At 39.1% G+C, this 144,179-nt stretch overlaps 2 protein-coding genes across 3 annotated transcripts; both read left to right on the plus strand.

Annotated features, from left to right (window-relative positions):
- Positions 1 to 16,069: 16,069 nt before the first annotated feature.
- On the plus strand, positions 16,070 to 25,466 carry ARGLU1 (arginine and glutamate rich 1). 2 transcript variants are annotated; one of them, XM_069007448.1, is made up of 4 exons: positions 16,086 to 16,700; positions 20,698 to 20,923; positions 23,266 to 23,349; positions 24,605 to 25,466. In XM_069007448.1, the coding sequence occupies exons 1-4, from the start codon at positions 16,345 to 16,347 to the stop codon at positions 24,767 to 24,769; spliced, it is 831 nt and encodes a 276-aa protein (XP_068863549.1). In that variant the 5' UTR covers positions 16,086 to 16,344; the 3' UTR covers positions 24,770 to 25,466. The 2 variants fall into 2 exon arrangements, 1 of the variants encoding a protein (XP_068863549.1); XR_011149036.1 differs by lacking the exon at positions 24,605 to 25,466 and having other exon boundaries at positions 16,070 to 16,700; positions 20,698 to 22,838; positions 23,266 to 23,350.
- A 7,126-nt stretch (positions 25,467 to 32,592) lies between these two features.
- On the plus strand, positions 32,593 to 78,292 carry EFNB2 (ephrin B2). The gene is made up of 5 exons (XM_069007465.1): positions 32,593 to 33,764; positions 55,237 to 55,520; positions 71,882 to 71,974; positions 72,730 to 72,843; positions 74,434 to 78,292. Exons 1-5 carry the CDS (start codon positions 33,637 to 33,639, stop codon positions 74,814 to 74,816), a joined length of 1,002 nt encoding a protein of 333 aa, XP_068863566.1. The 5' UTR covers positions 32,593 to 33,636; the 3' UTR covers positions 74,817 to 78,292.
- The last annotated feature ends 65,887 nt before the right edge of the window (positions 78,293 to 144,179 follow it).

Genomic DNA, 144,179 nt, shown 5'->3' on the forward strand with positions numbered 1-144,179 from the left:
AAACTAAACTCCATGCATTCAGAGGAAAACAAAAAACCAAACCAAACAAACAAAAAAAAACCCCACCAAACAAACAAAAAAAAGAAAACAAAAAACTCCACCCCAAACAACTAAAATAAACCCAAAAAACATAGAGGTAATATTTCTTAACTTTTTTTTAAATCTGTGCCTTTTAAATTTGTCCCCAGATTCTGTGCATTTGGAAAGGGATTCAAACCTCAGCTTAAGAAGCTGCTCAAAGCAGTTGTGTAGACACCAGTTCTGCACAATAGCCCTTGCAGGCAAAAGAAAGGCAGCTGCCAGGGATAAGGGTTCTCACTCACACTGCCACACATTTCCTGAAATAGGAGTTGAGCAGGTCTCCTTCTCTTCTCATCAACTATTTAGGGGACTTGGTTGACCCCTAAAGTTGGATGAGAATTCTTTCGCTCCAAGTTCCGAACTAAGAATAAAGTAACAGTTAAATTTCCTAAGATATGCATCGACTAATTAATATTAAGAAAAAATAAAAAAGTTCAGGAATATTTGAATCTAAGGGACATTTTTAGTTCTATTATAATGCATTACTCATGTAGGATACAAACATTACAATATATCCTGATAAAACAGAACCAATTAATTAATCTTTGATACTAAACTGGGGCTAAGTAATCAATTTAATTTTCTATTGCTACAAAACCAAAATGATTTCGGGAAAAATGCTACATCATGTTTTCACCACCAGTGGTCCAATAGTAGCTACAACAGACAAACCACAGAAAGGTTTAATTTCTTGTGAAGGTTATCATATGACAGTAAACATCTCTGAAATGGCAGCCTCAGAAACAACAAATTCCCTAAACTGAGATGACTGCCAAGAACCAAGTTCTATGTAATGAACTTGCCCACTTTCTGATGTTTCATATGTTCCTGTTTTTACATGATATCATGAGAAGTCAGCATGACTCTAATACAGAGTTTAAGAAAAATTACATGCTTTATGTTATTACATGTTTATGTTATGATTGTTATTACAGGAAATCATTACATAAAATATTTAATATTTCCAGTCACATTGTAGGATTCTAACTTTTGTTTTTACAAACGAGGGAGTCATTCACTGGAATAATTCTTTTCCATCAGGGTTTGCCAGTTCAGAGATAACTACTGTAAGGTTACCCAAGAAGTTCTTAAATCCCTGTGGCTTGACACGAGTAACACACTGCCAGAAAGTCTCACCCCTCACAGAGCTCCATTATTATACATATTTGTAGTCCAGCAGGGAAGGATGACAGTGAGTCAGCCACAGTCACTGCCCCAGGGAGATGATCCCTTCTTGATGTCAATCACAGTGAAGATTCTCTCACTCTTTCACTTGCAGAAAGGCTGCAATGGCCAAAGGAGGGTTCAGGAATGCAGGCAGCACTGAGCAATAAGAGGTCCTGCTTAAACGTGCTTATTTAGGGTTTAAATGCTATTATAATGATGCTACTGAAACAATCTATTACAAACCCAAAGGTTTCACTTAAAGGAAAATTTTACCAAACTTTATAAAATATCAAGTTCTAGGATACTAGGACAAGTAGTTTCCCCTTCTGCTGCGATACAAAATATATTCTTTGGGTCTGAATTAGTGAAAACAGCCTCTGCCTTTCATAAACCCAAGATACCTTCATATTGTAGTATGGCAGCTTAACCTAATTACATATACAAGAAAAAAAGGGTGGTTGAAGGAGCATAAGAGGAAACATTGATGCCTTTAGCCATGGAATAAGACAGATATTCATCTGCAACATCTTCCCTGGAACTGTACTGAGGATTACTCAGTCTGAGGCCTGATTTTGAATTCTTTGTAATGATGATGATCCTAACAGTAATAATATGTTTGGAACAGGCAAAAGCATCTTAAATAGTAATACTGGACTCATCATTACACTTATTATGTGTTCCTGACATTAGAGACCACAGCAGGATCACCATGGATTGCTGGTACACTTTGATTTCTACAAGAATCTGCCCAGTAGGGGCATTCAAAATGCTGCTCCCATAGGTATTTGTACCTGTAGAGCCTATTAACATCAGCTATAAAGACAGGCACACAGCCAACCAGCTCACCTGCCTTCTTCAGACCCATCCTTTGTTGAAGTTCCTCAATTTCAAAAGGATTCAGGTGTATTTAAAACACATGTGATAAAACAGAGTATCAGACTGCATTTTTTCACTGAATACACTTGCTTTCCAAAGTTTTTGTGAAGCAAGACATATTTTTATTAAGATCCACTATTATTTTCATTATCATTGCTGCAAACATTATCACTCATTATTAAAATGAAGCACAGAAATTGAATGGGCAAAGAAAACACTGATCGGGGAAAAATGTAAAATTTAAATATGCTGTTGCATCTACAGACTTACTTGGCATTACAAATACACTTTGTTTCTATAAATTGAAAACTACTTTAAACCAGTGATGAAGTTATTTCTTCATCAAGGAAGTTAATATGCTTTTCATAGAATTGTGGATTATAATGTGTGGACAATGAAAGGAAAAGTACTTATTTCTGTGAATTGTTAACTTGCTGGTGGTTCTGCTTTAACATTAATGTGCTGCAGGTGTTGCTTACAAGGGGGTTTATGGTACAAAGAATATATATTGAAATATATAATATATATTGAAAACTTTGCTTTTAACGCAAAACTTCTTTTTCACTAATTCCTGCACTGTTACAGGAATATAGTAAGGCACCTGAAGCCATAAAAACATTTAAGATATCAATAAAACTTAATAATGGACAAACTGGTTTGTCTCAAAATATACAAAAATAATTGGACTGAGATGTTACATGCCAGGTTTCCACTTGGAAAAAAAAAAATTGTGATTCCTACTACTACAAAATACTGAAAATGAAGGTTTATAATGGAAATGCTGTCCAACTATTTACTTCACCCATGCTAGCTAGACATATAAATGCTCTCAGACACTCTGTAAAAATCTGAAGCTTTCTTTGATAAACTCTGCTTCCATAACCAAAATTGAATGACCACCTTTCCGAGCTTTTAAGATCAGTACAGATATAGGCACAGAAATTCCTATCTTGTAAATGTCCTGATTTCCCACAATAGTCTGGAAGCAGGAATTATTGTAAATCATCAGTGAAGCTGTATTATAAGAAGTGCTAAGAAAGCATGAATTACACTTTTTACTTTTTTTTTTTTTTTTGGTTAAGAGACCATCCTTTGAAGAGGTCACCAAAGCCAAAATATAATTACAAAGTTAATATTCTCTTTTCAGGGCAAATTGAAAGCATTTGTTTCAGATTATCTATCTAATACAAGCTGGGGAAATAGCTATCTAATCAAATCAAGCATGGTTTATATTGCAGTTTAGCAAAAGCCACTGTATCTGACACTTTCAGAAATGATTCAGATATTTGGGTACAGTAATTTCTGTACAGCAGTAGGCCAAGGCCAAACATGAAATGAAACTCATCATTAATATAAAATCCTTTAGCCTATGCTGCTCTTGAGACTTTTGCAGTAAATTCTTTCAACAGGGAATCAAATAACTTATTTGTGATTCACGTTTTTGCCTTTTCTGGGAGTGGTTCCCAGTATAGCAATCTTTGCCAACAGGACCAAATCATGGTCTTCAGGAGCATGTTCCAGATTTAGCCCAATGATTCAAGCTCCCACCTGCTTTTAAAGGGGAAAACCCTTCTCTGTGGAACTATTAACCTGACATGTCTCCAGTCTAGACTAATAATTATGTTAAGAACTGAGTGAGTCCATTATCCACATGGAATGGGTGGAGGCTCTGATAAACCAATAATAATAGGCGTCAGACTAGTCACCAAGGATTGTTCTTACTTGCTTTCTTATAAAAGGGAACTTTAGGCTCATTCAAGAATTCTGCTTCCATTGGGACTGACAAACAGTGTGTTTATTTCCATCAAAGGCAAGGGACTGCCCTGTAGTGCATATGAAATGGGAAATGGAATATTGTTCAACGAAGGTTGACCTCCTCCTGTAGATTTTTGTCAACACTGCTTTTGTTCAAAATAGGAAGCAGTGTTCCTCTAATTGTACCATACCAATTCTTCTCATTGCGGTATTCTAATGGATGCATTCACTTAATATATTCTATGCTTTGAAAAAAAAAAAAAAAATGCACAAGCAAAACAAGTGTTGAGAACTGGGAAGAAACTGATGACCCCCAGTAGAAAAAAAGTAATGTACAATTCCCAAGGCGACAGTTTTGAAACGCAAGTTGCCCAGGCCCCATCTCAGCAGCGGGCCTGGCAGAGGCTTAGTTTTCACTAGCGAAGGAGCTTCAGTTCTGGCAGGAATCTGCCGCTCCATCCTCACGCCGCGCCCGCGGGAGCGGGGGATGCGCTCTCGGGTGCCGTCTACTGGCACCGGGAGCACGCACTGTCGATCCAGTCCTGTCGGCAGTCATCTCTAACGCCTGCAGTTAGCCCACTGCCCAATATCCCCAAGCATGAGTGCAAATCCTTTTGCTAACCTCCCTGAGTCTATCCAGAGCTGTTAAATTGTTGGGGTTTTTTCAATTCAAGAGTGTTAACCAAAGTATCTAGCTATACAGAAAACTCTTTATCCCATTTTAAAACAGGCAAGAAGAAAATAGATTTTCAAGCACTCTTCAAGACAGAGGAAAATAAATCACATAGAGCACTATTATAAAATATTTGAATAATTCACTTGCATTTTCCTCTCAAATATCTCAAAGAATTGCAAGGAGATTGAGATGCATTGTTATCACTATTTGTCACAGAGGGAAACCAAACGAGGAAACTAAAATACAGCTGTTGTATTTCTTACAAGCAAGGCTGTTACTGAAAAGGGAAATAAAATATTTCAGGAATTCTCATTTCTACATGCTGTTTTTCATATCACTCTTAAAACCAGCATATTTGAACTGATTGCTTTCATATTAATTCATGAGTTTGACATTTTTAAATAGCTGCACACAAATGTCTAATGAAAGATAAATGTATGACCTCTTTGAAAAAATATTGCTGATATCTAACTTTGCAGAGTTATGTCAGAAGTAAGAAAAGTTACCTTCTCTTATAGTAAAAATTTCTGTCATAAATGAACACTTTAGAATGAAACACAGTCAGTTTCATACACAGCCATATGCAAAGGTCCCAGCACAATGACCACTGAACAACTATCAGTTTTCAGCTATCAGTGTATTTTCAGGTTCAGATTTCTTTCAATAACAAAAATATATTTAACATTACCTCAAAAACTCCAAGTCTGCTTAAAATATATATATATATTAGAAACAGCAATTTGCATGGTATGTTTCACTCCTATGCAGCAAGTACAAAAAGATGACTATGCTTAAAATTACTATGCAATTTATAATGTTTTCGTAATAAAAAAGCTTGACAATTTAAAGTGATGTTTTTCTTTCTCTTTAGTTCTCTGAAGTAACTACTCTAACAGGAAGCAGCAATCCTAAGAGACTGAACCCTTTTAGGGAACAGAGATGCCAAACACAGATACAAAGAAGATAGAAGAAAAACTCTTAAGATTCAGTTAAAAAAGCAAAGATGATGAAGCTCTTGTAGACACTCTAATGTAGTAACATAAGTCATGGACATCACTGAAACAAACAACGAAAAAACAATCAGGAAAGAAGATCTAGCCACAGGGCTTTGTTTTCCTACAGATGAGAAGCAGTGTGCTACAGTCCCTATAGAAGCGCAGTAATTGGTGTGTTGGGAACATCCAACACCCATCCATTCTACAGCCCAGAGGACCGAGTTTATGTTACACAATCTAACCCTTCCCAGCAGCATCAGCCTGGCCTCTTTCCGGAGTACTGCCTCTCAGTCACTTTCCGCGTTGCACTCAGGTTTGAGAAAGTGACACTTGCCGCAGCACGCTTTTTTTATGTAACCCCCTGTGATCGAGGGACAAACCTTCTCACAAATCACTACACGCTGCTAGTAAAGATAAGATCCCTGAGAATGCAGAACAACTGCTTGCAGCATGACAAAGCTAAACTAGATGGTACCATTCAGTGAGGTTACCTCTGAGGAAGGGCAGTGCCTGTGGCCACATTGTCAGCAGGCGGGAAACATGACCAGAGCACTGCACAGCCTCCTTTTGTCAAGCTAATCACACACCTCTCTCTCTGTTTATAAATAGCAATGGCTGTTACAATTTGGCCTTAGCAGACTTTGCCAGTTTGAACTTAAAATGAAATTGCACTCATTTTAAATAGGGTCTTGCTGCAACACAGATGTTTCATTATTAATGTATTTATGGATCTCCTATTGAAATTCCTGAAGTTAGGATTCAAGCACTTTTTTAAATTTTCTTTTTCAACAGCAAGCTTTGTTCATTTACTTCCTGGTAGGTAAATCGACTGTTCAAGAAGAACCATTATGCTTGCCCTACCAGTACCAATATTGTCCTACTGATTCTGCCACCTCAGAAAGTGAGCAAAGAAAGCTACTGGCCTGTGATTTGCAAAGTCCCTTGCCTGCCATAAGCTGTGCAGCTGTAAGCACTGCTCTCCTGCAGGCTCTTGTCCCTCATTTGTGAGGCAGAGATAATAGCTACTCCTTGCTTGCTGCACAATAGCTATGAGAAGTCAAACACAATAAACCCTCGGGAACACTGTGGCCATAAGAAAAGTAAAGCAGCAAAGGTGAAAAGTCAGGACATATTTATTTTCCTGGCAGAGCACTGCCCTCAGAACAGTAAGGCAAACAACAGGCAAACAACCCTGGTGTAACAACAGGTAGGGTTGGTTGAAAGTAAGATGCATTCGTCCTGTTGCTGTTAACTGGTGTTGTTTCTGTTGCTAGCTTTGTGGGACACTGCGATCAAATAATTATTGTTTTCTCGGTTGCCAACTATATTTCTTTTATTAGTAATACCGGCCTTTGTTTATTCTTCCTCTTCCCATGGGAAATTTCAACACATCTCCAGAAGGGATGTCGTATGACTCTCATTTATAATGGGATCCCTCCCTTTCTTCCCAGGCAAGGCTCTCTCTTTCCTTTTTATCCCCCTCTATATTTGTAGAGAGGAACACCAAGTCAAATCTCTGCTGTGTTCACATTCATGTGATCTGAACAAGATGAACAGATCAGCAGTTCTCACACATTTGCCTAGGAGACCTACAACTGAGGAGAATTCATCTCAGACACCACTCCATTTGAACTGTTTAACATTCATTCTGACATTAGCAACAGACTATAAAGAAAAGTAGTGCACATATATGTATGTAGTATATATACATTTCCGTGGTTTTTTTTTTTTCCCTTAATGCATTGAGTGTTTTCTGGGATTTTGCATCCTTCATTTCTTGGCTCTTTTGCTTTAAATTTCGTACTAGTTCTCCCACTATGCTCTTGTCTTTCTCACCAATGCATGCATTTTACTATCTGTCCCCAATAATGCTCACTCACAGCCTATTTCTTGACGTGGTTTTGTCTGCTTTTGTTACCCCCACCCCCACCACACACCTGATCATCCTCTACATAGTTTATTTTGCCTTCTTATTGTGAACTACTACCCTTTGTCCTAGAAAATCCTTTTCTTTCACTAGGTCATCATGTACTTCTGTCATTCTCATTTGTAGCCCCCAGCTCCACTACTGGCAGCTCCTGCTGATGACAGATGTCTCACAATCAGCTGCAAGCCTGCTCTTGGCTCCAAGCCTGAGGGAAGCTCCAGACTTTTGTACACATTTTCTCTTTGCAGCAGCACTTTTATACAGATGCAGCAAAGTCACCTTTTCCTGAAGTATAGCTTCTTGGAGAATTCCAGGTCTCTCTGCACCACCAAGACTGAATACCTGTAGAAACAGCCTGAGAAAAATTGCAGACAATGCTATCCAACAGGGTGAGTAAGTATGGATGGCATTTTGCCCTGGAAGTCCTGTTTTGAGCAGTCAGAGCATGTCAGTGCATTATTTCATTGCCTAATATACACAGCAGGAACTCCAGAATTGAGTGTGCAGATGAACCTTCATCACACCAACCCTAGGCTGCATACATCCTCCCCCACCATCTAGTGCAATACTTTCATCTCTTCCCATGACTCCTGTGCCATTCAGCCTTAGTATTATCTTCCCCTACTCATTTCGTCTACTTACCTTTGGCAAGACATAAAGAATACATAATTGTCCAATGTGGAGCTAAATGAAGAGAGTCTGGGGTGTGCTAAGTCATCAAACAACTAGCAGGAAAGTCTACAAATTCAGATCAACTAGATATTCCAATGCTACGCACATTTAGATTGGATTGGTGCCTATCTATCAGGTGCTGGCAGTCAAATACCACAGTCTTGTAGCCTGCAAAAAAAATGTGTCAAGGGGCTATGTCTGTACAGATTCAATATACAAAGCAATTGTATCAACTTTTGGCCTTTTTGCCCTATGTGCTCCGGAGCAAAGAAACCAACACCAAAGGACTTGCTAACTCAGCTCTACGTGATGTTACCGCATTGGCAAGTAGCCCTTTGCAATAAAAGGTCTGTGAACTAAGAGAGTGGCTGCTGAGAACTGGATGCCCACGTGACCTGCTTTTGGCAAGAGCTTTACTTTTCACTAGCTCTAGACTAGTCCTGCAGACTGAAGCCCCAATAGTAGAGAGAGTTCTAGAACATGCCATCTGATTTCACAGAAACACAGAACAGTTCAGGCTGAAAGGGACCTTTGGAGGTCAGCTTGTCCAACCTGTCCTGTTCAAGCAGGGCCACCTAGAGCTGATTGCCCAGGACCATGACCAGAATACGTCCAATTATGAATACTCTAAAACCTTCCCAGACAACCTTCTTTTTATTCTCACAGTAAAATAAGTGTTTATGTTCAAACAGAATGTACCATATTTCAGTTTTTATTTTACACTTAAAAAGTTATTATTATCCAAAAATAACCCAGTTCACCCAGTTTGAGACTACTCCAAATGCAATCAAATTGACGTTTGAGAGATTTGCTTCAACAGCAAAAACGTAAGTTATTATTCTAGCTGAAATGTTATTTTAGATTTATTCACTGTTTCATCTATACAACAGTTGTGCCACTGTTATTCACAAGTACCAGTGCCTGCCTTTAAAAAGTGGTGTTTATCATAGTATTTCTTCAAATGTTTTAACATTTTACGGGCAACTTTTTCTTCTTCCCTTAGCTGATTCCCCGTCTCCAAAAACGGGACACAAAGCAAAGTACAGAGAGTTGTCCAAACGCAAATATACCACCACACTACACATTGCAATGATTTAAACAATAGAAGCATATATTTCATCCATTCAAAGGTTGGTAATAATGTGGGTAAGAGATAAAGAAGAAATATGCTTTCCATTCCACATTTACTTTGTTTCCCACATTACCAAGATTATATCCCGAGACTTCTTAAAGCCACAATTAGCATCTGTGATAGAAACGTGAAAACAACTTTACCAAACTTTTACGCCAACACAAAACACTGTCAGTGACCAGAAACCACATAGACATTGACGCCAGGTATACCTCTGGATTAGTATATCTAGGCAGTAGATACTCCATGCATTTAAAAGCTGGTTTTATTCTAACACAGTGTCATCTTAGACCCAAATGAACCAAACCCTTTGTGAAATCAGTGCCCAGCTGGGCTGATGGCCGATGAAAGAGACGGTGCAGAGACACCACGGAGCGTGTAGCTGTGTGCAGCGTGGCACGACGCTACGGAAGCAGTGGGCTGCATGCTACAGCTGCTGAGGGTGCCCCGTGTTCAGAGCTTTTGCGATTCACCAAGACAGCCCTGTTCCAGTACAGTTGAGGTCATGGTTTTTGTTAAAGTTCTGTGGCAGATCATCAGCTGGGACAACTCAGCCAGATCCCTCATGAAAATACTATTCCTTTTGACCTGCAGAATTGCTATCATTGCAATTTAAAAATTATCAAATAATCTGCAGACAAGTACTACTGATTTAATTTAGGAATAAAAGACATAAGGAATAATAGAGGAAAATAACATATGCCACAATATTTTTGGTCTTCCAAAAAGAGTGAAGAGACAGTCAAAAGAAAACCCCCAGAATAACGAACTTCAAAATGTCTATTTCCTCTTCAGTATTTTATTACTCTTCAGATCATTAAGAAAGATACCTATAAGTACAGGGTCTCAGCTTCTGCCATTCTAGTGAGATTTTTCTCAAAAAAGTTTCAAAAGTAAAACTTCTGTTAAAACAAAACTGTAAAATAAAATTGCATCATGCCCAAAAACTTTATTCCTTCAACCTTTAACCTAACAAGTCAAGGAAATTAATTAACAAATCAACTTGCAAAACAAAGCACTACTTTTGTGAATACAGGAGGCAGAAACTGGCACTCAGAAGACTTCCTGCTAAACTGGCTTGCTCATGTCTTATACTTTTTTAACTAAACTGCTATTTTCTTCCCACTCTAATATGTACAAGTTTTAAAGTTCATCAATTTGCATGGTGATTAGAAAAAAAAAGAAGAAGGTTTTGTCTGACCCTTTTTGGATAAAATTTTAACAGAATAGCTGTTAACATTAAATAATGCTTCAGGGTCAATTCCCACTAATTGTAGTAGCATTGATTTAATTTTTAAGTGTGGGTAGGATGCTTTTCCCATAACTGCAATCCTATTTTTATCATAAACAAGTTGCTTCTTGACTACTTAAAAAAAAAAAAAAGTAATCACTCCCAGTCATTTTCATACAGAAAAAGTGGTACTACTAGAGATATTAGTGTGTTTAAAGAAATAAGCAGAAAAAAACCCAGGAAAAATCATGATTGCAGATAAAATATGCAAAACATTCTCGATATAAAATCTCCACAGCCCGTATTACATCCAAATACTTCTTTCAGAATTAAACATAATTTAGGAACTCATCAAATACACATGCTAACTAGGAGTCAACAAGCCAAGAGGAAATGCTGTACAAGGAGGCGTGGCCGTCGCCTTGTTAAAGCCGAGGTGTCTGAGTCAGCACCACAAAGGTGGCATCTTCATCTATTCAGGAGCCAAAAACTGGGAGTACTCTCCTGAGGGCAGTGCCTTCAGTAGCCTTTGAAGAACAGAACACGGCTCACTCCTTTTGAAACGCAGCTGCCGTGGGAGGGGAAATGTTATACAACACTCAAGCAGTTACAGCACCTGCCAAGTTTTGTGCTCCAGCTCTCAGGCTTAGCCCTGTCTCTTTTCTCATGATTATGTAACAAAATTCAGAACTGGTCTGTTGAATAGACTTAAATCCAGAGTAACTTGCTCCCCTGCTTCCAGAGTACCGCTGACATTAGGTTACAACATGTTGCTGCCTGCCTCTGAACATTCATTTTCTATTTTGTGAAATCTGTGAGGACACAGAGGGAAACTTTGCCCCCAGCTCCCTTCTCACCTTCCTCCAGCCTAGACATTGGCCTGGTGATTAACATATGGTCATGGGAAGGAAGAGATGTTGATATGAATGAGGACACACCTGAATCCCATTTTCCTGCTTGTCCAACTAGTCTAACCACTGTTAACCACTGAATCATCAGCAACCCGATTTTGAATAACAGTGTTCGTTGCTACTCTGGTTTGTTTTGTTCGTGGTTTTGGGGGTTTTTTAAAGGTATTATCCCAGTGTTCACATTGGATCAGTCCCTCACGAGGCTAGTATGACACCTCAACTCATTTCTGATTGGCTTAAATCCCTAGTCACACATACCAACACTATAATTGCTATGAAGTCCTTCAGAAAAATGAGAGCATGCCTACGGAGTTAAAGTAGCTCTATGATTATGCAGCTGCTCAGGAAGCTTGGCTGGACTTTTATTATTGCCAGTCTTTGACAGACCAAGGCATAGGTCCATATATAAATACTTACATGTGATCTTAAATGTGCATGCTTACCATGGTATCAATTATATTGAAAAAAAATACTGAGAAAAAGGTGCATTACTATGAACCACTATGGTTTGCAGATCAGTGTCTCAAGTTGTGATCAAAACTTATATTCACCACTTCTAACAGCATTCAAGAGCTTCTGTTTAGGACCTAAATAGACTAGGCACTGCAAACAAAGCATACAGATGAACATTTCTTTCCCCCCTTCCATGTAGACAGAAAAACGTAGTCCAAATGTTGAAAAAAAGTGGCTAGTGGGTTTACATAAAACAAAAATCACAAAGTGTCCTCTGACTTTGAGAAAGCAATTTTTAAATTCCCACATTGATTGAAATTTGGCAATTTTCTTTATTTTCTAAAACTAAATCCACATGGGAAAGAAACCAGATATTGTTTTAAATTAATTTGATTATCATATATCCACACACTAGTCCTGATTACTCAAGCTGTGCCTTTTTGCATATCCAAATTACAAAACACTTTCAACAGCATTCGGTACAGTAGTGCTCATTTCCAAGGACATGATTATCATCTGGACATGGAAAAGAGGAAAATAGTTATTTTACCTAATAACTATACTTATGTATACAATCTACTCAACTTTTCTTTATAGGTACAATGTGAAAGCTCTTTGCGTTTATTAAATTTCTCATTTTACAGCATTTCCTCTAAATTCTTTCAATTAAACTGTTTTTCCTTTTTTTAGTAGTCCTTTGAAGCAGAGTTTTTGTCACTTATTCTCTCAAGTTTTAGAAAGGATATTTTTCTTTCTGCCAACTGTTCCATGCTCCTGCCATGCCTTCCTCACAGCTGTTCTGCCAGTCTCCCGGGTGCTTCATCTCCCTACCTCTGCAGCTTAGCAGCTCAGAACTCCACAGAGCTGCTCAAAGAGAAACAAAGCACCTGACAAAAAGCACATAAGCACAACAAGCAACTCCAGCATTAGGCATTAAAAAAATCATTAAAAAGTGACTAAATGATACAACTTCTACTCCTGTACAGCTTCTGTGATCTACGTGACATGAATCCCAGTGCTGCCTCATACTTAGAATAAAAAATAAAAACTAAACCCCGCCCCCGTATTAATAGTTTCTGAACTCTGGCTGAAACAGCTACTTTGAAAGAACCAATACACATTTAAACCACCTTTTTTTTCCTTAGCTCTTCTGTGCTACTTCTGCCCTCTTACTATTGTGAGGCAGACTATACCAGATGACAGCAAATTATATACCAAACACCTTATCCTATTATGCTCTTGCTTTCTTCCCCTGCTTGCCCTCCAGAGTTCTTCTGTTTTAGACCTATTGCAAAGATGTCACATCCAGCTGTGCCACACTAGCACAACCCAAAATAATCCACCTTTAATCTCCCAAGATCTCTCTTGACCCAGCTAATGACAGAAGTGGTAGTGTAAGCAAGAGCAGGTACAATCTGGAGATTATAAGAACATAATATCTCCATGGAGCTATCCCCAAATGCCTATGGGTTGAGAGATTTCATGTGATGACAGTAGCCAAGGTAAAGAAGGGTGAGATGCTTTAATTACACCACCATTTGGCTGTCAAATAAGGTATTTTCCAACTCCAAGGCAACCGTTTTAAGAAGCAAATTATGCATTTTAATATACGGCGATACATTAAAATGGAAAAAAAATGCAAAAACACAAGGGTGCATGGAAATTCAGTATGGCTTGCAAACTGGGAATAAAACACGTACTTACATGGGATTAAAAACACAACAATTCTTATATTATTTAATCAAAAAAAATTTGCATGACTTTAATCAAATATCGAAAATTTTGAAAGAAAACTGACAAAGGAAATTACCATCTTCTTTTTTAATTAGCTGAAAACAAGAAATTAAATTATGTAATTAAACAAAGTTTTTAAATTTAGTATTTACTAAAAAGTTCCTTTTGGTAATGTAATTCCATATCAATTGTAATTATATCTGGGTGGGAAAAAAAAACAAACCCTAAATATTAATATTTTACTATCATTAAGCTGGGAAATATAAGGTGGAAGAATTAAAGAAAAAAACAAAAACAATAAAACAACTACAAAACTTCAAAGTAAAGAGAAATCACAGATAGCAATGTTCTTCTACTAATTTTTTCATCTATTAGGAATGTATTTTTCAAGAGGAAAAAGAGCTTTTTCCAGAAGTACTAGAATTTAGACCTCATAAATAACCAAGTAAATAGAGTAATAACCTTAAACTATTACAGGTATTAAAATCTTGTGTCCTTATTTATTTGGAAACTTAAAAAAAATGAGATGGAACAATACAATAATGGATTGGAGAAAATTATTTCATTACTCTATATAATTCCTTAATTCCACACAATCTATCATAATTAATTGTTCTCATAAAATATTGCACATTACATTTTATAGCTCTGATGAGTCAATATTAATAAATAGGAATAAAAATCTGCTGATGAAATTGGTACTTCTTCAGACAACCAAGGTTGTCTAAAATAACAATAAATACAGGTCCAGGTCAGAGTGACTTTACCAAGGAGAAACCTTGGTTTATGAAAATTATTTTTAAAACTCATTTATAGTTATAAGTGACTGTGAAATAATTAATTCTGCCCCTTCCTCCCTGCTACATTTCAGGTCAAGTTTGGTACATCCACTATGATATATAGTACAAAAAAAATTATGATATATTTTTTATCCAGAACCTGATGCACCATATGAATTTAAAAGCTCCAGTACACACTTGCAGCAAATTGCTGCAGGAAAGGTGCCAGCTAGAAACTTACCTACCCGGTGAGGGGCTAAAAGGTCTGATTATCAACTTCCTTAGTTACCTGTTGCATGAGCTTCCCCAGGGCTAGGGATAAACAAGTATGCCCAGGGCTTGTGGCACTGGAATTCCTGCCGTGCAGGTTTCACCATGTCCTTTACTCTGCTATTACTTGCACAATGACCTGTCAGAAAGATGCTTCCATTTTACTTATTTTTGGTACTAAAGAGACTGAGTTTCAAAATAAGAAAGTCTTCCTTTGAGAAAAATTAGGCAAGTCAATCAAATTAATTAGAAGAAAAGATCTTAACGTGAGAGTGGATTTTGTCCAATGGCTAAATGAACCTTTTACAAGCTTAGTGTAAGTACTTAGGAAAAATGCGGACCTATTTAAAAAAAAAAAAAAAAAGCACACAAGTTCTGAAAGCTATCAAGGAGCTAAAATTTTGGCTCAAAGTAAAGAATGAGGTTAACTATCTATAGATTGCACCAGTTTGCTAAAATAAAGAATAACACCAGTTCCACATTTTGTTATAGCAGAAATGGCTAACAATTACACGGGAGAACTGGAATAAAAACATCCTACACAGATGCCTATAGAACAACTGAGTTCATAGTCTCTGCCTGACCTGGATACCACTGAGTTCACACTCTCCTATGCCTACACACCTGTTGCTAACAATGGACAATAACGTGTACAGGTAAATACATTTAAATACGACCAAGAGAGCCCTTCGCTACGCCACACTGGAGACAAACTAGAAGGAAACAGACCCCTAGGACCCTGGGCATCTCATCGGCCAGACCGACACAGTTGGATCGACGCTGAAATCAGGATTGACATTCCCTCAGCTGGGTCGACGGTGGAACCAGAACTGATGACCTTTTTTTCAGCTTTAATTCATCGTTCCCTCATTAATTCCTCTCTTCCCTTTCACCCTGCCCTTTTATCCAAAACCCACTGCCGTGTGCTTATACAGTAGGTCAGGGAGTAACATACTAATGTCTTCGCCAAGTGTGTAATTCACTGATAAAACTTTCTGGTTGTTTGCGACCCTCTGACTTTTGTCGTTCCTTTCTACCAATGAGCATTTACGAATCTCAGGTGATTCGTTCCCTTTAAGGATGGGTCTTCACAGTGGTGCAAGAGGACTCAAAAACTCATTTTCACAATTTAGTGGGGCCTTTAAGCGTTTTTCGCAACTTCCGTAATCTGCACTGATAATTCCCTCTGTTTCCCGTATCAAAACAAAATAAAAAGAAAATATTCAATGCTTGATACAACTTTCAATTAAAGGAAACCCAGCAATTCTCTCTCAGGCGACCCCTCGGCCGGAGCGCTCCCCACCATCGCTGCCGAGGGGCCCGCTCCAAGCGGCGCTTGCCATTGGCTGCCGAACATTGACGAGTGCTCTCGGGCTCCTCCGCCGCGGCGCCGGAGGCGGTGGGGAGGGGAGCGAACAGCTCGAGCGCGGCGCATTGTGGGGCGGGAGAGGAGAGTCACTGCTTAGCCAGGGCCGCCATCTTGGCTGCGTCCGGACTCGCTCCCGCTCCCGGGGCCTGTTCCTTCTCCTCGCAGCGCAAAGCGGTGGAAAGGGAGAGGACGAAGGGCCCGCCCGGGCGGTGCTGATGCGCGCAGAGCCTCCTCACACCTCTCTCAGGCGCCGCTAGCAAAGGGGGCGGGGGTGGTCGAGCGGTCGCCGGCGCGGCCTCTCCTCTCCTCTGCCGGGATGGGTCGGTCCCGCAGCCGGAGCTCGTCCCGCTCCAAGCACACCAAGAGCTCCAAGCACAACAAGAAGAACCGGAGCCGATCGCGGTCCCGCTCCCGAGAAAAGGAGCGGGCACGGAAGCGCTCCAAGTCCCGGGAGAGCAAGCGGAACCGGCGCCGGGAGTCCCGCTCCCGCTCGCGCTCTAACACGGCCCCCTCCTCCCGGCGCGACCGGGACCGGGACCGCGACCGCGCCTCCTCCCCCCCCGACCGTATCGACATCTTCGGGCGCACGGTGAGCAAGCGCAGCAGCCTGGACGAGAAACAGAAGAGGGAGGAGGAGGAGAAAAAAGCGGAGTTCGAGCGGCAGCGGAAAATGTGAGCCCGGGGCCTGCGCTGGGGACGAGACGGGTGGTGAGGGATGGGGGAGGAAGGGAGGTGCTCCGTGCCTTGGTGCCTCTCTCTCCGCGCCTTCTTCCTGTGGGCTAGGGCCGCTTGCGGCTGGGCACAAGCGCTTAGGCCCTCGCTGAGGCCTAACCAATGCCTGTTTTCCCGCCATCCGCCCCTTTCTCAAAGCCCGGCTCCCTCAGGTGCGGTAGGAGCCGCCCACTCGGGGTGCGAGCCCCCCGCACGCCTCCTCCCTCTCGGCCGGCTCTGCCCGCTTCCCATCCGCCGTCGCTGGTCTCTCCCTCCTCCGCTGCTCCTAAACTTCCCTCTGCGGCGGAGGCGCCCCTGAGGCTTTGTGCTGCACTTCGACACGCCCGCCCCTCCCCTCCGTGGCGTGGAGCTTGTTACGCGTCGAGCGGAGGCACCTAGAGTTGCTCGGCTGAGGTTTTCAAGAAACACTATGCAGCTGCTATATTAACACTGTGGGATTACTTTCTTGCCAAATGGGACGGTGAGATCCGGTGACTTGTTTCATTTGAAACCTTGCCCTTTTTTCAGTTTGTTATGGGGAGTGTGGTTATTTATTAAGTCTGCAGATATAAATACTACTTTAATAATGGCGGTGCATTAATATGTTTAGCAACGTATAAAGTTATAAACCAGACCTTTATGCAGCAGAGAGGAGAACGGTTTGAACAGTTGGGATCACTACCTTTGCTCATTGGACCACCTAATCCAGAAATAGCACTTGTTTGTACATGCGAAGCCAAGTAGTGCTGTTGATTCTCAGGTGGAGCTTTACTTCAGCCATATCGTTCTCAGGAAATACTAGTTATCATTGTCGGGCTTGGTGACCCCAAGTTGTCACTTTCATTTTTGTTTGAAGACAATCACCTTTGCTAATTTCAGGGTTTTGACAGTGATGTCGTCAAAAACTTCCACAGTAACACAAACACGTGGAAATTGACATGTTTTGACATACTGATCCTCGGTTTGTGGTTTAGAATTGTATTCATTACCTAAATTAAGAAAAATATTCTGTGCATAGCTACAATGAAGAACTGGAATGTGCTTAAGAATTCGAGAATAGAATGAATAGTTTACTCTAGTACTTACAAGCTGTTTTAGTTCATATGTAAGTAAATTTTCTATGTAAGTTAGCTTTGAAATTTTACAGCTCATGAAGTGTGTATAGAAGGAGTTTGATATTTGAGCAATACTTGCTACAGAATAGTAGACACATTTGAGGAAGAGTCAATATTGGAAAAGATTGGGCATGGATTTTGATACTCCTTCAATACACTTTAAATTTTAAAAAGAAAAAGCAATAAAACTTAGTAGAGTAGAAAATTATGGTATTTTAGTAAGTTATCTGTGAATTGTGTTCTGTATGTTAGTATAGATTCATGTTAGATAATGAAAGAAGTACTTCCTTTCTGATTGAATAAATCAGTGAACAGTTCATAGATTGGAAGTGACTTTCTTCTTCTCATGTCTTGTTCAAATCTCAATACACAGCCTAACTTCAGCCTTTTCCTGTAATGCTCATTTTCTTGCCTTGCAAGTATGACTTTTTTCCCCTCAGAAACTTTGTGAAATGTAAGTGGTTTCTTTTCTGCAGATTTCATACAATTAGTGTTTAAGAAGTAAATGGATCATACTAAAAATTGTTTTTACATTAGTGACTTATCTGTTGCTCTGGAATCATAACTCAGTAGGCCAGGATGATGAAATGATAAAATACTGTAAGTTCATGTGATCTAAAAAAAAAGAAAAAGTTGGTATACTACAGAATAAATCACTGAGATTTACATCTGTGTTTATAATTTTATTTTCTTGATAAGGTCTAAGCCATCGTAATATTATCATTGCCTACAAGGCTAAAAATACATTTGATTGGTTTAATTAAATTTGAGTGGAATTTGTTGGAATGAGAAGAATGAAATGTGTGGAGGCACAGTGCTTAATTTGAGTACATCATCAGTTGCTGAGGATATTTGAAAATCTATTTCAGACATGAGTGTCATGGTATTTTTGTAATGATGCACTATCTTTATTCAATTAGCTAACTTTTTTTTCTAGGTTTCCTGATGTTAAACATAAAGCTATGATAGTTTAATAAAACATGAGAATATTAACTCTATGATGAATTGTTTCTTTAGAACAGATGCTAAAGTATGCTAAGCTGCATTGGTACAGGATGGTGAGAGTGCTGCTGAATAAATACTTTTAAGTGGGAAAGAAAACCTTTTAAAATAAAATGATACCTGGTATATAAAGGATGTTTAAACATTTGTCTACAAAGGGTCATAGCTTGGCAGTGATAACACTTAAATGGGTTTCAGAATGGGTTTTATGCATTTTTCTGGGAGTGGTCTAGGTTTTTTGTTTGTCTTATGTTGTTTTGGGGTTTTTTTTCTGAAAAAAAATCACCTCAAAATATTTTGTGTCCATTTTGAAAAAGTGAATGCCGGCCTAATGTGTCCCCAACTAAGATTGCTGTCTTTGGAGTATCATAAGACTAAAATTGGTATTCTCTGGCCGAATGATTGAGTTGAGGGTTCCAAAACATTCTAGGAAGGAGATCCACTTAGTTCAGTATACTTTTGAAAAGATGACACATGAACAGGGGAAATTGGGAGCCTTTCACCTTTTTATTTCCCATATGTATGTAGATGAGTGATCCATACTTCATCATCTCCTTATTGCATATTTGCAAATTGTACCTTAGGTCATCTAAAAGTTGGTAAATTATGTAACTTGTTTTTTTTTAATTAGTTACTTTTCAAATAAGATTAGGAAGGATCTTCCAAATGACATAGGAAAATGCAAGCATTCTGAAAATGACAGAATATTAAGATACTACAACAGTAGTTGGTATTCTAAATCCTGGATTTGTGTTTCTGACAGGCCAGAAGATAAATTTCATAACGTTGTTCTGTACTTCATGGAATATTTAAAATGAAAGTTCAGTGTCAAATTTAAAACCAAGAGTCTTCTCCCCAAAGCTCATAATAATTCCAAGTAAATAGTACTACATGAGAAACAGAATATTCTCTGTTGTTCATCCTTGAATATCTTAATTGCGATGTTGCACCAGTGATTACTACCTGGATTGTTTTTCTGTATTTGGTAATTAACCTGCAAATTTACCTAGTATTTTTGTATACTTTTTAATGAAAAATTAAAGTAGTGATCAGGCTAAATGATAATGCTGCTGCTAAACTAAAATAAAGACAAGACATTTAAAAATATTTCCAAAATTCAGAACATGGAAAGCGGCAGTTTGCAAGGATTTATTTAGCGCTTGGTACTGTTGATAATTTATTTTGTACCATTATGGTAGAAACAGAGTGCTGCATTAAAAAAGTTAAGAGCTGAAGTACTTGAAATCTGTTAGGGTAAATGATTGGATAACCAGCTTACAGATACAACACCTAGAATTCTAGCTAAAATATTGAAATCACAAATTTTATTGCTTCTGTCTTCTATTTTAGGATACTGGAAATTAGTTTGGTGCTTCTAAGGTGGTGGCCTTATGGCAATATTTTACAGGATATTATTATTATATGTGAAAAATTGAGACCATTTAAACTCCTGAAGGGTGAATGATGGTCAAAGTTGGGTGGAGTTTGGATTTTTTGGAGGAGGGTGGCATGGTGTTGTGGTTGTTGGTTTGGGTTGGGGTTTTTTTCTCTTTTTTCCCCCTAATTGTAATCAAGAAGTAGTAGGATAAGTTGTCGTCAGTTTAGTCTGTTAGTATATAGAAAGATGTTAAATATGGTGTGGTCTGAATGGATTTCCTGTGATAGGAACATTGATGGCCTGAATATTCACTTTCTTTAGATGTAGGGCAAAATATTCTTTAAATATATCATCTATGTGTAGAAGTTATTCAGTAGCATGGCTGATGCTCTGTGTTGAAGGAGTTTGTTTCAGTGCGAACATTATTGATTAAAAATGTAATTCTCATGTTTGCATTTTGCAGTCGTCAACAAGAAATTGAAGAGAAACTCATAGAGGAAGAAACTGCTCGAAGAGTGGAAGAACTTGTAGCTAAACGTGTAGAAGAAGAGTTGGAGAAAAGAAAGGATGAGATTGAGCGAGAGGTTCTCCGCAGGGTGGAGGAGGCTAAGCGCATCATGGAAAAACAGTTGCTCGAAGAACTCGAGCGACAGCGACAAGCTGAACTTGCAGCACAAAAAGCCAGAGAGGTAACGCTCGGTCGTTTGGAAAGTAGAGACAGTCCATGGCAAAACTTTCAGTGTCGGTTTGTGCCTCCTGTTCGGTTCAGAAAGAGATGGAATACAGCAAATCTAATTCCCTTCTCATATAAACTTGCATTGCTGCGAAACTCAATTTCTAGCCTATTCAGAGGAGCTCACTGATATTTAAACAGTTACTCTCCTAAAACCTGAACAAGGATACTTGATTGTTAAAGGAACTGACCTACATATTTCAGAATTGTTTGAAACTTTTGCCATGGCTGCAGGATTTATCAGCCGTCCTTTCATTTTGGGGAAGGGTATTGAAAAATCTGTAATTATATATCCTTCATTTGTTTCATTTTGTTTACCTAGACTGTAAGAGGCTTTTGCCTTCAGTCAGGCAAAAAGCAGGGTCCAGCAGTGAGCTGCAGTACCTGTCTTTAACAAATAGGTTTCTTATTCTTCATTTAAAATGAACATTTTCCTTGAGCTTACATTGGACTAATTCTGGGACTTCGAGCATAAGCCAATCCATGTCTTCACGAAGGATCTCTGTCCAAATCATTATATCCATTTTTAATAACTACTAACAACTCCTTTTTTTCTCCCTAGAAGTTATAAAAGAGCAGGTTGCCCTTGTCTGAAGTCAAGCTGAACGTGTGACTTGGGTTTTTGGGGCTTTTTTTGTTGTTTTGTTTTGTTTTTTAATCAGCAGCTGGAGCAGAAGCTGAAAATGTCTTTCTGTGAGACAGTAATTTGCTACTAAAGGCTTTGATGCCTGCCTGCACCAATCATTCCAGGATCTAGAAATTTCAAGACAAACTTCAAACTGTAGAGGAAATTTGTGCTAAATAGTCTTAAGTGTCAAATGCTTTTTTCACTCTGTACGTCCTACACAGTTTATTTTAAATTAATATTTTGATTGGCTTACGAGAGACAGTAGCAATGCAGCTTTCCCCTTCGTACTAGATGTGACTTGTCAGTCACATAGTATCAAATTAAATGGAAACAAATGGCATGCTAAGTTACAATAAATTTAAAACCAATAAATTATACTTTTTTTTGCAAATTCAGACTTTAATATCAAAGAGTTTAAGTTGAATTTACATGTTCATAGTCAGCAAATTCTTAGTATTTAGAGGTTTTCATTTGAACAGATGGATGACTTGATTTTTTTTTAAGAAAGTATTTTTGGTATTGTCATTGTCATGTGGAGAAGTCCCACCAGTTCCTTGTAATGCAGAATAAACCTCCATGCCTGGAGTGAAGTGTGCTAGCTAGTAGCTGGTTACTAGTCATAGTAAGAAGTTTTCATATGCTTGCTTTGTTCGTATTAACTTTTTTTTCTTACACAGACACAAACCTCTGGCTAACTTTAAATCCTCCAAATATAAAAATAATTTGGATATATATTATGTGAACTGAAACACTTCAAAATTTTTCACGCAGTCTTCATATTTGAGTTGCATAACAGAGTTCCATAAAATTCACCAAGGAAACAACAATTAAAAGGCTTTATTTCCTGATCTTGCCTTCCCTGGACTCCTGAATTCCAAGTTCATACTGCAGACAGTTTCAGCTGTCTTAAAATTGTCAAAATACTGACTGAATGTTAAGTCCATTCTCCCCATGAAAGAAGCCCATAGCTCCATGAAGTATGGATTACCATTTGTATTTTTCACTAACAGTAAATGTATTTTTCTTATTAATTGTTTGCCTTAGGAATGATTTACATATTTTTGTTCCTTCTTACCATAAACATCTGCATTCCTCAGCTCAGCCTTCCTTGTATGTTGTTTCTTTATAAATGGTTGAGCTGCTGATGCAGGTATTGCCAAGCTAACAGTACAAATCATTTTAAAGAGGAAGCTGGCGCGTATGGCAGCCGAGGAGCACACTCTGCAGGACACTGGACAAGACAGTAAATATTCAACTTTTAATGCTGATTAAAGGAGTATAGGTAAAGAATACGTAGGTATACTTAATTGGTGAGACAAACTATTCACTTTATTTATATTTTCTATATTACTTTTTAATTTGGTAAATACTATCCAGTTTTTGTAGTTGTCCTTGTTGATTTGTGTGATATTAAAATTCTAGTAATAAATTGTCAGGATTCTGTGATTAGGGAGGGTTTAGTTGGTTGCTGTTTGGACTGGGCGGGATGATTTAAATTGAGTACTAGAAACCAGTTTTAGTGGCTGCACAGTTTACCGTTGTGAGGCAAAATAGGTGGCTGTAAAGCTGCCACTTTAAGTCAGTTCACAAGAGAATTCTGAGAAAGATTAGTGAACGTGCAGAAATGAGTATTTTACTTTACTAACATCTTGCCCTGTCCTCCCCTTTAGGAAGAAGAGCGTGCAAAGCGTGAGGAACTAGAGCGAATACTAGAAGAGAATAACCGAAAAATTGCAGAAGCACAAGCTAAACTGGTATGTGAAGGTGTTATTAACTGTTCTGTAGGGAAATACAGGTGTCTCTGCCAGATTTGCGACACTTAAACAAATCAACCCTTTCTAGAGTTTAACTTGGATATTGCTGGTTCCATCAGTAACACTGCTTTCCTTCCCCTGAGCATAAAAGACCAGATCCTTAGCAGTAACACTAGGTTGGTAAAATAGTTTGGATGCAGTTAATTTAGAGGGGAAATGTCTGCCTTCAGAATTTAAAAAGTACATTTTAGCTATATCTCACGGGGAATGCTGAAATAAGTTTGCAAATGTGTTCAGCTTTGTGTGACTAATTCTGTTTTGTTGAGCAGGACAAGTACAAACTAGATTTGATTCTAGTATAATGTTGATGTAGAAGTGCTGAAAGGGACTTTCAGCATAAGCTAAAGATGTGTAAGTTAGGAAAGTCTAACTTATGTTGGTCTTCAAGCCCATTTAATCAGATGCTTGCCACATGAAAACATTCAATATAAATTAGCTGATTCTAATCAATTGATGATAAGACAAACTAAGCTGCTTCTAAATCCTGATTGAACTCTGTCAGTTTCAATTGCCCAAGTAGTTACACATCTTTCATATAAAAATGAGGCTTCTTAAATCTTTTTGCTTGAACTACATCTGTTTTAGATCTCTTTCTGTTTTACCCTCTTCTCAACCTCTTATGGTGGAAACAGGACAAATGGAAAATTTAAAGTATTGACTGATGTAATGAACTAAATAAGCACCTTTAGAAGACCACTGAGAGAGCTGTAAGAACTATAGGTCAATGTAAGGATTGACTAGTTGCAAATCAAGTGAAGATGGTTTTGGATTAGGAGGGGTTTTTAGATGGGTTTTGGAGCAGGGAGACCTCAGCCTGAAGGTATGTTACTTCATTATGTGGGTATGTTACTTCAGCTTACACGTGACAAGTGTTGGGACAATTTCTGTATGTATCTAATGTCTTCCTTAATTAAAATATAATGTGTTATGTGCAAAGCAATGCTGAAAAACATGGCATGTAAGCACTCCAGACTTCGATACATTAGCTGTAGAAAGTTCTCAGTGTTTCTTCTAAACTCAATTCAAATAACCATTTTATAAATAGTTTCACTGAAACCAACTATGGCACCTAGCTCAGGCAGAACTGCTTACATACTTATGCAGGATTGGACCTGTTTGGAAGCTAATATGGACTTGTAAATTGCTTTTATGACTGCAAGTATGCTGGCCTAAATTTTACCATTTTCCTATATAGGCTGAAGAACAATTGAAAATTGTTGAAGAACAAAGAAAGATTCATGAGGAGAGGATGAAACTAGAACAAGAGAGACAGCGTCAGCAAAAGGAAGAGCAAAAAATTATCCTGGGCAAAGGAAAGTCTAGGCCAAAACTGTCCTTCTCCCTAAAAAGCCAGGATTAAATTTCAACTCTGAACTGTTAAAAGAAAAAAAGAAACAAACAAAAAACAACAAAAAAAAAGGAAAACAAAACAAAAACTTTGTATGGTAGCTTCATGTTGAAGTGTTTTTTGGTTTTTTTTCTTTCTCTCAAATTTTTTTTGTCTTTTTTGAAAGTTGGAAAGTTAGCTTGTTCTAATAGGGGCTGTGCTCTGCAATTCTTTTTTTTTTAAACTTCCATTAAGTTAAACCCTTACCAGATCATCGTTGACTTTTAGAGGGTAATCTGTTTTCATCAATTTTGTTTCTGTATTGGTGGTCTGAAGCAACTCATGTCACTTTATGAACTGTGGATGATCTGATAAGGTTTTACTGACCTACTCATCAGAGTTTGACTCTGATAATTGACAGAACTTTATACTGGGTATTGCTGACTTTTAATGTTTTTATTTTAAAGTCAGTAAATACATGAGTAAATTGCCATAGTATTACTGGACCTCTGTGGTTTATTGTTAAATCAGTGTCCTATGATACTGTCCCGTTGTTGCGCTTGATGTTCCTGATACAGGTAAGGAAATAGTTTGTCATTTCTGCTATGAATACATAGAGAGAGTTCAGTATTGTCTCTGTTAGATTTGTTTTTATTACATTGACAGCATTCAACCAGCGTTCCCCATTGTGTAAATAAACCAATTTGCTGAATAAAGTGAAAGTCTTAAATTCGTATGTTTAAGTAAATTTTTTTAGTACACTTCTATAAACAGCTATAAGAGTGACAATTCACATTATTAAATTCAAGACTATAGTGATATTTTTTTAAATTTTGCTTTAAACTATTGTGGCTTCTACTTATAATGCAAAATTACACACAGTAAAAAATCCCTGCAGTTGTGAATGTTATTGATGGCTGCTGCTGTTTTTATGAATGTTGGTTTTTATTCTGACAGAGACTTATTTCAGCTGTAGTATCATGTTTAAACGGCTGTTTGGCTTACTGCACCCAAACCAATACTTCCGATATCTAAACCCCTTCAGTTCACTTCATAATATAATATATTGTATAAGTTAAGGTCATTACCATATAACGAATCTGATGGATCCTAAAGGATTTAAAAATGGAAGTTTTTCCTCCCAAAGGACTGGACTGGCTAGTATATTTGAACTGAAAAACAGAAAGTGAGATTCTGTCTAAATATATTGTTTTAGCCAGAAAGCAACTGTTATACAGATCTTGAATATTATCCATTTATATATACAGGTTTTATTTTGAAAAATGAAACTACAGATTGAAAACTATATATATAAAGTTCCCCTTTTTGTATGTAATTCCTCTACCAAAACCTAGATTACTATAGCTTGTCCAGTTCTAAAACTTTCCTTTTCCTGTCAGCGTGCAACATCTGTAGTAACCATAAAATGAAAGTTACCAGTAGTTGCCTGAGCATTTGAATGTCACTGGACAAAGTTGGAAATAATTCCTGATATTTCCAATGGGTCTGTTTCTGTAGATTTAGCAAATTAAATGTGAGATCAAGTTGAATGTGCCACTGAAAGCAGTATTCAACATGCTTTGTATGAAACCGGGGCTTGGGGGCAGACATATGTGTATCACTTTGTCCAGTATGTCAAGAAAATGTGAAGACGGTAAAATACCTACACTATTACTGTACTTAAATTTGTCTATATATTGTATTACAGAAGAAGGTTGAAAGTTGCTTAATGCATAAAAACAAAAGCTGAAGCCAAATAAATCATGTACATGACCTGTTGGCAGGAGCAGGCTGTATTTAAAGATCAACTGATACCTGTATTTCTAATACAGAAAACATCCCCTGTTCCCTTATGAGAAACAAGCTATTAAAAGTCAATACTCAAAACAGACCTATGCAGTTTTGTTTCCTCTTCTAAAAGCAAGAAGCCAAGTAATCATACATGCAGCTGTGGTATCAAGCATTTTGTTCTGCATCACATAATTTGCTGCTAAATAGCAGCATTTGTTCTCTGCATTTAATATTGTGTAGGCTTAGATGTTACCAGGTTATTTTCAGTCCCACCTCTAGGACTATCTTGTGGACAAAATGCCCATTCCTAATGAGATTGCCCCTTCTGCCATTCCACATTTCACTACCTGTTTCTCCTTCCAGTGCCCTCAAAAAAAAAAAAAAAAAAAAAAAAAGGGACAGCAGCTAGGTCTTTGGTTTGGTCTGGTTTCATTTCCTCTGTTGGGGTAGAAGTCCAGTTGGTGGAATCTGCTGTCTCTTTGCTGTCCTAAGGCATTCTCTAAGTTTTAGATCTTTTCAGACCTGGTGTCGGTGAATGTTACGTTTGCATTGTTGGGTTTTCTTTTTAAAATTATTGTAGGACTTCAGAGATACTGTTGATTTCTAGGAAAATAGTGCACACAGTTTGGGAAGGGGGCATGTTGGCATTTGATGGTAAGAACTTGGGATATTCTTATATTCCCATAGGACTTCATACCCATTTAATGCAAAGTATGTAGGAACATAGGCTGACATTTATGTAGTGTGGCTATAAACCTACATAGAGAAGGTGCTGTTGGTGATTGTGTTGGGTGTTTAATTTTTATTTCATTACAGTTTGAAGTTTCAACTTCAAATTTTGGTTAGACAAGTCTTGGGTTATTCTGGGGTTTTTAGTGTCGTTGACCACCCCAGGGAGGCAGGTAGGCATTTTTGTTGCCACCTACTTTGAGCAGTATTCATTTCCCTTATATGGCAACAGAAGAGATCTTAGTTTTCCCAAACACGTTCAAAAATGTCCTGGATAATTATTTTAATATGGAACAGTGCATCTCTCTGGCAAAGGCAGGAGTGTGGAAGGCCTTAGAGCAGCATGCTAAACATGTGCTCTTACTTTGGAGATTTGCTAAACTGCCATTTGAACTTCACATGTTCATTTATCATTGTTTTTCCAAGCCCAAGTGGAAAGCTGACTCCTAAGATGTATTGGAGGGATGGCATCCTTGAAGGTTAGCAAAGCAGAGACAGTTAAGTTAGTGAGATGTCTAAACTGCCAAGCAACTGCATATGTATGTATAATCTCACTAAAGTATCAAGACTTCAGCCATTCCTATCTTGTCTTGAAAAAGAAGGATTTACCTTTGATGTCTCCTTTTCTCTTGAGCTATGTGCCACTTCACACATCTCACCCTATCTATTGTCCTTCCTGACTTGAAGCTGGTGTCCCCCTATGCAATGCTATTAATATGCTCTCAGGATTGTTTTGAGTTTTGCCATTTTTTGCATGTACACCAAACACGGAGGTGTTGGTTATTATTCACTTCTAACTGTATGCAGTATCTCATTAAACATTTTCAGAGCACTTGGAGTCTTAGCTCTGTCATTGCAGGGTCTCAGCTTGGTGCAAGTGCAGGCAAAATTCAAGTCAATAAACACCTTCCAGGCTGCATTACAGAGGGGATTTATTTCAGAAGAGAACTGGAGCTGCCTGTGTGCCTAAGGCTCATTCCAAGGCAGGAAGATAGGGTTGAAGTGCCTGGGTTGGTCTGGTTTTGGACTGATGGGCCAGTCTAGCAGGAGCTGAACTGTGACTTTCATGCACCTCTGTTCCATTCTCATGCTGGTCCTGCCACGTGTGCTTTTCAGGGTTTTACCCCTCTTTCCATCCCACCGTTTTGTTAACCTGCTTAATAGTGCCAAGCTTCTGTTGACATTTCAGTACTGAACATCCTCATGCTTGCAATCATCTTCCCTGGACTGACACTTAGAATCAAGGGTTACGCTGGCTCAGCATCAGCTCTGCTCAAAAGGACGTAGATCCCCTTTGATAATAAAAGGCCAGTTGTGTAGCAGAAGCTTGATCCCAGGTCATTTTTCTTACCCCTCATATCACAGACTGTAGAATAATGTAAATAGTTTTGTTTTCAAATATTGGGACTGAGAATTGGCCTAAGTCAAACAGAGTCAAAATGCATGGTTTGGATGTATGAATGTCTGACTTTTATTACAAGGCTGCTTGAATTCTATGGCTGTACTTGGGAAAAGCCAAGCTCATTTTCTAAGAAGCTATGGTTAACCAAAACTACGGTTATGAAACAGACCTGGCGAAGGCAAATTAACATCTAGATATGTACTTTACCATAAGTGCAGAAAATGCACTGTTGTGGTGTGAATGATATATTAAGAGCTGTTTCAAGTATCTGGCACACTTGGCCTTTTGCACAAATTATAAACAATCCATTTAAGTTAATAAGCATCAATTGTGATCATTTATCTTTATTGAATTTAGCAATAATTGTATCCATTGAGTCATATCTTTTCAACTTTGAAAATTGGTACATTTTCATGTAATGATGAATGATGGTAAGCTTTTTGGCTTAAAAATTTTCATGTTTAGGTTGATGTTTAAAAGAGAATCTGGGATTGTGGGCCCAATCCTGATCCCATTCAGGTTAGCTGCCCTTCGTTATAGATTTTGTAGTACCAGAGCCAGTATCTGTGTAGTTATTCCCCACATTACTGTCGGAAGGAAGGTGAAAGAGGTTATTCAGCGATAAACACGATTTTTTTTAACCCTGGGTGAGGTACAGGAAATAAAGGTTTAAGCGGTGCAAACAGCTAAATCCCAGTTTTTCAGTGAAGGCAAAGGATAGGCAGGTCTCACCTGCTCTCTGGCCGCGCTTATCCACCCATCTGTCCATTTGTGCGTCCATCCTCGTCCGCCGAGCCGGACCGCCCGGGCGCTGGGGGACCGCGGCGCCGCTCCCACAGCCGCGGCAGGATTTCCCCCAGAAGCCTGTTCCCTGTGTGTTCGTCTGTAAGGAAACCGCGTTCCTTGCGAAACCCGAAATGTCTGCCGGGCCCTCCTCCTGAAATAGCCCCCAGAGAAGCGGCGGCCGAAGCCGATTTCTAACTTCCGAACATTCGTCGGCATTTTTGCTTTGAAATCCCCGTCCCCAGCCTTTACTCTTACGTTTCTCCCGTGTCCGAGGCCCTTCTCGGAGGCGAGACGGAAAGGCTGGAGGCCGATGCAGCGGGCGCAAGGGTCGAGACCGGGGAAGGAGCGCGGTCGCAGGGCGGCTGCCCAGGGGCTCCGCGCCGCCGCAGCCCCTCAGAGCGCCGCCCGCTCCCGCCCGGCCCCCGCCTCCTGGTCCGGCCCGGCCCGGCCCTGCTCGGAACCGTAACTCTGCAGCGCTGAAAGGGCTCTGCGACCCGACCCCAGCCGCAGGGACCGGTTCCTCGGCCAAAAAGGGTGACCTGAGCAGTGTAGCCACCGAGCCCGCATTTCTTTGGATGTCTTAATCTTTGTTTCTTAGGTTATCTCGGAAACAAGTGCCCAATTTTGTCTTGATTTTTACTGAAAAATGATTTTGTTAACGCGGATTTTTATACTCTTACAGTGTGCACCGGTAGGATGCTGGACAGTAGAGTAAAACAGCTGTATTTGCGTAAAAATGATTAGGCACTGGACAATAGGCGCCGTGTGGTATATTTAGCTACAGGAGGATATTTTCAGACAATACCAGGGCTCTTCATTTCCTCTGGTTTACTTAAAGCAAGGATACGAAGAGTTAGAGGTCACAGTTTACTCACAGCTTTTACAAAACACCGCTCATAACCTTTTGCTTCTAAACAGAAGCAGCAGCATCACAAAATTGAGGTAGACCTATTTTTGCCCGTCTCTGTTTCTGGAAGCATTGATCAGGCTCCGTGTTTACATTGCCTCACGACCGGGTATACACCACACATTTGCTTAAAAGTTTAATAATTAAGTACTTTCCTCCCCTCATTGGTGAAGTTCTCCTTTGATGCCCCTCGGTGTGCATAGATACCTAAGCTCCCACTTGAGTGCTAAGTTTCCGTCCCGGGAATCAGATCCTTTTCCACCAAATTGTGTCGCCCGATCTGTAATTCCTTCCTCACTGCAAATTAAATTTAATTAAGCAGTTTACTTAAAACGTATTCGATGTTTTGTGTGAAAAGCAAACTGATTTCCTTGTTTTCTTGAGTGGTAGATTTCATTAGAGAACAACCCTACACAATTAACACAAAATCTATGGGGCTTCGAGCGCGCCTCCAATTTTTTTCCCCTCTGTTGCGGGCGGGAGGAGCGGGGCTGCCAGGCTGAAACACCCGTTCAGTTGAAAAGGGGTCGAAAGAGAACACTGGGTTCCAAAATTGATCAGGGAAATAAATTACACGGCCAGTTGTTTTCCTTATAAGAGCTTCTTGGCGTTCGTCTAAAAGCTAGACAAGCACCACCACGAAGCCGATTTTTAAGCGAATACCCATATTTCTTCAGGAATAAAATTATGCGAAATTGGCTCTTTATTAGGGTCTTTGGTAGCATGTTCTTTGCATGCCTCGACTAAAAGGTAGGGAAATGGCAGAAAGCGCGCCGTAATTTCCTGGGATTTAACTTTTAATCCTTTCTGCAGATACTATTTTGGCAAGAAGTCCCTACTGGAAGAAATTCGGTAACCCCCTTAATTTCACAGGAGCGACTATGCCATTACACCACACGTGTTTAGCGTCGGTACAGCTCTCGTCGCGGACCCCTCGTGTGTGCCGCCTCCCCAGCCCGGTACCACCTCCCGGGGCAGCGGTACCGCCGCCCCGTTTCGCTTCTGCCGGCGACTTTTGCGGTGGAACCGTGTGGGCGCCGGACCGGGCAGGACGCGGGGGAGGGCGGAGGGGGACCGCCGAGCGGGACCGCTCCCCCTGCGGAGGGCAGCCGCTGGCCGCTAGTGGGAGCTGTGTCCCCGTGGAAGTGCCGCGGGAGCCGCGGCGTGTCGGGCTCCGAGGGCGGCGTCGGGGGTACCCGCGACCCCCGGCGCCCTCCGCACCTCCCGGGGGACCTGCGAAGCCGCGGGGAAAGCATCTCCAGCGCTGGCCGCAGGTAGCTGCCTCTGGCCAGAAATTAATGATAGGATGAAATAAAAGGGCCAGGTGCCGTGTTGGTGGGATACGCGGCGTCTGAAAACGAACTGTGTCCGAACCCTTCCCACGAAAATCTAGAGGGGAAGAAAGAGGCTCTGAGCAATCGCCAGAGAAAGGCGAGGGAATCCGCAGCCGGACCCGGAGCCCCGCATTGCCCGCCGTTCTGCATCCCTCCGAGGGGCTCCGCATGTCCGGCTCTTCTTTATTCAGTGACAGCCCGTGGCTAAGAGTCGCGCAACCAGATAAACTTCGAAAACTCACAGAAGCCGTGGGAAGGGCCAGTGGGAACCGAGCGCGGAAGCACCCTCAGGCCTCCTTCCCGGCAGGGAACCCGCAGAAAGTTGTGCACGGAGCTCCGCGACAGTGGGAACACGGCCCAGCCCTTTCCCGCGCAACGGCGCGGAGGTGGCCGCTGCCGCGCAGCGCCGGCGGTACGCTCCCCCGGGATGCTGCGCTCGCAGCAGCGGGCAGGGTGGTGGGGGAGCCCCGCGCCTCCGGCCCTGCCGCTGCTTCCCGCTCTTGGAACGGCAGTGTACTTGGGAAACAGTTTTAGCAAAGGCTGTTTTTCAATGCTTATTTAATTTCTTCCCCCGCACCCCCCCCCCCCCCCCCCCCCCCCGATTTCGCTCCATCTGGGCTCGCCGCGCCTCCCGCACAGCCCTGGTGTGAGTCACAGCGAGTGGACGGTCCGCGCACGGCGGGCAGCGGCCGCCCGCGGCGCGGCGCGGCGGGGCCGGGGGGTGTTACCTGCCGGCCCGCTCGGCTGGGCTCGGCGCGGCCCCGCCCGCCGCTCGGCGGTAAGTGACAGGCGCGGCGCCCAACCAGCGCGGCGGCCCGGCGGCGGCCCTATGAGCGGCGGCGGCGGGGCAGCGGGGCCGCGCTTATATGGCTACGGCAGCGCGCTGCCGCCGGCCGCGCTCCTGCGCTGGGAGCTCGCAGCGGCGGCACCGGGGGTTGGAAGCGCCGCGGTGGGAACGGCCGTGGCTGGCGCCGCTCCTCTTCCCTCGCTCCATTCCTTCTCCTCCGCCGTGGGTTGCGCGGCGGCGCAAGTCCCGCTCCCGGCGTTCCTCCTCCTCAGTCGGCCGCCGCGGCGCGCACTGCAGATCGCGCAACGGGAGAGGGACGATTTGACGCTGCGACCCCCCCGCCCCGCCGTTTTTTTGGTTTGTTTTTTTGGGTTTTTGTTTTTTTTTTTTTTTTTGTAATCATTATTGTCCGCCCCTGTCTCTTTCCTTGCTCCGCTCCGTGGTCTTTGCCGGCGACAAGGACAGCAGTGCCCCTCGGGGAAGCCGGAGCCCTGTGGATGCGCCTCCTCGGGACTGGGGGAGCTGACTCGGAGTGGATTTATTGACTCGCGGTTGCTTCCGAGCTGCCTGAAACAGCCCGGGCTGGTGCCCGTGCGGATTGCAAACTGCGGGGACCAGTGAGAGACATACAGAAGGAATCTCCCGCCGAAGCTGTGTCCTTTTCCCCCTAACCCTTTTATTTCTCCCACCACCCTTTATTTTACCTTTTTTTAAATTTATTTTTTTGTTTTACTCCTTTTCACACGAGCCTTAGACACTGTGATCGTGTATGGCGCTCTGGATCCAAATGGGAGTTGGCAGTTTGAGTGGCATCTTCCAAGGCAGCCGGGAGACCCCCACTAAGAGGAAGGACTGAGGCGTTTGCATTTTTTTGCTATTGCTGTTACTTTGGAGGTAGCTTGGATCTGACCTCTCAGGAGATATCCCTACGTGCGAGTGGCATACATGACTCAGTAGATCTGCTTGCAGCTCTCGCCAAGTGCATCGTCGACTCTTACTGTGTGATTTTTTTCAATTTTTTTTTTATTACTCTTTTTTTCCGTATCAATCGTCCCGGCTGTTGGGATACCGGGCACCCACCCTGCTGTTGCTGCTCAGGTGCGTGGGAAGGCGCACGGCGGAGTTGGCGAGGCTCCGGGGAGGGACTCGGTGCCGCCTGCGACCATGGCAGCGCGGAGGCGAGATGCCTCCGCCTGGAAGTACTGCTGGGGAGCCGTGATGGTTTTATGCAGAACTGCACTGGCGCGGTCCATCGTTTTAGACCCCATATATTGGAATTCCTCTAACCCCAAGTAAGTTTCCATCCCGCTCCCGCCCGCCGACTCCCCAGGGGCCGGCGCTGTCCTCCGTGCGCGGGGGAGGGACGGGACGGTGCCGCAGGTCGGCCGCGGCCGCCGGGAGACACGGGGACGGGGCGGGGTGCACTAGCGGTGAGCAGCGGTGGCGGCGGGGGACTCCGGCCGTGGCTGGCAGCCGGATCCGGCCCTTCCTGGGGCGGGCGTTCCGTGTGACGGCGGAGCTGCCCCGTCGCCCCTTGCCCCCCGGCGGGAGGGTCTCGGGAGGGAGGGGAGGCCGGGCCGGGTCGGCGGACCGGGAGCGGGCTGGGGTGTAGTGCGGCGGTAGCAGGATTAAAACCTGCGGGCAAGGTCCGGACTCGCCCGGGCTCTGGAGCAGCGGAGGAGCCGGGCTGCGCTTGAGCTGCCAGGAAAGGGTGATACTCTCCAACTTCTCCGTCTGCAGATGCAAACTCATCCCATTGAATCCAGCGAAGTTACATCTGCTTATAACAGGGCTAAATTTGGTTGAGGAGTTGATGGTATCAAGGCACATGTCAGTGAGTAATGAACTAAGCATTACCCATCACACAACAATTTAGTGTCATTCTTCATTAACAAACCCAGGCAAAAATGTACATGCGTTCCCAGGACCTCACTTTTAAAGCTCACTCTTAAAATAGATGTGTTATCTTAAAAAAAAAAAAACAACAAAAAAAAACCCAGAAAACCAAAAACCAACCTCTTTACTGAAACATACAAAATTATTGCTATTAGAAGGAGGAACTTTTTGAAAAGTGGGCTGTCCTTCTAAAGAAAAGTCTGAGGCAGTGGTGTAAAGCTACTTATACTTCTCTTTTGTCTCCTTGGATTTTTGACATACAAAATGGAAGTTGGCTTTGTTCACTTGTGAGATCCTCTGAACCTTTGTGATTAGAATCACTAGTTTGAAGAACAAAAATCACTATAGGAAGAAGTAATCTCTAGTGAGTTAAGGGAATTTTAAAGCAGAAGTGGATTGAAATATTTTTTTTTTATGCATGCTTTGTATTCAGTTATATATATATAAAATCAAACCATATACAATGTGTTAATTGAATTTAGAATTTCCCATTAAGTCCAGTTAAGTACATGTTTTCTTTTCCCGGGGGAGTTTGTAGAGGAAATGTTAGGTGGTGATGAGACAAGTATGAATGGAGTATTTCCTGGATCAGGGATTAATCCTGCGCAGGTGGCAGGATCTCTGGGAGTTTGAGGTAGATTTTAAAGTTTGAATTAGGAGTACCACCTCGAGTTTACCAAGTAGCCTTGCCTTACATTCATCATTATCTACTGTTGTTTTCACTGAAGGAAAAAAAAATCACCACAGATTTCTGCCTGTATTATTTTTTAATACTTGCTCTGTTTCTCTTTACCGAGAAGTTTCTTGATCCTTGTTAAAGAAAAAGAATCTAAAAAAAAAAAAAAAAGAAACTGACAGGAGCGCTGTGGACGGCTCAGTTTCGAGTCTTTATTTGTAATATTGATTCACAAATGCTTATTTTGTATATGCACCAGGTGGGAAGCCTGTTAAAATTAACTTTATCTCCAGTCACTGGCTCATCACTTCCATGATGCTGCATGGTTAAAGCCTTTCTTTGGCTTAAGAAAGGCACGGCATCACATCAGAGGATAAAGCGGCCTGGCCGGTTATAAAGCGGGCTTTATAAGGCTGTTTAGGCTCTCGAAAGGCAAAGCTGAGAGCTGGGGTTGCATTGCAGGAGTGGGCCTGCTGTGCTGGTGGAAAACAGCCTTGGCTCGGCCTAGGAGGAAGGGGAATGCTTTTGCATCCCAGCCCTCGCTGAGTTTATGCCTACAGAGGTCACTCTTCCAAAGCAGAAGAGCCGGCTGCTCGGGGCTCTCCTCTGCCAGCCCCAACCTGCTTTCGCTTTTTTTTTTTTTAGCTTACCTTGATCGCTTTTATTAGCCATCAGTGAAACGAAAGGATCCGAGCAGCTGAATTCAGCCCATCTCACAGAGCCTGGGGATATGCTTCTTTTGTCAAACACGATTTGTGTTTCCATTTAGTTAACTCTAAACTGTTTGATTACAAAAAAGGTTTGAATGTTGTTAATGGTAGATCTAATGATAATATCTAATTACTTTTTCAACTTAAATGCACGCTTAAAAATAGGTTGTGTTGCTGATGTAATTGAATTTTCTTGAGTGATTCATTGAGGCTTAATCACCACAGTGAAGAAGTACACTATTAAAATTAGTCTTTTCAATTGCTGGGGCTAGTGATTTATAGGCCTCTTGGAGGCCTGGAGTTTGAGGAGGCTTGCAAATGCATTCCTCATACTGCTGCTGGTGAGGCTGCTCCACTTCTCAGAGCAGGATTTCTTACTAATTCTTCTCACACTTGTTTGCCTGAAGGATCCTGAATAATTTCTCTTTAGATAAGGTTGTCCTCACTCTGAATTCAAGCTGAATGTTAGCTTGGGAAGTAAAGCTGTTGAATAGATCTTGGCATGGTATAATAATAAAGCTCCTTTCTAGGTTTGAAATAATAACTATCTTTCGTGCTGATTAATTTATTCAGGGAATCTGTGCATTTAACTCCGTTGAAAGTCTCAGCACATAAATCTGCTGAACTGGTAGGCAATTAAATGGTGGGAGAAGTTGTTAGGTTAATGTAAAGTACGAAATAAATTTTAGGTTAAGGTGAACATATAAACTGAATTGGTTTAGCACTGAAGTCTAGAGGTTATAATTTCTAGCAGGTGGCTGGGATGGAGAGCACGCGGTAACTACTTGAACACAGAGCTCTCTCCCCTGTTCCCCCCCTACCTCTTTAGAGATCTTCTTTATTGCCTTGACCAAATCACGAGATTGAAGTGACCTCCATAAAATAATTATGCCTGTGACTTTATTGCTTGGGAGGCTAAACATCATTGTTGCAGATGGTCTAGGTAGACCTTACAGACTTATCATCTGAAGAACTTTAGATCACCTGATCTTGAAAACACAGAGGAAAAATTACACTAGATCTAACTCCTGTTGACACTTTTTAACGGGAGACTTTCTGCCTGTGTTGTTTCTGCCAAGACAAACAATGTATGCAGATAGCATGGATTACCTCAGTTTCACCTCACAAGGGCTCAGCACTGCCTTTGACATGCAGGACCACACGTAATGTTATGGGGTGCCTTTTAGTGAAGCAGTAGGGAAATCTCATTCAAAAAAGCATTGCTTATGTCTAAGTGTCACTATTTCTCTGTGTGCTATAGGCTGGGAAGCAAGGTGGTTCTCCTTAGTGACATGTGGAAGGTTATCCACATAAGTGGTGCCTTTGACACTGATTAAGTTAGATTATATAGCTGTTTTTCTCTCCCTCTGATAACCAGTTATATATGGGATATTTCACAGCCCGCCTCTGAATGAATGCTAACATGTCAGAAACTGATAAAATAAACTACAATTGATGACCCTGTTAAATGTTCTATTCAGTAGCATATAGACTAGTCTGCTTCTCATTGTGTCTGAAATTCTTATTTTTGTAGGTAAACAAATGCACATTCACTACCGATTGAATAGCCCCTTGAACTATGCTCTGCAGTTTGCATTTGGGTTAATCTTGTCGGTTTTAATACAGAGAGAAAAAAAGGAGAAAGCACCAGGGGTGGAATTGTTAGTGCTTTCACATCCACATTCCTCACATTTTGTCAGGATGATAAACTGTAGGTAATGGACAGCCCTTGTTTCACAGGACGGGCAAGCCAGCCAGAGCACAAAGAGCTTGCTAAAACGATATCTCACAACATGTTTGGGAACCTCTCAGCTAGACAAGAATTTATTTGGGAGTCCTGTGCTGTGGGACTACACTTTCTAGCCTAAGCAATTACAGCTTCAAGCTGAAGAAACAGGAGTGGAAGGTTAAAATGGTTTAAACACATGCTCCTAAATTGTACCCAAAACATAGCTGTTGACACTTGGCGTGCTAATACATGGAGCAAGTGGTGGCTTCCAGTCAGTCCATTTGATAGCTCTAGCATTTGTAGCCAGGTCTCTGAAGCACAAGTGAATTAGCAAAATGAATTCAGAATAAACTGAAGGCCAATTTCTTGAGCTGGTTATTTTCCCCAGCCTTTTTATATGTAGAGTATAATTGCTATATTATTTATAGCAATTATCTTAAAGCATGTTATCTGTAAGCTGTGTTACGTTATTTCACTTTGTTTAATGAAGTAATTGCCTTTAGAAAGGCAGTGACTAAAAGTCATGCTAAGATCACTTAAGTTCTCCCTCTTCCCACACACAGAATGCCTCCCTCTCCTTTCTTTTCTTTTTTCTTTCCTTTTTTTCCTCTTCCCTCTTTTATTATAAGGAGATCACATTGCTTGAGGTGTGACACTCTGGATCCTCTCAAATTCGGTCAAGGTTCCTGACATGGGAAATCAGGACTGGAGGAGCTGAGGTGACTGCTCTGACACGCTGGCAAAGACAGGCCTTTCAGCCCTGCGCAGCAGCCACAGGCAGGCCTCCTTTGGGGACCTTTTTTCCTTTATGATCTGGTCTTCATGCACCGTGCAAACCTGCAGTACTTGAAATTGCTTGTTGCAAATGAGAAGAAAGTGTTCTTCTGAGAAAAAAATAGTGATTAAAATGTTATTCATGTGTGCCTAATGTCTGCCTTGGCTGCTGACATAAAGAAACCTGTTTTTCTGGTCATTTATCATACATCTACATGGATTTGCTTATGAGCTCATTCTTTGTGAGGCGTTGTGAAAACTTACATAGGAATGTTAAACTGCTTGAAATATTTTGATTAAAATACTCAGTGCCACAGAATGTAGACTTTTAACTAAGACACTGTTGTCTTGAGGGAGGGGAGGTTTTTTGGTGGGGGGGTAGGGAAGGGAGCAGCAAGGGAGAAGAGTTTGTGGAGGAATTGCATGGAAAAGCAGAGGAAGGGACGATAGCAAATGGACAGTGTTAGAAGAGCTTGGAAAAAAACTCCTGTGGCTTCATTGTCTCCTTAAAGCCAGAGAACACAAAGACAAATGCAGTTCAGCCTTTCTCCCATGATGGAAAATGTAAACCGTTGACACAGCTCCCATGTTTAACTTGTTTAATTCTCATTTTAAATTCAGTACTATACCAGCCGTGTGAACTCTGAAGATTTCTTTAGTAATCCATTTTGTAGTTCCGAATCAAAAACAAAGTGAAAAGGTCTGACACAATTTGCTTTTATTTTTAGGCAAATCAACCCTGGTCATAGTTAATAAGGGGATTACAACCCAGACTAGGTCTTTACAGATGTAATGTAAATCAAGGGCAGAGTATAAAGAAACTGATCCCTTTTGATTGAAGTATGGTAAAAAGGCATAGAGGAACTAGCAGCAGTAATCTGATTGTATGGCAATAAAACCACCATTTTCTGTCTTTCAGATAAAAATAATGTGGTAAATCCATGCAGTTCATAAGATGTAAAGGCAGATAAAGGGTGATGCCATGGCAACATATAGATTAGCTTGATGTTAGAAATGACACGTCTCTGAAAGGGGTGTTATAAACTAAGGGCCTTGCTCCGGGCTGTAAGGTATTATGTGAGAACTGCACAAAACTTGGGGGCCGGGATTAGGAACTATGAAAGGCCTACTTGTGGCTTGGGGTGGTTGGAGCGGTGAAGAAAAGCTGCTCAGTTCTTGCTCATTGGTGGTGTATAATATGGTAAAGATAGATTTCATTTACTGCTTTTTGCCGAGATGGGGGCCGATTAAAACTCGAGATGGCTGCAATTGTGAGGTGTGGAAGATTTTCCTTTTTAACTCCTGCCCTAGCAGCAGCCTTTCTGAAGAATTGGCTGCACTTGGGGTTTGTTGCCTTAATCTATTTGGGCTTCGGGCAGGAGCATGCTGGCAAGGCACAGAGAACAGAGGGGATAGGTAGGACTGGGGTTATCTGGAAGGAAAACAGAGACCTTTTGATTTCAGCTGTGTTTTAGTTTGTGGTCTCCATCTCACACTCCATGGGAGCAGCAAAGATAAACATGCTGCATTGTCTGTGCCTCAGCCAGGTGATACTTCAGCATCTCTTGTGTTTCCTATCCTGCAAAAATATAAAAGAAGAAAAGAAACAAAAAAAAAAACCCAAAAAACAACAACAACAACAACAAAAAACCCAGCAAAACCCGAACAACCACAAACAAACCAGCATCCATTCTTATTTACCAGTCAAGCTGCAGATAACCGAATGGCTCTGGCTCAGTCTCTAGGTGGTGTTTATTTCCGAAAGGCTGGCTGAAATCTAGAAATGAATGAGATAAGCATCTGTCTCCCCCCCCCATTCCCCTCCTCCTCCCCGGCCAACTTACAATCACTGGGATGAGTTTGCTGTTAGCCCCTCGAGTTCAGCCGGCAGACAATATAGCTATTGTTTCATCACTTATTTTAAGTGATCCGCAGCTGTAAAGGTAGTAAATACCTCTTCTAGTGCAGCTACTTGGATGTGGTTTTCCTTGCTTTTTCTCTTAAAGAGCCTTTAAATAGTTAATACTTGCTTTTCTACCCAACTGACAACCCTGAACGCCCACAACTTAAAGTCAGTATTACATTGCAAATCAGGGGTACGATTCAAATGAGAAATATCTACTTTATTGCCTGTTCATTTGTCTGCGAAAAGGGGAGAAGAAAGCACTCTGCATTTGTTAAGCGAAGTCTAGACACAAGGGAGAAAAACACCGAAGCCTGCAATAACAGTTGTGTCTTTCTTCAGTGGGAATGAGCTGGGATGAGCTCGGCAAAATGGAATTCATGCTGTTTGTTTGGCAGCGGTTGGACACTTTTAAAGTGGATTGGGTGTTTTGTTTGTTTGTTTGATTATTCCAGGGTTTTTTTTTTTAATATAAAGATGTTAATTACATGCTTGAATTTATCATTCTTACCCTATCCCATAGTATGCTGGAGATCTTCAGAATTCTGACTGAAAAGGGAACTCCAGACCCCAAACTGTCAAGCTGCTGATGCTGATGTGATTTAACAAATGAAAAATAAATGCATACAGGGAGCCGGACGGATTGGCAGAATATACAGGGCCTGAAGTGCTCAGATGGGTTTCCGGTCTTGAAATTTAACCTTCACAAATCTCTAGCAAAAGATCCAATTCATTTGCTGAAATTCTCCAAAGCACAGGGGCAACCTCATCTAATTTACAGGCCGGTCACATCCAAGCACCTTGCATTCTGCATTTGACAATGATTGCTAATGGGCCATTCAACTAAAGTATTTGCTTGTTAACAGGGAACAGAGCATGATAAATGTCCAGCAAGCTTGCGGCCTCCTTCAGCTTTTCAAATGCAGACTGGTGCATATTTATGGCAGGCAAATGACAAAGGGGGAAGCTGAATTACTCTGGCCTTATGCTTTCTGTTCGAACAAGGGTTAAAGTAATTAAAGAAATAATGCAAAAACCGATGTCCTTTGTTTGCCCACCATTATCCAACGTTTAGCTTTCGAACCTGCCTGTCATGTCACATTTCAGAAAATGTCCCAGATAAGGCCGGACAGGTTTGGCAGGGCACAGGTAGAAATGGGGAATCATCTATGGAGAGCATCCTGGATAGTGCACCCCAGCTCTTCCTGCGTCCAGAGTCTTTCCCCGCCAGCTTCCCCTCTCCTTAAGGAGTTTTCACTGATACAGACTCGAAGGTGTATTTTAAAACAGAGATTTTGCAATTTGCACTCCTGTTCCCTAAATAGGAAAAACACCCCCGAACACTGAAGAGTGGACAGGCTTTGAGAAAACGTGTACACTGAGCTCAGTATGTTTCTGGAAGCCAAGTATGAAAATAAAATGGCAGAACAAAAAACAATTTTGCATTGCTCCTTCACCCCCAGATAGATCTTGAGACCCAAACCAATAAAACGTGCACACAGAAATTTCCTAAACTTGCAGTGTCTTCAGTGTCATTTTGAATTATCTGGGTTGGGTTTTTTTTTTTGTTGTTACCATTTTTGTCCTTGTAAATTCAGGTTTAATCTTAGCCTATCTAGCTTCTGTTCAACTTCATGAAAATACCTCCAGTGGTTTCAGTGAGTACTGCAAGTCCTGCAAGCCTTCAAGGGCTTTACATTATAATTATTTTTCATTATAGGCAAAATTGAAATTTTCTTGTAATGAAAAAAATCTATTGTTTTACTCTAGGAAAGAGAACATACAGATATTTTTTTTTTCTGTTAGCTGTGATGCACAGAACTTTCCTTTGATGTGATTATATACATTGTCAAAGACAGCAAATAAGGGCAGGACCTCTATCTTTTTTGGCAATCCTGGCCAGCCAACACCCAGTGTTTATTGCGGTATCAGCATGATAATTATAATGCAGCTGATTTAAACTTTGATGTAATAGTCTATGCTTTCTTCTGGTTTTAAACATAAGTTCCAAGCCAAAAAAGATAAAGGCTGGTAGAGGACTGTGTTGCTAGGTGAATCATTCCTCATGTATGACACATACATAACTATAAGATGGGTTTCCTACCTATAGTGTTCTTTTAAAATGTCTCATGGGTGATGACTAAAATAGGATTTACAAAACTTTATTTGGTACAATCAGAGCTTTGTACTCTTGAAAGAAAAGTCAAGTTTTACACATGTCAACGGAAAACAAGAAATTATTTGGCTTGTTTTACACAGCAGGATAGGCTCGATGGTGAAATGATAATGTTAGGCTGAAAAATTTGTGATGCTGCCAATTGCTTCTCACTCTTTTCTTACTTTTTGTTTGAATAGGGCATTTATTTAGATACCCAAACCAGAGAACAGCGGTGGGAAAGGTGAACACTGCACTGTAAAGGGAAATGTGCTTTAAAGCTAATAAGAGTGATTTGAAATTTTATTATCATTATTATTATTGTTAGTTAAAGCCCAGTCTCACTTGAATGCTGTTTATTTTGGATTGGGAGTTCTGCCAGACTCCAGCCTGTCAGAGTTAAGAAGACTCAAATCAAGCCCAGGCCTATTTCTGCAGCAAACGGGAATCCTGGCTCCTTGCCTGCGGATTCATTCAGGAAGACCCATCTGGCTTTTGATGTTCTGCAAGTTTGAAGCAGTTTGTTTAAGGAACCTATGCAGCAAGCACTGGTGGAAGCACACATAACTGCGCTTCTTCTGACTCCTCGAGTGGTGCATCGTTTCGCAGTTTCATTTTTGCTTGGTGCTTGCCATCTGCTTACCTACTGCTTGAGCAGCAGTTGGTTTCTATACCTGACTGGATAAAAGTGTAAATTTGGAGTTGGGAACATCTTGACTCCTTTTGAGGATTTGCAGTCCCATAGCATTCTCTGTCCACACTTCAGTTGCTTTCTTCATGTTTAATTAATTTCAGTTTAGTTCAGAAGCAGTCTAGCTTAATCACTGCACAACACTTGACCTTCAGGTTTTTGGGGGGTTTCTTTTTCCAGGGTATTGCTGAGCTATATAGATTAGCTGAACAGGGAAAGTCACATTGACAGACTGATTACTTCACTGCCTGAAAAATACTTAAAAGGCGATTTTTAGTGATAATCATTCTTTCTATCAGACAGTTTTCAGGCACTTCTTGAAGAAAACCAAAAGCCAAATCTTAAATTTATAGCTTATTGTAGTCTTCTGTTCTGTGGATCAATGTGTGACACCAGGGCAAGCAGGACTGCACTGTGCTCCTACAGTGTGACTTGGGAAACTATCCTTATTCAGAAAAGCTCATGTCGAGCATGTGCTGAATGCTGAATATTTCTGCTGAAGCAGGACAAATTAAGCATGAGCTGTCTTGAACCAAGGCCAGTGTGAAGAGGTTTTTTGGGGTTGGACAAATACAGGTCTCTCCAAGTCTTCGTTGTGTTTTTTTAAATCAGAAAATAATGTCAGAAACTACAGCCCTGTCTGCATTTGGAAAGAGATGTATAGGTTGCCAATAGTCAGTGTATCCCTTGGGCCAGCTGGGACCTCAAGCAGGTCCATCAGCTGTGCCTCTGGAGTCTGGCTGCACAGGTAGCTCTGCTTCAACTGATTTTTCAGTGCTTTTTTTAGCTTACTGTCTGGTGTAATTCCAGCAGCACATTTCTGCTGACAGCTGATCACTGGATGTGACCCCGCTGTTCCCAAGAGCCCAGGTTTCGCCCCGCAAGAGAGGGCCTGGTTTATGAAGGGTGCACTGGCTGAGCCTCCCTGCAGTAGAGGCTGAACCAAATGTCAGGGTCTCATGAGTGCAGGGCAATGGGTTAAAACTGAGTGGCAGGATCTCCTGTTGTTCCCAGCTTTCTGCTGAACTCCTCCAATGGACTCTTCCATCTGGGGCAGGGGTCCCAGTTGTGTCAAATACCCTTTGGAAGATTACAGAATTTTTTAAACTACTCCAGTGTCAGTTTAGCTTCATTTCAGAGGCTCAGACCTTGTAGTGGGCCAAAAGCTGTTTCTTCATAGGTCAGATATTACTACTGCCTTGAAGGCGGCTGTGGCCACCTGGTTTTATTCTGCTTCTGCACGTCAGTCAAACCTTGGAAAAGTTAGTACTTCGTATAAGAACATAGGATCTCTGTGCTTGTGAGTGGCTGAATCTTGGGTTTCATGTAAGAAGCAAGTGCAGACTGATTGTAGATCTCCCATTTGGATTTTTGCTCAAGGTCATTTTCTCCTTGGCATAAAAATGATTTGCCAAAATAGGTTTGTTGTACAATTCTGTTACTGATTTGGCATAACTTTTCCTGAAAGTTGTGAGTTAACAATTTGTTCTACTTCCAGTGTTTACTTATGCAGGCAAATGGTATGCAATAATATATTTTCTAACAACTGCAAAGCAGATGAAATTTTGTCTTAGAATTGGAGATATAATCACCAATTATTAATGTCTCATCAACTAACAAGACAGTCCCCTCCCTCTTTTATAGACTTTGCTTGGAGCATGTCTTTGAAACAAGACTGTACAGGTGTGAGCAAACGGTAGTTAAGAGAAGGAAGACTGCAAACTTTGGTTGGCATCCTTATATTGTGGCTGACATAAGACATTTGTTTTTCTAAAAGGAATGGTAGAGAAGAGCACAGAATAGCATAGCAATAGAACAATCTGGTTTGCACTTTTCAAAAAGTAGTTCTTTGGCAAATGCCAGCTGCTCTCTGTTAACTTTCTAAAAGCAAAGGCTTTAGTGACTTGTTTCAGACACGCACATGGTTTGGTTTGACTTTCTGTTCCATGCTAACTCCTGCTCTGCATCTTTTCAATAAAGTGCCATCTCTTGGGTTTGGCACACCTAGCCTCTGTGAGCACAAGTCAAGTAGAGCAGTGGTTTTGTGTTATGCTGAATTCATGGCACAGATTTTTTTTTTTTATTTTACTTCCTTTTTTATTTTTTTTCCCAAAATTCAAACCATATAAATACCTGATTATCTTTGCCATGAGAGCAAAGAACTACTTTAATATTCCCAGTAGCATATTTTGAACAACAACGATTCTTTAATTAAAACAACATTGGTCTCTTCCTGTATTTCATGGCTAGCAAATGAGAGAAAACACCAGTGTTAATATCAAAGGGAGTCAGTTTTCATTACAGTAATGGTTCAATTGTGCAATGCTGTAGGCACTGAAATTTAATATTATTGTGACTTGTATTGTAATTGTAGGATGACAGAGGAAAATGGATTAAGTTTAAATGTAAGTGTACACAGCAGCACATGGACTTTGTCAAATGGCAGCCGAGGGTTGGTACAGGATGGGTCCCCCTCTGGCTCTGTCATAATGAATTAGTATTTTGTAAATAACTGGCCACTAGACTATAGATTTATTACCTTTTGCAGATCTATGTGGACACACACAGACATATGTCGATTCTGTACTGACTGTAATTGCAGTGTGGAGTTGCAGAACGGGTTTATGCCTGTAGGCTTGCAGGGTATTTGAATGTCTAGGCTTCTTGTCTTCACCTTTCATGAAAATATTCTTGTCTGCCAGTTTGTGAAGTTTTGTTCTGAAGGATACACCCATCCTTTTAGTTCAGGCATTGCTAAAGTATGCATGGCCTCAGACTGGAAAGCCCTTTGTCGTCCTGATGAATAAACCCAATTCAAGTTGCAGATGATCTTTGCTTTAGAAAATTATGCTAGAGACAACTAGTGTTAATGAGCAATATCCCCCTCTTTTCCAGTTGCCCATAAACATGCAGATTACAATGGAAGACAGTAATTTAAACCATCCATTACTGATCTCTTCCATGGAAGATAAAGGACAATGAAAGCTAGATGTTTCATTTGTTTGCAGTGTAGGGAAGTGGAAGATGTCCCTAAAGCAGTGACTGATGGTGTATTAGTGACTAAACATGATGCCCTGTCGTTTTACCCCGTATCTTCACACTGTTCCTCAGATGTATGTTCACATTGAAACCTGTTCTAATGTTAAAGTGCAAAAGGGGGCAGTAAAGTGCTATCCAAAAAAAATGTTTATTTTTATGGGTACTTTTTGTGGCAAAAGTTGCATTTCTCAATCAGCTTATAATCGCCGATATTGAAGCAAGGATCACAAGAATATCTTGTTTGAAAGGCTTACAAATGTTGCCAAAGAATATCATTAAGTGTTGTGGAAGTAAAATTTGTAACATTTTGGCTTACAAATGTTGCCAAAGTGTATCATTAAGTATTGTGGAAGTAATGTTTGTCCTGTGTATTTCCATGTACTTCTGTCCTTGAATGGAGCCCTGAAACATGCTACATATTTGGAAGGAATCAAAGGCAGGAAACTTTCCTCAGATATATTTAGGACACAGCTATATGAAGCACTTCTGAAAGAATTCCAACTTTGCTAATCATCTCTGATTCTCATGTTGTGCATTACTAGCACCACGTTTCTGGAAAAAGCAAAATGAAAAGAATGCTGAGGCTACGGGTTTCTGCTTGAAGTACTGAAGTGTGTAGTGGTGGCATGGGTCAAGAGTTGGGCTCTCATCCAGACCCGCATGCATCATTTGTCAAGAGGTAACTAGAAAGAGCAACTAATTACAATGCACCTACTGAGTGTTTTTTCTTTCAGAAATTCCTCAGAATAAGCCATTTATACAGACTGGCTGCTGCTTTCCACTACAGCCACTTGCAGTTTTTAAACTCTACACAGAAAGCACATTTCTGCTGAAATGAAATTAAATAAAAAGGAGAATGTGCCTGTGTGTTTCCATGCTTGTGCATGGAGCAAGTGAGCAATGATTCTTTCTATTTGCTGAAGCTGAGTAAGTCCAGCACTGTTGTAAGGTTCATATTTCTGTAAATGCTGATGAAATGTTAATATAATACACTTTAAAATAGAACATTGGTCATATTCATCCTTTTTTTTTTTTTGCTCCTTACTTAGAAGACTGTCGTGAAGCACATTAGTGGTTCTTTTGTGGTAACAGGAATTGATTTAGTAAATGGATCAGAATTCTCTAGTGCTTTAAGTACTTTAAGCAGAGCAGTAATGGCTTTCTGCATATAATACAAAAAGTTAATTGCTATTAATAGTGCCTTATGTGGAGGTCATGTATGAAAACGGAATATAAAATCTGTATTTTTTTGAAAAAATGCTTAGATTTAGTAAAAGATTGGATTGTGTATGTTTCAACATTTCAAGCCTTACCCTTGCAGTAAATGTTCTGAGTCAGGTTTCACATTCTTGTGCAAAAAATCCATTGCACTGGAAAAGACCAATAGGTGTTTGCTCTCTGAAGTTTTTTAAGGCAGGGAAAAACATGCCTGACTTTTACATGGGGAAAAACAGGCGTTCATTTTTGCACTCTGGATTTACTGGGGTGAAGGGGTAATACACACGTTGGTTTGAAAGTTTTAGTTACATAAGTGGGCTTTTTGCTTTTTTTCTGCGAGTGAGAGCCAAAGAAGCAAGGGAAAGGCCAGCTTTCCAGCAAAACTAAACCACCTCTCGCAGGCGGAGATGACATCCGATAGATACCCTGCCATACAGCAGAACCCTTCTGGCAGCTGCACACTAGGCGGCTGAAGGCAGGACGCTGCCTTGGCTCCGCATGGTGGGCTGGGGAAAGGAGGCTCTTGGTGCCCCTGCGTCCGTGGTCACTCCAAGATGCCATGATCCCTACCTGAGATGACACGATTCCCTGGAGAGGGACTGCTAAGCGACCTACCTCTGCTGGAACCGAGGACTGGGGTAGCCTTGAAGGGGAGTCTGCGGCATTTCCTTTGGCTTGCTTACTCTTTGTGAAGACCGAGGTCACATCTGTAACCTCGTACATCACAGCTTTTAAGGAACCAGATTTTCTCTTTGAGTGTCTCCAATACGATGTGTTTGGTGCTGGGTTGCAGGCGACCTTCTGTATACGTGAAGGGTGAAAGGGGTACAGTTTTGCCAAATATCACGTTTTAGCTGTGGGATTTGTGCTCTCTCAAGTGCAAGGCACCTTTAGACTTGTGATGATTCTAAGCTGAGTGGAATGAAAAAGTGTCTGTATTTCTGCAACAGCACTAGTCATAAGAGTTTTTTGTTGAAGGAAGCTCGTGACAGATCTTTCTAAGAGACCAGCTAGGGCATTTTCTGATGTGTTTGGAGACGAATGGTGTCTGTGGGTGTCTCTGTACAGTAGAAGCTCTGTGCCTTTAGAACTGTGATGTGATTGTGCAATTTGACTGTCAAATCCTGCAGGTCTATGCAAAAAAATATTTCCTTTGGGGGAAGCAGATGCACTTTTAGCCCATCCTTAGTTTACATGTATTAGAATGCACTTGTTGTATTTTAGTTTTTTGCTAAAGGTAGTGCGATGAATGGATAAATGAAATGGCTAAAATTTCATACATGTTCCTAATTCCCTGTCCACTAAAAATTCTGAGAAAACGTAATAATGCTACAGAATCATTCTTGTGTAGGTTATTAAGATTTCAGTTGCAAACATACTGCATCGTTTTGCCCTACTGAAGTTGATGGAAGTCTTGCAACCGAAGCCAGTAAGAATAGGTCCGGGAAGGGCATCGAGAACGGTGCCCATTTGCATGGCTGCTTGAGACACTTGAAATGGTGGCATCACTGATGTGTTGTGTCCAGCGCTGTGATTAAAACAACATAAAACCTTTACCATTCCCTTTTTCAGTGCACTGCAAGCATTTGCCCCAGGGTAGTCTGAAAGAAGATGGGCTCCTTTGGAGGTGAGGAAGGGTGAGGAGAATGAGGTACCCCAAACCCTAGGATGGAGATCACCAGTAGTTTCAGGCAACTGCTTCAAAGCATTTATGAGCTTACTGCAGGTTTTATTGCAGGGGAACCTGAACATACATTTTTCCCGTACAGTAGAAGTGAGAAATACAGGACTTGCTACTTTACCAACTTGTGTTACAATATTTTATAATTTGGCTTTGTATAATGTGGTACTTGCCATTAAAGATCTTAAGGGATGAGCATGAATATATTTGTTTATTTATTTGTTTGAATTCCATTTAGTTTCTAGCCTGCAAGTCCCATTAATGCTAGTAACCATTCCGTACATGAATAGTTTCATCAACTTTGTGGAAAAATGTTACATGTAAATAAAGGTTAGCAGATGAAACTTCTTAAATTTTATTTAAATTCAAAAACATCCCTATTTAGCATGGTGTATAAAACTTTCCTGGAGTATTAAAATGATTTAATAAGATTGCACTGGTAAAGAAAAGTAGCTTCCAAAACTGACTTAAAAGAATTTCAATAATATGAAATGCTATACTTTTTTTGCTCTCATAGTTTCATTTGCTAGTCTGTGTATAAAGCCAGTCTGTCATCTTGCTGTGTCACACTATGGTATTTTTTCTTGCAAAGATTTCATGTAAGTGGTGCTTTTTTTCCTTGCAAAATTATGTACCCATTTTCAGACAGACTCCACATTAATCTTTTTTTATGAAGCTTGTTTTTCTGTCTGTCCACAGCAGTTACTGGTCCTGTTCTCACTGAATTCATGTTCACTTAATCTATTTAAACTGGAGTGAGATGAGTCCTATAAAATTACTGCTTCAGCACAAAAAGCAGCTGGGTGTATACCTTATATGCACATGGCATATTTTTGTACATGGTCTTGAATCTGACAAAAACTAACATGAAAGTTTTGCACAGAGCGTTTGCAGAGAGCTCTGGTCTGTGTTTTGGATTTTATGTGGTTCAGTGTTTTTCGGAATCAGCAAACTGATTTTCATCATAATGAAACTGCTACTTCACTGAAATCACTACCATTTTCCTGAAACTTATATTGGTCTTGCATCAAGCTGGTTGGACTTTTGCCTTGCTTAAATATTTCTTCTGTGGACAAAGTGATGTTCAAAATATGAATGTTGTTATTTTCTCAAAAGTCAGATGATTAATATGTATACTATTTAATAACCATTCTTTTTAAACAGTGAGAACTTGTACGTGGAATGTAGTTCTGTATTCTGTTTCAGTTTGCAGTTTTACAAGTAACGGACTAACATACTGTGTTATTAGTATTCATGATATTTCCTTAATAAAAGTTTTCAATGAATAACCATAGTCAGGCTGGTAGTTAAACTTCATAAAATTAAGTGGGTAGGATTCCCCAACACTAGGTTTCAGGCTGCATTTTAAGAAGCGTCTTGATTGTTCACATTTTTAGGATTATTTTTGTGACATTAATTTAAAGCTAACTGCCTACACCAATTAGTTCTGGTAAGTTATTAAAGCACAGAATTTTGGCACTGCCTCTCCAGTTAAATATACAAGCCTTGCATCAAGTAGTAACACGCTTTCTAAAATTGTATTTATTTTATAATTACTAGAATATAGTTAAAGCTAAACATGCATATATATTTATAATATGAGTACATATATGTATGTATATAGTTTTGCAAGTTGGAAAAACCCTGACAAGTCACTTGGTTACATCACTCAATACTGATTAACAAAATCTCTTAAGAATTTATTTCTCTAAGAATTTTTTCTGTTGATAATTTTACAATTTCAGAAATTTTTGCGTACTAAGAAATGGTAGAATATTCTCATTGAGGGAGAGTGTGGGCAGTTTAAGTTCTTTTTTTTTGAGAATTTGCTATTACGAGGTTTGAGTGGTTATCATTAAGCAAAATTCGTTTGTAATTTAATATGGTTGAATGTGCTGAGTTTCTTTAAACAATAATTAGATTCTTAAGAAATTAGTTGGAAACTAATATACATTTTATTTTTTTATAAAATTTCACAATCAAATTTAACTTCTTGAGGACTTTGACTGATAGGGTTACATTAGTGCCAGGAACTGCTGCTGAGCCTTAAAATAAGTGTGGTAGATAAAATCATTGTAGCATTGGTGTGAGTGGGGAATGAACTACTCTGTTCCTAATTTCTGTTCGTGTGTCATGTGACTTTTTGGTCAAGTACAATAATTATTTTTTAAAAGCTTTGAGAACTCTTCAAGTTGTTGTTATTCAATGAGCTGCATGACTAGTTGGACGTGTGGGAGGGATTCACATCCATGGGCTTTGCACAGATGTCAAATGTCGCCCACAATACACCAGTTTTGGGTTGATGGTAAAAATGCCATCTGTATCAAAAAGTGCCAGACAGAAAGCACATTAACTTCATCATACAGCTTATATGGAACTTAATATACTTTTCTGTGTTTTCTCGCTGCAAGCACCAGGATTATTTTCTGTGAGCAGGATTTTTCGAATGCTCTAAGAGTCTCGCTGTATCTGACTGCTGACAGAAATGAGTTGGGAAGCTTGCTAAGCTTTTTCTCTTAAGTTTCTGTTGGGGTGTAGCGGCCTGTGTTGGTATTTAAGTTTTGCACTAAATCATATTTAAAGCTGAAATGCAGAAGGTTAGAAAGCTTTTTACAGAAAGCAGTGGTTCCAGTGCTGTTGCTGTCCCAACTACTTGGAGAGCACGTCACTGTCCCAAGCCACCACTGGAGTAACAGCCTCCACAGGATTAGTCACAGGATCCTGGAAACACCTTGTTTCATCTTTATTGTATCTCTGTTTTGAAGGGAAAAAAAACCTTTTTAATTAGTTGAAGGCACGTTTTGATCAGACTTTTAAAGCCATTTCATTAACCTAATTTTCATAGACACCATCCTCCAAACATTTCTTCAGTTTTATTGCTACTTTGAAATACTTAAGGTAACATATCAACACTTGCAGAAATACTCAGGATTAATCCTGAAGTTTTTTTAACCTCTACCAAGGCTGAATGTACATTGTCCTTTCTTTTTTTTTTTTTTTTTTTTCAGCTAGAAGGTCTTCAAAAATAGGGTCATAAAACAATAGTCTTAATCCTCCTGACATTTCATAAATAGCTTCAGAAAATGCTTAGTACCCAGCAAATGATTTATTTAAAGTCTTTATAAAAAGTACAGTAGCAAAAGTATTAAAAAAATGCAGGGATAATAATCATGCCTACTACTAATCAGCCACTGTAAGTTTTGTGGTTGAACTGAAATGCATGAGGTGAAACTTTTTTATTATCTCCATCCATATTTGGGCTTTGTTGTAGTAAGAAAATAAGGAAAGTAAATTGGAAAAATATCTCTCTGACAAAGGTCACGATCAAAACTGCAAAGTGTGGAAAAAAATTTCAATACAATCAAGTTCTCAGATTAATCCTTGCATTTTCATCCTTTTTTCTTCCTTAATCCTATCAGCGTTAGATCCTACAAGTTCAGACACTCAAGTGGAAGGAGATTTACTGAGTTTAGTTCTAAAACTGTACAGACTTCAGAGTCATAGCAAGAATATTCCCTGCCATAAAGTCTAACGAGTGCATTGGTTGAAAGCTCTTGTAAAATGTAGTTTTAACTGTCTGTGAGGGGCAGTTCTGTCCTCTACATTTTATGGGACAATTCCTGGCTGAAACCAAGGCTCACAAGTGTTCCTTCTCTCCTGCAGCACTTTCTGAGGATTGCCTGGCATACTGTCTCTGAACCCATCATGTTTGTACTCATGTTTGCCTGGAGAACATATACTGTGGCTGTTTCATGTATATATGCAAACTCTAAAATTAGAATCAGTGTCTTTTGTTTCTCAGGGCAGCTTTTAGGTCCTATTCTTGATAATGGTGGACAGGTGCATTTATCTAAACTTATGAATTTCATATTTGTTATGTATGGAAATCTCAATTGATTAACTTATAAGCAAAGGTTCAGTCCTTTGAAATCTCATGTGTTTCCTATTACACAGTCCCATTGTGTGAAGAAGAATTGCTGGCAAGAAGGCGTATTTGCAGCAGTGGGGTCATACAGTGGCCAGCCTTTGTCCTGGCATGCAGATGGGGGAATAGGAGTGATTGTCATTTTCCTGGTACAGCACTGCTGCACAGGAGCAAAGTTTAAATGGGGCTATGGTCAGACAAGGTATTAAAGTCAGTCACAGGTGACATAGGTTGGCTTGGAAACACTGTCCTTTTGCTTTTGCCTGGTCGGAGTTGATCCCTGAGGAGAGCCAGAATCAGAATACATGCTGCTCCCTTGGGAATATTTGCTGGCTGGGATCCTCCTCCTCACCTTTTCTTGGTACCCTTGAAGAACTGGCCTCTCCCTTAGTCGAAGGATTGTAGAATCGTTTAGGTTGGAATAGACCTGTAAGATCATCAAGTCCACATGTTAACCCAGCACTGCTGTGTTCACCACTAAACCACGTCCTAGGTGCCACATCTACACATACATCTGGTTGTCCTTCACCAGGCTGGTAACTCTGAGGATACATTTCCACCTTTCCATTTGTTTGATCATTTCAGCTCTCAGGAGGTGGTAGTCACTGCATTCCTTTGGCATGTCTGGAAACTGGAGGAGGAGGCACAGCTTTGCCCCATCTCCTCTTCAATCTCAGTTTGAACAGCCGTGGCCAAGCCCAGTTTCTGCAGTCTGGAAATTACACTGCACAGCACAAAAGAGAGCAGTGATTTATACATCAACAGTCGCTTTCCTTGCCATAACATTTCATTGTTCTAGTTCCCTAAATCTGTAATTACATGTCTTTGTCCTGCTACGTGCTGCTTCATAACAAATATAATTCTTACACTGGCTTTGTGAGTGAAAATAATCCTGCTCAATTAGCACAGATCATAAACTTGAATTGTGTGGGAGCAAGCAGTTGTAAATGATGGATTTGAAATTTGGGACATTGCATCATCCTTTAATTTAGTGGGTTCTCCCCCACCACTACTTCATGCTAGTGGCTCCTTTCGCCAAGCCAGAGGTTGGAGGTCACCAACGCCTACAGCTTTGTTCTGCGTGGGCCTTGATACTCTAATTTAAAGTTTCCAGGAAGGCTGCCTGTGAATAAGCTAGATTTACTACGTGTGCTGTTTAAATACTAGCACTTGGAGAAGGGTGTTCATTAGGCAGCAGTTGTTTCACTTGGTTTTTCAGGCCAATTCTCTATTAAGGAAGATCTTTGGAAAATGCTGGCAGGCAGGAGAAAGAGGAAAGAAAGTCAGTCTTTTAGGTCTGTGCATTCGAGTACGTTGTGTTGTTGGCTGTTGTTCTAAAACATGCACTTCTTGGCCTTAATTGAAATAAACGTCTTAGTGGAGAGAGAAACAAACAAACCTGCTGTGGCTTTTATCCTTGTGAGAGCACGACTCCTCATTTTGTGGATGAACCAATAATATAAGTAATTATTTATATTTTTCTTCCATGAAAAAGCGGTCATGTTTGCCTGTTAATTAATATAAGTAGGAAAGACAAAATACTATGTCTAACTGCAAATATTAAAGCTCACTGCAGGTTTGTGTAAGAACTCTTCCCATACTAAGAAAATAAGCACACTGTTTTTCACTACTAGCACAAAAAAATCAAAAAAGAGCTAAAATAATGACAGTAATGGTGGAATTTATGAAGAGAAACATTGTAGTGGAGTGGTCATGCTGTCTTGGATATAACTCTTTTCCCAGAATCATGTGTGGTCCATGGATCAGGTAGATCTCTGTCCATCCCAGGTCTGTAAGCATGGTCCTGGTGAATGACTGATGTTCCTTTGTGTTACACTAGTAATATCAATCAGCATCTTAATATATTCTTAAAAATCTTTTAAGTTTTTTCCTGTCCCCCATGGCTGTTCAAGGGGGTTGAAAGATTATTTTTATCATTCTCCCATGTCCAAAATTAGCAAAATATGTGCAAGAATAGCAGAAATATTAGCAAAACAGAAAAACAGGTTCATGGCCCACCAGGTATTGTATTAGCTGCTCTGCATGGCTAAATGCAGTGGAAGAAACAGCATTGCCTGACAGAGAGAGATGTAAAATCTGCTAGAATGCCCAAAACTGGGATAAGGACTATAATACTCAATTGATCTATAATTTCCAAGATCTAAATAAACATCTTGTTGATAATGAATCAAGCCCAAGCTATTAAGATTTGGTTTGCTCAGTCTGTCATTTTGGTTTTGGAAACTGTGTTTATTCCTGTCTGTTCACGGCAGTTGTTACTTTCCTGAATGAGATTTTATCAAGTGTCTCACATTTTACCTCTTCTTCTCTTTCCCCCAACCCCCCTTTTTTTTTCCTTCCTTTTAGATTCCTTCCTGGACAAGGATTGGTACTATATCCACAGATAGGAGACAAACTGGATATTATATGCCCAAAGGTGGACTCTAAAACTATTGGCCAATATGAATATTATAAAGTCTACATGGTTGATAAAGACCAAGCAGATAGCTGTGCTATTAAAAAGGACAATACACCTCTACTTAACTGTGCCAAGCCAGATCAAGATGTTAAGTTTACCATCAAGTTTCAAGAATTCAGTCCTAATCTCTGGGGCCTGGAATTTCAGAAGAACAAAGATTATTACGTCATATGTAAGTTCAAAATTTCAGTTGTTCTTTCTTTTAAATATAGTTGTTCATTGTTTTGTATGCTGTCTTGTACATTATAAGCAAACTAAGACGAATACGAATGGGTTTGTATTTTTTTATCTGAAAACAATTTCTTGCCAGCATATTTTTAATATTGTTCCTGATTTCCAAAGGGTCTCTGTCTTTTTCCTTGGTTTGTGTAAACCACATTAGATTGTACCTCTGTGCCTGTGAAAGGCTTCTTTTTTCTTGTGCACAGTATTGTGTCCTGTATTTGCATTAGAAGTTGTTTGCAGCTGGACTGTGACACGTTTCCTGCTCACAGCCCTGCTGACGTGCCTTGCTGTTGGCCTTGTTCTTGGGTTCTCTTATGCCAGGAGTAGGAGTACGGTGACCCAGCTGGTCTGAGATGAGGCATCCTATGTCACATGGCTAGCCATTGCTGCAAGTGGTCCAGGGACTCTCACAGGATGCATCTTTTGGGCACTTTGGTGCCAATTTTGTCAGAGTAGTTTCCTCACAAGGGTTACTGGTAAAGGCCTTTAATTGAACATGCTTTTCCTCAAAACAGATCTACTATGTTCATACAGTAGGTAGGAGAGTTCTTGGGTAAAACCTAGGCTAGCAAGGTCTTGAATTTCATCCTTTTTCATGGTCCTGGCCTGCAAAACAAATGTGCATGGCACAGGCCTCTGTGCAGCAATACAAACTTTGTGTGAGTTTCTGATCAGGGATTTATGGCTGAAAGCAAGTCTGGAGGTAGCCACTGTGTTCAGTGACTCAAATTACTTATGATGTGTAAAGTTAATGATGTAAATCAGGAGTTAGCATAAGCTGAGACCTCAGCAATACAACAACAATTTACATTAGTTTAGGTTTTGTCATTTTAATACTATGCCCTGTGTATCTCATTTAGCCCCATGGGCACTTTTGAAGTCTTGAGCAAATATCAACAGTTATTAGGTGATGGAACAAATTCTGCAAAGACTTGGCTTTTCTGCAATTACAAGGAAGTTAGATACTTGTGTGTTTTATTTCACAGAATCATAGAATAAGTTGGGTTGGAAGGGACCTTTAAAGGTCATCTAGTCCAAGCCCCATTCAATGTGCTGGGACAGCTTCAACTAGATCAGTTTGCTCAGAGGTCTTTTCCCAGGTATGGAGCATCTATCACCCCTCTAGGTAACCTGTTCCAGTGTTTCACAACGCTTATTGTAAAAAATTTATTCACTGTATGTGGTCTAAATCTACTCTCTTTTAGTTTAAGACCATTAACCCATGTCCTATCACAGCAGGTCCTGCTGAAAAATTAGACCCCAAACACATTTCTGCCACCTTCTTGAAAACTGGAGGATTGATAACTGTTTCATGTAATGTCTGCCTGTGTAATTATTTCTTAACTTCTGATTTAAAAATATTAGCAATTTAAAAAGTGCTCTTATGAAGTACTTTTAAAATGGAAATGAAAATTAATTCAATATAAATTAATGCTCACTTCTCAGTTATATCCATAATGGTACGTGATAATGTATGAAACAGGTTGTATGTCACAGAAACTTAAGTTAGAATTCACTGCATCATTAATACTAATTACTAATTTTAGAAATTACTGAGTAAGAGTTACAGGAGATACAAACCACAGTTTTTTGGTTTTAAAGATTGCTTAATATAGGCACTTTCTCTGTTTAGTGAGGGGGTGTGAAAAATGTGATCCCACTTAAACAATAAAAACTTTGACAAACTTCCCACTGAAATCCAGTGAGATATTTGCGAGGGTGAAAGCGACAAAACTACATGTTGAGAGATAGTTATCTGTAACTCCAGTGAAAAAGTGTAGCATAAAAATCACCATGCTCAAATATTTGGCTTAAATGAGGAAATGTGCTCATTATTAAGTGCTGCTTTTAAAAACATCCACAGAAGGCCAACTGTAGTGGAACAAATGGCACTGTTACAATTATTACTTGAAAATTATGGGCACAAGTGGAGCTTTCTGATACACTGTCAGTTCTGTCATATCTATGTCATGGATTTACCCAGAGAATTATTAAGTACGTCTCATTTTCATTAGTTTTGTATAATTATTTCATTATAGCAATAAGACATAATAGACATTGCATTTCCTGGAAGCTTAACAGCATAACTTAGTTGAAAGAACTTACTCAGCCTTCAGTCTAATGCCTCAAAAATTATGCTGGCCTAGCAGTAATACTGGAGTGCCCTAGGGTATTACTTTTCCTACTCATTGTGGCATAAACAACTGGCTAACTTACCACTCCATTGCTAGCATAGTGACTGAGCTTCAGCAAGGGTACCCATACATTTTAATAGGCTAGACAAAAAAGTACCCCACCCTTGAAAACCCAGCCATCCTGAAGCTGAAATCCTCACTTTCCTTTTATTCAAGGGGAAAACAATAAACTCAGTGATGTTGGTCTCAGAAGCAGAAAGAAGGGTAGAAAACTAGGCCAGTGCTCAGCTGGGACACCATTTTAGAGAGTACTGGAGCTAGACAGGCTTTTAACAGTTTGTATTAAAAAGCTCATGACACAGCCTTGTCAATGCAAGTTCTGGTAGTCAGAACATGTGCTGTCATTTTTATAAGTAATAAAATGCATCTTAGTCATGTACACAAATCAGGCTTTAAATTGTTTGCATACATCCCTGTTCACAGACCTGTAATTCTTTCTTTTCCTTCCTTCCTTCCTTCCTTCCTTCCTTCCTTCCTTCCTTCCTTCCTTCCTTCCTTGAGTTTTGTCTTGCTTGTTTTGTTGGGTTTTTTGAGGGGGTGGAAAAGCTGTGAAATGAAGGCAATGATGCATTTTATGTGCCAGCTTTTGATTTTGAAGTATTTTAGGATCTTGCGTTCCCTCAACTAAGTGGCATCAAACAAACCTAACACAAGAGCTTACTGAGCTCAGCATCTTTGCAGTGCTTGCTGTGGCTGCACCTACAGCCTAATCTCACGCTGTTTATGCTGGCAGGCTGTTGTCAGCCCTTTAAATGTTTTGTGCATCATCATGTACCTTTATCATCTTGCCATTATTTGAAAACAGAGTTTGTTTTTCTCATGTAATAGTATGTGGTTTGTGGAGCTGTATTAAACAGTAAAATGTCTATTCATATTAGGGGGGTTAGTCATTTTGGGATGAGGAATTGCAACACAGGATGAAGCAGCTTCCTGAGCCCTTTAGAGACATGTGATTGCACAGGAATTTTTCAAGCCATCATTTTTATATCATCCAGATGTATTCATGATAGGTATAGCAGAAGGACATCTTTTCTATTCAGTGCTTCCCTAAGCCTAAGCACATAAAATCTTCTCATTCCACAATTCCCTATTTTTAAAAAGTAAAAGTGTGGGTAAGTTTCTCATATCTGTTTTTGCATTTAGTGGTACTTTAATAAATAAATAAAAAAAAAAGTAACCCATTTCTTGGCAAGATATTCCTCAATATGAGTATCAGTATCCAAAGAGTTAATTCTGTGAACAGCAATAATTGGAAAGACGATACTGAATGGTATTGTGAAAGTGAATAAATGATGTAACAGAGTGTCCTTGCTTTTCTCTTCTTTGCTATCATCAATTTTTCGTTCCTCGGAAATGAATAGATTCATTTTCCTACAGTTACCTGATTTCTTTTCAGCAGAACTGGAGAAGGTCAAATGTACTTGAGATCTAAGAAGTATTAATGTTTGATTATCCTAAAATATGCGACTATTTAGCTAACATATCATAAGTCTCTAGGGAAATCCTTAATCAGATGCATGAAGGAAGATACATCATGCCCAAAAACATAAATATCTATGTGAAGGGCAAACTTGGGCAGAAGGATGTGAAGATTTGCAACTCTGATGTTTGCATTAAAAAGTCTTTTTATGTCTTTGTACGGTTAGGGAATAAAGTATAATTTTCTGCTGTTGTGAGTTGCTCAGAACAAGCAATGAATATCTTCTCAATACTGAGGAGATACTCGGTACTTGATCTGCAAGTACTTGGGTCATGGTGTCGCTGCTTCAGTACCTCTCTCAGATGCAGATTCTTGTTTGTGAGAGAGACATGTTAGCATAGTTCAAGTGCATATAATACACCAAAGATGTTTACTTTTGGTGAACAGGAATCGTCCTGAACCCTTCCACATGAAACTTGGCCTTTAGTCAGAGGGCACAGAGAGCCCGGTGATACACTGGGTTTGTGCTGAGGGAGCACCAGGGGAAGCCTGTGAGAAGCTATGCCAGAGGGAAGGGAGCAGTGCCAGAGGGAAGGGAGTAGTGCTGCCTGCCTCCAAGCCACCGTCAAGCTCCTTAGGTAGTGTAGCCAAGCAAGCACGTATTTCACAACATCTCTTCTTTTGTGTAAGTAAAGTGAATTTTATGGGCTGACATCATCAACATTAAAAAATAAGTCACCTGCAATGAGATCTTCACCTGTTCCGAATTTGTAACAGAGTGACTTGAGACTTGGGAAGGGGCTACAGAACGGTTCTCTGAAAGATTCCTCTATAAGGCTTGCTCTGCCTGGACCTCATTAGCTGAGCTTGCTGAGCTAATGATGCTCATTGGCTTTGACGTTGGCAAAATTGAATATGCAGCTTTCCTTAAATGTTTTTTTGTCAACTTTTTTTCAAGCGATTCACTTACATAATTGGCTTCTGGCTTAAATTAAAAAACATATATGTATATATATTTGATCCCTGACTGATTTAAAGGTTTATACTGGCTAGTAGCACTATATTTTGGATAACTGCTTTAATAGTACTGTGGCTTTTAAAATCAAAACAGTCATTCTGAAACTTTAGCATTAGCTGTGTTTGAAAAAATCACAAGGCTTTTTATGTTTTCACTTTGTCATTCTGTTACAATTAAAGGGCAATAACTGTCTGAGGAAGAACATATTAAAGGACAATATAGATTGTGCCCTGAAATATGGCCCAGCTGGGAAGAATAAATCTCTTTGCGTGGCCAAATAGATTTACATTAAAATGTTATTTTAGTATTCTGGCCAGTTTAAGTGCTGGCTAATCTGTCTGGCTGAGCATTCTGAAAACATTCTGAGGCAGATTTCAGCCTGCAGCCCCCTGCAACCACCAAATCACCTAGTGAAAGCTGCCCAAAAGGAAACAGTAAACAGGTTTTTCTTTGTTAATGCCAAACTAGCCAAAATGGGAACAAATACTGTATCAGAAATTCAGTTCCTTTATCTTTGCAACAAAGATGTTTTTCCTGGTTTTTGTTAAAGACTCTGTGATCCAGAAATCTACTGTTACTTTTTTTGTTTTGTTTTGTTTTGTGGTGGTGGTGGTGGTGATGGTGTTAATGAAAGCCAGTGCGATAATAGCCACTCTGATTCCATTTGTACAAAGATCAGATTTTTTTCTTTCCTTTCTCTTCCTCCTTCCTAGAAAATGAGATAAATAATTTCTCCTTAGTGTAAAGTGATATCCAGAGGTCAGTCTTTGACTTTGCTGAAGAGTCTTTTAAGGGATGTGTCAGCAATACCACTTAGCTCTTGTTGAATGAAATATAAATACAGCTTATACAAATAATATTATTAGAGGGAAAAATCACTGTCTGTGCAGCTTCAGATTTCTAACAGAGTCTAAGACCTGCAGGATTAATGGAGTCATGGTCCTTTGGGGTTTTGTCCCAGACCACACAGGTCTTGTAAGAGAATAAGGCTATTTTATATTGATGGACTGTGTTCATATTCGGTGCCATTACCTAGGCAATACCAATCGTTTATCTCCTTTAAAGTAGACAGAGATAGTTCAGCAGGAAATCTGTTATTATGTCGCTATTCCTAAGGGAGGGAAATGAAAGATAGGAATGCTCAGTTTGTTAATTGATGGCATGTTGTGAAAAAAATACAGTTATCTTCCCCCGCACCCCTGCAAGTATTCCAAATAGATATGGAATCAGATGAAAATGAAGAATAATTTTTCAGACAGGAAGAAAAAATTATTCAGGAAATACCCATGAATTGAATAGGTTTTAAAATTTCATAGGAAGCTCTTTAATAGTTTTAGTCACTATTTTTATAACTCGCTTTTATAGTTCCTCAGAAACAGTTTATAAATACAGGAAATATAGTACCTTCACAAAGAAAGATACAATATTCTCCTTTAGAAGTCTTTATATATGTAGTATTTGTAGTGCTTTGCAAAAAAAAGCTTAAACCCTGATCTTCTCTAAAATGTGTATGTTCTTAGATTTGCATAAACATCCTTAACAGGACTAAATGCAGAAGATTGTGTTGCGTGTGTATTTTATCCTTTCTGTTCGGGATATGAGTAACTGTTTAAATCGAGGGGGTGTGTATTGAAAAGACATGCCATGTTATGATGAAAGCATGAAGAAAGTATCTGTCTAAACTGAAGATTGAGAGTGCACTACCACACTGAAACACATTTATTTTGTACGTAAGTTCAGTGATGATCATTTAGCTCATCAAATGGAATAATTAGTCTTTATAGAGTTGCTTGTATCATATGTGTTACATATTGCAGTATTTTAAGTCCTAAAATAAAAGATGAGGAGCTACATAAGGATTTATGAGGGCTTTAATGAAACTCGTTTTAAAGACTTGAAATTGTTTGCCTCATTATAGTCTTTACATAGCTGGGATGGGGGGAAATGTACTTTTGTCTGAGAACTGCATTAGCTAAAACAAAAGGTTGGAATGGCTGAAAACCAGGGTTAAATGTCAGTTTGGATTTTCTTTCCTGACTTCAGTCAATCCTGGAAACCTTGGACAAAGAATATTTCAGGATTTATTTCTGATAAATCAGACTATAAAACTAAGACCTAATGGGCAGTCTTCCAGTTTCTTTTTTTCGGTCCCAAGGAAATCATGCAAATATTTCTGGGAGTAAAAGCAGGATTAGGCTTAAGGTAGTCTTAGCTGTTCTTGGAGAAGAGTCCGTATTAAGCTGATAATGCTGGTTTTTAAAAGCATGTTCAGATCTTTGTTAGCATGATTTATCTGTTTTCTGTTCAGTAAATGAAGACACCAAAAATCACTAAACCACAGCAGCAGAGCAGTCCTTATGTGCTTACTGGGCTGCTGTGAGAGAAACAGAATTCTGAATCCAAATCCTGCCAGGAAAAGTTAAAATGATTTGTTTTTCAAGTATTTCATGTTAGCACATAAATGCATCCGACCACAACAGCACAGCCAATTGCAGAATCCCAGAATGGTTTGGTTTGGATGGCAGCTCTGGAACTCATTGAGTCCCCTGCTCAGACCTTTGCTCAAGCAGGCCCACCTGCAGCCAGTTGCCCAAAACCGTGTCCAGCTGAGTTTTGAGTATCCCCAGGGGTAAAGCCCCTTCTTCTGTACAGGTGCTGCAGTTCCTTCATCATCTTCATGAGCATTTACTGGACTTGCTCCTGTAAGTCCATGTCTGTCTTGTACTGGGGAGCCTGTGACTGCACCCAGCACTGCAGGTGTGGCCTCACCAGTGCAGAGTGTGGTGTGGAAATATCACCTCCCCAAACCAGCTGCCGCTGCTCTGACAGATTGAGCCCAAGAGCTTTGCCATGAGGGCATGTTGCTGCCTCATGGTCAACTTGGTGTCCACCAGGACCCTTAGAGCCTTTTTGCAGAGCTGCCTTCCATGTGTTTGGCCCTAGCCTGTGCTGAAGCTTGATTCCACATGCCATCCAGAGGCTGCCACAGCAGATTTGGTAGCACAATCAAGACATTAGCAAAATAATTCACATTGCAAAAGGGAAAAAAAATCCAACTAAATAATGTTACACTGTTAAAACACCAGTGAACTTTTAAAATCTCTATGAATATAAGTATTAAAAGTATGAGTTCACTTGTCTAGTTGTGACTTTTCAAAATTCCAAACATTGGCAGATTAACATATCCCACTGGAGTTTCATAAAATGAACCAAGATGTGCCTACGTGATGATTTCTAAAGCAGCTAAACCTCTTAATTTCTTAATGGAAAGTATTTGAACAGGAGGTCCTGTAGAACCATGGAAATTCAGATTGCTTCATTTCTGCAATGTTTCCTCATTAAGCTTTACTTTGTGGGTATTTTACAGCTCTAAACACAAACATAAGCATACTGCAGTCAAAACAGTGCTTAACTTCTGATCATCTTTGCCAAGTGTACAGTCATCCAATAGTATCATAATTGATCTCAGTACTAAGGTGCCAAACTCTGTGTTGCTGAAGGATAGTTAGATGATGTAAATAGCTTTTTGTGTTTTGCAATAAAGCACACTTTTGTTGTGCTACATGTAAAAGCAGGAGATGAAGGTATTCTTTTATTGAAGCAAACATGTGGAAAATTGCTCTAGATTGTTATAGTACAGAGCATCTCCCCTGAAAGGAATGAGGTTCATCTACAGGGCAAAGTCTGACTGTGGCACTTTATTGGGGTTACTCCTAGACTCTGTGTGGTCAAAGCAAATAACATCATGTCCATCTAAACTGTTATAACCATGAGACTGGCACATTTTCTCCTCTATAGTGTTATATTCTAAACTGTCACTAGGCATTAACTCAGTCACTGGTGAAGTCCTACCACCTAGAGATGAACTCTGCCTCAGAATGATGTTTTCCACTTCAGTGCTACTCGTATAGCAATTACTGGGTCATTAATATCATTGCATGCAATTAGTGACAGTGGAATGAGCAAGAGGTTTGTTATTTATTTAATATGAACTTTCACTATAACCCTTTCTTATCCAAGTGTCCACAGACAAAAATACAGAGAGATTTTTAAGGCAGGTGAACATCCTTGTAAAGTTGAATTTGTAAGATACAGAAAGTGGGTCCTCATTTAATGTTAAAGCTTCTGTTTTTGTTTCCAGCAAGCCCTCTTGTCATTAGCAACAATCAGTGTAACTTGAATGCTAACTAATTTTATTAGTTCTGTTCAGCTGAACTGTTAAGCAAAGCTTGCTGTGGTAGTGGGAGACGCTTCTCCGCATCCATGAGAGGCTTTTGTGAGTAGCATGCTGGGAGAAAGGATAAACTTGCATAAAATACCTGTTGTGAATGGTGAAGCCAACTAACTAGTAATCTGTTTTAGATGCATACTTTCAGATATACACTAAGTACATCATAATTAGTGGGCCTACATCTGCCACAGTTACTTCAGCACTCACAAATATATAATTTGTTTATGTAAACTAGAAGCAACCATGTGTGCAGTGGATCATTATCTGACAACATTTCTCAGAGTATGTGAAATATGGAACTGAAATTCTTTTAGAAATGCTTAACTGTAATGAAAGACTCAAATTGTCGCTCACAGTGGTACAGTATTTAGATGCTTCTCTGGTTTGTTTTTATATAATCTCTAAATCATTCCAAGGGAATTTTGTAAAGGGGCACTTGACAGCGGTGAAGCAAGTAGGATTTTGTTATGGGTGGGTGGAACCTGTGACCTTCAGTAATGGATAATAATTCAGCAAATAGTTTACTGTTCAGTACACTTCAGCTGTGGTGTTCCTTAACCCAGTGAGAAAGTGGTGGTGTTTTTAAAATGATAGGCAGAAGTAAACAGTCAGAATTCACAGCTTTTTTTGATGTTTTCCAGCTCTCTCACTGTCTCTTTTTCCCTTTATGGAAAGACTTTGTTGACATAAATGGCTTTTTTTTTTACCACGTATATTTTTCTTATATGGTGCCTTGCCTCCCTGGAATTAATAAAATCATTCTGAATGTAGGAAATTTTACAACTCTCTTCCTATTTTGTGCTGTTGGATGACATGAGATGTGGGATGGAGAGTGTGGATTTCCAGAGATGTCCCTGGAATGGTACAGCTGGTACATACCAAAGTATGTTACAGTACAGAATTGATTGGCTCTGTCTTGATTGCGTCCTCCACGTTGCACCCTCAAAAAACCATTGAAACAGTAATAGAATCTGTCCCTCTCTTAACATATGAATACAAGTGGAGACTTTTATGGGGAATTATATAAATACCCTTGTATCATGAATCCCATCTAAGTACCACAAGTCACGCTATTCACAGCTGGACAAGATACACTTTAGAGCAGTGGTTAGAAAAGTGAATCATGAAGTTTCACTGCAGAGCCTTTGCTTCTTCCTGGCAAGAAGAGGCCTGTTCTTTATTTCACTTTATTTTGTTCAGGTTTTAGCTTGACTGGAGGGGGCATTACTGCTTACTTGCTGTGCAGAATATAATTTGTGGATCCTGTTTAGATATAAATCCTGAGACATGCAGTATAGGTCTTAATTTATGAAACAGGAATGCAAAGTGAAAAAGAAGACTAGAGAATTCTTGTCCTTTTCTGCACATTGAAGTTCTGTCTCGTGTGGATAGAGGGGGAAAAGGCTGGCATCAGGAGTATTTATAAACACTCCCTAAGCCTTAGCTTAAGTAAAAAAATCTATCTTAATTTGAAACAATGTGTGGAATAAGAGAGAATGAGAGTTTCTGAATGGTTTTTAGGTTGAGAAGCTCCTCAAAATTCTGCTGCCACCTTGACTTTGCAAGTAGGGCAAATGAAAAAACAGACATGTTAGAAAAAAGCAAAATTATTGGTAAGCTGTTTTTATACATTTTTCTTTATAGTCTTGGTGTCCTAAATTGTATTAGTTGAGCAAATTCAGCAGGTTTTGAGTTTTTTGGGGGGTTTTTTTAGGATCATTTCTTTGTCTCTACAAGATCAGTAGAAAGTTGTGATTTTATTGTCTGTTATAAAAACACAGTCAACACATAACAGCACTCCATTCAACTATTTGTAATGCACTTAAGTTTTAGCACTTGTGGTCCAGGTTTGGGACTGCTGATGGTTAAATTTCAGAAGACAATTTAATTTTTTTTTAAAGCAAAGGTTTCAGAGTCAATCTTATTTTTTGTCACTACAAGAAAAGGTAAACCATTAGTTGCTAGTATTTGAAATTAGTGTACTTCTCTTCCCTCTAAACATTCTTCAGCTCACTCAGCGTAATGTGTGCCAAACTACCTGTTCTTTGGTGAGTGGCCTGAACAACTTCTTTTGGTTGTTTCAGATCTCCATGCAGATCTGGCATTGTTACCAGGGTGCTGAATTTAATTTCATTTAATTAAAACACTCTTTCTATTACCTCAGCTACCTTGTTCTTTCGTCCATGGCTGTTCTAGAAACAGCCTCCCTGTTGTGATCAGAGATTTATGGTTTTGCAGTGTGTGATTTCTGGTGTTCTTAAACCTCTCCCATAAATTATCTAAATTTATAGAAAAGAAGAATTATTTATTCAATGCTTTACTAAGAGTATCATTAAAAGGACCAAAAGCAGATGAAAAGAGTCAGAGCACAATGATGCCTGTCCAAAATAGTGTTCTATTACTTGATAAAATAAAAAACCCTCAAAAACTTTACATGCACTTTGTAATCCTGAGAGTGCTTGTGAGATCAAGCTCAGCTTTGCTTTAAGAATAACTTCTTACTGTTGGATCTAAAGCTTGTGTGGATTTTTGCTGCTGTTTTTTCACTCTGTTTCTAAGCACAGCAGGGGAAAAGTGGAAGTAGGTAGTGTTATTTGATTTTATTTTATTCTGATTTTGAGAAATCTATTTTCTGATGTGGTATTCAAGTAGTACTTAATGAATAAAAACTGTGAAAATCACTACTATTGGATAGTACTGATCTGCCCCTCGAAAACCTGTAATTCTCAATTTGCTGTTAACAGATCCACATCAGCAGCAATTAATTCTTCATGACCTCATCAGTGATGTGTCTTTAATACATTGCCAAATGACTTTTATTGTCCAGCACACTAAGGAGGGACAAAATCAATTTTGCCCTTGCCCATCAGTTGACATCGCTCATTCATTCCTATAGTCTGTGTTTTAAAGTCCATTTAGTTTTCACAGGAAAATTAAATAAGATGGTCATCCTTTCTCTCGTCAGCTATGCAGTCCATTTCATATTCAAGCACTAGAAATAGATGTGTTTTAAAGTTGTGTTGGTTCAAAGCATATGGTATTTAATTTGCAAATAGGTAATGTTTTTCATAATCCTAAAACATGAAACTGTGGGTAATAATAGCAGCAGAATTAAGAGGCTGAGATTTTTGTCTGCGGGTGTTTTAAGTAATTGTGGTGGCATTTTTTCATTTTGTAGTGTGTGTTTTTAGGAGTGAAGGAAGTTGAATTTTTGTGGCTGTGCCTTCATTTCTAATCTCTTTGTGAATGAAAAGCTATATACAGGCACAAATCCAGCAGCTTAATTCTCCGTCTGATTAGAGCAATGTTACCAACCTGATAGGTTGAAAACAGCCATGATCCATGCAGTGGCGTAGCCTCCTGGGAGGCAGAGTAATAACAATCAAATGAAGACATATTAAAATGTAATATTACTTCCTCTCCATGGGGACTGTATAAGAATCATAGCCAGGAACTATTCTTGTCAGCTGACTCTGCTATGCTCACTGAATCCCTGCCTCTGCATTTATGACTAATGCACTTTGTACAATAAACAGCACTTGTGGAGTTTTTAAAGCAAATAAATGTAAAACATTATACATTGATTTACATGAGTTCCAGGCTTTTTTGTTTGTTTGTTTCTTTGTTTGTTTCATTGGGGGTTTTGTTTGTTTTTATACAATTCATGTATTTCAAAGAAGGGGAGGCAGATCTGAATGAGGTTCTTTGGTCTGAATAATTTAATTTCTCCCTTGTGTACGGAGGAGGATATGTTAAAGCAGTATGTTACCAACCTGAAAATGTACACTAGCTTCTCTAAAGTAAGTATGTATTAGCAAGACTCTTAACCATAATTTCATAACATATAAGTGTTTTCTGAATGTTGAAAAGCTAAACTTGCATTCCTTGTAAAATGGCAGCTGCTGTTGTATTCAAGGAATGCAGACAGTGTCTGATAAACTACTGTAAAATGGCCCAGAAGTGTACGATTTTGTTAGAAAGTCTTAAAATTAGTAGAGATTTTAGCACAATTATGTGTTTATTTTTAGGTGTGGACAAACTGTTGAATAATTTCATGTGGTTTTGACTGTAGTTATTAGTTTTGCAGTTGACACCATTGGGGCAGGACAGGTCTCAGAAAATCAGACGTATTTAACCATCAAAAGATTTAAAAATATTTTGCTACCTGTTTAGCAACATTTTACTTACTTCTAGGTTCCTGTGTGTTGCTGTATTAATACAAAGTGAAGTGTGGGATCCTGAGAACATACTAATACTAATAAGAAACTTCATATTAATAATTAGTTATATTTATTAATGTTAATATTTAAGTATTTAGTCTTCTTAGCAGAGGGCTTTGTATGGTAGCTCATGTCAGCAATTGACTTTAAAATATATCCGTATTTAGACCTTTATGTAAAAAAAACTTGTCCTTTTTTATATAAATATATATAAGAATAAATTGGATGGAAGGTTTAAAATCTGATTATATAAACACACTGGAGAGTAACATTTCCATTTTAGACACCAGAAACTTGTGTTATGTTTTTGTTTAAATCCAAAACTCCTATCAGGGGCACTTTTTTTTTCCTTTTTTTTTTCTTTTTCTTTTTTTTAATATCCTCTCAGTGTGAGCAGAGCTGCAGGTGCTGGGTCACTTTCCCGCAGAGGTGTGAGTGCAGTGGAGGAGCTAACATGACAGTCAGTGGGTGTAATTTTCATTTGAAGATCAATATAGAAAGGCTGCAGCAAGTGTTTGAGGAATAGTTTGTACTCGCTCCCTTGTTTGACTTCTGCACACTGCACTGTCAAGGGGCATTAGCAGTATGAAACTGTGTTTTCTCTGCTGTCCCAGGTTACTTCTTTTTCTCCATGCAGCTTTCCAAAGCTTAAAACGATGTGTTTAAAGCTATCCACTTTCTTCCTGGTACACTAGGGATACGCAAGGTTGCATTTTGAAAGTCTTAATGAATTTTGAAAAATAATTTCCTCTGGTGGCCTTGGGTAATTGTCAGTTTAATTACAGGAGAAGCTGAGAAGGAAACTTTGCTTTGTCACTGAAATGCTCCTCTTTGAAAATTCCCTATTCCTCAGGACGTAGCAGTCTGTACTCTGAGCCACAATGTAGGCTTTCCTAAAATCCCTTGAAGAACTGTGGAAAAAGTGAATACTTCTGCAAATTCATTCATCTGACATCAAAGCTATGAAAGCATTCTTTTAGCAAGCAAGTGAGGCAGATTGCGCTGGCGTAGGCACACAACCAGACTCATTGTACGTCTGGGTCTTCTCATTTGGAGACTGTATTTGAAGTAATTTTGCATTCTTTTCTGCCATCTTACTTTCTGAGGTCAGACTGCATCCTCTGCATCCTATTGAGGTCTCCTGCTCTGTGGGTTAAGTGGATAGGCCTTTAAAGAATAAAAAGGCATTGATGTTCAGAAGAAGCAGCTTTCTATTCAATTAAAATCAAGTAGAAGGTGTTTAAGGAGATGTGATTCCCTTCAGCTCGATTTAAAAAAGAATCAAATAACAAAAAACCACAAGAGAAAGTCAGTGTTTTTTATTTGTACGTTCAGTTGGTGCTCAGCTTTGGTATTTCTATTTACTGCTTTTTTTCTCTGTGTCCTTGTGCTGGTACATTGGCAAATAGATCATAAAAAACACTTTCAGCAAAGACACATTTGATTTATGTCCAGGATGGGTTCTTGGTATTGATTTTTTTTTTCCCCTCTGGAAAAAAAAACAAAAGAAAACAAAACTATATGTCTCCATTATTTTCCGAGCCTGGCAATGCAGTGGCACATTTCAGATCAGCTTTTATCTCAAATTACTCAACGTGCTCTTTGTATTTTGAAAAGTCTTTTTGCCATACAGCTATTGTCATGTTTTTACAGGGGGGAGGGAACAAGAGGAGGAATTGGGAGTGACAACGTATGAGGAGAAGGGAATTTTTGGAAAAGAAAGCACAGTTTGGGAAGTTTGTATGGTGGCTGTAATTCTAGTTGGTCACAAAAGAGTCAGAAGTGGAACAAAAACAAGAAGCAGATCAAAGGCTAGGAAGCAGGGTTCAGCGGTATGGGGTTTATATCTTTACAGCTAGAGAGAAGATTAGAGCAAGAAAAATACTGCCATGGGGGTAGGAAGACATTGTGAAGGAAAAAGGAAATATACATAGACTGCATTTGAAAGAAAATCCCCAAGGAAGGTGAAAGAGAAGGAGCGAGAATTAAAAACAAAGACCTGAAGAGCGTAAAGCCTACAAACTGAAAGGAGAGGGGCAGAGGGAGGCATGTGCTGCTTAAGCAGCTCACCGCTGCCGCGGCAGGCAGTGAGCTCCCTTACATCCCATTTTCCATTTGTTTTCTCCAGTTGGTGGCCCACTGCTGGTGCCTGTGCATGCACCCGCTCATAAGTCTGTTTTGGGCCTTGGATAAACAGCTCCAAGAAATGACAGTGAAATTTCCATCCCCAGGACAGCCAGGGTAGGAAAACCCCCAGTGCATTCCCAGCAGAGTGAATCCAGAGCCTGCCACTGGCAGTTGTGCCCTGCTCGTGGCGGCCAGTAGCCAGTGCAGTGCAGTGGCCGCAATGCCTGCTGCCAAGGAGCTGCCAAATAATTTTCCAGCAGCTGTTTTGCAACCAACAGCTGGCTGTGGCAGCAGCGGCGCACCCATGCACCGTGATTCAGTGTTGTGGATTCCCCCAGGGAGGGGTGCTTTGCACTCACATCGCATGGCAGTGTCAGCCGGCGCCCGGATCGCGTGGCTCCAGCTGGCACCTAGATAAGCAAGAACAATATCAGCACAGGGGAAAGCACCCTGTTGTTTGTATGAGCTAAAAGGTTTCCGTGAGAATAGAGCGTATTCCCCTTTGCCACCCACCCCTGCAGAGGCTCCTCAATGCTGAGAAAAGTGAGATTGTACTTTAAAATATTAAATGGTTTTCCAATCAGTTCAGAATCTTAGCTTTCACCTGGGTCTTTTGTATGCGTTCACTTCTTCCAGCAGGAGATTTGTAATAGAGGAAGCAGGTGTAACATGGTGATTATAAAGATATTGTTGGGAGGGGAAAAAAAAAGGGTGATTTTTCAGTGCTTTTCTCCTCTGAGCCTGCCAGAGCTTCCTTTTCAGCTAACTCTATCACCTTTTTAGCAAGATGGTGTGTTTTTGTCCAAGTAAGTCAGTCAGTCAATTGTGCATAGGAAAATAAAAGGTTGCTGGGTAAATTTGAAACCTTGATAATACATTCCTCCATTTGTATATATTGTACAGCTTACCAGTGTATTCATTCCTTTGGCTTTCAACATTTCACAACTTTCCATAGGTCAGCCTGAGCAACAAGAACAGGTTCTGGTAGATTGAAAGATCCCTGCTTTCAGACACTCATGTTCACATCACTTTGCCTGTTGATTTCCTGATTTTTATTTATTTTTATTTTTATTTATTTTTCTTTTATTTTTAATCAGCAACATCAAATGGGTCTTTGGAGGGCCTGGATAACCAGGAGGGAGGGGTGTGCCAGACAAAAACCATGAAGATCCTCATGAAAGTTGGACAAGGTAAAGACCATCTGCTGTTTCATGAAATCACTTTGATCCGTCTCAATGTCTTTTTTAGTTTTCAGGCTTCTTTTAGCAGTGTAGAGCAGAGAGCCAGTCGAGTCTAGTGTGGTCATTCCTCCCTTACAGTCTGAAAGCAAAGCCTATTTTCTCTTCCTCAGCTACTGACAGATTTCTACAGAAGGAGGGTTAGCATAATAAGATCTCTTCATTGGAGAGATCCCTAGAAGGAAAGGTCACCTGGGAGTAGTGTGTTTCAGTCATTTTTATTTTTATTTTAAAAACAAAAGCCACAACTCTGCTGCTCAAAATTATTTAAAATACATGAAAGGAGGGAAGCTAATATTTCTATAGTTTGCTTGTTATGAATTCTGATTACAGAGAGGTTTTTGTTCATTGTCTCTTTTCACATATAGATAACCTATTGTGCAGGAAGAAAGAATTATTCTTCTAAGTAGAAGTTGGTTTAGTAGTCAATCAACTTCCTCAGTTAAACTGAAATGTCATCTGCAAAGCTTTTCTTGCCAGTTACAGGAGACCCTATAGTTTCTGCAGATGGCCTCACAATTTAAACCTGAAATAACTAATATAACCATTTTGCTTTAAAAGGAAAATTACGTTCTTGTATCTCCCAGTTCTTTGCATAAAGGTTCTTCTGTTAAACCATTTGTTTCTCACGAGGTGCCTAGAGCCAGCTTGTAAGGCTCCGTACTGTCAAGTGCCAAAGCTGCATGAGTCGTCTTTCTCTCCCCCAGATCCCAACTCGGCAGGGCAGCCCCGGCACACGGATCCCACCAAGCGCCCTGAGCAGGAAGCTGGCACCAATGGGAAGAGTTCCACCACCAGCCCCTTTGTGAAGGACCACTCAGGTAGGTGTGGTGGGACTTTGCCCTGGAACATCTTCTCCTCCTTTGTCCCCAAATGTGTTTTATTTTTACCATTTAAGTGCCAGAAAAGCAAATGTTTTCATTGTGAGATGAAGCGAAAGCTTGTTCTGTTTGCTCCGGTGGGTAGTGTCTGGGAGCTGCACGTTCTGGTAACAGCTGCTCTCTCTCCCCTCTTCTACTCTGCTGTAGAAGTTAATTACGTCTTGTGATAATGTCACTCATTTACAGGAAAATTTTTGGATAGGACATTTGCTAAGCAGCTTAACAGTGGTCTGTGCTGCCTTACGTGTAGTACTCTGGCAGATGAACGAGTCTTTGTCTTTCTCTTCCCGCATAATACATTGTCAAGTGGTTCTCAACAGCCATTTATAAAGTTTATTTCAAGGCATCTATAATTAATGTCCTGATCTTTTAGCTGACCATATAAAGTCTAGACATGGATGGCTGGTCTTTCACCAAATGTAAAGATTTTTTTTTTTAATAATTATCTTAGCAAAATAAATAGATGATTCCAAACAAATATCTTCAGGATGCATTTCACTCATAGGGTGAACAAGAAAAAACCTAACTCTTAAGACTCAAGCTGTCCAGAAGAAAATTCAGTAGTTAGTAATGCTACAAAGCAAAACTTCTCTGACAGGTGATTCTGGGTTTCCCAAAACAGGCCACAAGCTTTCCTTGCCAGCTCTGTCACTAGTTACTGGGCTAATGAATCTTTGATACACTAAGTGGCTTCAGCTGATCCCTGCAGAGGCTTTGGAAGGAAGAGTTTAACAATTATGTGAATGTAGCATCTATATCATTTTTTCATTGTGAGTGAGCATCAAGAGAGGAAAATAGGTCCAAACTTGAAATGAAAAAGTGCCAAGTGAGCATTCACGTAATTTTTGTGACAAGTAATATGATGGTGTGATGGGCAGCAAATACTCAATAGGCTGTTCAGCACATGAGCTTTTCCTGACTACCAAATTCATGATGTTGTTTTAAGTAACTGTAAGTTAATACTAACAGGCATGCTGTAGACATTTTGCCTGTCTCCCACGCTGCCTCAAGCTCCTTAGTTTCATTTCCAAGCAAGAGGAGTCCATGTAAAGAGGCACTAAGGATGGTTTAACTTAAATCAGTGTGCAAAAGATAAAATAGCAGAGGGAACAGTGTGGCACTGAACAGTACCAGTTGTTCTGAGAATTGTCATTTCCCTGTGTTGTTTTCACTTCCAGTTCTATCCCACCCCTCCCTTGTGCCTGGGGCTGGCCGGCATCTGTTAAAAGATGCTGTGTGCATCAAAGGCTGCCTTGTCAGTGACAGTTCTCTCCGCTGATGGATGATGATGTATGAAACAGGGTGGTTTGGGAGCAACACAAAAGTGAGACCAACAGACACAAAGTCTTGTTCTATATTGATTGCTGACTTCGGCTGTTTGCATTTAGCTATCTAACAGGGTAATTGGTTTGTCAAAGTTTAGCTGTCAGTTAATTCTTCCAGTCTTGCTTACTCTACACATTTTTAAGCAACGTAAATGGGTCACAGGATGGCAATAACTTTTGTCTATTGTATTTCCGTTCTTTCCAGGATCTAGCACAGATGGCAGTAAGGCTGGGCATTCCAGTATACTGGGTTCAGAGGTGGCCTTATTTGCAGGGATTGCATCAGGGTGCATCATTTTCATCGTCATCATCATCACTTTGGTGGTTCTTTTGTTGAAGTACCGGAGAAGACACAGGAAGCATTCCCCGCAACACACGACAACTCTATCACTTAGTACATTAGCCACCCCAAAGCGCAGTGGCAACAACAATGGTTCTGAGCCCAGTGACATTATCATTCCTCTAAGGACTGCAGACAGTGTCTTTTGCCCCCACTATGAAAAGGTCAGCGGCGACTATGGACATCCGGTGTACATAGTTCAAGAGATGCCTCCTCAGAGTCCAGCAAACATTTATTACAAGGTCTGAGAAACACACAACCAGCTCTGTGGTACAGTTGAGTCATAGAGGAAACTCACTGGTCAAATGCTTTCTGTTGGGGTTTGTGATGACGCCTTGTGCACTAGCATTGACTTAAGCACAGGGGGGAGAAGGCACAGCTCTTTCTCCAGGAACCGACGCGAGCTGGACAGCTTACCTAGTCTGTAGAATTCCTATCTCGGTGAATAAGTATTCACTAAAAGCTGGAAGACTTTTATGTAGAAGATGCCCATTCTGATTGCTGTACTCTTGTTACATTCATCATCCTCAAAGCCATGTGCTGTGGGCGTTCAGGCATGTACAAAAGCCAAGGGAAGATGGAGCAATCCGTGGATGTTAATAGCTCTAGGCATCCTGGGAAGGTGCTCTAGGATATATCAAGCTTGAAATGCAATCTTCTGACTTTCGTGTGTCTCTCTCAGTGCGTACTGGATTTGTCACACAGACCTTGGTGTCTAAGTAAGACTCGTTAAAGTTCTCTTGCTTTTAGTCCGTCACTGTTCCATTTGTTTCTGTTATCCGGGGCTCTGCCATCCTTCACATAAGATTTCCTTTCACTCCACCTCCTGAATCACTAATGGAACATTAATGTTTGGAGATCCGCACTCCATCCATCTGCTACAGCAGCCTCACTCGAATGGGTAATGCATTTATAAAAATTGTGTTTGATAGTAAGGAGCCTTCCAGCCAAAAAGTTAGGCTGTCAACAAAGTCAAGAGCAGGACTGGGTGGTGGAGGGAAGGGCTGATTGAAGTTTGCAGTTGAATATTGCTGCCTCAAAAGTAGAAACTGGGAAGAAAAAAAAATACATTTAGGTAGCACAGCACTTTGGTATGCTAAGTTTTAAGAGGCAAGTAGGAAACACAAGAACATGCGCAGTGTTTTATGGCTGCATTTGAAGGAATTCATGGTTATCAAATACCAGTGTGCAGAAAAAAATAGTACCTTCAATACAGTAGAACAAAGGGGTATTGTTAGTAAGTGAACAAGCCTGGAGAAGACAAGACAATAGCAGGCCGCTGAGGATATATTAGGGCAGGGCTGTTGTGGTACTGGTAATAAAATACACAGCTTTGAAGCTGTAGCAAAAATGTAGTCTGCTTTGGATGACTTTTAAGCAGACTCAGCTGCTATACTATCACATTATACTAAACACAGGGAAAGCATTTAAGAAAACAACAGAGAGCCAAATGACCAAGATGATTATAAGCCAGTGGGTCAAATGAGCTATAATTCTATCACTGGTAAAGTTGTGGAAAAAAACCCAAAAAAAACCACAAAACCTTGCTCATCTCTAAAAGTAAGGCAGAATCTCTTTGTGACTGACCCTTTTGGCACTTTGGCTTATCGTAGTGCTGTCCCTGCACAGTGAGTGTAGGTACTGACTGACACAGCCGTTCATTGGTGCTCTGTTGCAAAGTTAAAGCACATATGGCAAACCTCTGGCAGTCCGTAAGAGTAAAATAAATTATGACACTGAGATGGAGAAGCAAAATATGTCTTATTTATAATAGGTGTATAGAACACAAGGGATATAAAGTGAGAGTTTTTCTTTTGTTCATTCTTTCTTACTTTTGGTTTGGTTTTTTTTTTAACTAATATATATTTTGAGATTGCACAGAATCTACACCAGAAGATGTGAAATTCATTTGCGGCAATTACATAGTCTTAACTTGTCATCATTTTACATATATATATATGTGTGTGTGTGTCTATGTATATACACACATACATAAGTCTATATATGCATACCTATGCATATATATGTATGCATATGCGCACATTTTTTTTAAAAAAAAACCCTACTTCTGGAAAAAAAAAAAATCAGCCATCCAAAACCACCAGTGGGAGCATAGTTAAAAAAAAGAAAAATTCCAAAGCATCTTGTAAGAGAAAAGTAGAAAATACAAGGTCCAAAAAATCAGGAATTCAGTGTTACTGCATCACATATTTAACAGCAACAAGATGTGCCGGCATTTATTTTCTGTGTTGTGTTTTCCCTTGCCTTACAGGCTGATGTGTTCTGTAGATTTTGTTGAGATTTGTAGAGGGGGGTTTCAGATTAAAGTTTTCTCTCTAGCGTGGCTATTCCCCTAATGCTCCCACCCTGGGGAGGAAATAAAAAAACTCTACTTTTATATGTGCTATGCAAATAGACATTTCTAACATAGTCATGTTACTATGGTAACACTTTGCTTTCTGATTTGGAAAGAAAATGTAGCAACAGCATTTTAGGGTTCTCAGACCTCCGGTGAGCACCTGCAAAAAAAAAAAAAAAAAAAGAAAAAAAAAGAAAAAAAAAGAAAATAAAAAAATCAGTCATAGAAATGATCACTCTCTTTGTTTTCTGAACCTGAAGATAACGTTGGGATGTTGGCCCAAAAGAGAGAAACGAAAAACAAAAAAAATTCCAACCCATGGTTCTGTGGAAGGTTACCATGGTGACTAACTACAGTACATATGTAATTCTTTTCAACAACCCTTCTTTTCTATGAATCCATCCATACAAGGTTCTCTTGTAAGTCATTAAGATTTTATTTTGGGGGAGGGGGAGAAAGGGAAGAGATGGGCTTACTGAGCCTTATTTTTATTAAATCATATCTACGCTTCATCAGTTGGCTACATTCTAGTTACATACTAAACTGTGAAAAAAAAAATCAGACTAATTGCTCAAGAGCAACCTGCAACCAATTGAAAAAAAGAAAATGTACTGTGCGTCTGTTTTGTGTCTGGTGCAGAATTATGACAATCTACCAACTGTTCCTTTCTTTGACGTTGGTCCAGCTTTGAAAAGTTACTGTAAATGCCTTGCTTGTATGATCATCCCTAGTCACCCGAATTGGAATTTGCACCATCATGTCTAAGTGAAGATGCTGTAAATAGGTTCAGATTTACTGTATATGGATTTGGGGTGTTACAGTAGCCTTATTCACATTTTTAAATAATAAAAATACCCACATGAAAACAAGACAAAAAAGGCTTTTCTTAACCAGATTGTGTATATAGAGCAATGTTGGTTTTTTATAAAGTCTGAGCAAGATGTTTTGTATAAAATTTGAATTTTGCAATGTATTTAGCTACAGCTTGTTTAAAGGCAGTGTCATTCCCCTTTGCACTGTATTGAGGAAAAAATTATATAAAAGGTTGCCAAATTGCCGCATATTTGTGCTGAAATTGTGTACCATGAATATTTATTTAAGAATTTCTTTGTCCAGTTTGTAAGTAACACAGTATTATGCTTGAGTTATAAATAATTTCTTCTTTCTTTTTCTTTTTTTTTAATTTTATTTTTTGTTTTTGTTTGTTTGTTTCATTCTGTATTAAGACTAGCCGGTAATAAGTTTGAAATCTGCTTTAGTTCCACATTGCAATTAGTTCCCAGAAAATGAAAATTATGAAAATCACATTCCACGTCTGTTTCAAACTGAATTTGTTCTTAAAAAAATAAAATATTTTTTTCCTATGGAAAACTTGCCTTCTAAGTACTTTCTTCTTTAGTTTTGCAATTTTTTTCTTTATTAAAATATGAAAATAAATAAGAAAGTCACCAAACTGGTCTGCCTGCCTGCCTGCCTCCCTCCCCCCTCTCTCCAACCTGACTGCTAGCGTTTTATAGGAAATCTCCTTAGAGTACACTGACTTCTGTTAACCTACTTCTTTCAGATTCTCTCTTCCACATATCAGCAGATTTTAGAAAACACCTGGGCATCTTATGTCCTTGGAAGTCAGTGAACTGCAATCAGATGCAGTAGCCAGGTTTCTTGGATTATCTTGGAGTTGAGAGTATAACCACAAAAATAATTCCCAGACATTATGGGGTGGACTTACTCTGAGCAGAATCAGAGAAAAAAATTATCTGAAGTCTTCTGGGCACTGTTGTTGTCACTGCTTCTCCTGAGGAGGGGAAGTGGTGAGCCTGGGATGACAGGGTTGAGCAAGAAGGGACAGGAGATGGAATACATTGGGAGGATGATGAAGGATTGCAAGTGCTGCGAAGCCAAGACATCTCTTAATGTTTCTTTTAGTGGGGCCCTGCATTGTCCTGTCCCTGCTTTACGGCATCTTAAGGGAGATGAGGGCCAACATGTGCAGGCAGCACAAGCCTTAATACAAGATCTGTAGTTCTGCTGCCCTGATTTTCACTAGGGTAACAAATTCATTTAATAAATAATACCTTAATTTTCTGACAAAGCCCAATCACCCTCCCTGAAAGTGAAGCACTTTTCAGTTTGTTAGCAGCACATATATGGTATGATCATCCATGGAGTAACAGGTGGGAAGGTCTAGAGGGCAAATATGCACTTGTCACTTTAACAACAGATGCCAATTAGCCAGAGAAATTTCACTGAAGAAAGGCAGTTAGCTATTCGTGGTATGGGTCATGCAACTGCCATTTGTCAAATTATTTATTATTTTCTGAATAATCAGGGGAAAATGACTATATGGTGAAGGCACTTAGCATGTTGCAATGGCACAAGTACTCTGAAATGGGATGTACAGAAACCTCTGGACTGGGAGATGGTTGGACTAGTATGACTTCTTGCAGATGGAGCTCATTTTAGAGATCTAGTTTACAGAATCTGTGCTGGAAGTTGACCTTAAAGGGAAAGTCACACAGTGGCACTTAGGTTCTTCTCCTGGTTCTAGTGCAGAGGACCTTGGGAAACTGTCTTGGTCCAGCAGAAGGCACAAGAGTGAAGCATGTGAGCATCCTCTGGCATCTCAGTAAATCTTCGGCCTAATCCTCTATTTATGTCTGTAAGTCACTTCAAAGGAGATGGCCTTGTGTTCTCTGAGCACACAGGTACTCGGCTGGATTGTGTCTTCACTCCCTGCTTCCTGCTTGCACACAGGGAATTTCGGTGATCTGATCTCGGTGGGTTGTCGTGAGGGCTCCCACGTCGTTATCTGCTGTGAGATGCTCAGGGCTGGTCTGTGCTGAAAGCCTGTCTGGCACAGCCATCTGTTAGAGCTGTGGCTCTAGCTTAGTTAAGGCCAAGGCTATTGTTTTTATTTTAATCCTTGGTAAATACTGGAAGATGTTGATAAACAAATATTTCAGTAGTGTCAAGTTTACATGGCATTTTCATTACTGTGCCTCTTCATTCAAGTATAATAAACATATATTATTATATGTATTTATAACTAGCATGTATACTGACACCCATGGACACGTATTTTTGCCACTGTCTTAGCAATAAGGGAAAATCAGTGTTGCTATAAACTGTGTCTCCACTGGGAGGGAAAAATCTTTGCCAGTGTAATAACTATCTGTGTATTTATGCCTGGGGCCAAGGTTAACAGGAGTGCCTTGCACACATACCTTCCCAAACAGAACAGAACCTCCACTGAGCTGCTGAACTCATTTTAGTATAAGATATGTGCCTTAGACACTCAGCATAAAGTCATTGACTTATAACCCATCTTTTATAACTTGCAGAGGAAAAAAAATACTTTCATTTTGTCCTGCTGCTGACACCTCACTATTAATTATCAAACAAGCACAAAATCAGAATTTACTGCCTTTATTACAAAACCGGTTCTCTGGCAAGAGCTAGTCCAAGTCAATAGGCTCTACTAAGTGGAAAATAAAATTATAATTCACAGTAGTTATCCATCTAGAGTGGAATTAGGATCTGTTATATAAAATAGTGCCTCACAAAGTAAGCATAACAATGTTACTGCCTGGGTTTAAAACGTTGTACCTCTTCTTCAGCCTGTCTCTTTAGCTTTGCTGTGATGCATCGATCAAATGCTCACTCAGTCAGTAGCGCACTCATTTTGATTCTATGGGCACCATAAATTTTCTTTTTGCAGAAAAGCTTAAAATTTTGTAGTGGTTAGCAAAATAAAGGACAATGAAAATTCAGTCTTTCTAACTGCCACTCTCCATCTTCACAGCCACAATACAAATTTTGGTGGGGAAAATGCCCAGGGTTTAAAAACACTAAACAAGCTCCTTATACAATTGGTATATTATTATATGAAGCATCAGACCAGAAATCAAGTAATATTTATTTTGGAAAAAGATGAATGTTGGAGCATATACCACAGTGTATTAATGATTGTGCTATTCATAAACCAAATGGTGCTGGATTCAGCTGACTGAACTATCATCTATGAAACAAAATAATACCCGTCTTTCACATGATTCATGCAAATAGTTTGATGTGTAATTAAGGCATAATTCAATCCATAGGAAACCCTCTTGAGAAGGAAGGGCAAGAGCCTGCCAATACACAGTGAGGATGAGGAGGTGGCGCTGCTGGTGGCTGCTCCTGGAGGAAGGCCTGTGGAACAGAGGGAGGAGGCAAGAGAGGGAAAGTGTGTGAGAAGGCAGTGACTTTCTGAGGAGGAGGCTCAGGGAGATCTGCAATGACAAAATCCAGGGAGAAGTCAGAGCAAGGTGGCAGCTGTGGAGGTAGAGAAACAGGGTCTTCACAGCTCTGGGAAAGGCTTTGGTGGAAAACACATAACAGCAAGCAGAACAAAAGTGTTGACAGATGAAAGGCAAGTAAGTGTAAAACTGGTTGTTGTTTCAGGTAGGTGTGGAGATCAGGCCAGGTTGTTCTGCAAGACACAGAGAGGAGACTGAGCCTAAATGGGGTGGAGAACCCAGGCCAGAACTCAGTGCTTTCTGCAGACGGGGATCCTGTGAAAAAGACATCAAAGATCCACAAGAATTGAATAGCTGTAGGACTGTTGAAACTCCAAAAAGGGGAGAACCTTGTGCACAGCTGTCATAGCCCTTGGAATAGGACTTGTGTTTTCATAAGTGCATTGACAGACCCTCATGTGCTTAGACTGCTGAAGAAGTGCAATTATTAAATTAATAATATGGGGAATTCATGGAGGGTGGGAGGATAGTTGCTTCTAGATCAGACCTTCAGTGGATATAAATTAGCATAGTTCAGTTTGATACCTGATCCTACTTATCACAGTTCAGAATTGCACATGCATAAGCAATACTCATACAGATTTTATTATAGCTCTTAGCTATGAGAAAATGCTTTATAAGAGTGTTGTTCTGAATATTATGAAGATTGTACTCAAAAACATACCAACAGTGACTTGCTTTTATAAAAGACTGCTATCAAATGCCATAAAAATTGTATTTTGTATTTTATTGAACATTGTCAGCAATTTGCTGTATCTGTTCATTAAAAGTAAGTTGGATTACTAGCAAATGTGTAATAAAAATTGTTTACTTTTTAATGAGTCTTTTTGTCCTCTCTTTAATATTTAAACCTGTTCCTTCCTACTCCTGCATTCAATTCTATTCCCTATGCATAACAGGCAGGTCAGCTGTGCAACATTATTACATTATCTGTTCATGCCCACATGCTATGTTTCTAGTCTTTCCAAATCTCTTAATTCGTTCAACATACCTAATTTTGACTGCCTTTAAACTCAGCTGTTGGAAGCATATGACCACATGAATAATTTAGTAATTATTCAGAATCAATAGCACTTCAGCTTTCATTGCCATGAGGAGTATGGGAGGATATGAGGCCAGGAGGCCAAAAGAGACCTTTGCTTGTCACTCTAAAAGATCTCAAGATTTGGGGAAATCCAAATGGTGATGCAAGAGTTAAAAATAATGCATGTGCTGCCTTTGCTTCACACTTTTTCCTTCATTATGTATTATATTTTCATATATAACTAACAAAGCACATACAAATTTTCCAGGCCTCAAAACAGTGCCCAAGCTGCAGAGATTCATATGGCTGGGTCTGTAGGTCTTTTCTCGAATTTCCACTGGTGAGTAAGTGCTGGCTGCTTTTCTTCAGCCTGTTTATTGCACACCCAGATGCCATGCCCTGATCACCTGCTCATCACAGCAGCCCTGCCCATGACACCAGCCCTCACTGGGGCTTCATATCTTCCCAAATAAGGTTTAATTTCTGGACAGAGCTTTCGTTACTCACCCTGAAAGTTGCTTTTCAAATGTTGCCCTAGGCTTTCCTCCTTTTACACGCCTGTCTCTGGATTTCAGCTGGTGATGACATTTCCTGAAAAAAAATAAGGTTCTGATGGAACACAGGAACCATCCCTGTACCAAGAGTGTGCTTTCTTATAAGCCCCTTATTTTTCAATCAGCTTTAGTTTGAATTTTTATATGGCTTTATCTCTTCCTTTTGTATTTATTCAGTTGCATCTGAAGGAAAATAGCACACAGTAAAATTCCTAAATACAATTTAAATATAGCTCATTTCAATCTGCTTAGTTTTACATTTCCATTCATCAATACATTAAGCTAAAAATATCTCAGATTGCTTTGTCTTGCTTCTTGTAATTTAAGAAAAATTATTGAATCTGTTAAAATTTCTTCTCAGAAAAGTGTAACCAGTTCACTTTAGAAAGCATCATTTGAGCAGAATTAAGAATCAGTTATTGGTGTGCAGCTCGAAACTATTTGAAAGACAGAATTACTTTTGGCAATAACCAATATTTGGTTTTGTTTTGTTTCTTTAAGTCAGCTCAAAACTGGGGAGCAGAAAGTGCTGTTGGTTTTACTGTCAGTGCACTGTCTGGTGGCAGCCAGCTTGGAGCTTCTTTGCATAGCTTTGTCCTTTCAGTCTCTTATGACAAACAGTGATAAAACTGAAGTCTGGATGCTTTGGCCACCGAAAGGTGTAACCTATGTGATTACACACAATACAAGGGATTTATACTAAGACATTGTTCCTGCAGAAGAGACATAAATCCCTTCTGCCAGCTCCCCTCCACTGCCTTCTACTGCTGCATTTTAAAACAGCAGACGTGTTTGCTTTGGATTTTTTACTCAGCCTAAATATTTCAAAGATAGAGTCAGAACTATATTTATCAAATTATACAACACTTTTGTCTCCTTGTGTAACTGGCTGCTTGCAATGTTTCCACAGCATCCTCTTTACACAAGACACCATTAACAGACTGGTGCCTACAAGCATCCAGATGAGACTTGGGAGACTTATTTTTGCACCAGTTCTTTGCGAGATATCTTACCACTGCATTTTATCTGTGTCACGCTACTGATGGATTGAAAAACCAAGACATTTTGCTCCAGAAAGGCCCCTTTACTGCTGACGAAAGTTAGACAGACTGGTTTTATTTTCTCTTTCAGTCACCATCAGAGAGGGACTACTTTGCTGTTCAGGCTTTCACAGGGAGGTGGAGAGGAGGTGGCGAAGTCTCACTCCCCAGCACTTTGATAAGTCCTTCTCCAAGGGAAGGGCTGCTCCATGTTGCACAAGGCAGGAGTTTCACACAGCTCTCGCCGTGGCACTGAGCGTGGCAGACGCAGGAGTGAAGCTGCGAGTGATGAGGCACAGTCATTCAGCTTTCTGTGCACGGCTGTGAGAGCGAGCGCCTGGAATTCAAAAGATTTCTTGGAAGTGGGCTGAACCTCTAAAGGAGGCACGTGGGAGCTGATCCCGGGCCTTTGGCATGCCTTAGCTCATCTGCTGCACCGCTCTGCCAGACGTGCTTTGCAAGGAACAATGAGGAGGATCCGCCTTAATTAAACCCTTGGAAGCTTCACGGGTGGTGAGAATCATGGATGCAGGGATAACCAGCTGCGACTGTCACGGCAGTGTCTTCTGCAGACCCGGAGGTCGGCACCAGCGTCTCTGGAGAGGCTGTTTCTGGGTCGCGGAGGGAGATCTGCAAAGGTTTACACTTCCGACTCACTTTTTGGCGGCCTCACTGAACATTACTGCCGGCTCCTGGAGCAGCGGCTGACCCAAACATGATTTCTTAAGCATGAAGTGAAGCTTCTAGTTGATGTAGCTGACTGATCTCAGTGCCCTGAAGAATCTGGCCCCTGATTACCAACCAACTGACAGACATGAATCAGGTGGCAATTAAATGCTTATAAAATATAAGACCCATTCAGTTACATTTCCAAGTCCCTTAGAAATATTGGTTCTTGGAAATATCCTATCCATTGCCAGCTATTCTAAGATAAACATAATCATTAAGTACACTAAGTTATTTTTCTTTAAGGGCAGAGAAAATCAGAACTCTGAGCACTCTTAATGGGTGTTGAAATTCTGATTTTTTTTTTTAATCTCCCTAAAGTCCAGGCCTATGTGGCTTCCTGTGGAGGTGAGTTTTATAGTTCAGTCACACATCATATGAAAGAGTGTTTTCTTTGATCAATTTTTAGCTTTCCACCTTTGAATCTCTCTATCCCTTTCTTCTGAGACAGGGAAATCAACTCCCAAGTTCTATCACTTGTTAGCATATTTCTACCTTAAAGAAAAGTTAAAAATCATTCATCTCATTCTCTTTCTTATGGTACCCATGCTTCCCTGTCTATTTCCATTTAGTGAATTTTCCATGCCCCAAACACTTTTTTTCTGTACTTTGAAATCTCCCTTAGTTCTGCTTTGTCCCTTAAAAAGAGAGGGGATATACAGTTTACTAGTCCAACTTGCATGGCTTTTTCCTATAGTATAACCTTAGAAAAGATGAAGAGGAACTGCATGAGAAACAGTTTGGATGCCATCCTGGCCAGTTATTGTGTCCACAGCATTTTAGGAAACTGCTCCTGTAAAACATCCTGAATGGTGATAAAGCACCTTAAGCTTGCATTAATAGTGGTAGGATTTGAAACTGCTCAGCACCTCTTAGGTATCCTATCCAGAAAGAGAGGATTGTATTTTTGGCTGCAGTTACAAAGCTTAAGAGGTTTCTACCTATATTTCTGTATAGCAAAATCAGGATATTTCCTTTATAGTACATCAATGGGAAATATTTCTCTGAATACTCTGTTGTATTTTCCAACCAGATGCATAAAGCTCCTTTTTCAACTAGGCCTCTTAATCCATTTTTTTTCCTCACAAACCACATGAATCACCCATGTACTAACAATTTGCCTCATTTCTCAATACATCTTTTTTAGAGAGACCACACCCTCAGCTAAGTCTGTGTGCTTTCTCATGTACTAAAAGTCCCTGCTAGCAGCCAGACTGTCACCATCTCCATGACCTCTGAAAACAGGCAGTTTAGGTCATTCACCAGGGCTGTGGGAGTCTTGGGTTGAAATACACTGTTAGCGTGACTCAGAACAGAGGTATGGATATATGATATCAGGTTAGTGCCCTGTCAGGTATTTTCTGTTGGAGTTTTATCACTTTTGGTAGATGAACAGTTATTGCTCAGAAAAACCTCTAAAATTCATGAACCAGCAGTCTAGGGAGTCAGGCTGCAACCCTGCTCACCAGTCACGGGCAGAGGCATTATCCTGTTGTTCAATAAGAGAGGTGGATCAAGATTATCCCAAAACCTGACATTTAGGGAATTCCCGTTTAATATAGAGGACACAGCCATGTCTCAGAAGAGCCCGCAGGCCCATTTGCACAGATTAAATCTTGTTAGAGGTCTCTGACCCTCACACTGTCCTGATTCGCCGCATCCTAAAGTGGGAGATTGGCTCTTACTGGCAATGCACTCTCCTCTTTTGAGCTTTTGGCTTGGCCTGAGATCCCAAACACTTCCCTAATGATGGGCAGTGGACTCTGTGAGGAGGTTTCTTTTTTCAGAAATCAAGGCATCCTCTGGGTCCAGTGTCAGGGGGAGGTGTCAGCGGTGCCAATCAGACAGATTTAGAGGAGAAAACACACAGCAAAGAGCCTGACTGCTTCTGAAGACCCAAAAAAGATGAATCTGTCAATTTTTGCTCTAAATGGGAAGCTGAACTTTAAGTCATGGCTTAACCAAAGGGCAGCGTATGGCAGCACTACAGCTGTTTGAGATCCACATGCACTTCACACTGGCACTTTGACAAACGCTATTGTGTTACAAATACTGGATGACACAGTAAATCTGGGGCTGCATTCAGCTCTGCCCTACGCAGGCATAATTCCCACTGACTTTGTACACGTCTATACCAAAAAATGTGTGGAAGTGCGTAGGACCGAAACAAATACACTGTGCTTGTAAGGAATCCTTCTGGCAGACTGAGAAACATTTGATATGGTTAGACCCCTGTAGCAGGAAGCATGAATGCTATAATATGGAACTGGAGGAAAAATTAGGGAATCCATGAGGTCTAGAAGCTGCCTGGTGATTTTAAAGACAAAACTTGAATTTCTGCACTGGAGCAGCAGACATGCTGGCTGGTCATTATAAGGGGAACAGGGCTCCTCCTGCTGAGATCCATTTACTGTCTTTCATACTCTGCTTTTTGTCTCTCTGCCAGTTTCTACAAGGAAAGAAAGAATTCAGAGGTTTTTTGTTTTTTTTCTGGAGTGAAAGCCTGCAGGAGGCCTAAAAAGAGCACTACACAAATATATCAGAGAAGAGATCATGTTGCAGGGAAGCTGTGGCTGCCAATGATGAGATCTTCAGTTTCTTAGCCACTTTAGGTCAGAAACCAGGTGTTATGTTGTTGATCCCATGGCTACTTGCCATCCCCTGCCTCCTCCTGTAACAAACAGTCTCAGCCGAACAGCTTTCACAGCTCCAGATGTTTAAAAATACACTTTTAGAGTACTTCAACAAGGAAGTGCTCTTTGCAAAGTGCTGCTTTCTATGTTCAGTGGCAGAGACGGTGCTAACTCCTCTACACTGATTTTTAGATGGCATTTTAAAAGCTTCAACAAGTGTGGACACATATTTTCTCTGCTTAAAACCTGCTTAACTCTTTCAGCGCTGTTTTTAGATGCCCCTGATGTTCATATAACTGCAAAGGGTTTAAATCAGAACAGTGGAAAGTAAGTGAGAAATTAATGGCCTTCTTTTTTTTCTCAAAAGAGTAAAGGCCAAAAGGAACAATGCTGTAAACATATCTATGAAATCAACTTACTTGTTCATTTTCTACCACTAAGAGCCAGAACAAGCTGGCTTATGCCAAATAGTCAGGCAGCAGGGACAATTTTTGCAAGGGGTACAATAACTGCAGAAAATACCATCCCACTGGAACATTTGGGACACTTTAACAGTCACAGCTCCAAATTTATTAAGCCAAATGACATTACAAACTGTGGGCAAAACAGAGCAAGAGCAAAAATCATTTAAGATTTAGGTAAAAATCTATCCTCATGTTAAAGACAAGTACTTTATGCTAAAAGAGGCAAAGCTGGTGCTGGCATCAAAGGCAAGGGTGTCAGCAGGAAGTGCCAAGGAAACAGCTGAGGCCTTGCACTTCAAAAAGCTTAACTCTGGGTGAGGGATGTTCCCACCAACAGTCAAGATTCACAGATGACATTTTCAGATGTCTTCGTTTTTTTTTCCATCCAGGCAGTCACATGGTGGTTCCTATGCCATATGTCTTTTCCATGGGCTTCAGTTTCTTAGGTGTCTACAGCTGCTTTCAGTTCTCTGCTACAAGGTGGAAAAGAAAGCCTCGATGGTTTGTCTTCTTGCTTTAGGATTAGTTCCATGAGATTTGGACAGATTTCTATTTCTCTTCCATTAGCAGAGACAATTTTTAGCTGCTAAATGCAGTGTTAGCCAGTTTCTCTGACGTGGACATGGCTGACCCATCAGATCTTTGACAAATGATTGATTTAATCTAGAAATGTCTATTTATAAACTAATGCAAAAAAATATTAAGGATGAATAAACTAATTAATAAGCATCCCACTGGCAACATGAATAAAATTACTGCTAGGTCAGCTGAGAATTCAGCATTGCTCCATATGCTTCTTTTAGTGGTGTTCAAATAGCACAGGTGTAAACTTTGGGTGACCTTATTTATTTCATATTTAAGTGGGTCATTAAGGGAAATTGTCATCTATTGAACTAATTGCTTTTTTAATTCCTTCCTGTGAAGAGGAATAATAAGCTTCTTATCTTATTAATATATCTATAGTTCTTATCAAATTTGTCCTGCTTTTGGAAAAACTCTGTATCCTCAGAAATGAGGCTGAATTTCCCCTAAAATGAGGTTGAATTTCCTCTAAAATCAGAGGCATAATCTTAAGCATTTATAATCTGAATGTGGGAAAGAGACAACCTGACTCAGTGTTTTTAATGCGCTTCATTCATTTATTTGCTAAGGTGGGGCAGAAAACCTCAGTCTGAAGGTGTGGGGGAAAGGGAATCAGCCTCAGGCAGAGCTGAGTTACATCTCTGTGCCCCAGATGCAGAAAGACTTCTGGGCATTGCAACGCTCAAACCTAAATTTTAGGTGTCTGACTTCTGTTGTGGAATCCAAGACCCAAATGGTGCATGAATTCTCCATCTGACGCCTGGGGAGAAGAGTTAGGTGAATCATAACCTACCCAACTAAATTCATCTATTATGTACAGGCTCTGAAGCCAGTAGTGTTAAATTGAAAATTACATGGAGAACACTTGGCCTGTGGTTTACTTGAAAGAAAGAAAAAAAACCCAAACCAAAACGAGTAAAAGTGTGTATTTCTTTAAATTTTATGCTGACAGACCAGAGATAATTAGCCTACAGCTGCAGACTGGGGAGAAAGGCTCTCTTTTCTGCCTAGAAGTAGCAGGTGAAAACCCTGAGAGAGAATCTGGGTGCCACTGACTTAATTTAGTTGCTTGAATTGAAGGCAGCATACAAGACCAGAGAGAAACAGGGAGGTGGCAAATCTTCAAGACCAGGATTTCTAAAGAGTGGCAGTTAATAAACAGAAATGGGAGTATGACTAGAAAGAAGAAAGGATTAAAAAATATGTACTTATGACACCCCTGTAGTATCATAGATGCCTTTGAGATGTATCAACTAGGCGCAAGCCCAGACTCAAAAGCAATGCACTCTCATGAGAAATGTGATATAACAATGGAGAATTGTAAACAATAGAAGATGGAGGAGTGTTACAAAAATCGTCATGAACCTGTATACTGCTACACACATATCTTATGCAAAAAAACCTTTCCCACTTGTCTGATGTGCTCCCATACATTGTTCTGCACCCTACCAAGGCCTGCTATTTTGCAGGCACTCCTTGTGACTTCCATATACTCATTTCTGTTGTGAGCCAAAACACAATCAGGCATTGCAACATTCCTTGTATCATGAGTACCTTTATTTTAGAACAGTATTAACATGAAGATTATTTCATTTTTGTGAAGGGAAAATTACTTGTCTGTTTCAATAGGCAACAGTTTAGTAATAATAAAAGGCAATAATAAAAATGACAACAAATTAACATAATTATCTGCCCACATAAATTCTTACAATCCTGTTCTATTGGGCATTTGTTTGAAGAGGCTTTTTTAATCTGCATGAGATGATAAAATGTATAGAGATAAAATTGCTCCATTTTTTTCAGGAAGGATCTTCAAAGTAGCCTGATCACTGTATGCTGACATTTTAATATCATCAATGGGAGGACTCGTGGAGTAAGCCTAAATAAGTGTGGCAAAGTACAAGATTAAAATGTATTAAAATGAAAGCATAGAAGTTGTCTTTCCAACACTTTCATTTGAAGGTGAGAAAGAGTAGAGTCAAAGAATACTGTGCTGCTTTGTAAATCAGGCGATAAGGAGTACTGGCTACTGACAAGCACCAGTCTCTCCTTCTTTCTGTGTGCAGTGTACACACACGGTCAGGTCTAATGAGGGGAGAGAAATCCTTGTTTCTTAAGGATTATATACTCAAACATGAGTACAGCCATGATGTAAAGCCAGGTGTGACTCCACAAAAGAAGCATAGCTCTAGCCATACTTAATAGATCAGGTATTGTGTGGCCTGAATGCTTGGAGTCATTGTCCAGAAACAGTAAAGTCACATTTGAACAGCCTTTACAAGGTTAATATTCTGGCTATGAGAGGGCTCACTAGGTAGGGCACAGATCCAGGTGGAAAAAAAGGCGCAAGTAGCCAGTGGCCTGAGTTGTCTCCCTGTGCCCACACACTGCTCCACCTGAGCAAACCACCAGAGCAGCAGGTAACCAGGAGCAGGTGCAGAGACAGAACCACGAAGGTCAAATCAGGAAACAAGCATTTATTACTCATGTTTGTTTTGTTTATTATTTCCCCATTTTTAAATTTGTCATTATGTCAAGTTATGGAGAATTTGTTTCTTGAGATGCCATAATGAAGCATGTGCATCATCCAGTGCAGTGTGTTACAAAATGTTGTGGGTTTTCGTTAAAGCCTACCCTAGCAGCTGTTGTATTTGATATACCATCACATCAGCAAATTTATATGCTTTTGATTAAACTTTTTGGTTTAGAATGGCACCTCTTACTAACACATAAGAGTAGAGCCAAGTAGAATAGCAAACAGGAGGAGGGAGAATGCTGAAGGAAAAAACCTGAAGATCTTGGATAGCTGCTTAGAGATTTTTTATAAAAACCTGTGAAGATTTCTTGTCACTGAGAAAAAGAAATTGTTTTAGAGGTTTATAGGAAGTGTTAACAACTGCATACTAGGCATTATTTTCCCCTTGTTAAGCAAAATAAATAATGAAAGTACCAAGGCTTTTCAAAGATTCTACCAAGAGGCAAGAACCAGCTTTTGTTTATTTATTTAAGTTTATAAATTAGTGATATATTGGATGCAAAATCATTTGAAGGGTTGCATATTTATCTGGTGTGAATAATCTCAAGACCTGTGTTAAATTTATGGCAGCACAGTGAAACTCAGCCATGCCCACACACCTGCATGAAGTGGGTGTTTTTGTTCTTGGATCATGTGGATTATCTCCACTGTAAACAATGCATTAATAAAGAGCAGAGCAGGCACTTACCATATTCCCTTTTGGAATTAAGGAATAAAAGACAACTTGCATACTTGGCTGCCTTTGAGGAAGCTTCTAGAAAAAAAGTTCAGAAGGAAAATGAGAGGAGTATAATGACTAATAAAATAAGGAAAAATACTGTGCCATTTTAAGTGTAAATGTGTCTTGGAAATACCAACCCAAAATGCTACTGAGTAGCTAAGTCTATGCAAAATGTCCTTTGTTGGCCATTTGAAAAAATAAACAACAAAATCACCAAACATAAAAATCATCTTTTGTAGAGACATCAAATATGAATTAAACTTTGTTAATCTTAGACCTGAAATTTGTATTTATAGGGATAATAGAGTCCATGACAACCAGTTTGATTTTTCCACCTATTCTGGCCTCAGGAAAGGAAACAGAATCCAGGAAAACAGTCCTGCCTGACACCTATCTCATCAGCAGTTTTCACAGCACAGTGCGGTGGCGAGGAACAGTTTCATCAGGAGATCAGGAGTTTGAAGAGCTGCTAGTGCAGAGGGGAGGTATTCCTCAAGAAGGACAGGAAGCAAGGTTGGGGTGGACTGAGAAGTGAGGGCAATAATGTACAGATCGAGCAAGAAAAGTTCAGAAGGGAATGCTGGTAGGCAGGGAACAATGCTCTGCAGAAATCCACACCATGTCCACTTAGTTCCCTACTCCCTGTACAGGCAGCTTGAAATCAGCATGGCTACTCACAGAGTGTGGTACAAAGGTATTAAAAACTAGTCTCAGCTAATCAGAAATATCCTGCAGATTTTAACCACTAAGATCCAGGGTGCTGGAAAGGTAGAAGGCAGTCCTGTTCTTTTGGCTATGTTTGATTCCTTACTAATTTTGTAGTAGTATATACACCTGGTATAGAACAGATCAACTTATTTTTTGGTTTTATCCTATCAATTTTTTTAATGTATTTTCTTAATATTTTTTTTTTTTTTTACCAAAAATGTCACAGTAGTCTATATTAGTGCCACCTTATGTTTCAAGGAAACATATTTATATTGCCACAAGAATAATCATGTGATTCAAAAGCCCTTCAGTGCTTTGTAGCTGTAGGCTTACATTGCGTCTTGCAGGAGGATTGTGGCTGCTGTTTTTTTTTTTTTTGCAACATCTCTTACTTTACTTAAGACAAAAGAAAACTTCTGTGGATAGGCATGGAATCACTATCATCCTTTTGCCTCTTCATTCTTTAGGTGTACTCATAATATAAAATACTCTGTAATTTCAGAAGGATATAAATGAAAGAATTAATTGAAAAATAAGTAATTTCATCTATGTCTCATTTTAAACTTGTATCTTTCATGCATATCCAAAGATTAGGTAGTGGTATATATTTTCCTTTCCTCTTTAGATTTGTATTTGAACGTTTGTGTCAAAAAATCAAGTTCAAACTAATCAAGCTGCACCTTTGTGCATATACCTTTTCCCTGAGGCAAAATTATTAAACAGATTGTTGTACTACTGATTAGTGAAAAAAAAAAAAAAAAAAAAAAAAAAAGGCAAAAAATAAGAAATTGCAACTTTTTTCAGGTTTTTTTTTTGGAAGATTGGTCAGGATAAATACCATCTCTTCTTACGTGTTTGACTGGTCAGTCTCATCTGATTTAGCTCAATGATCTTTCATGCCAATTTACTCATGGGCCAACTTTGCTTGCAAAGCGCTAATTGAGAGAAGGCACCATTGCTCAGGGCTATCCACTTTCTGGCTAGGATGGCTGATTTTACTGACAACATTATCAGCCAATGCTTCCAATCCAGATGATGAAAAGATTTGAACTGAGTCATCATTTTGATACAGTTAAAATGAAAATGTTTGTTGCATTGCCAGGGTTTAAGTAATCTGCTAGTGGAAAACAGAACTTTTAGCATGGACCATATCTGTGTCAGATTCAATTCAGGTAATCACAGGTCAGTTTAAACACACAATTTCAATGTTTATATCTTTTTGTAGTAGAGCTCCTTTAGGCACTCATTTAGGCTTCATTGACACTAAGCTCTTGTGCAAGAATTTAGGCAGAAGAGGTTCCTGGATTCATAACTCTGAAGACCTTGGTCAGCTTTTAAAAGAACGGTTTACAAAAGTTCCTCTGAGTGAAAGTCTGGAGGTATCCTAACCCCACACAGTGAGGGTGCCAGTCAGTCACTGGGATGGGTTACAAAGGTTACTGGAGATAAAGGAATTTTGCAAACCCTGCATGATTCAACACACCAAGAGGGCAATGTGCTCACTCCACTGAGCAATTTAATGTCCTGGAGTAATGAAATGATAAGTCTGTTTCACACAATGAGCCTGTCAAAATACCCCAATAATAATGATAATGAGATTCCTGTAGGAGAACTCTGGAAAGTTTTACTTGGAAGACTTAAAATTGTTAATTTTTTTGATGCAAAATGGTAATTAACTCAAACTCCTGTAGCACATGGTGAAATAAAGATAATCACTAACACTGAGAATTAGTGATTCAGCCATTTTCATCCATCACACATGGCTGACACAGTTAACTCCTGTTGTCCTTCTGAAACATTGTGGATTGCTGGAGAGGAAAACACAGTCTGGTCCAGAAAGTGTGTACATAATTTTACCCCAACATATGTTTCATTTATTTATTGGTTTAGCCTCAAATTAGGTGGAAATTAGAACCCTCAATTTAGACCTTATCTTTCACTTGCAGGTGTACTGAGCCTCTCCTAAAAGTAGTCTGTACACATATATGTGCCACAATATGTGCTTTCATGTCTATGCTCCTTCCTTCAGATGCTTATATTTAATTAATACTTATTAAATTAATACTTGGGGGAAAAAAAAAAAGGTGGATAATATGTAACAACTGCTCTTTTTCAGAACAATATCCACTTATAAAAAGCATGCAGAAGAGTTAAAACAAGTAAAACCAGGTAGCCTATTACATATTTTTTGTATTATGCATTCACACTCTGTGAGAAGGTCTGTACACCTAGACTTTGATTGGTCGCAATATTTTTTTTTTCTCTAGTTACAGTTCATTTTTAGAAGCTTTGCTCAGGTGGAGCAGGATGAAGGATGACTCTGCTTCTATCTAATGAGCACTGCTACAATTATCCCCTCAAAATACTGCTTTAAATTTAAGCAGTAAGAGAGAGCCTCTGTAAGTGTGAATAAAGGCGTTTTATTATCACTACTGATAGCATATAAGCTTTAGATAACTAACTGGCTCAGTTTTTTCTTGCATCACACACCAAGTTTTGGTTTGTTTAACCACAAATTCAGGGTAAGCTTGTCACTAGCACAGCAAATACATGAATAATAGCCTTTTTATTTTCAGCAATAACTGGGCTTTATTATATTCAGTAATATCCACTACAGAATGACTTGGAATGAAGCCATTTCTAGAATACAGCTTTCAAACTTGTTTCAGAAAACATGCATAATGGGGGAATGAAATACGGTTGCAATACAAGAGTAATGTTTGGACAGTTATATTGTAATTGTATGCTGTATTTCCTGAAGTGAAATCCGTACTTGAGTACTTGCAAATGTGAACGTAAGTTTCAAAATTTGCTGATTTTCTACCAAGAATCCTTGTGTGCTTTCTATTGTACTTGGTTCTAGTCTTATGTCAGAATATTTGATGTCACTGTGAAAGAAAAAGAAGGTAATTCAAAAGTGTATCTATTACCTTGTTAAGTTGAATTGTATTTCCCACTGAAAGATGAAGTTTTAAAGAAAATGCTCAATGTTTCTTAGTTTCATAGAGGATTTTGTGAGCGATGTTACATTTGTCCTGACACTTATGGATAGTGTCTTTATCACCTGACTTAGCAAATGACTTGGTAAATTACTTGATTATTTTTCTCTCCATATAGAACCCTTAACCTTTTACTTTTAAATACTCATTTCTAAGTGCAATGCTAGCCTGTGGAAAGCTTGATAACAGCTCATAGGCCCAGATAAATATGATAATTCATTTAACCTTTACTTCAAATCCACTTATTTGTTACAGGCATCAATCGCATCTAAAAGCTTGAAGATGAATGTACAAGCTGTACTTGGATGTGTAGTTTGAGTGGTCAGGAGCATAAAGACATGAAGCATGTGTGTAGTGCAAGAAGAAGCTGGCAGCACAGACAAGGCGTGAAATAGCAGCCTTGCAGCTCAAATACTAGGTCAATGAACTATTTTAAAGCTAGTTTAAGGTTTCTGCTACTAGATTTTTTTTCTGTTTGTATTAAATATTTGGGTTTTTGATAGTTATTAATATTCGGTTTGCACAACTCAACATTTTTAGTTTCTTCATCTGTAAGCCTTGGGGGTTTTGTGCTCAATATCACAGAGATTCCATGTCAAACTCTAGTTTTCTAATCCTATTAGAGCTGCATCTGTTATGATATTAATTGGTGGAAAATAGTATTTAATAGTTATCCTATTATACAGTCTTTTGCTTTATCACTGGTTTGTTTCATATCTCTAGAGCTCTGATTTTCTTCTGGCTTTAATTCAGTGTGTTTGAAAAATCTGAGTCTCAACAAAGGCATGAATGGAAGCACGATATTCTCACTCCTTCTTCTTGGCTAATACAAAGAAAGTGTAGTATATCTCTCCTTTGTTTCTAGGTAAGGATTTAGAATGGCTTTTAAAATATCTTGGATTATTTTTCTCACATTGTTTATCCAATATGACCAATCATAGCAGGCTCTCTTCCAATCCTCTTGTTTAACTTATCAGCTTGCTTAGTTCTGTGGAATCTTTCTCATACATTTTTTACCCTTCACACAACACTCACCACGGGTGAAATTCATTCCTGGGTCTAGAGTCAATTCAAGGATCATGCGATAAGTTATTGCTTAAATTTGTAGCAATATTATGAGGGCATAAATTAGCTTTTAAGGACTTGGTATGGTCCTCTGAACAGGTGTGAGTTTTAACTATTAAGATAAAGTTCTTCTCAGCTGGAAAACTTGCAGCTTTTCGTGTACTTTCAAACCACTTAAACTTTCAGTCTCCTTGACTATAAATGCGGTTTGCAGTGAGTGAAGCCTGTGGTAATGTGATGCTTAAGCCTCATTTGTATGGAAGGCAAACAATGGCTGTTACAGAGTTTCAGAATGGTGTGGAGGACCAAATTATCTGGTAGCTTCAGTAGGAGCAATTAAATGAAAATATTTAAAAATTTCAGAAAAATCAACTGACACCTGCATGGTATTATCTACAGCTGAATTAACTGGGAGAAGCAGCTAACAAGAAAGTGATTATAATAATGATAACAAAAACAATGAGATAATTTCAGTACTTGACTCATTTTTGTAAATTAATAACTCATACTAGATTTGGTTTAAGGAAGATCAAGAAAATACTTTTTTTTTTTTTACTCTAGAGAGAAAGGAAAAAAAAGAAAAACTTACATAAGTCTAACATTTTTTTATTATTACTTTCAACCAATGAACAACTTCTCTGTTGGAAAACCAAGCATTCTCATAGTATATTCTCTGTTCTATATCTCAGTCAAAAATTCAAGAAGATTGATTCATGGGCAATATTATAAACTTGATTTAATTCAATATAGAGGGCCATGGTTTCTGATACATTTAATTACAGTTCTCTGCATGATGATTAAGTTAGGATCTGTGCTGGAGACCTTAAGCTGGATATAGAACTTGTCTTGTGGACTACTGTCTTTGCCCTGCAATGCAAAGCCTATCACATTTAAAATACCATACTGGGTTTTAGTTTTGGAAGCTCATTAAGAGGGATAATAAAAAAAAAAAAAAGAAAATAAAAAGCCTTGGTGCAGATTTCACATCTCATGTTTTGAGCAAACTTGTATCTTGCAAATACAAATGGAGTGTATCTTCTCACAAGGCTTCATGTGAAAAGGACTCCCACTAGAATACTCACTCCCTGGCCATGGCTTTTTGAAACAGGCCCTCCCTCCTCCATGATACGTCTTTTGCTCATTCCTCTTGGGTACCTCTCTTTTCACTTTCGGTGGCACAAATCTGCCACGAAGGTGTGCCACATGTCCTGGTATGTTGATTGGCATTGTTTGTCACACACTGGAGTGTTTACCTGGCTTACTTGGACTTGTCCTTCGCAGAGGTTGTGCAGTTCTATCCACCAACAGGAGGATAATACCTGAGGGGTAAATTTGACACTGAGGATACCTGCTACACAGAGGTAGTCTTCATGAAATGCTTCCCAGCAGCAATGTGCCTCTGAAACAAAGGCAGCTATTAACTAAACACAGCTTTGGAGTAGTAATAATAATACCCCCACCCCAAAAAAAAAAAAAAAAAAAAAATTCAGAAATGAGCAGCAGCTACTGCTGACTGAGACAAAAGAGTAAAAATGAACTTTAATTAAAGGGAAAAAAATTCACAATCTTTTTGCTTGAATATTTTTTTTTCCTTTGAAATGTCTCTCTCTTTCTCAATGTTCCCTTCTATAATTTCATTTTTCCTCTAGTGAAAAATATTTTAGCCTGCGTTACATTCTGTCAGTTCTTTTCTTATTTATTTTCACATATATTAAAACTTCTGATAAGCTATCTATAATATCCAATAGTTGATACAGTAGACCCTGTTACTGCATTCACTGTTTTTGCCATGCTTCCTTCCTCTCTTAATATCTGTCTTCACAATTACTCAATCATTATCTTTATTATTATCCTGTTTCTCTTGTGCCTTATCTCTGTTTCACTCATCTTTTCCATCCCTGCAGCTGGTCTCCCTCTCCTGTCACCTCTCTGGAGTCTAAAACCAGGCGTGTGTCATCAAAGAAATATTTCATATGCATTGATTTTTCCCTAAGTGCATCTGCTTGTCTCTTTAGTTCTACTACTTGATATTTCAGTACCACAAATGATAACATTTTTAAATGTTCAGTTTTGCTTCACTATTTCATTCCTTCATGGGGGGCAAAAAAAAGTTTTACTGCATACCTGAAAAACTGACACCATTTGAAAAATCCACAGTAGATTACCCAAATGTTCATGATGATTTACTGTGTCCACATTAAAAGCTGACTTCAAGAAGAGGTTGTACACCATGTCTATGGAAACTGGCAATTTCTTATTCTATGACTATCTCCTCCAAAGTTAGAGCAATTTGCTCTGTTGAGGAGAAGAAATTAACTCGGACTGCTTCCACTGCAGTGGTAATGATGTCTGAGCTAACTACGTTAAGATAGTCCAGATAGCTCTGTGCTTCAGGGAGCTCACTTCTGAGCAGGCATATCCTAGGAATAGTGAGATAATTAGGAAGCAGTTTCAGATAACTGATGGCAGAGCTTCGCATTTTAAAGGTATTGCTATATATGCCTGAAAAATGAGATTTTTGAATTAGTGGTTTCACATGCCTCAGCTTCATCCTCTAAAAATCAAGCCCTTTAAAGCCAAGATGGTTACATGGAGTCAGGGCAATCAAAGTCATACAACACTGTTAAACACAGTGGTACTATGAGTATTCTAAAGGGCATGTGTGGAATTACATTACCTCCTGATTAACTGGCTTTTCTGAGTTCCTTCGTTGTGAGGATGACAAAGCCATTTCTGTCTTGGATGTCTTGCAAATCCCTTGGGTGGCCAAACCTTAATAGAGTCTCAATTTTCAACTTCTGGTTGTGAGATTCTTTTCTATAGTGTTTCAGAGGGTGGGAAGCTTTTATTTTTCCCTTCTTTTCATCTCAGAAAAGTGGGGTGTCCAAGAAATCCCTAGAGAAATAAATCTAGATCTTCAGCGCCTCTTAATTTTGTCTCATCCAGATCCCTATGGAATATTTGAAACAATGATCAGTGAATGCTTAAAGTGAATGATTGGTGCATCAGTCTGTACCATATTAAACAATGATTTTTTTTTTTAATGCTGTTATACAACTATTGAACAATGCGTTTCTGGTGAGTGAAACATGATTTTCATAAACAGCATATGGAACTGACTCTAAACCAGATTTGCTTCTTACTTTTCTCATAAAAAATCAAGTTGACTCTGCCAATATTAGGCAAAGTCAGTCATCTCCATGAGATCTTTCTGGAACGAAAAATAAGATACTTCTCTGAATTTTTTTCCCTTCCCCTCCCCCCCCCCCCCCCCAAAGTATTTTTCTCCTTAAACATCACTTTTATGGTTGTATTTTAGCCTTAATTTAAAATAAACAAAAATAATTTTAAAAGAAGCTGTGGGGAAGATCTACCCAGACTGATTTGAAAGGTTTTCATGTGTATCCCTTGTATATTTGAGGGTTTTCGTGTGTATCCTGCCATTAATCGAACACCAGAGATGAAAAGATGGGGAGCACGGTCATCAGCCCTGTGGAGCCTGATGAGGAAAAGGTAAATGCAAGACCTCTCCAGTGAGGTTAAAAGGTTTCTTTTTGGTGAAGGTAAGACTTCAGTGGGAAATATCAGAAAGTCTTTTCTTGCAGTATCTGTAGATGGCCAAATCTCCACTCCAAAGTGTTGCAGAGATGCAGAGATAAGAAAGATCAGCAGCCTCAGCTCCTGTTGAACCACCCTCAGGCCACAGCTGGGGATGGTCACCTGAGCAGTGATGTCCTTCAGGTGCATGAGGCATACACCAGCTCTTGCTCTGAGAGCCACATGCGATAGGGAGGCATGGAGAACTCATGTTTTGAAATGAGATGTGACAAAATGCTGCAGAAGTCATGCAGATCTGTGTTAACTGAAGCCCATCCTTTCCACTGCAAACTCCAACAGGAATAAATAAAATTTACTGTGTTTTTTCCACCTGAAACCAGCACAGAGTTGAGTAAAGGGTACACTGTGTGTGTATATATTGTGAAGTGCTTCCTTATTCCTGTTTCAGGTGCTACACTTAAAGTGAGACCATATAAATGCAGAACATAGAGATCTGGAAGAACAAAAATCCAGTTACCTCAAGTGGGAGCAGTGACCATCCTCTTTTGCCCTGCACGGTCATGAAAACCAGCAGCCTCTTGAAGAGGGGCAGAGTACTTATGGATATAAAAGAGCCAGCAAGAGGAAACAGAAGTGTAACAATTTACTGCTTCCTCCACATAGCTTTTATTATTATTTTCATCTCCTTTTCCTTTTCGGTGCAGGTAGTATAGAGTGCATCAGATTTTAACGTGAAACATTTGTGCACATATTAAATCTTGTAATGGCTACTTGCCCAGCACTATGCAGTAATGATTTGAATGATAGCTATCTGCATATTCCATACTCTAAAATTGTACTAAAACCTCGGAATATTGCATTTTGCGGTCATTCTCCCCTCTATCTGAGTAAATATATTTTGAAATGAGGTAGAGTTCAAAAAAATTACGCTGGACTGTGACTAAACCAAGATGGAAGGGTATCTGTCAGAAACAACCTCCTGGCTAATATTTTCACAGTAAAATTTCTCTTTATTTATATATAGAGTGAGAAAATGATTCTCATATATGATTTCCCCTTGTCTCAACTACAGGCTTTTCCTGAGGAAAGGCAGTTGGCTAGATTTTGACCCTTTGTCCCCTTTCTTTGTTTTCTTTGGCTACCTGTATAGCAAAAATTATTTTTTTAAATTAGAGCCAATTATGTTACTGGCTGCATATGTCTGACAGACCATCAAAATTTAATTGCCACAAAAATTGCTGCAAAAAATCAGAGTTACCTATGTAGTCTGCAAGATAAAGTCTTACTCTGATTCTACAAGCCTATTTGATAGCAACAGGTCACAAAATAGGAAAAATCCAAGGAAACTAGAGGTGATAATTGCTTATTATTGGTGCACCAGCATTCTTGTAAATCCTCCCTCAAAGATTAATACAAGAATATCAGCTCTAAATATTTTACAGTTTAATAGAAATCTGATTTATTTATGATTTGTTCTTCCCAGAACCAATGCTTACATACAAAACTGAGCTATAACATATAACCCTATGAAAATATAGAAGATGTAAAAAAAGATTGCTATCTCTTTGTGCCAGAGAACTATGCAATATGAAGTATTTTTGTTACGCCACTTTATTGAAAAGTGCTTTATACATTTGACAATGTCTTTGAATGAATAGCATTTTAGATAACTCAGTGTAAATGTTTCCTCCTCCCTCTATCAACATTATCAGAATTAGAACAATGTCATGGGGACTGGCTAAAAAAAATAAAATTAATGGTAAACATGAAGTTATTTAGTCATAAGAATATTTTCCAACTTTTCAGCCGATAAAATAATTGAGCCTGGAAAGTTGATAAAAAAATCAAGTAATATAAATATTCCCTCCCTTCCTCACATATGTGAAGAATTAAAACTCCATGATTAAAAATACATTCAAAAATACCTACAGAAGTTTCATTTTAACACAAAGCTGGCAAAAGTCAACTTGTCATTTTTCAGATAAATTGCTTTTGTTGTTATTTCACTCTTGCAAAACAAAGATTAGTGTTTGATTGCAGTGGAATTCTGACACCTGTGAAACCCATTTTGTTTTTTAGCTAAAGTAGGTCATAGCTTCAACCTTAAACTTTGCGGGTGGGGATCATGTTCTTTATAGCTATAACCTGCCTTGACTCAACCAGTCTTTGATGTGTTGGATGGACATTAATAGAAAGAAGGAGAAATGCCATTCAAAACAAGGGGAAACGATGTTACTGCCTTACATGAACCTGGATCCAGCACCCTCTGAGCTTAATGGCAAAGTTCCTCCTGATTCCAGTGGAGCAGGAAACATAAGGGGAATAGACATAACAATTAGTTTTGTTTGCTTTTCACACAGAATAGGACTCATAACAGGGAAGGGGACCTCTGTGAAAATAGAGAAACTTGTATAGACAAAAAATCATCCATAAAGTAAACTACAGCCACTGAAAATAGTTTAACTGTTGTGGGACATTCTGTAATTAATTTTATTTAAGGTAAAGAAAATAAAGCTCATGAATTACTGATGGCAGACTATATGAACCAGTAGCAAGAAGCAGTAGATCAGACTCCAACCTGCATTGTGAAGGAGCAGAGGTGGGTTGTACTTCTTAATTGAAGTGTTCCTGCTGCCTCTGAACCTCCAGTATGAGAGTCTGTGTGACCTCCTGCATGAGTGCAGGTGTGCCTGTATGTGTGCGTGCATCCAGGGATATGAGGAAGTAAAATGGATGAGAAATTCCCATCTGATTGGAAGGAAAATATGAAATATGGGGAGATAATTGAAATAAATGGCAGATGGCTTGAGCTTGTAAGACTGAAATCCCAATCTTATATGCTGTATAGGGAAATTAAGATTGTTCATGACTGTCTCAGATCATTTAAATTTAGGAAACAAAAAAAAGCTGAATGCTTTTTTGAACTGGAAGTCCATACAAAAGAGAGATCTAGGCAAGTGCTTGTATCTATATTGTAGTTAGAGGTGTTCTTTTTGAAGAAAACCAAGACACATGAACAGGGATGGTGCTGACACACACGCCAACAGGTCCCCCCAGTTTGGGTGGTCAGGGGCTGCTCTTTATGGAGTGTACCATGGAGAGGGACTGTTCCATGGTCAGGGGTTGGTAGTCACCTGAGATTAGTGATCACACTTCCAATCACACCTGCCCCACAGGCCAGAACAGCCCTTATCAACTGCTGGGAACATTAACACTTTCTTCAGTGAGGTGCTTTGCAAATGGGATGCAGGACCACTCACTGTCCTTTCTGCTGAAGGGGATGCTCAGAAATGACTATTAGACACTCCTTCCTCTATCAAAACCTAAAAGAAACCCTGACTTTCCAACACAATTTCAGTTTAATGCATTCTTTTACCGGACTAAAATGGCTCCAGACCCTATAGAAATGTAGCGTCAAAGTGAAGGAAAGAGGTTGCTAAGGGAGTTCCTACTTCAACTCTGAAATTGCCCTCACTGAAAAAAGTATTGTAATTACAGCTAACTGACATGGAAACTTTTTTTTTGTTTGGTTTGGGTTTTTTGTGGTTTTGTTTTTTTTTTTTTGTTTTCTGTAAAGAGATCTTGCAGGAGATGTTTCTACATTACCAGCTAGTGGACATAATTGTATAACTCAGTAGGGATACCAAAGCTATAAATATTTTGCCTTTGTTATTAAAAAAAAAAAGACATACATATATATACACGTGTATATATATATGTATATTCAATTATATGCCTCTGAGTTTGCAGTCAGATTTCACAAGCACTTTAAATCTTATGTCAGCATTAGAATTCCAGCCATAAAATCAAGTTATTTTGCTGACCTGTTTCAATTAGTTTACAAAGATTATCTGTGTTTCCAATAAAACTTCTGTGGGAGATAACTGTTAGAAATATAGAGCTGGTTGAGACGTATTGATTTTTTTTTTTTTTAATAAAGTACTGCTTTAAATAAAAACTGTGGTTTTTAGTTTTTAGTTGAAACCCAAAGTACTATATTGTTTTGTTTTCAGAAGTTATAAATATGAATGTTAGTCTATAAAAAGCAAAACTCAGTCTCTAAGTGCTTGGCCAATTTTCCTGTGTTTAGTGAAAAAGTGAGCAATTTCACAGATTTTTTTTTTTATGGGTAACATAACAGCCCAAAGAAAAGAAGAAAACAGCCACAAAAGGAATTGAAAAATAACTTTTTTTGTTTTGCAATGTTCTTCTATATGAGTACTTAAAGAGCATCTATCAACTCATACCATTTTATCTGATAATAGGACCATTGATGTTTGAATATGTGATTTGTATGATCCTCTCTTTGAACTTTCTCTATCAATAAGTCATATTTAAAGATGCTGATGTTAGCAAGGTTAATATATTTGACCAACATACTTTCACAATCTCCTATAGAGGCAGAATGTCTGCAGCATATTATGTGCAGTAGAGCATCACAGACGATTAATACACAGGCAGAACTTTCAGAGAAAGGCACTCCTCGTTGACTAGCTGTACTAACAAAAGAGAATCAAATTACAGGAGCCATCAAACCCTGTGCTTGGGGAAATAGGTAGATTACTATCTGTTCTTTGGCAGAAATTTAGCTTTATCATACAGAAATCTATGGCTGCATACAGTGAAAGGAGTTTACAGCTTCTTCTGAAATATCCGGCTTTGACTATTGTAAAACACAGGAAAAAACTGTTTGAAATTGATTAGTGTAAGGAATTCTGATCCTTCAAAAAAAAAAAAAAAAATCCTGCATTGTGCTATGTAGCTACTGAGCCTATTATAATATGTATAGCACAATCCATCCATTCAGTGAGATGTACTTAAGCTTACTGCAAAGTTATATTAATTAACAAATGTTGTGAGGGTTGAGAAGCAAGAACTTTTTTCCTAGTGAATAGGACTTTTGTTCTCAGATTGTTTTGTTGCACTCTTGATAAAACAGTCTTTTAAAAAATGCTGATAATTCAGATTCAATGGTGTTATATTTTATAGTTTTAAAATGTATATATTTATGGTTAAAATTTATAACATTCTATTATGCTTTTGTTATGAAGCATATTGGGGTCAAAAATAATTTTTCTTTGTCAGAAAGTATGATTTAATGTTTCCAGTTTTTCTGTTGTATATGTGAACATTCATGTAAATTACATGCTGGCTGGATGGGTGTACACTATGCCAAGGACAAATCAGCTTGTAGACAAAGCAAAATGAAACTCTGTATACAAGACCCTGAATAATTCCATCACATTCACACAGTACTGGTTACACTTTTATCATCTTCTCCATTTCATTTAGGCATAACTGTGTGGGATTAGATCAAGTGTACCTGATTGCCTACTAGATCCAGATGAGAGGAAAAAAGCTCGAGAGAACAAAAACATTAGTAAAGATGCACATGATTGGAGGATAATTGTCTTAAGCAGCAAACATTTCACCAGAACACTGAAGTGTCCTGTAAGATTGGCTTGCCTTCTATTGTTCTGTCCATTCATTCTATTGCACTCTGTTCATTTAGGATTGACCCAGTATAATTCCTATGCAATATTTCAATCATTTAATAAATCTGATTTAGGAAGTTATTTGCAATTTTGCATCTCATGGAAGTATGACATCGGATTTCACAGTCTTATCCTATTTTACGATGTGTTCCCGGGTTGCTGTAGCAACGCTGTTGCTATGGATTACACAATGGGAGTCAGTAGGGTCAGCAAAGATCAGAGCCCCGCCATTCTTCATTCAAAGGCAATTGTCCCTGAAAAATGTGACTTACTTCAATATTTAAGGCCTGGGTAGTGATATTAAACCAGAATGATACTTCTGTTAAAAACCCATAATTAACCTTGTCTTCAACTCTAGGTCACACATTAATAGCAATTTCATAAAGTGGACATTCCTCTCTCTTTCATTCTCGAAAGCCAAGACAGGTTTTAAATAATATGTCTCTTGGAAAAATACATGGGTAATCGTTGCAATTTATTTTATGTCATTATCTAAGCCCTTGAGACCTCACATTCCCAGCACTTCTCCCTGAGGTAATTGCATACATCTTGGGAATGTGTGAAATGGTGTTAATATTCAGTGCACCATGCCCCTTCAGAGGATCTGCAGCCTACAATGGTGCACTGTCTAGATGTTTCTCTGCAGAAACAATTTTTGGGCAAGGGTAATACGAAGCAGTTCTTCACAAAACAGGGTCCTGGGATATTTAATGATTCCCTCGATCCCAACAAATTTCTTAGCAATTTCAGTTGTAAACATATACTCTGGAATTTCGTGGTGCAACTGACACCAACTGATAACATTCCATCAATATTTTTTTCTTTCCTCAAAGAAGAATCAGCAGTACCATTTCTACCTGTAAGTTATTCTGTCTAATGCCTGTTTGATAATATTTATGCCCTCTCTGAATATTCTGGGAGAAAGAACTGCATATACAGAGACTTTTTTTAGATTCAAAATTTTAGGATGCAATAACTGAACTCTACACTCTTTTGTCTTGTATTGTCATTAACTTGTAGAAACTGCATTCAAAACAGTACCATCACTCAAGGGCAAGGTAATGAACAGCCAAGTTCTGGGAGCTAAAACCCATTAGAATTGACTTTATTTCCTGTGGAATTTAACTTGAAAAATAGTATGTGGCCTAATTTCCTACTTTCTTCACAGTATCAGTTGTTACTACATAAGGTACAGCAACTTCTTGAAAGAGGCAGAACAAATGTTGTCTTCCCAGTATTTTTCCTTGTTGTTTCTTGATTAGAGTCTTTGATAGAGAATACACTCCCATCTCTTAAAGACACAGCAGTTAATAACATTTATTTCTAAAGTAATTAACTACTTTACAAACTTCTAAAGTTAGTCTTGAACAACCCAGCAGAACCTCAAGGTTCGCACATTTAACAGAGAAGGTAGCTGATGCATATCAGAGATGCAATTTTTAAAAAAGCATAATTTCCTTTTCTAGTAGTCAAACACATTGTCTGCACAAGAGAAATAGCACCTTCACACCTTTGTTTGATCAAGCTGAAGCTTTGACTGTTTTCCCCAAGCCCCACCCAAGCCAACCATTAGAAACCAACCCATTCTCTTATTTTCCATAGATCCTGAGCAGCTAACTGAACATTGGTGACTTGTTGCAAAACCCCCCAAAAAGAGCTTAGAGGACTCGGGATTCATCTCACCCATCAGCTGTACAGAAGTGAGGAGTCTGGTTTCAGTTTGCTAGTTAAAATTCCTGTAGAGTAATGGAGAGATATGCCATTCATTCTGTCCCAACAAGGTGTTCAGGATGGATAGATTTTGGAGGGGAACTCACAGCCCACCTGTACTCGAAAGTGCTATGTAATTTGCAGAGGAAGTAAATTTTAATCAGCATATGTTCCTTCTGTAATACAGTCTCTATAGGCTGAAATCCAGCTGTAGGTTTCAGAGGAGATCTCCTTTTGACTCTGTGTTCTCCTTTTACCCTCCCATTTACCTTACCTGATTATTTTGGGTATCTTGTGTTAACCTGTGAGTGTTCTTATTACAGCAATACCTTTTCATTATGGCTGAAAAGACAAGGCTTGCTTTCCTCTGAGGAGGTAAGGACGGTACATGATAGTCAATTCTGCGAATCTTAATCAGAGGTGTGGCTTCTGTGAGGTCTGGAGGGCCATTCAAACAATATTTGCCTATCACGAGTTAAAGAAAGCATAGTATTTTGTTACTCTGTTGACATTAGCTACACAGATGAAACAGGAACAGTAATTACTTTCTCCAGCTACCGTTTTTCCTCTAATTCAATTCAAAAGGGGTATCAGTGATGTGACATGCTCAATTCAGAAATCATATGAAGAATATGACTGATGCTGAAAAATGAAGTGATTCAACACTTGTTTTGTTATTAGAAACACCGACTTCTAAACAGTAAATTATTTTCTTGGGTAATTCATACTCAGAAACTCAAATGTAATTTTGAAAAATGTAAATTATTCCAACATCACACAGTAAAATGAAAGTTGTTATAACTGAGGGACTCGTTAATGTCATAACATCACACAAACTATTACACATGGGAAAACAAATTGCTACATATTTTCTTTGACTCTGAACTTGGATCCAAACTTTAGTCATACGTCAACTCATCTTTTCCAATTAACAACACTGTTTGGAATGACTTTCCTTTTTTTTATGCAATCATTTTTAATGAACCTTCTGATCAAATACACCTCATTATCTTTCATGAAGAACTGAGACAGGCAAGCTGATTATATAAAACAGTTAAAACTGCTTTACATTCATTTAGCTTTGATGGGGTAAAAAAATGTGAAGGAAAATAGAAATATTTACTTTGTCAAATTCTTAAAGACCTTTACATGCGTGTTCAAGTCAGATTATCTTTTGGACCATAGGTAGCAGAATATAAACAATCATTTCTATCTTCAGTTTGTAGAAGGTGATGCATTTAAATATAATACTTTTTGTTTCAATCTATTTTCCTGTAATATCCAAACAGGAAACTATTTAGAAATGTATAGAGAAAATCAGAAGTCAAGGCAAAGTGTATCACTATTTTATACAATAGTGTTGTCATGTCTAAATTCTCTGTTTCTTTTTCGGTGAACACTTCTTTGGTTTGGTTGTCTTGGTTTTGTAGCAGTCAGCTAGGGTAATTACTGATCTTTCTATCTGGTGAACGTCACCTGTAACTCCAAATTAAAATGCACCATTGTAATTAGATTTTAAATATATTTCTGCTAAAAGGGTGAAATGACCGGTTCTTACTAGCTAAATCATTATAGTGTTGTTATAATCAGTTTAACCTCTCCTGCACCTTTGTGGTTTCTGTAGAGGAATATTTTACAAGTAGACCAATTCACTTCAAAATAAGTAGGCATAGCAGAATTTATCTCTATGAAAAGTGTGTTATAAATAGGATCTAATTTCTCCTCTTTCTCTCTTTCCCCTTCTCTTCCCATTTACCTCTTTTGTAATTATCTGAATTTAATTAGAAATAATGTAAAATTGAGTCACAGCTTTCCTTTCACCACACAGGTCACTTAATACTGTCCTCCCTCTTTGTGTGTCAAGGGAAGCTGAATGGTATTTCCTGAATGACATTTCAATAGAAACCTACAAATACAGTCTAACAAAGAGATCAAGGGATACTGTAAGGACGAGTCAGATTCTTTTTCTTTTTTGAAGGTGTGAAGAATCCCACTAATTGCACACCTACATACTTATGCACAGTTTTTTCCCCATGGTCTGTGCCTTGCTCTTCCATCCCTCCATTACCTCTGTACCGAGGAGGTTCACAGCCCACGCAGGCACCAGGAAGGTATGCTGTTTATTCCCCCTGTAAACAAAGCGTGGGGCTCGTCCTCTGCCAGCTCACTGTTGAGTGAGATAAGCAGACCTCCTATTGCTGAATTATGATCTTTCTTTCAGGCATATGCCCCCAGGATCTATAGCAATCCCTCTAACAGCTTGAAAAATGGAAGCGTTTTCAAAGACAAGCTTGCTGGTACTGGGACTGACAGACTATGAAACCTTGTTGTTATTCACACTCTGAGAAAAGACCATTCGTTGGCTTTCAGCTCGTCTTTTCATCCAATTGTTTCCCTAGCAGTTATTTAGGTGGTGATAACATTTTTTTAATTGCAGGTTTAATTACAGGAAAAGTCAATTATCTCATAGGTACAGCATTTTACATAACGGAGGAGCCAATTTTAAAACAGCAGCAACAGCGACTCAATTATGGCTCTCTCAAATATTTAGTTCTTGAACTTTAATAGTGTGATTTTTTTTTCCAAAAAATCTTTGTTTGGTGTGTCCATTAGAAATGGTTTATTCTATTTAAGATGTTCAGGAGTTGATGATAAAAGTAGCAGCAGCAACGTTTCAGAAAAAGTATTTAAATGATTTCTTAATAAATTTACTGATCTCTGCTTCTGGATCAAATCTTCCACTGATGTAAACCAAGCCAGCTTCCATGAGGGCTGTGAAGCCACCTTTTTTTCAAAGGGGCATTTGGCCAATTTTGTTGGGCATGTGTCTCAGGTTGAGTAAAATTTGTGAACAATAGGTAGGAGTACTAAAATACTTGTTCAAACAAAAGTTGCATTGACCTCCTCGCATAAAAAATACAGTGTTTCACTGAAGTTTTTCCTAAATACAGGTTGAGCCCAAATTTTATACAATATTGGACCATAAGCATATTTAGTTACAGCTTTTGATGTTGGTCTCACAGGCAAAATCCCAGTCATTTTTCAAAATTTTTTCCAGATCGCTGCTACAATAGCTGTCTGTTTTTCAATGCAGTAAATATTTATAAGGAAAACTGCCTGTTCAAAATAATATAACAGCTGTCTGCTCCAACATCCCCCTAGTGATTCCTTCCATTACTGTACTGCTGTTGCAGTCAATCATCCTGGTCTCTTGAAACAGCAAAGTCCTCAAAGTCTGGCTCATTCACACAGCAGATATGGAGAAACCTGTTGAGCTAACGGAGGATACGCCCGTAAGAGAAAAGGAGGAGGAATGATCTCCAAAGAAGTTTGATGCTAACAGAACAGAAAAATCCCTTTAAAAGCACTGTCAGCACAAGCGCTGTGTGAGGCATTGCTGGCGGGAATGCAGGAACAGGTTGAGCAAAAGTGTTCAGTGTGCATCTACCCAAACAGGAGAATGAAGGAACCTTGCTCTCCTGTGAAAAACCAAAAATTCAAGTACCATATTTCTATGGGTTTGATGGTGGTAATCCCTGAATGTGATGGGTCTGATGTTCAGCTGTGACTGCTACCACTGCTCAGGGCTGATGCGGTGGGCACCCTTCTCATTCCTACCATAGACTGTCATAAGCTATGTGAAAGCTGGGAAAGTCTACACAGAGGACACTGGCCACAGAAAATGCCTCTACAGTGATCTCAGTATTTGACTCAGATACTGTGCCTTTTGCAAGCCTCTGGAGCAGCCAAAGGCACCACAGAACAGACTGTAACCAGCATGCTCAGGCATGACTGAGCATGCTCATGCAGCCTTTTCCAGCCTGAGTGTAAAGCAGTTGAATATAGATTTTTTTTGTGAGATCACTGGTGGAAGGTTGTAGTTTGCCTTTGCATCCCCTCAGGGAGAAAGTCTCGGTGCCCTTTCAAGAAGAGGTGTACAGTGGTGCTTTCTAAGAGAAGGAAAGGTGTCGTTTTTTGTTAAATCAGGGTTCAGAGGTTCAGATTTAATATCAGTCTTTCAGTGTAGTAATTTTCTTCTTTCAAAAAGAGGTATAAGTGCTGTGCTTAAGCTAAGGTGCTAGAGAAAGGACCCCAGATACAGAGTATCCCCCAGTGCTCCTATTTCTGAGCACAGCTGTTTAGAAGAAGGCTGGGTGCATTTCAAGGCTTATCACCTGGAATGCAGGTGATGTACTTCACTGCCTATTTACGGACCTGTTTAACACTAGGCTTTCTTAATATCCCTTAGGCTTCTTATTGTATGGTCTTCCTAGGCAACCCCAAAAAGGAAAGCGAGATGGAGGCTGAAAGGTCTCCATTATAAAGACTGAAAGGAAATATTCTTAATTTTTTTTACATGGTTCTTTTTACAGGGCAGATAATGCACCTTCCAGTCATGATTAAGCAACATGTATAATAGTTATTACTTGTTTCCTTTCTCTGACTCAGGAATTAATGTAGTCAATGCTATGGGCCAAGAATTGTTCCTCTTATGTGTCGTTTTTTGTTGTGCAGTGAAAGCTACAATGTTGGTCACTCTTAACTTTTGATGAAAAAATTTAAACCACTGATTTTTTTCCTTCTACTGGCATTGACCATGAAGATAATGTATTATCTTAAGCTATATGGTATTCAGAGGAGTAAATAAGGTGTAATTATGCCACTGATGTTTTGTATGAATCTTAGGTTGATTTTGAGACCTGAACAGAGATTACAGTAGTCACAGATGTTACAACAGCCACAGAAATGAGATTTTAGAAGATTACCTCTCCAGTTTTCATTTGGTTAGTGTATTTAATGGAGTTGCCATAGTTTGAATTCGTAGGCAAGAAAGATGTTATTTTGCCCACTAGAGATTTCAGGGCATGATGGGTATCCTCTTCCAAAGGTTTTTTAAATTTTCTTTTTAAAATTAGTTTAGAGCTTCTAATAGTCTCTAAGCTATTTCTGTGAAGAAATGAGCCTAAAAAAGAGCTAAAGGAATAGTTCTTTAGCCTATTTATACCTTACGTATTTGGACAAAATGCTGAAAATGCCCTAAAGTATAACATTCTTTCCTTCAGAGCAAGCCTGAAACTCTGCAGCAGCCTTTGACTGCCCTGATAGTTCTGCCGTAGCTGGTGGGAAAACATGGGTAATATAGAAAAACAGAAAGATTATGATTACCACTGTAATTAAAATTAGCTAATTTTTTCTAAATGCCATCTCCGAAAACAATTACTACCTATATAATTGTGTGTGGTGATCCATTGTCTGTGGAAATTCACACAAGAATTTGATTCAAACAAATATTCTAATAAATTCTTCACTAAGAAGCATGCATGGTACATAGTATTGTCTTTCCTTGGACTTAAGAAGTCAAGTGTAAAGAATTTTACAAATCTTTCAAAAGCTTCCCCTGATCCATTGAACTTAAAATAGATTAGTCTCAAGGGAAAGGCAACTTTCCAGACACTGCAATTATAGTGAATGATAGCAAGCCAGAGACATCTGTTTAATGGAAACCTACAGACCAGTATAGCTAACTACATAATTCACTTTTTCTTCCTCCTTGTAACAGGGATTCTGTCATGTGCTGCTGATCTTCTCAATACCAACATCTCTGCCTGGAACAAAAGTAAAAAAAAAAAAGAAAAAAAAAAAAGAAAGGAAAAAAAAGTAATAAGAGATATATTTGACATGCAGTGGGAAAATGAAAAATTACAGGTGATTGAAATTAGCTCTTCACTCACCAGAGAGACTTGCAAGAGAACACTAGGAAGAGACATTTTACTCTGCTTCTGGAGGTACTCACCCAGATATTAATAAAACTGCTGTGCAGTGCCTCGAGGTCTCAACATCATAGCTCACCACGCAACTTGCTGAAGAGAATAATTATATACAAAGCATGTATTCCTCTATACAGCCTTTTAAGCAGTGGGATTAGCTCTTCTAAGCACAAGAAAGCTCCAAATAGGAGCAATTTCAGGGGATAAACCTAATGTTAAAAATTCCAAACCCCACCTATGCAGTGACTAAGACTGCAGCCACACTATGTTGTGCTATACTCCTTCAGTTGTCAGAAAAAAAGCATGGTTTAGGTCCTACATCTAAAGGAGCATGTCTGCTACTTAGAAGAGATGTTAAAATAGGCTAGAAACTGCTTATAGTGTAAGAAGCACCAGTGTAAGTTCACTGAGCCATAGCCTGTGTTAGGGAAACTTCCTCATCCAGGAGCCCCTCTGGCAGTCACACTCAACCACCTGAGCTGGGACTGAGGCCCCTTCCCAGCTACACACCCCACACTCACTCAGTCACACCAGGTTTCCTCACTGGCTTGACCCCAGGTTTCCCTGGGGTATAGCTTGGTCAAAGTTAGAACATGTAATTCGGATTGCTGAAGTATGCTGAGAAAGACATCACAGCTGTACTTGGCTGAACAGTGGGTTTTAAAATGGGCACAGAAAATGGCTTCCTTGAACAGTTTCAAACATGGCTCATTTTTGGGCCTTCTGTGTAGTATTATTCTAATTTTATGTCATGGTGTTTTTCGCTTTCTTTCCCTTCCTGTGGGAAGGGTGCAGAATTTATCATCAACTGAGGATGCAACAATAGCAACTGATAGATAACTCTCAAAAAAACAAAAGCCCACTATTTAGGTTCACTTCATTTGTTAGAAGAGTGTATCCTGAAAAGATCTGAAGCAACTGGAAATTTGTAAAGTAAATAATAGAAGAAAGATTATTCTGGTAATTTTTTTTTGCAGCCATATATCACAAGAAAAACTGTATAATCAAGAAGCTTCCATTGGAAAACCCTTGAGCAAGTTTATGATGTAGAACTACTGTTTCTGGAATATAAATTCTCACCTATAGCAGCTGCTAGTACATAAATTTTGTTATGTCAGTGGCTGCACATAAACCCTCATCATGATTTAGCCTACTCTCTCCTTTATGCAGTAGCCCTTTCCCACTGAATCCTTTTTAAAAATACTGAGATAAGCAATTTGCTGGGAAGTATTAGGAACTCTCCATATTAATATACAGTCCAGAGAACTTCTATCCACAAAAATCAGGAAATAAAAAGTGTATTTGCCAGCATGCCAGGTGCGTGTTGACTTCTCCAGAGACCCATCTCATTTCATGGCCATTTCATGCATACAGGAAACTACAGTCACCAGTCCTATCTTGGCTCCTCAAGGTGCCCACCTTTCCTCACTCTATTTCTGGACTACTTCTTCTCAAAAGAAGGCACTATTCTGAACTCAGGCAGCAAATAAAGGGAGTCCGAAATAATGTTCCTGGTCTTGTCTGTTGATTTTCAGGACTTGTGATTCTGCTAAGTTTTTGAGCTTAATGTACTGCCTTAATTTTTATGATTTTGAGCAAGATGTTTGTAGTCAGGAAGGAATACAATTATCATTAATCCTGTGCAGCCCTGAAAAATCAAGTTGGGGTGATTTGGCTGCCCAGAGTCAACAGCAGAGTTTTGGTATTAATAGGGGAATGTGCTACAGACTGTGATGCCTCCTTAAATCCACCAATGATTTTAGATCATTCAGAAGTTGAGCTAGTTAACCAGTTTAAATTTAGTTATTTAAGTTGTATGTGTAAGAGGCTGATGTTTAAATTCCAATCGAACTATTTTTTCTTCCTTAAAAATAATTTTAAATAAAATCTCTAAATTATCCATTATCACTGTGTCCCTTAAAGTATGCATTTAATGACAGATTTGTAATGCCATATAACAATCTGTTCTATAACATATATAACACATTTGCTTTTTCCTCAGAGCATCTAAATATGTTTCTAAATCTTTTGAACCTACTTTCTTCCCTGACCTATATCTTATCAATCTTTGATCCATAACAGTTTATCACTACTCTGTGGCTTAATCAGAGTCAGTCTGGATGAGGCAGTAGCATTGCTCCAAAGCTCTTTAATCATTGTATTGAATTTATGCAATTACATGGCTGATGCATTAGAAATATCACCACTGGTTTCCATATTTGCAGCTCCTTTTGAGCCCTTTGCAGCCTTTTTTCTCCCCTTATCCTGGAGGCAGGATTTCCAGACTACACAGGCTTATCTGTTAATGTTACTAAACACGGCAGTACATAGAGAGAGATGTTTGCAGTAGAAAGAAGGAAAAGAAAGAATAAATAGCACACTAGCAAATAAAATGTGTTGCTTTATTTTCTTAACTAAATGGAGTCACTATATGTATAATTGAAATGGGTTATGTATTCAAGAAAGAACTTTCACTGTTTCAATACCGTACTCCCAAGGTTTGAGATCCAAGTGCTTAGTTATACATTTAAATTGCATAAAAGAATTGTTCCTTGCAATAATGAAACACTGAGATCCTTGCATTTCAAAGGGAAAAGGCTCCAAGGGAGTTGAAGGTAACTCAGAGAGAAATATTCACAAGAATAAAATTTAATATAAAGCTATAAAGAAATAACTTCCTTTCGTAAGCAAAGCGGATTCTGGTAAGGGACAGGTCTGGTTTTTTCAGTGTTCCTTGTGGCTGCAGGATGTGGTACTACTTTTCAGGAAATTCTCATCAGAGTTGGATCAATACAGCCTTAATGGTATCAGTGGAATAATAATAATTTTTGTTATCTGGAAATCTGTCCCTTCATATTTAATGCTTAACCTATTCAATTTTGTCCTCAATTTTTAATGGTTACTATTCCCAAAGAGAATTCCACAATCTATGATTGCTTTAACCTATTTTAAATCAAAATGCATGAAATCCTGGCAGATATCTCTACAGAAAAAAACTTCAACCTTGTCACTTTTAGAGCAGTACTGACAAATGGATTGGCAAGGTCTAATTAGAAATGCAACACTGATACAAACCAGATGCAGAATGATATGGGCACTCTATCAATAGGGGTTTAGCTGGTGTCCTGTTGTAAAGCTGATTGCCTGCTGATTCACAAACTTCATCAGAACTACTTACTTTTTTCCAGAATATGAAAAGAATTCTTTATTCTAAATTTAGTTCTGTGTAGCTAGGTAAAATTCAGAATAAAGCTGTTGGTCCTATAATACTTGGTTGTGGTTTAGTTTTAATGAAAAATGTATTTTCAGTTAATGACATCAGTAATAAACATAACAATTTAGCTTTGGCTTTTTTCTGTAGGTTTTGGTAAGGATGAATTTTCAGTATTATGAGGGCATTTAATTAGGAACATTCAACAAGTTCTTTTTAAATATATGATATTTACAATTGGAGGCTTTCAATTAGAAGCTGCTCCTTTTTTTTTCTTCCAGCTGTTTGGCCTAAGATGTGAGAGGGAGGATTTAGGAAACCACAGAAATATGTGAGGAAGATGAAAAGACATGTCTGGTGGACAATGAAGAGCTTTGCGATCAGGATGTTGAGAGGAGGTAAATGGAGCATGAGGGAACTGAGATCACTGGAGGATGTAGAAGAGGTCACAGCAAATGGGAGACATCCACAGGGTCAGAGAGACAGAAGCTGTGGGTGCATGCAGTGATTAGGGAGATGGAGAACTGAGGTAACAGGAAGAAAAAATAAATGAAAAAAAAGTTAATTTCCCTCATGTATTCTTACCATATCTTGTATAGGCTTAACTCCCACACCCAGAAGAGTCCTTTTGCATAGTTGCTCATAGTACATGAGCTCTGGTTGGGTCAGGCTTGTATAAAGTGTGCTGGGGTTTAAACTTGCTCCAGCAGACTTTATTATTAACCCAGTTTAAACTGGTGTTCATTAAAGCAAATCATAAGCAGAAACTGCTGCCAGTAGGGAGTTAATGTTGAAAGTATGCTTCAGTGGAGTCCAGCCAACAAAATACCCTTTTCCACACAAAAAATCATCACCTTTTGAAAACCCAAATGTTAGGGAGTCTGGTAATGAATGGTTCAAGAGATGCAGCCAGTTCACAACTGAAATGTAATCCTTCCTTACTCATTGCTACCCTACTCAGCATATGCCCACCCATCCCAGCTTAAACGGTCCCAGAGTAAAGCTTGCAAAAAATGTATGCAAAGGTCAGAATAGCAAATTACTATAAAAGGTCCACTGTGGGAATCAAGTATGACAGGTGATCAGTGTTAAGGAAACAAAGAATGTACTGTAAAGGCATTGCTCGCTCTCCCTGCCCCAAATGGCCTTGAAATGCTCTAGCTCAATAAGAAAATCTAATAATGTTCTGCCTTATTAATAAACACACCATTTTTATATTGCAATAGATTTCATTAGGACACTAGATTTGGCTTTCCCAATGTTAGTACAGGCTGCATATCAAATTGTTTCATATTTTTTGCCCATCTTGCAATGAAAAAGCAATATTCATTCTGTTATAATAAGGGCAGGAGGATGACTAAATTATCTTTTTATGCTGCATATGTAGGTAAAAGGATCCTTTCCAAATCTGTTCTCTTTTTAGGGAGGATCTTATAGATCTCCTAAGACTGAACATGTTTTATGTTGTTCTCCTCTGGACAGAAATCAGACAAATCAGAACAGACCTTTTTTTTATTTTTTTAAGTAAAAAGCAAATGCCTCTGGCCGGCAGTAATTGCATTTGCAGCTCTGAAGTTGCCTCTGGGTCTGTCATGCATCTAACTAAATATCCTTTTTCTCAGTGAATCACAGGGTTTCTTTGTTTTCAGCTAGTTACAAATGTCTTGTGCAATGCCTGTCCTGCAAAGCTATGAAAAATACTTCATACATCGTGAATAAAGATGGCAAATTTAAAGCTCATACAGCCAGGTGCAGACTGCCCGCTTTATGCACCTCATTTAGGAAATGCAATCCATTTTTCTATTAATTGTTGCCAGGTGACATTCTGTTTAGTCTGTACAGTCAATGGAGAGAAAGAGACACCTCATTTACACATCTTGACTTGTTCTTAATAGTGGACTCTACTCAAACCAGCTGGTTTTGGAGGTCACACTTAGATTTTGGATTCTTTTCCTGGAGTCATGAATCACAATATTGCAGGAAGCCTTTCCTATTTGGGTCCCAGTTCTAACTTTAAATACACAAGGAGACAGGATCTTGTAGTGATCCTGGCTGAAGCCTCCTGAGAGTTTTTCCTGCCCTCGTAGAAGAGGTTGCTTTTTCCAACAGTGCAGGGGGGACCACACAACAGCCGTCTGGCCTCAAGGAAAATCAGGTGATCTCATTGTGTTTGTATTGCTCTCATTGGGACACTTCAAAAATGAGTGATAGCCACCCCAGGTTTTGATTTCGTGGGCCTCCAAATTCCAAAAAGGAGAAGCAGAAACAATTCTACACCTCTGGAGGAAGAATGTTTCCTAGAATGTCTGACTCATGCTCATGGATGTGGTCATCCCTTTCAAACAAAGCGAAGGAACAAAGCAACCTCATAGTGCTGAAAAACAGCAGAAAACTGCCTTTTAAAAATAAATTAATTCACAAACAGTGAATACCTAGAAAACTCTGGAACTTCTCAAAATTTTCAGTCTTTTAGGTAGATAAAGCCATTCACTAAACAGTATCCACATAGTGTCAGCCAGTAGCATGTCATTGTCTTTTATGTGAAGAGTGATTTACAGTAATTACATACAGTTGTCAGGAGAAAGAAAATTTAAGACTGCTGATATGAATTTAACCCATTTTCTTATTTGATAAAAAAGTAATCTCTGTTGAGTAGAATTCAGTCTTCAACACAAACAAACAGTTTTCATTTTGTATAAAAAAGATACTTAACGATATAGCACTACAGTTCTTTGAATTCGAGATAGAGCATTTGTCAACTGCTTGATATAAATGACAGATGTTTATATGTAATAGAGCAGTGGAACAAATTTTGTTAAGAAGGGTATGAACCAGATGTTCACAATATTGTTTTTTTGAGAGCAAAATGTCTTTTTACATTGTCTATGACTCACGAGCCAAAAGAAAATGTGTTTATCATAGGAACTCACAGTTGAGACCTTATCCTTTCAGCAGCAACATAAAAATGATAAAGCATTGGACCTAAGAAAGTATCTAAACAGCTCCTACATTTTATACATACTTGTAGACCATGATATGAAATTTTTCACACTTTCTTTATCTGCATTATATCAGATTTAAATCTAAGCACAAAGGGTTTAAAAGCACTACTGCCTGTAACATCTGCTCAATTATTTTTAATCAATCATAATGAAATCTGGAGGATTTTGAGGAGTAAATATGACACAGTCCTTTGTTTTTTCTTCAGCTTTATTATTCTGTACACAGAAATCAAAGCATTTTAAATTGTCTGTGCTCCTCTAAGTGATACCTGCTCACTGTGGTGAAAAAGGGTTAAAAGATTTAATTTTCCTTAGTCCTTGTGGTACTTCTGGCAAAGTTTTCCTCCTCTGTTAAACGAAATGTGAATAGTAATCCAGAAACTGCAGATTTTATCCCAATTAACACTCAGAGTAGCTTGAAAAACAACAACCAAGACCACTTTAATTTCGACTTGCAGAATGTTGGATTTAATCCCCTGTTTTAGAGATTGAATTGGGGCCATAGAATAGGGAGAGGGTCCCTTGTTAAAATAGATTAATTCTTTGAAAGTATGCAAGAGGTGGATGGAATGGAAGAGAGTCCCCTTTGATAAACATTCAGCATTCAGTTCCTCATTAGTCTGCTAAGGTTATGCATTTTGAGAGTCAAATGAATGTTGTTGGGCTAGAGAGACTTATTAACAGATGTCCATGACAATCTCGAGACAGCATATTAGTCCAAGACCAGCAGTGTATCTAAAAACTTTCAGAAAATTGGCTGCATTTTGCAATCTTTTCACAACATTCTTTATGTCTTTTCTAACTGGGGTTATATACTGTGTTGCTTATGGTCACATTCCACACCAAAAATAGGATTCTAAAACCTCTGAGACTGCTTCTTTTTGGCAAAAATGATTATATGAAAGCTGAATTTGTCTTCCAACACACTTGACATAAATGGAGAACATTTTTCTTTGCACTTAGGGCAGCTTTCACAGGTGCTTAAAGGAATCTTAATCCCAAATAGTGGCAAGATAAATTCATACTTTCTGATTCCTGTGTCCAAGGTTTAATATGATAGATGAAAAAAAAAAAAAAAAAAAAAAAGACAGAGGAATGTCTTGTTAATTGCAACATTATCTTTTTTATATATAAGTATATCCTTCCTAGGATATATGTCTATTCTAGTAATTTGATGCTACACTGAAGTGCTCAAGGAAAATCAATGATGTAGATGCCAAGACAGAGTGCAGGCACCTTAGAAAGTTCTGTCCAATCTGCAGGAAACAAAAATGAATTATCAGTGATGGTGATAGCCCATGTGATAAAAAACAATAAAAGAACAAGTTATAGCTCAACACTGTGCATTCAAATATTTAAGGTCCTTATGCAAGTTTAAGAAATGGGAAGAACATATGATTTTCTTAGATCACTTTCACTGCATGAGGCATTGGCACTGCACTTCACTGGAGTGCAAAAATGCCAGCAAAGCTATAAGTCAGGTATTTGTAGTTTATTTTATTAGTACTACGCTGAACCGCAAAATAGATAAAACAGTTTTATGGCTTACATCTGGTTGAATAATAAAACATATGGCTCTGGAGTAAAGCATGTGCAGCTGTAATTTACTGTAAATATCCAACTCAAGATAGCTATGGAGATAAAAAACTTACGGCATGCACTCAGGGTTTATCCCACTATCCATCACTACTTGAATATTTATGACAGTCCGACATTTGTGGTTTATATGTTAATTAACTATGTTTTAGGGGTTTTCTTTAGGGCATTTTCTTCTATGTACAACAGATATGAGTTTACAAGCAGTGGACACTTTTTCCCCCAATATACTGGTTTAGCACATCCTTCATTACAGAGTGATCGTAATAATAGGGTTACTGTTGATATTGTAGGACATTTTCCAATGTAGACTAAAATGTGACATCTTTCTAATGCTTTATTTTAAAAATCCTTCCTTAATCGTATTTTCTATGAACATGGACAAAGAGTTTCTTCTATTGTTTTATTCTTTTGGGTAGTTCTGATAGTAACAAAAGATTAAAATAATCACGCTTTGTTGCTTTTGGGGCAATACAACTAAATGTGGAATTATTTTTATTTTTATCTTTTTATATTTTGCATTCAAAAATCAAGAATACTGAACCTTTTTGGACCCTTTTATACAATTGTCTGTGACTGGACTGATAGGTAGTGGTTTTTGTTTGTGTTTTGGATTGACCTTTCTTTAATCGATTGATTAGATGAGTTCTGTCTGAATTATTCCATCAACTTAAGTTCTAGCCAGACTGCAGTTCTGAATTTGGCATCTTAGCTGCAGAACTTGTTTCTGTGACTTTGGACAGGGACCTATGTCACAATCCAGGTTAGAGAGAACTTTATTCCTGGTTTGAATCTGGATGTGGACAAAAGGGATTACACACCAGTGATACTACAATCACTATATCTGTATTGCAGTAAAATGTGGCATCAGATTTTGAAAGTTGTATTGATACCAATCAGCATTGATGCTAACAGCTAGACTGAACCCCAGTTACTGCTGAACCCAGAATACTGCTTTATTATTCCCCTATCCCCTCCCAAGGGCCTCTGGCACACCTTTGCTGTGCACCTAAATCTCCTTTCCAATTGCTGAAAGGTATTAATGGATTTCTCTTAGCATCTAGTATCTCCTGCAGGCATGTGTCATACCTGTGAATAAAAGAATGCCATAGACACATAGATGGACTTCTTTTCTTCCTCTTTTCTCTATAGGAAATAGTTTTCCTCATTTTCAATACCCTGGTGGGAGAGATGCCACGGCATTGAATACTGACTTGAGTTTGACAGTTTCTACCTTCCCAGACACAGTAGTGAGTGGTAAAGTTATCTCCAGGCTTCCTTAGTGGAACAGATTTTTGCTTGGGAATACAGTTGTGCTTATGGAAACTGAGCTTGCTGATCCATTAGTCAGTGTCAGGAGGAATATCAGTGACTGAAGTAGTGCAAATAATTGCAAGAGAAGTCTGGAACAAGTGAAAGATGAAACCCTGTGTTTATCCAAAGAAGATTTCTGTAGTCAACATGAAACAGGGAGGCAACTGCTATCTCAGTTTGTCTGGAAAAAGGTTCATGGGTATGTGACTGCTCCTGCAGAGAAAAAAAAAGAGAAAAATCAGAAGTCTCTATGAGACCCGGTGACACTGGGTCTGTTGTTGCAACTTATTTTCCCTTTCCTGCTCTGATAAATGCTTGTTCCAAGATCTTACTCCAATCAAAACTCCATACCTGAGGGATGATTCATTATATAGTGCCGTCTTTTGGAGTTGTCTCTGAAAAGCAGTTGCAGTTTTAAGGCAGAACAAAATGCAGTATGGATCCTTTAGGTGAAGTGAAGGGTAACAAGCAATACATATTTCCATAGGAATTCCATATGCGTAAGCAAGGACTTTCTGTTTTGTAGGACATTTAGTGATACTTTCTATGAAATCTAATCAGTTAGTGTCAATGCTATTTCATGCATGAGTTCTCTTCTGTTACTCTAAGGCATTTTGCAACACCCCGTGTTTTAGATGGACTGTGATCCAGCCAAGGATATGCTCATGCGTGGCTCCAGTGAGCTGCAAGCTGTGTGAGAAATGTTTGGTGTAACTTTAGTTTCTCCTATGGAGTGATGTATTATTCTGGGTTAGACATGGGGTTGAAGCTGTTGCTACCCAGGATTTTTTGTCGTTTCTGGGTGTCTAAGTCCTGATGCAAATATTTTTCTCTTTCAAAAGAGATGGGTTTTAATTCGTTGAGGTGTCTGGCCAGAGAAGTGCCAGGTACGTTTCAGAGTTGATGCCGTTGAATTACTACTGCAGTTTTTCTTCAACAGCTGGGGGGAGCAGGAGAGCCGGATTCTCTACCTGGCCCCATATTAGAATTCTCACCCCAATCATTTGCTCTGAAGGAACATAAGGAAATCAAGAGGATGAAAATTAATCAAACAAAGAAGAAAGACTTACCTCCCCCCCCCAACCATTGAAAGGCTTATCTTAAAGCAATTTCACAAGAAAATAAGATCAAAACCAAAGCAAATTGCATGCAACCTACGAACTCAGAAAAGCAACAATTACACAAGAGACTACACAAAAGACTGTGCCCTATCATTAACTCTTCTTACTCAGCTACGTTCTCAGTCAGTAATTATGACAGTCATGAACAGAAAATAGATTGATCACTGCAGAATCTCTTGGAAGACAAAGGAGAAAAAAACCAACACATAAACCCAAAACAAAACAATAAGAAAATTTCTTATCAATAAAATTTCTGCCAAGCTACAGAAACAAATGAAATGCAAATTTAACAAATTAACCATGTGATTAACACACAGTGGGATCACTTCAGGCATTTTGCTTTGCTTCTCGCCAGAATGTAATCCTAGTGAGAGTTATTGCTGCATCAATATTTCCACAATGGTATCATAAAGAGAATTCAATGACATTATAGAAACTGCAGCCCTGTACTTTCAAAGCTGTAGTTTGAAACAAATTAGTGTTTTAAACATTAAGGCACTTTCATACTACTTGTTATATACCTTAGAGGGCAGAAGAAAAAAACTCAGCAGTCTTCTGGAGCCAATTGTGGGCTTGAATTTGACATCACTTTCATTCTGTTCCTTTTGAAAGCTGTCTTTGAGCCAGTGTTAGGCTCAACCTCTTTAGAATGATAAAAGCCTCCCATCAGTATTGACTGGTCTGTAGGTTGGGATGCTAAAGCTTAAATGAAATGTATATTACCAAGTGTACACAGAATTCAGAATAAAACCAAAAAAATCCCTTTCTGATGCATGCAGTTGGGGCCAGTGTTAAATAATCCAGCTCTTGTGGAGATTTGTGGGAGGAAGGGAAGCCTTCTGTGTGCATCTAGTATTTTAGGAAGCTGAAGTTCATCTCCCTCCTCTGTGAAAGCAGATCTTTAAAAAGGATTGAACAGCAAACTATATTTAAATCAATGTCACCAATGCCACTTAATCACATGCAGGCTTAATAATTAAAAGCACCCTTTGAATATAATTTTCAAACTAAAAAATGAGCAGTGGATTTTATTAATAATAGACTCTTACACTACTTTTTTTTTCTTTCTTATTTCAGTCAGCTGTAGGTTTGTGTCCTAAAAGGTTTTACATGCAGATGTAAGGAAAACGTAGTGCTTACTCAAGCCAGCGGGGGATGATGGCTTAGACATTTTTGTGGCTGCTGTTAGGATTGCAAAACATCTTTAGTGCCACTTCACAGGATACTTCATTTCTTTTTTCAGACTTTCCCTATATAACGTCCAATTATCAGATTTTATGTGAGTGAAGCGATTTTCACTCTGAATGCATATTAAAGAGAACACATGTTTTCATTTTATGGACCTGTAACACTGAATCTTTACTAAAAGAGAATAAAATACTTATGAAAGGTTGTTACAGAGAGTGCACAGAAAAAGCAGTCTGGGTCTTATTTGCCAATTCCTTTGAGCAGTTACATTCCTCTTACCATGTATCAATACACATGAATTTTCACTTATAGTTTCACTAAAAATTGCTGCTACACTGGTGATCAGTAGAATCAATAGAGCCTTAACATAGATGGAAAAGGAGTAAAGACCACACTCTCAGCCACAGTGAAACACTGAGGAATATGATGGGTTGAGAGGGGCTCTTATACATAAATCTGAGAAAAGCTGCTGCTAACACAGATGTAATTCAGCACAAAGCCATGGCTCCCATGCACTGTAGTAGCTGGTGCTGACCATTTTGGCTTCTTCTGCAGTAGTAAATGAAACATGTCTGGGAGTGTTCTCTGGCCAGCTGACAGGGAACAGCTAATGCCAGTGCTATTAAACTCTTCTTTCTCTCCTGCTAGGAATTGTCTCTGGCCAATGCTAACTCCTGAGCCATGCCCAGGCACAGGCCAAAAACGTGTCACTGGGTGCTGTGATGCTGGTACTCACTTAACAGCATTTACAGTCGATATTCAGTGCCTAGATATTTCTCTGGGTATGTCTTGGGATAATTGATTTTATTAGCTGGAACATAACCTAAACACTGAACACAAGAAGTGGGTGCTGTCTTGATGTTTAACCTTCAGTTTATTAGGTGAAAATCTCTTATGTTTGTTTCTTATCTATGAAATGAACAAAAGCATTTCTGTACTTCACAGGCTACCAGGAGAATAAACATAATAAAAGACTAGGAATGGTATGATCGTGAGGCCTCTGATTTCTGTAATCAGAATAACTACATCCCTTCCTGTCCCATACTGTTTGTTCCATTCCAGAAGTTGAAAGGAATGAAGCAGATTAAAGTAGGATAACGGGTTGCTAGCTCAGAGAATTCCTTTGCCATCTGGGGAAATGTGTCAATTTTTCAGCTCTGCTTTCTCTACCAGATTGTGGTTACTGTTTTGGACCAGTATGTGTAAAAAAAAAACCAAACCCTGCCTTTCCCCCATACTGAAAAGTCAACATTTTATTAATCTTATAATTCTTTTAATAGAATTTGTAAAGGAAAATTCTCTTCTTTTTAATAATCAGCCAGCCTAAATTCCAGCTTGGAATGTGCTTTTGTAGCCAAGGCATAAGTATAAAACCAGTGAAAAGGAGAGAAGAGATTTACAATGGAAATTCTGACAATCACTTTGCAATAATAGAGCTTGGAGACACCTGCTTTAATCAAGGTGGTGTGAATATTTAAAGTGGTCTATTTCTTGATTTTCAGTTCAGCTGATGAAATCATAATTTCCAGTGAAATAATTTTTTTCTTAGGGATGCATGAAGGAGAAAAAAAGTGAATGATCCTAATTTTCTATTCACTTGGTAGAAATAGATTATAGCTTTTTTAACCCTCTTGATTCCAGGGCTGGCAGATGGAGCTGAAGGAATTGCTTTTGTTTAGGAGTGATTCTTTTGAGTGATAGTGCAGTGCAGATACAAGGCTGGCTTGGGGTAACAATAATTCATGTAGTATAACCACAGTATGGTTTCTCTCTGATGTGGGAATGATTTGCTAAACTTTCTTTGAATTTGGTAGCCATTCTTGTGCTGTAAATAACACAAAGTAATTTGGGCTTCTGAAGAAAGACAATTGTTCGTTGGGGAGGCTGACTCACACTACTTTGGTCTTTATTTCCATCAGTAGTGGAGTGGTGCTACTGGTTTTCAGGTGCTGTATACTGATTCCTGCCATGCTGAATGAAGATGCGTTACTAAGGATAACATATCCAAAAGAATCCATAATGACAGGTGTACCTTTTGTCATGGTATAACCCCAGCTGGCAGCTCAGCCCCACTCAGCTGCTCACTCACTGCCCCTGGTGGGATGGGGGAGAGAATTGAAAAAGTGAGAAGACTCATGGATTGAGATAAAGACAGTTTAATAGGGAAAGCCATGCATGCACACAAAGCAAAACAAGGAATTAATTCACTGCTTCCCATGGGCGAGCAGGTGTTCAGCCATGTCCAGGAAAGTGGGTGAGGAGGGTGAGAAGCAGAAAAGGCTTTGACACGTGCAAGTGCTGCTCAGCAGTAGCACAAGGCATCTACATAAAATCAACACTGGTTCCAGTACAACTCTAAAACACAGCCCCATACCTGTTACTCTGAAGAAAATGAATTCTACCTCAGCCAAAACCAGCACACTTTTTCAAACAATGAGTTATATTGTCATGCAGGATAGCTTAAGAAGGTCCACAAACTTCCAGAGAGCCGTGCCATTTAGTTTACCAAGGATTTGTTTCAGCACTGCAAAATAGTTGGCTTATTTAGAGAACCACTCTAGAGAGATATATATGACCAACAAATCCATGGGAAGACCACATGCCTTGCATCATTGTGAATTACATATCATGTCCTATGAAGAAAGTGGAGAAAAATGTATGACTGGGAAGAAGGGTTGTGAAGTCAAAATAAGACTCTATAAAGAGTTAGCGTTATCTGATGTACCAACACTATCAATAGTACAGGATATATACCATTATCATAATTATTATGTCAAAAGATTAGAATGCTAAAAGGATAAAGCAAAGGGAATGCTAATTTACCTGTCTTGGTAGCTTAATGTTTTTTCAGTACTACTCTGTTTTAGTACTGTGTTGCATTCTTTATTTTTCCAGTTTCTTGATCAGTTAACATAAATATGGTAAGACTCACCAATGTCTGACTGTGGCTTTTTAGCTGGTTTTCCCCAATTCATTGTCAGTTGCTTCTCTGGCTAGTGTCTATTATTTAGATAATAATATAAAGTTCCAAGAAATAACATGCAATCTCTACTGGATGGAAAAGTAATTACTTTTTCACTATGGCCTAATTGTACTGTTCAGTCCTGCCCTGCTTTATTTGATCTGATTTGACCTTCTTATTCTGTGACTATAGAAACAACTTGAAACATGTGAGGCACAGCAGTAAAGGATGTCTTTCTCTAATTCACTTTGCTGCTTTCTTACTATTATTTCTTGCTATTCTTTGATTTCGCTAGATTTTCCTCCTGTTCAGGTCTTCTAGTTTCTTACCAAGGTGTGAAGTTCTGTTTCTTGTAGTTTTTTTCATCTTTCCTCATGCTTTTCCTTGCTTGGTGGCTGTTGACTCTTTAATTGGCATAAACATGATTCCTCCAAACATCTATGGTCAATGAATATTACCTCTTCTTCAGTGCCCCAAACTGACATACTTTTGTCTACTTTGTTATCTGCAAATAATACTTGTTATCCAAGTAAACAGTAGTGACTTTCTGTCCTGGACCTTGCTTAGCTTCATGGTTTAATTAAGAACTTGGATTTAAGAGGAAATTTAGTAGTGTCATAAACTAAAAAATGTGCAAACTCTTCAGAGGACAGTAGTAGCGTTCAAGATCGTCATGATAAACTGTGAAAAGCAATTTTCAAACTAAAGCCAATATAAATAAAGTGTTATGCCTAGGAAGAAGGAAAAAATGAAATAAAAAAAACCCCCAAATATGAAAAAGGGATTAAATAGCTGGCAATTAATCCACAAAATAGAAGGCAGAAGGCTATCTTGTATCATATATATTGTACCTTAATAAGACTTAGTAACATTTATGTCAATATTATGCAGTCAGGAGAAATTCCATGGGTTCTGGTATATATGCATGACTCTGGCAAATCCACATTCGGATGGGACCCACATGCACACAAGCTTCTACATAGCAGGAGTCCTGGCTCCATAAATAGACACTTTGTCTGTGCCACTTTGCTCTTTGAAGAATGGTGATGGTAGGACACTGCAATATCCCACAGCAAGCACTCATCAAATACAAAACTTTGCAGCATCCATTGTGCAACTACAGCAAAAGAAAAAAGGAATTCTGTTCAGGAATATACTGATTGGAGTATTGTGCCCATGAAAGGGCAGGTAATTATTTACTTCCCATTAGTATTTAAGTTTCATCAGCCCAAGTCTCATCTTCCTAGGCAGCTGTCACACTTCAAGAAAAACTGTCAAGAATCTATAAAACAGTATCAAGAAAAAGAGGTTAGATATCTATCCTGTGATGATGGGAATGGAGTTCGCTTAGTCTAAAATAGGAAAGACTAAAGAGGGACATGATTACATTATCTTCTAATGTGCAAAAGATGTTACAAAGATGGCGGCAATTAATTGTTTAAAATCACCCAATGATGGAAAGATGTGAAATATATTCCTTCACAATTTCTGAGGAAATAGAATGGCTATTAGAACCAAAAGAGGCTCAAATAGGCTTCCTAGAGGGACTGTGGACTCTGCTATGTAGGGTTTAGGACAATATACACCCATTGTGTAGGTCTTGCCCTGCTACTGTAGGATGTACTAACAAAGTCTCTTCCAGCTCAATAAATGAAAAAAGAGACAGCATGAGATGATACCAAGATATTGTATTACTTGGCACTATGATTGCATTATTTGTCTTCCAAGAAAGAAGACAATACACTGTCACATGAAGCAGTGCTTTTATGGATGTTTCTGATCACAGCATCATGAAAAAACAGTGATGGAAAGGACCTCAAAGTACCTTTTGCTCCAGCCCTTTAAACTGAAGAAGATTCAAATATGTCTGCTGCTTCAGAAGTGATTCAGAGCAGTGTGTTATTTGCAAATCTAGATTGATTCATTCTTAGTGTTGAATTTGAACATTATTATAAATTCCTTTTGCTGATGTTTTGTTCTTCAGTCAAAAAAACCCCTTTATTTAACTTTGAGAGCAAGTTACACCTCTGAGAAAGCTACATTAGTATAATAAAAATTAACCTTGGGTTTGCACTTCTGATTTTTTTCATAATTTCATTAAAAATATTTCAAAGTATGTAATTTTGGTGTGTTTTTTTAATCCCTCCCCCCAATAATGGGCCTATTATTATTTTTTTTAATGTTATGAAATATTTTGGCCAAATATTTTGATAGTAGAAAAAAACTGAAATGGGAATTCCTACTAAATAGAGAGTAAAATCTCCAAAGATTTTTATTAAAATTATGTTCTTTTTTCAACTTCTCTTTTTTGTCTGTTTCTGCAATAATTTATGCTGTTGTAAATATTTTGTAATGATTTCCAAAGTTAGTGACTAGATAGTACCACCACAATGATTGAAGATCATGAAAATAACATCTTTTAAACGTATCAGAAAAGAAGGGTAATGTTGCCTCCAGGATCTGTTAGGAGTTGAGTACTATGTATTTTACTTTATGAGGATTTCTGTGAGAAAATCGAGGATTTCTCTGAGATAATCGAGGATTTCTCTGAGATAATCAAGGATTTGAATTTACATCAAGTTACTCTGAAGAAACTGCCTTTTCATGCATGATTCCTCTAAGTAAAAGGAAAGGTGTTTTACTGCAATCATCAACAGCAACTTTTATTAATCATGGCCTATGAAGGTTTAGAGGGGCTGTTTTAAGACAATTCCTGCCCCAAAACTGATATTATAAACTCACACTTTGGATTGTTTTGCAACAAACTCTTTATGTAACCATGCTTTAAAAATAGCAGTTTATCTATAGAGAACATCTCTGAATTAAACTGGAGGAGCAATAGCACCATTTTTGATGCTATTGAGAGTCCTTGGTGCTTTTTGCCATCAAAGTATAGAGTAGTGTTTTCTGGAGAAGTGGCCTGTGTTTGTGTGTATGTTTTTGTGCGTGTAAGAAAGAAACAGAAAAAGAGAGAAAAAAGAAGAAAGAGAAAGACAGTGAGAAGATAAGAAAAAGGAAACAAAAGAAAAAAGAGAAAGAAGGAAAAAATAAAGAGATGAAGAGGAAGAAAGCAAAAGAGGAAGGAAAGAAAGGAAGAAGGAAAAAAGGAAGGAAAGAAAGACAAAGTAAGTAAAAAGGAAAAACTAAATAAATAAATAAGCCTTTGTGTTTACGAATGCTTTACAGGTTTAGTTGTTCCAGCAGTGTTATTAGAACCCACACCAAGAGCTGTTTTGGGTCCCGGGGCAAATAGATTCTTCTCCCCCTCATTCCTCACCTGGAAAAGTACCTGGGTGGTCCTGCCATGAGACTCCTCTCTCCCCAGTGCCCTCCTCCCTTCCTGCTTGCACTGTAGCACAGAAAACTTACATATGGGGCAGCAGTGGCTGCCAAGAAGTGAGAGAAGCTGAGCCAAGCAGAGGAGAGGGCTGCAGCCAGAGGAGCAGTGGTGCTCTTCTGGCCCCAGTCCCTGCAAAGGGGAGCCGACCCCTTCTCCAGTGCCACTCAGCCCCCACTTTCCTTGTCTCAGCTGGCCCACCAAACAATTCCTTCTCTAACTGGTGTCTGGATATCCTCATCAGCATTTTCAGAATTCACCTTATGTTCTCACTGCACTTACAATGGGCCTGAAAGTAAGGGCTTGGTTTAATTACCATGACTTGATGGGAGGATGCTGTGTCCACCTGTGCCAGAGCGCAGCACATCTGCCCAGTTTAGCCACCACCACTGTGTGGCAGCCACCAAGCAGCCCAGGGAAGTGCCTGAAGAAATCACATTGCCTTTGTGTGGCTTCCCCACTTCCTCTTTTTGGTAGGGGACTAAGTGGTGTGCCTCCTGGCTTATACAAATTTTCCAGAATAGAATACCCTCCTGGAGATTGTGTTCTTGAGTTCAAAATTAAATTTTTAAATCCGCTGAGGTCTGTTAGACTGGAAAAGGTTTCATATTTTACACATTTTAGCATGTTGCAAATAATGATTGATGTGACTGAAAAAAAGCCATTTTGTTCAACGAGGTTTCATTATACTGTAAAAACACTGATCACAATGGTGCCATTAGCCCAGTCACACTGGAAAAGCTTGAGAATGATGCCTGTGAGGGAGAAGACTGAAAACATCCTCCTCTTTTTCCTAAAGCATGAAGGATATATTGATTTAGTTTTTCTAAAATGAAACTGACAAATTCTACAAAACATAAGCTTTTTCAAAACAAGATGTTAATCTATATCTAATACACATATAAGGTTAAATACAATGTGAGAGGCAATAGATATTACTGCAGTTCTCTGGTTCACTGCTTTAACGGAGAGAAACCTAGCACAAATCTAATTTTAAAAGGAAATTGCTGAAAGAATGGATGTAATAGAATGGATATAAGAACAAGATATTTAAAAATTCCATGCTCAGATGGATAATAAGCACTTCAAAATTATACCTGGCCACTGAGAAATGTGCACTTACTCCAAAGCAACTACTGCTCTTTAATAGTTGCTAGCCAGTGTATTTAATTCTGACAATTTGATTTTTAGTATTAAGGTGACTTTGGTTTGAATATATCTAAAGCCAAATGATCTAACAGAATTTTAAAAAATAAAACTGTGTATTTCTGACTTGAAAGAAGTCAACTACTAGACTTTTCCTGAGCTGTATTAGAATAATCAGCTTTTGAGGATGGTGAAGGAAATACCTTAATACCCAAACAGCATGGCTGAAAAGCAAATATTGATACTTTCTCGGAAACAGGATAGAAAATGAAAGACAAAATGGATTTCCCTTGCACCGTGTGTCAAGTATTTTTACAAGCCTGACAGGGCTGATTTGCTGTTTAAAGCACAAACGGAAAATCATCACAAAAAGCACAAAAGACAGTTCATTTACTTAGCTCAGAAGACCAGCATTCAACATAACACGAGAAGAAAAGATGCTAAATGATTAAAAGAAGTCCATGGTGCATTGGGTCCAGGTTAAGAAGCAAGCTTGTGTCTGTTGACCCGAACCGGTGCTTGAGGGTGACTCAGCCGGTGCTTGAGAGGTGACTAGATCAAACATGGTAGTATAAACTAAGATTTCAAAGAAACACAGAGACCTGTGGTCCCTCAGAGCTACTGCTGTTGGATTCAGTGGCAAAACTCCCACTGACAGAAGGACTGGTGTTTGCAGGACAAGTCAGTAACAAAAGGACCCACGTTTTGCAAAGTAGGACAGACATTTGCTATGTAGAAGTTTGACTTGCTAGTAAAATTGTTGCAGAGGGATTTTAATTCACTAGCTGAAAAAAATGATAAATGTATTAAGTTGTTTTGCATGCTGTGACAGATTAAGGGTAATCTTTTGAAAAGCTCCTACATCTTATTTCCAGGAGAGTCACCGAGGTGTTTCAAGGGGCTTTGGATCAGTGCCTCAGTTAACTCGTGTCTGATTTTCCTTGTCAGTTGCTCCAACAGAGAGTCGTATGGCAGCCGGCAAGCTGTCTCACTGTGCCTTGAGGAATCACTTTCTGACTCACATCATAGCAGCTCTGCATAATAGGGGAGGATTGTAGTCTGCATTTGTAGGGCTAAACTCTGGCATTTTTGCCCCTTGTCTGTGCAAGTGGTATTGAACCACTGTGGTCTACAACAGGCCCTCTTGGGCCACATGAGGTACCAGCACTGGTAAGTACTGAAGTTGCAGCAGGTGCTCCTGCAGTGTGTCAGCCCTATTGCATGAAACACCATGGACACTGGGCTAACAGTGAAGTCATTACACTGCTCTTTCTCTGTCTTTCTCATGGTTCCTATTTTGTTGGTTTTTTCAGGCATCTTAGAGAAATGCAAAGATTTTCTACAGGGATAATTTATGCCATGAACAAAGCAGTTCATCGCAGTTAAAGCAGTTGCTCACGGAATGGGATGCACAAAAGACAGCTAGGAATCGCTAAGTGCTAGGCTAAGCACTTATGTGCTCATTGCCCTGATGAATGAGTTAACCATAGAGTTGCTACTGTCTGGACCAGTTTTTGCCAGGCCCCAAAGCACCAGAGAGGTGTCACTGTCTTCAGCAATGACACTCATGATACACTCAGCCTGGGACTCCTGTCTGGTACCTTACCACGCTAATCATATTCCTGTCTATATTTGTGTTTTCTCCCCTAAATCCTTGAGTTATAGATGACACCACCTAAGCAAGCTCAACCTTGTCTGTAATTTTGGCCTTTCTTATCTCTGTACAGTCATTCTCAGAGCTTTTTCTCATCAGAACAAGCCAGGGGTCAGGGGGAAGTTTTCTGTGGGAGCTACAGAGAAACTAGAGCACAAGCCCTACATCAGAGAAAAAAGAGATTGCTACAATGGAATAATTACATTAAAATTTGTAGCCAGATGAGTGACATTCCTAATATTTTTTTTCCTTCTTCTACACTGTTTATGCATTATACTGAATTATTGGGATCTCTCTTTTTAGTGTTAGCCCTTATTTTGACAGTTGTCCTCAGATGACAAAGAAAAATCCTTGTTTCTGTTAATTTATAGAAGTATACCAGAGGTGTGTTTTCCAAACTGGGTTGAAATGAGCAGCTAGCAGCTACCTTGCTCCATATTCTAAACGTTATTTCCAATTATATTCCTCCCTCAAACACTCTCCCAAGGTCACACCTGCACTGTTTGCCCATAGCTTTCTGAGTGCTTATACTTCTGGCTCTGTCTGAGCATAATTCAAACAGCATCACCAATCCTATCTAAAACACACTTTCTTGGTCTAAAGTTCACCCCAATTTACTAGAGGCCAGCTGATTTGTGGTAACTCACATGGCTAGTGTGATGTAATTCATATTAGCAGAGCTGCCAGTGAAAAAGGAGAAATCAACCTATGGCAGTGAAAAGTGGCTGACCTAAGTCATATTTGCATTAGGGGTTAAAAATACATACCTGGAGTATTACTAGAGATTCACCAATACATGTAATTTTTAAAATCCAAACTAGTTTTTAATGTGCTTATGCTTTTAGCTACTTATCAGCCTGTGCGTTAAATGGCACTATCCAAAGCTTCAGCTATACTCTAGATAAGGGTCATAATTCCTTCCACAGTTTTCATGCATGAAGAGTAGACATCTTCATCAACATTTTGCTCTATCTAAGCCTAACCTATCTGCCTTAGATACAGTACTAGTAGTACTTATGCAAATAGGAAGATTGAATCAAATAGGTAATGGCTTATGTGATTTATATGCAGTTTACTGTCGGCAGAATCAGTAAAATCACATCTGTATAAAGTGCATATTAATGCGCTTGCTGTTATGTGTATTGTCAAAATCTTTTCTTGAAGAGGTTTTCTGAAGCAGTCTTTGCATTGAGAATGAAAATTTGATACGCAAGGCCTGCTAAAAAGAAGAGTACAAGGGTTCAAAAGAATTCATTATATTTGTTGAGAGGAAAGGAATAAACTGAAATAAAAAGCATACCACTGACGCTTCTCATGACAGGCAATCAGACAGAGAGGCTGAGTCCATCTGAAACTTGTAGGTGCCTCAGGAATTGAGCCTGTGCAATTCTCTACAGGTCAGCAGGGGATAATAAGAAAATCTGTCAAACTTGAGGGAAGAGTCAACTTTCTAGACCGCAAATCTGATCTGAGCAGAGTTGAGAGACAAAGAGTTCAAAAGGTTAATGCTGCTATGCTTATTTAAGTGAACGTTAGCACTGTTGTGAGAAAACAGATGGAGAAGAACTGGGGGAATTATTTGACTGGTTAGGTTTGTAAAACAGTGAGCTGAACGACAGACATTTTAGGCATAGAAGCTAGTCACAGTGAAAGCGTAAGCTGAGGTCTTCTTTCTCTTTTGCTTCCAAGTAGTTTGGATTAATGGCCTTCCAATCATCACAATTATGTGCTTCTATTTAAGAAATCCATTGGGAAACATCTGGGTTTTACATAACATTCACCATTATGTCTTTCATCAGATAAATTAACAGCTTTGTTTTGCAGTGGCTGTAGAAAGAGACAAAACCATTGGAGCACAATGGTACTTGCCATTTTTCTGTCAAGATGGATCCACTATTAGGGATGTTACTATCAGTGATGATCAATGTGAAGCAGACATATTTACTGGGAGTCTGTTCGAACACAATACAAGGGAACAAATAGCAAGGTGGGGCCATTTTGTGGATAGATTACAACCTATTGCTCATGACCTGCCTTTATTACATCCCTTTCTTGCCATCTGAAGAGAAGAGAAACCCAAATAACAGCGGGTTCTGTTGCTCTGATGACAGCTTGAGAAAAAGTAATAAGGAATTCCTACAGCTATAAAAACAGAGTGAGGAAAGGGTGCCAAGTTACCCTTGGAGCTGTCACTCTTTGCAAGGCTCTTTTCTTTTCACTTACTTTTGTATAATACTTTATGGCTAAACAGCTATTTTTGTAGCCAGATGAGGACATAACTCATCCTTTGAGTTGTCTTGGAGAATTGGCGAAGAATTTCTGGTAAAATTTCAGATGGCAAGTGTTATTTCTCATCTGCTTAGATACTGTATATCTTGAAATTTCAGGCATTTGAAATTATGGATTACCTCATGTTTATTGGAGCTGTTCTTTGGGCTTGAGCTATGTCCATTTGGAACAAACAATGAATTCCAAAAAGTGTTTTTACATTATTTTTTAAATAATAATTTGTCTTTCAAAAATAAGGCAACAACCTGAATGCAGCTACACCAGAATATGTGAATCGGTTCTGAAAACACTACCATTTCATATTCTTCATTCCTTTACATCCTGTTTAAACTTTTTGTTTTCTTTTCCATAAAGCAGAAAAAGCCAGATCTGGGTGAATATTGAACAACAGTATTCATGAACATTCACAGGAATTTGAAATGGCTGTTTGATCTCTCCATATCAAGGCCCCTTGTTATCGGCTGCTCCTGCGGTTTCAGACAGAAAGATTTTTGTTCCTGAGGAGGTTTGGGGAATGGCTGATTTGTGTGAATACCCGTATTTGCATGCGAACGAGGCTACTCCTTTACAAACAAGAGCGTTCATTATTCCTCTGTTTAAAAGGATACACTAACCCAATTAGTGAGCTGGAAGAATATCCCGTGACTTAGATAACCAATAACATGCTCCAACTAGGAGGCAGTGAATACTTAAACTGTGCAGTATCTGAACCCCCATGTTGGCATTTCCCAAACCTTTGAAAGTTGAACCCTCTCTTCAGGAAAATAAGAACAATTGCACTCTTCACCCCTCCCGTGGTGTTATTAAAAGCATACCGAAGAGAACAGAGGCTCAGAGAAGTCTGTATGGATCTGGGTGTTCAGACGCTCTCCCTCCTTCCAAAACACGCTTTGAACAGTGTAGAAAGAAACTTAATGTTGATGCATTAAACCAAATTAGTTAACTCCTCTTGAAGCAGAGTGCCATCACACTTCTACAGCCTCAGGCTTCTTGCAGACTCAGGCAGGTATCAGTTACACCCAAGTAACATTTACAACACAGCCTATGAAAGAAATCTGAAGGACTGAGACTGGTCACCTACATATTTCCTCATGTTTGATTGTAGTCAAATGTAAACCACCTTTAATGATGCTGACAAAGGTTAGAGTCCCCTCACCTAACTTGTGCAAATGCTAATTTCAGACAGTAGGTGCATAACAACAACAACAAAAAGGCTCAGAAGAATCAATGAGATCAAGAGGCATTTCACGTTTTGGAGATCAGACTTGAAGCCTATTCACAAATGATTCTCAAACAGAAAAAAGGTTGTATTTGCCATGAGTATTACTGAGGATGAATAATCCATCCAGCTGTGCTAAGTAGCATCAGAAAAAATGAGTTCTTAAGTTATTTCTGGCTAAGTTATACTACATATAAGGAGGTTTATATGATTTAGGTAAGATCTGGAAAAGTATCCAAACTTCTGAATTTATACTCAAGTTTCCACACCTCTGGGTTCAGGGTAAAAGGGAAGATTTACTGAGCCTGGCACAAAATTTAAAAGCCTACCTAGTAATCATCAGTACTCCCAACCCTTCCCACAGCTGCTATTTACCTCCACCTCCTTTTTTTTTTTTTTTTACTCTACGGGTTTCTTTTTTTCCCCTTCCTCCAGTCTCAGTCTAACCCCTAGGATATTTAATTAATTTTCTAAATTATGCTCTTTTTATCTCAGCTTCTTTAATAACTGTTACTTCTTTACCCCACACTGTTCACTTTATCTTATCATGTGGCTTCTTACATCTACTCTGCAGATGCATTTTCAGGGCTCTTTGCAGCTCTGCCTGAGCACCTCATCTTTCATCACCCACCTCTTTGTTCCTCTTTATAGTGTTTCCTCTTCATACATTGTTGCTGCAGCTGAAACTATGACATTTCCACACTGTTCCGTGGGCCTAGGAGAAAAGCAAATATAAATCAGTTGCATTCCAGGAGATGATGTTGGCATGAGAATGTATATAGGCACTGTATTCAAGCACTGGTAAAACAAGACCTCCATGTTAGCTATTGAAATACAACACATAAGTCTCATTCAAGATAGGATTATACACTGTCTCTGAAATTTGAACTTTTTATTTTTTGGCATTGACTTCTATCTTTGACCAGTATAGTTTCTGGGTTTAAATCAGAGAAACTTGATGTATATTATCTTATTTTAATGACAAAATATACTGTCTTAACACAGTGAAAATTTCAATGACTGTGCTAGAAAATTTTACTGACTTTACAAGCTACCTACCAAAATCTTCAGATGACTGAGGACTAGCTATAAGGCAGATACCACATTGCTCAGAGAAACAGAGAAAAAGTATCTCTGAAGTTGTTTAACAGAGGAGAAAAAAAAATGGAGGTTCCATATATCCTTCTCAGGGTGTTGTGTTGCTGGGATCTATGATATTCCCAGAAGGCCATTCTGACTTGCTTTCTTCCCCAGCCCATGATATGATGACTCAGTGTCCTGAAGCATCCCTGATTGCTTGCAGTCACATGACATAATTTGGAAGTTAAGCTTGAATACCCTTTTTAGGACAAACAGAAAAGTATTACTATTAGGAAGCAAATAATCTGATCTTATTTCCTCTTCCGTGTGTTCTCTTATCTTCTCCCTTTTTTCTTTTTTTAAAACTAGACAGAGCTTGTAAGCACAGTATATTGGTTTTAAATTACTTGCAGTGTTTGCTTGTATTCCAGAATTCCTTCTTTGTTTGCCTAGTTTCAGGTTCTCAGCTGAAATGATGTACCTGCATAATTTTCAGTTCACTCTTGTCTTTAGCTCCAAAAATGCCTTTCAAATGGCTTTAGTCAATAAACTTTAATGATAAATAATGTAGTGTATGAAGTATTTATATATCTAGCTTTTCATAGTGTCCCTGTATTTTTCAATCTTTTTAAATGAAGTGAGGGGTTTAAGATTTATAAGCTAACCACAAAGAGTCATTCAGTTGTTAAAGAAAACAGTGCACAGAGCTGCTGTGCTCTTCTAGCTTTATTCATTCAATTCAATTTCTCAAAACACAAGAGAGGTTCCTGTTGTTGGATGATCCCATCCCTCTCAACTGAAGTGGGATCAAGATGGGAGTGTTGGCCAATTTCTCTCCAGACCTTTAAAGTCACCAGACAAAAAGAAAAAGCTTGGTCTCCATCACTTCCTGAACTTTGAAAAATGGTTTAAAATCTCTTTCTCACCATTGGTTAGAATAACTTTACTTGAGGACTTTAGCCAGCCCAAACATTGTATTTAAGAGCAAATTGTTTATACTTCTGTCTCCTTCATCTCCAAGGTCTTCTGGAAGTTTTGGAAAAGTTAGCATGTCTTCTTTTGAAAGTCTGTCCCAGCATATTGGAAGACATTTGTACATGTCATTTATACCTGCCTTCTGTGAAGCCCTGGAACTGCAGGGCAAAAAAGCAGGATGGGGTTGCCTTGCTAAGACTGTTCCCCTCTCTTTTCTGTGTTAATGTAAATTTCTATCTAAGCTATTTCAACTGTTGAATGGACAAGGCTGTGTGTTGTCACTGTAAAACTCCTTTACCAGCTAAGGAGAAGGATTCTGAGATGCCCTTCCTCAACTTCCAGCCTCTTTCTATCCTGTCTGTGCTTCTGCCAGCTACAGCACAGATCTGTGCCTGTCTCTTTTGCACACCCAAAGTTCCAATATTTCAGGCTGAGAGAAATATTTCCTCCATCAGCATCAGCACTCTCACAATAAAGTGGCTCTTGTAAAGCAAATGGTGGTTTTTGGCTGAGGGTAAATTGCATTCGCCTTCTAAAGAGAATGAAGATGCACAAGAAACAAAATCATAGCTGTAATGAATTAGGAAGTTGTACTATTTTGCTTTTTAAAAACATGGTCAAGATAGCAACAACAGAAACTCCCCAAATACTAGCTTAATTGAAATCTCCATGTCAGCTTTAAATCAAGCAACTATCAGCTTATGGAGGACATTAAAGGAGTTAAGAAATCCCCAACCACTAGTTCTGTTTATACAAACCTGGATTCCTTCACTAGAAATAACCCCAAAATGATGAGCTCCCAGCTCTCTGTTTTTTAATCTTATGGATATTGAGAGTTGTCCTGGTTTTGTCTGGGATAGAGATGATTATCCTCTTAATAGCTGGTACAGCTCTATGTTCTGGATTCAGGATGAGAATAATGTTGATAACACCGGGATGTTTTAGCTGCTGTTGAGCAGTGCTTGCACAGAGTCAAGGCCTTTTCTGCCTCTCCCTCCATCATCAGTAAAAAGGCTGGGGTGCACAAGGAGCTGGAAAGGGACACAGCAGGGACAGCTGACCCCAGCTGATCACAGGGATATCCCATACCTTATGGCATCATGGTGAACAATAAAACTAGGTGGGACTGACTGAGAGGTGATGGCCCAGTGCCTGGGTAGTGGCAGGGCATTGGTCAGGGCATGGTGAGCAACTGGATTACACATCACTTGTTTTGCTTCTTTTATCATTACTATTATTTCCCTTCCTTTTCTGTCCTATTAAGTTGTTTTTATCTCAACCCATGAGTTTTACCTTTTCTGATTCTCTTCCCCGTCCCACTGGGATTAATGAGTGAACAGCTCTGTAGTGTTTAGCTGCCTGCTGGATTAAACCACAACAGGTATATAAGAGCAAATCCTAGTATTTCTTTTGAAACAGCTCTTTTCACTTAATTTCAGTTCACTTACAGCAGAACTGGGCACTGCTCCTGACTCAAACCTTAGGACATTTCCAAAACACTACTAAGTAGCTTAATTAACAACAGTGAACATTCTCTGAAAATTCAGAATGGAAGCATAATGCTAATTTTAATAAAAGAAATGAGATATTTCTATTGTGCTCAATGAAACACTAGCTGTGCTGGCACTATGTTCATGTAAATGTAGGCAGGACTTTACCCATATTTCTAATAGAGCTTTCAAATATTAGTTTAGCTTGGGCAAAAATAATCTAGAAGTTAGAGCTGTCATTAATACCTGGAAGGTAACCCTAATATGTGTGGAAGCCTTACTGAGGTCCTTGGAAAGTGGGTATTGATGGCTTGGTCCAGGTTGATTACATTTTTATCCATGCCCTTAACCCTGAATGAGTACCTTTTGCACAACTGTAACAACAAGAGCTTAAAGTAATTTACAGCAACAGCAAAAGACTCCACTGGGGAACAGCATGACATCTAACTGCTTTCTGCCTCCATTCCCACAGGGCCAACTTGAAATGCCTTGAGGGAAGGACAAGCTATTCCAGCTATGCCAGCTGTTCTCCGTAGCATCATTATTCACTGGCACAACTAAGAGTAGTTCTGAAAATGCTCTAACTTGCAAAAGGAATTGATGTCTATGTAGGAGCTTTCAAGAGCAGAAAAGTGGGGGACTGGGGGGGTCTGGTGGAAAAATCGTCATTCTAAGGGTCACTGAGAGCTTCTCTGACACAACAGGAGTCTAGTCTTTAATGTAGCACTGAAAATTAGATGAAGAATTTTATTTCCACTCCCTTGTATCAATCATTCTTGTTTCCTGTGCAAACACAGACATTTTTGTCATTAGGCTAAAAATAAAACCTTTTGAGAACTCAAGCAACTGGTCTGTCTAGTTCTTTTCGTGCAATGTTTTTTCTGGTAGTAGCAATAACAGGATGTGCTGACCATTTCTCAGTGTAATAATCTGGTCTAGTCACTGATATAAACAACTTCCCCTTTAACCTTATAATTTATTCACAGCAGGACTAATCCAAGACACCTTAAATAACAAAAATATTGATAAAGAATTTGCAATTATAGACACTCTCCTGTGTTAAGTGTAATAACATCACAAACAGTGTCCTGTGGAGATAGGTGTCTTTCATAAATCTGACTAGGTTAATATTGTTATCATTCTTGCCTTTCCAAACAAATTCCACTTAAAAGCCTGAGCATGGTTATGGTGCTTATTCCAGTGCAGGAGCCTAGGAGGCTAAAGTGATGTGCAAAAGGCATGTCCATGTTTGGGGTAACTAAATCCTTCCTTGCAAATTGGTTGTACTAGTAACTATAATGTATGCATACGAAGGAGAATTAAAAGAGTTTGTATGAGGTGGAGGGTTCACTGTCATTTCCCTCATTCCTCCCTTATTTCCTCCTTATTCACTGAACTCTCATCAAGCCTTTCATTGCCCTCCTCCCCTGCTGATTCAAGGAAGTGTTTTTGAATGGTGCTCTCTGAGTTAATTTTAGGGTTTAGGTCTGAATGGTCCATGTTTCTGTTTCCATCCTGATCAGGAAATACAAAGCCACAGTTCGTATTCATGCTCAGGTTTGCAGAGAACCATTTCCCCAGCACTTATTTTAAATCTTGTTCTTCTGGGAGGAAAAAACCCTTCCAGTTTGAAATAAAGCCAAATTAGTTTCCCCTTCCTGAAGTATTTCTTGTGTTTCCATACTAAAAAAATGCTGAAAGTCAGGAGAACATTAATCTATGTGCAGACCTATACAGATGCTCATGTTTTGTTGAGAAAAATAATGAGATTGCAAGTAAAGTTTCTGAACCTTATCTCATATACATTAGATTCACAAAGGGAATTTTAGTTCTACTGGAAAACTTTTCCCTGAATTACAGGAATATATGTTTAAAGTGACTCATTACTATAATGAGTTATAACAGAGAGTATGACTGTAAAGAACTGCCACTTTACTCAGCTACTCCAGCCATCCTGTGGGCTGAGTACTCACTGCATTTGTAAGGGTTGTGCCTTTTATGTTATACACAGGGAGTTGTAGCTAGACCATTTAAAACAGAAACTGACGTCTATGGGGAGACTGGGTATGAGACAATGATTTATGCTGCACAAGCCAAAGGCTTGTTAAAAATTTCTTTTTCACACGCATTACTTCCATGCTAATGCATTAACAAACTGTGGTGAAATATTCATCATTTATAAATAAACATTACAAATGGTCCCACAGCATTCATAAGGGAAGACTGAAGTTGCAGCCAGAGTAGGGGTTTACCACTAGCCCAGTGCAGATACAGGTTAAGAGGGATCTTGTCAGAGCTGCTGCCCTGGGAGATCATGTTGGGGTGCATGAGTCAGTATCTGTAAGCTGGCTGGCTATTGCCAGAGCGTACTCATCTGATGCCTTTAATTTTAACATGTCAGGGGGAGAAAAACCTGGATACAACTTCAGTCTGGGGGTGAAAGATGGTAGCTTTGATTCTTTGTGCTCACACCAGCTCCGTGACTGTTATTTTCTGGGACATGCTAACTTCAGTGGAGTTGTCTGTGCACAATGCTTGTAGAAAATCAGGTCTGGTGGGTGCTTCCATGAGAGCTGGAATAGATGACTGACCTTCCATAGCTTATACCTCTTGAGGGAACAATTTACAGAATATGGGATATGGGATATTTATTTGGAAACCATATGGAAACATTTATGTGTTGCTTTTGTGAGTCTGTTATTAATGTAACAAAATATGATACTCCATATTTGTTGGCAGGATGATGTTGAAATGGAGGGTTCACCTTTCTATACATTCATTCAAAAGTGTTTAGATTTTTTCTTCCAGTACTAGAGTGTGTTGGGGACCAAACATTTGCAATATAAATGGACTCTCAAAAAACCTCAGTTGAAAAGGCTGGTTTTCATAAAAACCCGAACAACAAAGTAAAGATTGGCCTGGAATACAGTGTATGAAATGGCTTAATCATTTGGGTCAGTGTTGTCATTCCCTACTAAATTAATTTTTCCAGGATCCAGTTGTAACTGGTAATTCTGGTAAATAGTTGTCTTATGTCCATGGAGCCTCTTTACTGTATTGGAATCACTAGACTGGTGTGACTTATGTCAGATTAGGTCTGATTTTCTGATCTTGCTTTGACTGGTCAGCTTGACAGGAGATTTAAATAGAAGTTGCCCTGCTGGAAGAATCCAAGGAGGAATCCAGTCTGTGGTCTTACCCAGAGCCTCTGGAAGTGCACAGTGAAAAGCTAACCCCCGTTCCCACGAGAGTTTGCATCACACAGTTCTCTCTACTGGTTTCTATGTACCACTCAGGTTCCTGAGTGAAGGCTCACAGTAGCTCTGCCTGTAGGTAAAAGCAATGTTAGTTTTCCTTGTAGAGATTGCAGCTGAGTTCACAGCAGAGATTTAATAAAGAATGATGATCTGTAAGGCTGCTTCTCTTCTTTGAGCACCTGTAAAAGATGATTAATTGTTCCCCCCAAGAAATATTTTTTAAAAAGCTTTCTCACCTTCCTTTTTCCACCTGTCTCCTCTGAGACTACACCTGAACTTAGAATTTGTCACAAAATATAGGTGGTGGAAATGTCTTACCTTCTGCCACACAACTGCATTATTTGGAAGAGGAAAGTGGAAAAGAACTTAGATAGAAAAGTAAAATGAGTACAAACCCATACCATAAATTGTATCAGTCATTCTCTCTCTGTATTCTTCTGTTATCTTTAATATTACAGAAATTAATATAAACAGATAATATTCTCAAACACTGTTAATGAGCACAGGAGATAGACAGAAGGGCCAGTCTG

Source organism: Aphelocoma coerulescens, chromosome 1, assembly GCF_041296385.1.
Source record: "Aphelocoma coerulescens isolate FSJ_1873_10779 chromosome 1, UR_Acoe_1.0, whole genome shotgun sequence".
NCBI classification, from domain to species: Eukaryota; Metazoa; Chordata; class Aves; order Passeriformes; family Corvidae; genus Aphelocoma; species Aphelocoma coerulescens.

Coding starts and splice junctions, on each gene's coding strand:
- ARGLU1 (XM_069007448.1), top strand. CDS start 16,345: ATGGGTCGGTCCCGCAGCCGGAGCTCGTCCCGCTCCAAGCACACCAAG. Junction 20,924..23,265: donor CAGCACAAAAAGCCAGAGAG/GTAACGCTCGGT, acceptor CCTCCCCTTTAG/GAAGAAGAGCGTGCAAAGCG. Junction 23,350..24,604: donor CAGAAGCACAAGCTAAACTG/GTATGTGAAGGT, acceptor TTTCCTATATAG/GCTGAAGAACAATTGAAAAT.
- EFNB2 (XM_069007465.1), top strand. CDS start 33,637: ATGGCAGCGCGGAGGCGAGATGCCTCCGCCTGGAAGTACTGCTGGGGA. Junction 33,765..55,236: donor TGGAATTCCTCTAACCCCAA/GTAAGTTTCCAT, acceptor CCTTCCTTTTAG/ATTCCTTCCTGGACAAGGAT. Junction 55,521..71,881: donor CAAAGATTATTACGTCATAT/GTAAGTTCAAAA, acceptor ATTTTTAATCAG/CAACATCAAATGGGTCTTTG.